A 144179-nucleotide genomic window follows, 5' to 3' on the forward strand; every position below is an offset into this window, starting at 1 on the left:
AGCATTTGAGAGTGAGCAATCACCCGTCACTGCCCGGCAGATCGAAACCTGGACAAGCCAGGACCCCTTATTATCTCTAGTCAAAAGCTGTGTACTTCACAGGAGCTGGTCCAGTGTCCCAGTGGAAATGCAGGAAGAGATAAAGCTGTTCCAGCAGCACAAAGATGAAACGTCTATACAGGCAGACTGCCTTCTGTGGGGCAATTGAGTAGTGGTCCCCAAGAAGGGCAGAGACACCTTCATCAGTGACCTCCACAGTACCCACCCAGGCATCGTAATGATGAAAGCGATAGCCAGATCCCACGTGTGGTGGCCCGGTATCGATGCGGACTTAGAGTCCTGCGTTCACAGATGTAATACATGCTCGCAGTTAAGCAATGTACCCAGGGAGGCGCCCCTAAGTTTATGGTTTTGGCCCTCCAAACTGTGGTCTACGTTACACGTCGACTATGCAGGCCCGTTCTTGGGTAAAATGTTCCTGTGGTTGTAAACGCTTGGTCCAAGTGGATTGAATGCGAGATAATGTTGGCTAGCATGTCCGCTGCCATTACTGAAAGCCTGCAGGCCATGTTTGTCACTCAATGCTTACCCGATGTCCTGGTGAGCGACAACGGGCCAGGTTTTACCAGCGCTGAGTTCAAAGAATTCATGACCCGTAACGGGATCAAACATGTCACATCTGCCCCGTTTAAACCAGCGTCCAATGGTCAGGCAGAGAGAGCAGTGCAAACCATCAAGCAAGGCTTGAAGAGGGTAACTGAAGGCTCACTGCAGGCTCGCCTATCCCGAGTCCTGCTTAGCTACCGCACGAGACCCCACTCACTCCCTGGGATCCCACCTACTGAACTGCTCATGAAAAGAGTACTTACGACAAGGCTCTCATTAGTTCACCCTGATCTACACGAACAGGTAGAGAGTAGGCGGCTTCAACAAAGTGCATACCATGATAGCGCAAATGTGTCACGCGAGATTGAAGTCAATGATCCTGTATTTGTATTAAATTATGGAAAAGGTCCCAAGAGGGGAGCAGTGTGTTTCGGGTCAAACTTTCAAATGGACTCATTCACCGGAAACACTTGGACCAAATCAAACTCAGATTCACAGACTATCCTGAGCAACCCACCTTGGACCCTACCTTTTTTGATCCCCCAACACACACACCAATGGTAACCGGCACCACGGTTGACCACGAAACAGAATGCATCATCCACAGCAGCCCTGCAGGGCCCAACATACCAGACAGCCCAGCAAAGCCAGCTGCACAGCAGCCCTGCAGGGCCCAACATACCAGACAGCCCAGCAAGGCCAGCTGCACAGCAGCCCAGCGAGGGCCCAACAAATGATTCAACAACACCACCTTTCACACCGAGACTGGCATGTATGTAACCTCTATGTAACATCACTGCAATACTGTATATACTTAAGCAATGCACACCTTGACCACAGGGGGTGAACTTGTGGGAGACACTCTTTACCTGGTCATCCAGGTACATAAAGGGAGGTCCCACGCAGGGTCATCACTTCTTGGTCCTGTGAATAAAGGTTCAGGTCATAGAGTGACCTTGTCCATAGAATGTGCCTCGTGTGGGTTTTGTGCCATTGAGTAAGGACATTACAGAGACGATCAACCAGGGCAAGAAGGTCCCCAGATCGACTCACATTGTAAATAGTTACTTGACTATTGGGGGGGAGTTTTTGTTATATATGTGGACTTGTATTTACTCTGTACCGCCACCAGAGGGCTCACCCCGTGGAGTCCCAAGGGATCTCATAATCCCTTGGGAGCACAGGTATTTAAGGAGGCTTCCAACGCGGCAGGGGATCAGAGAGTCAATATCATAAAAGAGACTCAGAGCCCCGCAGGCAGGCAAGGGCAGTTCGACACACCCCAGGCAGCAATAGACCCCAGAGTAGGTTTTCAACAGAGACAATGGCATTGCCCATCACAGTGGATGGGGTCATTGACACCCACTAACAGGGTACTTAAGAGCAGTCAAAGGGACAATCAGCGAGGAATGCCAGGTCATAGCTCCTTTGTTCACAACATTTGGAATTTCAGCTCATGCTGGAGGTGTGAGGGCAAACACTCTGCCAGGACTTGCAGGTTTCAACAATTTGTCTGCAGAAATTGCAACCTCAGTGACCATTTAGCTCGAATGTGCAGGAAGCCTGTAACCAGGCTAATTTATGAGGTGGATGGACCAGAAGAGGGGTCTGTGAGGCAGGATGACTCTTGGGGCAAATCAATGGATGCTGAAGTTCAGCGGGTTCATGTGGCAAACATTCACAGCTCATATAACAAAACGCCACCAACGATGATGAAGGTTTTATTAAACGGCATCCCTGTACGCATGGAGCTGGACACGGGGGCCAGCCAGTCACTCATGAGCGTTCAACAATTCGAAAAGCCAGTAAACCCAAACTAGAACGCATTGAGACACAACTATGGACGTATATCAAAGAAATCATTCCAGTACTAGGCAGTGCAATGTTGGCGGTCACACACAATGGATCATTGAACCGGCTGCAGCTCTGGATTGTCCCGGGCAATGGTCCCGCACTGTTGGGGAGGAGCTGGTTAGCTGAGATGAACTGGAAATGGTGGGATGTGCATGCAATGTCATCTGTGGAGCGAAGTTCGTGCTCACAGGTCCTACAGCAATTTGAGTCACTATTCCAACCTGGCGTCGGGACATTCAAAGATACCAAAGTAGTGATACGCATCACCCCGGACACCAGACCAGTGCACCACAAAGCCAGAGTATGTGATGCTGGAGAAAATTGAGAGCGAATTGGACCATTTGCTGAGAGAGGGCACCATCTCGCCCAGTGAATTCAGCGACTGGGCGAGCCCCATCGTTCCCATCCTAAAAGCGGATGATTCTGTCAGGATCTGTGGCGACTACAAGGCCACTATCAATCGGGTGTCCCCACAAGACCAATACCCGCTCCCGAGAGCGGAGGATCTTTTCGCCACACTGGCAGGCAGCAAGCTGTTTACCAAGTTGGATCCCACTTCAGCCTACATGACCCAAGAACTGGCCGACGAATCTAAACTACTGACCACCATCACTACGCACAAGGGACTGTTCGTTTACAATAGATGCCCGTTTGGCATTCGATCAGCGGCCGCGATTTTTCAAAGAAACATGGAAAGCCTGCTCAAATCCATTCCTGGAACAATCGTATTTCAGGACGACATCCTTATCACGGGTCGTGACACCGAGGAACACCTCCATAACCTGGGGGAGGTGCTACGCCAACTGGACCGGGTAGGCCTGCGACTCAAGATGTCTAAATGTGTGTTTTTGGCTCCTGAGGTTGAGTTCCTGGGCAGGAGGGTTGCTGCAGATGGGATTCAGCCCACCGAATCCAAAACAGAGGCGATTCGACGAGCGCCCAGGTCCGGCAACACATCGAAGTTGCGTTCATTTCTGGGACTCTTGAACTATTTCGGGAACTTTCTGCCGATCTTAAGCACGTTGTTGGAGCCGCTTCACATACTCCTGCGTAAGGGTTATGATTGGTTTTGGGGGGACTGTCAAGAACGGGCTTTCAATCGGGCACGGAACCTACTTTGTTCAAATAAGTTATTGAACCTGTACGACCGCTGTAAGAAATTGGTTCTGACATGTGATGCATCGTTCTATGGGGTTGGGTGCGTGTTGCAGCAGAGTAACGCTGAGGGCCAACTACAACCTGTGGCTTATGCTTCCAGGTCGCTCTCTAAAGCAGAACAGGGATATGGTATAGTTGAGAAGAAGGCACTCGCATGTGTCTATGGTGTAAAAAAAATGCATCAGTACCTTTTTGGCAGGAGGTTCGAATTAGAAACGGACTACAAGCCATTAACATCCCTGTTGTCAGACAGCAAGGCTGTCAATGCCAACGCGTCAGCTCGCATACAGCGATGGGCTCTCATGCTGGCTGCTTATGACTACTCCATCCGGCACCAGCCTGGCACCGAAAATTGCGCTGACGCGCTCAGCAGGCTTCCACTGGCCACCACTGAGGGGACAGCAGAACAAAGCGCTGAGATGGTCATGGCCGTTGATGCCTTTGACAGCGCAGGCTCCCCCATCACAGCCCGCCAGATCAAAATCTGGACAAACAGAGATCCCCTCCTATCCCTGATTAAGAAATGTGTCTTGACTGGGAATTGGGCGCCTGCACACGGAGCATGCCCTGAAGAGGTCAGACCGTTTCACAGGCGGGTGGATGAGCTCTCCATCCAAGCTGACTGCCTACTATGGGGCAGCTGGGTAGTCATGCCCCAGAGGGGCATCCAGGCATCGTGCTGATAAAGGCCATTGCCCGGTCACATGTTTTGTGGCCGAGAATTGATTCAGACCTGGAACACTGTGTTCGCAGGTGCATGACGTGTGCCCAGCTGGGTAATGCCCCCAGGGAGGCCCCGCTCAGCCCATGGCCCTGGCCCACCAGGTCATGGTCACGTATTCATGTAGACTACGCGGGCCCGTTCATGGGAAAAATGTTTCTCATTGTGGTTGATGTGTACTCGAAATGGATCGAGTGCATCATTTTGAATTCATGCACGACATCCACCACTGTGGAGAGTCTACGTGTGGTCTTTGCAACCCACGGCTTGCCGGACATCCCTGTTAGCGATAATGGCCCATGTTTCACGAGCTACGAATTCCGGGAGTTCATGTCGGGCAATGGCATCAACCATGTCAGGACAGCACCGTTCAAGCCGATCTCCAATGGCCAGGCGGAAAGTGCAGTCCAAATCATTAAACAAGGCATGCTCAGGATTCAAGGACCCTCCCTTCAATGCCGCCTATCGCGTCTCCTGCTGACCTATAGGTCCCGACCGCACTCGCTCACGGGGGTCCCGCCCACTGAGCTACTTATGAAACGAACACTCAAAACTCGGTTGTCCCTCATTCACCCAGTCCTGACCGACATAGTTGAGGGCAAGCACCAGTCCCAAAACGAGTACCATGACCGAAATTCAAGGGGGAGATGTATAGAAATAAATGACCCCGTATTTGTCCTCAATCACGCCGTGGGGCCCAAATGGCTTGAGGGTACTGTAATAGACAAAGAGGGGAACAGGGTCATCGTGATTAAACTTAACAATGGGCAGATATGCCACAAGCATCGGGACCAAGTAAAAAAAAGGTTCAGCGTGGATACTGAGGAACCTGAGGAAGATCATGAGATGGTGCTCACACCACCACCAGTGAACGAGCAACAAGAACATTCAGCAGCATGCACAGTCCCTGCGGTCAGCCCGGACAGGCCGGAATCACCACAAGTGACAGACACTCACGCCAAGGTTCAACAACCAGAGCCCCAACTGCGGCGCTCCACGAGGGAGCGTAGACCACCTGAAAGACTTAACCTATGATCCCAATAACACTTTGGGGGGGGGGGGGGGGAGGTGATGTCATGTATGTAACCTCTATGTAACACAACTGCAATACTGTATATACTTAAGCAATGCACACCTTGACCACAGGGGGTGAACTTGTGGGAGACACTCCTTACCTGGTCATCCAGGTACATAAAGGGAGGTCCCACGCAGGGTTTTCACTTCTTGGTCCTGTGAATAAAGGTTCAGGTCATAGAGTGACCTTATCCATAGAATGTGCCTCGTGTGGGTTTTGTGCCATTGAGTAAGGACATTACAGAGATGATCAACCAGGGCAAGAAGGTCCCCAGATCGACTCACATTGTAAATAGTTACTTGACTATTGGGGGGGAGTTTTTGTTATATATGTGGACTTGTATTTACTCTGTACAGCCACCAGAGGGCTCATCACCTGGAGTCCCAAGGGATCCAATAATCCCTTGGGAGCACAGGTATTTAAGGAGGCTTCACAAGTTGGAGAGGCACTCTGGAGACCTGCAATAAAAGACTAAGGTCACACTTTACCTTGAGCTCACAGTGTTCGGTCTGACTCTTTCTCCATACACAACAATGGTGATACTGAGTTCAGCTTTTTCTTGTGGGCACTTTAGTAAAATTGAAGCTGGGGTTATTCTCCTTGGAGCATAGAAGGCTAAGAGGAGATTTGATAGAAGTATTTAAAGTCATGAAGGGTTTAGGTAGAGTAAATAAAGAGAAACTATGTCCAATGGCTGAAGGGTCGATAACCAACGGGCACAGATTTAAGGTGATTGGCAAAAGAACCAGAGGCAACATAAGAACATAAGAAATAGGAGCAGGAATAGGCCATACGGTCCCCTGAGCCTGCTCTGCCATTTAATACAATCTTGGCTGATCTGATCATGGACTCGGGTCTACTTTCCTGCCCGCTCTCCATAACCCCTTTTTCACTTACCAGTTAAGGAAAAGGTTTTTTTACCCAGAGTGGTTAGGATTTGGAATGGACTCATTTCAGGGTACCCACAGCATAACTAATACCACCTATTTCCACCTCCATAACATCGCCTGCCTCTAGAGTTGACTATTCCAACGCACTCCTGGCTGGCCTACCACATTCTATCTTATGTAAACTAGAGGTGATCCAAAACTCGGCCGCCGTGTCCTAACTCGCACCAAGTCCTGCTGACCCATCACCCCTGTGCTCACCGACCTGCTTTGGCTTCATGTTAAGCAACAGCTCGATTTCAAAATTCTGGTCTTTATTTTAAAATCTCTCCATGGCCTCGGCCCTCACCTATCTCTGTAATCTCCTCCAGCCCCATAATCCCCCTGGGATATCTGTGCTCCTCTAATTCTGCCCTTCTGAGCAACCTTGATTATAACTGCTCAACCATTGGTGGCCGTGCCTTTTATTGCCTGGGCCCCAAGCTCTGGAACGCCCTGCCTAAATCTCTCTGCCTCTCTACTTCTCTTCCCTCAATATTTATCTCTCAATCAACATAACAAAAAAACAGATTATCTGGTCATTATCACATTGGCTGTTTGTGGGAGCTTGCTTGTGCACAAATTGGCTGCTGCATTTCTCACATTACAACAGTGACTACACTCCAAAAGTACTTCATTGGCTGTAAAGCGCTTTGAGATGTCCGCTGATTGCGAAATGCGCTATATAAATCCAAGTCTTTCTTTTTTACCTTCTTCAAGACGCTCCTTAAAACCTACCTCTTTGACCAAGCTTTTGGTCACCTGCCGTAATTTCTCCTTACGTGGCTCAGTGTCAAGTTTTTTGTCTCATAATACTCCTGTGAAGCACCTTGAGACATTTCATGTTAAAGGCGCTATATAAATACAAGTTGTTGTTGTTGGACTGCCTGATGGGGTGGTGGATACAGAGACAATAGTAGCCTTCAAAAGGGAGTTGGATAAATACTGGAAGGAGAAAAATTTGCAGGGATATGGGGAAAGAGCGGGGGAGTGGCAATAACTGGATTGCTCTTCGAAAGAGCTGGCATAGATTCGATGGGCCGAATGGCCTCCTTCTGTGATGTAACATTCTATGAATCTATGTGTGTTCTTTCAGAAACCATAGCGGTGGGGCTTGTCAGGGATATTGGCAATCGTGAAGGAATATACACCGACACCTGCTTGATATCCTTTAGTGTAATAGAAAGATCTAACGTTGCTGAAATGTGCCAGGCTGGGAGATCAGTGCCACGGAACTGAGTGAACCGACCGCTTCGATTCATTTGAGGGAAGCCCTTCTGTTTGCATTGGAAAGGGAGGGTTCATGTCTGTCTGCTTTTTTTTGTGGCTTTGTTTTGTTTTCTAATCCACTCCCAGTTGCAGACACACACCAGGCATTAAGTCCAAGTACAAATGCAGACAACAATCGCTGAGAAAGCCACAGGCTTCTTTCAGCTGGTTGGCGGATAGCCCATCCACTGGGCAACCGTGACCAGCCAAGCACAAAGGACAGACTAAACGCTCCACTCCCCCCCCCTACCCTACCTCACCTCCTGGGGGAAATCTCACCCTCACATCGAGGGTGGGGGGGGATGATTTTCAATTCATTTATCAGCAATATCCAGATCACTCACACCACACTTTCCCCGGGAGCTGTAAGAGGATCCAACGCCAAAAAACATCGAGTTTATATAATGGGATTTGCACGCAGCTTGCGGATAATAAGACTCTCGGGTGTCAGCAGGGGGCTGCAGACTGGAAACTTCGCGTCGGGTTTTGTTATTTGCACCTAAGCTTTCATGCTCTTTTTGCCACTTGCATTAATCTTCATACTTCCTATGATTCTGTTTCTAAATTCTCATTTTTACTAATCGCCTTTACTGTATTAGTCTGGAGGAAGTGGGTGATTTCAGACGAGGGCGGTGGAGAGAGACTGGGTGTCTATTCGGTTTGTATCACTTTCGGGTCAAAGTAAGGTTACGCTTTACAAGAGCAGATTGCCTTGTAAAGTCTGTCTGAATACACAGACGTTCCCCTCCCCCAGCTACAGCCCTTTTTTTGTTTGCATTGGTTACTAGGATGAGAGCTGTGTGTATACGAAGGGCAAGGGAAAATGTAATCAAGGTTGCTGCATCCTGTTTGCCTTGGTGTTTGTTCCCCCTTCAGCTCTGCAAGTCACTCTGTATTGAAATCTCAAAACGTCAGCCCCGATATTGACCTAGTTTAATCTTTTTTGCAAACTTTGCTCCCCCTTTGACAACTTTTAAAAGTTAGGAAAGTGCTTTATGTTTTTTTTGAAAGTCCTCCAAATGGTTCATTTCACCAAGACACAAAGATGGCAGTGTTTGTGTTTATTTATTTTAGCATCAGCAAACACTCAGGCTTTGCCAAGAGTTCAATTACTTTGACTATCAAACTGCGATAAAATGACTACATTTTCAATATCGCCGGATTAATTTATTTGAAGCTAGCTGTATCACTCAGTTGGCTTTCAGATTGATGAGCCAAAAAAGTATAAAATGCTGTACAGTATTTGCAGGCTGCGTTTTTTCTTTCGAGCATAAAATATCTTTAAGAGACTTTGGGCAAACTTTCAAGGTCTTTTTCCCCCTCCCTCCCATTTCCTGTGCTCACTTAAAACAAACACAAGCGGCGCTGACCCACGTGTGCGCCCCAGTAGCGCCCGCCTTCCCGGGCCCCCACCGCCCAATGACAAAGCGGCAGACTCCGGAGCGCGGCGTTTCCATTGGGTGCGACCGCCGTCAATCAATCCCGCGACGTGTCAAATTCGGGCCCCGCCCACCCTCCTGGTCTCTTGTGTCAAAACTGCTTCTGAAACCCCGCCCCTGTTCTGCCCCGCCATTGGTTCAATCTGCCGCCCCCATACTCCCCGCCAATGGCAGCCAGGCTCGTGAACTTGTCATTGGTCGGCGCTCCACGTCAATCAGCCGGCTGAAGCGAGCGCGCCCCGTCTGGGGCGGTGACGTCATAAAAGCGAACTCGAACTCCTTCGGTCCCCCCCGCGTGCCGCCCCCGTCCTGTTTTAATTGGTCGCGACGCGCAGGGAAGGCGGTAGGCGATTGGTGCGGCCGCGCCGTCAATCAAATCGGAGGCGGGGTTCCCGGGAGCTGGGGGGGGGGTTTGAGTGGCACCTGGGGCTGAGCGAGCGCTGCGCTACTTTGTATGTCTCAGTGTATCCGAGGGGAGAGCAGCAGACACAAAGTGGCACTTGGTGTTACCCGAGCCGGCAGACAGGGACAGGGAGAGAGGGGGAGAGAGAGAAAGAGGCACACAGACACCAGACCAACACTCCACCCTCTCACTCCTCGACTATGCTTCCTCACAACTGAGCAGACAGCCAACCACCTTCCCCTGTTCCAGGGGCCAGCCAGCGCTCAGCCAGCCAAGGCTCCTCTCCCAAACCCCGGGGGGCGCCTGGCTGCCCCCTTCTCAATTGCATTTAATTCTGTTTTTTTTAAGTTTATTTATTTTTTCTTATCCCACCCCACCCCCTCTCTTCTCAAACATTAAATGTACAACTTGATGGGTCTGAACAGCACAGCCGCAACGAATCAGCCCAATGTCTCCTGCACATGCAACTGCAAACGCTCTTTGTTCCAGAGTATGGAAATCAGTGAGTACTCTCAACAATTTTTTAAACCATTGTTGTATAACCATTTACTTTAAACACGGTAACGTTACTGGCGGTTTTTTTAAAAAAAGCTTGTGATTGTTGGCATTTGTAACATAAAGAGCCCCCACCTCTTCCTTCCCCTTTTAGTCAGGGATGGGGGCGGGGGGCTGTCTGGCAGTGTTGTTAATTAAAACGGCGTCTCCCGAGCCCTCAGACTGCCTACACTTTTCGCTCCTGTCAGAGTTTGTGCTGTCTTTTATTTAAATGGTGTTTGGGCTTTATCGTGTGTGTGTGTGTGTGGCTCCCTCACTTTTTTTTTGAAGCGGCCAGGAGAAGAGGGTTTTGGGGGGGGGGCGGGGGAAAGCTGCTTGTGTCTCTGATTTCCCCCCTTCCCCCTGCCTCTTGGCCAAGTTCGCGGCCACAAAAAGCAGCCAAGACCCTGACTTTACAAAAAAAAGGCGTCTGCTTCTCTCCCTCTCCTGTGAGAACGCCCTGTGTCTCTTCGGGGAAGCTTTGGGGACACTTTCGGTTTCTATTTAATATATAAAAAAAAACAGTTTTGTTTAAAAAAAACGTTTAGTCAGCCATCGGCTAACCTCTCCTGACTCTCAGTCCAGGGTGTCCCTCGCCGAAGGTGTGTTTTCTCTCGCCCGTTTTGTATCTTTTCCTCTCTTTCCCCCCCCCCCCCCCCCCCCACTCCCTTTGATCTGTGAATGTTTGGTCTTTCTGGTGTCGGTCTATACTTGATTAGAGGCGTTAGTCCAGTCACACCCACTGTATCATCAGATAACCCTGTCATGCAGTGTATTCGAAATACACTGAACACTCTTGTCATTCCTCATAATTCAATACCAAAAGAGAGAAGTTAAAGGGATTTAATTTAAAAAGAGCTCTCAGCCCTTTCTGCACCGTACCGTCTCAGTATCATTTCATATTTGGTAAAAGTTGAGTCATTTTTTCAAGATCTGGCTCCACTGAAGGATAACTTACATTCTGTAAAATATAACTCCTTTTAGATTTTAATAATACAAATGATACAAACTTTTTGGGTGAAATTGTGTTGCACTATTTTGACCAAACATTTTAGAATGAGCAGTGCTGTCCTCAATCAAAATTATAACAATTTTGGGATTATTGGAACATTAAGATCACTCAAGTTGAGACTTTTCAGATGCTTCAATCTTTTTGAATCTCACATTCTCCAGTTACTCAGCTGACAAGTGTCTTCTTAGTGCAGTAGGCAGCGTGTCAGTCTCATAATCTGAAGGTCCTGAGTTCGATCCTTAGAGAAGGCGTTGATACTTGCATAGAAGTTTTTCCTTCTTTCATTTCAGCTGCATTCATGCAAAAATCGGAAAGTTTTGCTGCGACAGCACACCAAAGGATTTGATGTCCCTCAGCCTGCGGTGACCTTCAGAAGCAGATGGGCTCACACCACACCTGACACAACTCTTGCGTCTGAACAATTACCCGAGCCAAAAGAAAAGTGGAGAATGCGGGCTTGTATTTTCTGTGATGTAAGGGGCTGAGTCTAGTTTGCTTGCTGGTTGACCAGTTACTCAATAGTGCCGGGTTGTCAGGTTTCGGGGTGCAGTTTACAGGCCAATCTGGTGTGTGTGTGTACAGCTCAGCATTACTCAGTCATTCACTGTCACAATGTACAGATCCCAATGTAAGCGCATCATTTTTGCCATCTGCCAAGATTTCTCAAATCAGGATTCGACTGTCAGATGTTTCTGTGAGAGTTGAGGATTAAGATATCTTGTGTATTTTTCCCCCCCTCTTAAAACATGCCATTCAGAACATGGGCTCTGTTAATTCTTATAGTTGCCGATCATTATCAAACATTTATTTGTTGGGACACGGTGATGCGCTGTATCTGGAGATCTGTTCCTTTTTTAAAAAAATTGTAAATTGTCCTTTATGATCTATTGCCGTACACTATTTTACATGCTATATTTATATAGTGTATACAATACACAGTGCAGGTGATAGCAAATGAACTTGGTCAGTGCTCTTCAGGCAACTATGGTTGATGATTCTAGACAGTGATGGTAATATTGGGGTGTACGAATACACTTGCCTGCTGTATTAGTCTAGCAGATTTTGCACTGTCAAATTTTGGGGTGGGGGCATAGGAAAGGGGTAAGTGTGATTTCCCCCCCACTCTTTCATAAGGATCTATACATTAGAATCTGTTTTTATCATTTACCTTTGGTGCAAAGATGTCACGTTTCCTTCCACACTGCTGGCTTTCGTGTGAGCTGTGTGTGTGAGCTGTGTGTGTGAGCTGTGTGTGTGAGCTGTGTGTGTGAGCTGTGTGTGTGAGCTGTGTGTGTGAGCTGTGTGTGTGAGCTGTGTGTGTGTGAGCTGTGGCTCAGTGGGCAGCACACTCGCCTCTGAGTCAGAAGGTTGTGGGTTCGAGTCTTGAGCACAAAAAAAATCTAGGCTGATACTGCACTCAGAGGTGCTGTCTTTAGGATGAGATGTTAAACCTGTTCTCTCCAGGTGGATGTAAAAGATCCCATGGCAGTATTTGAAGAAGACAGGGGAGTTATCCCTGGAGTCCTGGCCAATATTTATCCCTCAATCAACATTACTGGTCATTATCACACTGCTGTTTGTGGGAGCTTGCTTGTGCACAAAAATTGGCTGCCGCATTTCCTACATTATAACTCTAAATGTACTTCATTGCCTGTAAAACACTTTTTAAGTGGTCATGAAAGGTGCTATATAAATCCAAGTCTTTTTATTCTAATCAACATTGTGACTAACTGGCAGGTGAGGGGCTTTTCAGATTCTAGTCAATAGTGTTTGTAGCTGTTTCATTTACGATCGATTGATGAAACCCCCTCCGGGTGTGTTCCTGGGAGTAGCAAATCCCGCTTATAATCCGCTACAGCTTTAGGAATCGAGCGATCCTCCCAAGATCAGGGTATCTTGTCTCTGGGAGGTGGGGTAAGAGAGCCCCTTTTGACGGTTCAATTTTTAATATGATTATTCTGCTGTCCTTTTTGTGGACTTTAATTTTGTTCCACCACTAGAATCACAATCTGCATGACAGGCATCAGTTTCTTTTGGAAAGACTGACTGTTATTTGGCAGTGTAGGCACGTAACTGAGGAATAAACCCTTTTTATAGAAATCACCGCACGTTTTTAAGTGTTGAGAAACAGAAGTAAAACAGTCCAAAATTTGTTTAAAGCATAATATGCAAAATTTGGACAAAATGTAATGGTATAGTATCTTCTTCTCCCTCCTTGCTTCTATATTACAACAGTGACTACACTCCAAAAGTACTTCATTGGCTGTAAAGCGCTTTGAGACTTCCGGTGGTCATGAAAGGCGCTATATAAATCCAAGTCTTTTTCTATAGTGCCCTGTTCTCTTTCGCACCCCAACCCCACCATTCACGTTGCAGGGCACCATGTGAGAGGTGGTTAGGGCGAATAGCATCCATTTTGTCCCCCTGCACCCCCCCCCTCCCCCCCCCCCCCCCCCTCGGCCAGGAGCTGAGAACTGGTCGTCTAGTGAATCATGGATATGACTGCACATCAGCCGGTTCATTCGTGCACCATCCTGAGTGGCTGCAGTTTGGGGGAGGGGTGCAGCATGGAGGGAGGGGATGGGGGCGGCCGGGCGGGCGTGTGGTGACTGTCAATGTGACTAGTCTCTGGGGCAGAGGCTTAAGTATCCTGTAGTGTCGGAGATTGGCAAGATTCCCCGGGCAGTGCCCTCCTTGCCAGTCGGCAGCAGGCTGTCGTGTTCCGGCAGCAAAGCCGATCAGAATTGGAGCTCGGCAAAGGGTGGTGGAATAAAATCTGAATCCTGGGATGTGCCCCATTGGGAAGAGACCCTGTTTGGAAATGCAAGCTGTGCTGATTCCTGCTCTTCCAGTTTCTCCTTCCATTTAAACCTGAGTCAGTGAATCCTTGCCCCAGTGTAGGCAGTCGCTCGAGGTCGAGGATGACTTGCTTCCACACTAAAAATGATTACTCAGGTGACTGATGAACTCAAATAAACAGTGAAAGAAGCCTGTGCGTGAATTCTTTTAACATGGGGTGGCCGTTGCACACCAGCCACCATACAGGCTCGACGGAGCAAGGTCTTGATCCAATGGCAAGGGGATCCAAGACGACTGGAGACAAGGCTCTGCCACATGTGCCAATACTTGCACACAAACTCAAACATAGTCCTACTGTCCTCCTTCCACAGGGCCTCTCTCTATGTGGAATTCATAGCATGCAATGTGAACCTCACGACCTCACAGCCTCGTTATTGGCCCATGCTGCGCCTTCCCTTGGTCTTGTCCACGCTGCCCCACCTCTGGGCTCTGACCTCTCCACTCCTCCTCGCCGCTTCTGACCTCTGCTCCTGCTCCTGGGTCCCGGCTCCACCAAGCTCCAAGAGATGCCACCAATCATCTATCTGCATTCTGATGTAGTCCAATTTTGTCGTCCACTTTGGTTTTGTCTCTCTCGCTCTCTCTCTCTCGACTGTTGATTCTGCTGGTGCGGTGACTTGTTTTTTTTGATTTGCCCCCAGCTCCAGCCTCACGCTCTGGGTGGTTGAGGGGTGGATGCTGAGTCAGCGCCTTTAATGTAGTGGTCAAATTTTTTTTAAAAGCCCGACTTTGTGGGACACTCGGAGGACAATACCAACAGGATGACAGTCCTCCAGTACATCTCTCAATTAGCCATTGGTTAAGTCTGATGATGGACCGTGAGTGTCGGTGCACAGTCTGTTTGACTGCAGGACCCATTACAGTGAAGTGTAACCCTCTTTAACTCGCACTAAGTCCCGTTCACCCATCACCCCTGTGCTCGCTGACCTGCATTGGTTCCCGGTCCAGCAACACCTTTTTTTAAAGTTCTCATCCCAAATTCCTTCATGGCCTCACCCCTCCCTATTTCTGCAATCTTACCCAGACCCACAACCCCCTGAGATATCTGTGCTCCTCAAATTCTGCCCTCTTGAGCATCACCGATTTTAATCGCTCAACCATTGATGGCCGTGCCTTCAGCTACCTAGGCCCTAAGTGCTCTTTTCCTAATCCATTGCCAGTGTGCAACACTCCTGGATCAGCCAGTTGGAAAGGGCGAAGGAGCGGCGAGAGATTGCAGAGCAATGTGATCAGGGCCCGGAAGAGACGTGGAATCATGTCACCCTCACTTCAAAGGACCACCGAAGAAGCAGCAGCAGCTCTGGAACTCCCTCCCTAAACACCTCTGCCTCTCTACCTCTCTTTCCTCCTTTAAGACGCTCCTTAAAACCTACCTCCTTGACAAAGATTTTGCTCATCTGCCCTAATCTGCAGTGTCACCTGTGGCTCAGTGAGTAGCACTCTCATCTGAGTCAGAAGGTTGTGGGTTCAAGTCCCAGAGATTTGAACATGAAAAATCTAGGCTGACACTCCAGTGCAGTACTGAGGGGCTGCTGCACTGTCGGAGGTGCCGTCTTTCGGATGAGACGTTAATCCGAGGTCCCGTCTGCTCTCTGATCCCATGGCACTATTTCGAAGAAGAGCAGGGGAGTTATCCCAGGTGTCCTTTAACCAGAACCAGAACTTGAACCTGTTTGTCCATTTGTTGGTAACATGGTAAGACAAAAAGCAAAGTGTTCCCGTGTTTTTTGATCATTTGTGAGTGTTTTACTTCCTTGTTTACGGAATGCTGGTCAATGTTTGTTAATTAAATATACACGCGTGTAGTGCATTTATCTGGATTGTGTAACTAACATTAATGCGTGTGGCTAAAACGGTATCGTCACCTGTGGTTAGTCAGTGATTTCTATTGGACCCCACACACACACACACTTGCCCTGCTTTCGCTGGGGTTTCAACAGAGTGAAGGTTGGTTGGGCTGTGAAAGTTTGTTCCTGTGCCCACTTGAACTATGGACACTACGAGAGGCTGCCCTTAGGCTGTGCCTGGAGAGAGCATATTGAGCTGTGTAACATTACGGGCCGCCATGGTGTCAACTGTGGCTCAACACTCGCCTCGGAGTCAGAAGGTCGAGGGTTCAAATCCCACTCCAGGGACTTGAGCGCCTAAAAAATCTAGGCTGACACTCCAGTGCAATGCTGAGGGAGTGCTGCACTGTCAGAGGTGCCGTCATTTGGATGAGACATTAAACCGAGGTCCCGTCTGCTCTCTCGGATGTAAAAGATCCCATGGCACTATTTCAAAGAAGAGCAGGGGAGTTATCCTCAGAGTTCGGGCCTATATTATCCCTCAATCAACATAAAACAAACAGATTATCTGGTCATTATCACATTGCTGTTTGTGGGAGCTTGCTGTGCGCAAATTGGCTGCTGCGTTTCCCACATTACAACAGTGACTGCACTTCACAGGTACTTCATTGGCTGAAAAGTGCTTTGAGACGTCGGGTGGTCATCTCAAAGCATATAAATCCAAGTCTGTCTTTTTCTCTATCTCCTTGTCTGGCTTGGTGTGAAAATTTTGTTTGATAACGCTCGTGTGAAGTGCTTTGGGTCATTTTACTACATTAAAGGTGCTATATAAATACAAGTTGTTCCTCCTCATTAGCCTGGGGATATGAGAATCAGCTGAATCCCCACTGTTGCCTGTGGCTTTTTTAAAAAACAATCTTTGCTGAACTTTATTCCCTGGATGTATTTCAAAATGGTCCCATAGACTGGTTTTGTTTTACTGGGGGGGTGGGCTGATGGTTAAGGTATGTATGTTGTGGCAGCTCGAGTTACCTGCTACCTGGTTAAGGGTCAATGTTAGTGCTTCGGCATGGGTGACTTTGAGACTTATTCTAGTAGTGTAGTGTCTGCTGTTATTATACAGCACGGAAGGAAACCCGTTGGCCCATCGTGCCTGTGCCGGCTCTTTGAAAGAGCGATCCAATTAGTTCTACTCCCCTGCTCTTTCCCCATAGTAAGTTATTACTTTTCAAGTACCTGTATATATCAAATTCCCTTTTGATAGTTACTATTCAATCTGCTTCCACCACCCTTTCAGGCAGTGTTCCAGATCGTAAAGACTCACTGCATTAAAAAAAGTTCTCCTCATCTCCACCCCTAGTTCTTTTGCCAATTACCTTAAATCCGTGTCCTCTGGTTACCGAAACCCCTGCCACTGGAAACCGTTTCTCCTTATTTACTCTATCAAAATCCCTCATTATTTTGAGCGGAGGAGACGGGAGGGGGAGCAAAGGAGGAGACGGGAGGGGGAGCTGGAGAGGGGATGGGGGTGGAGACGAGAGGGGGAGCGAAGGAGATGAGGGGGGGGGAGGGTCGGAGTGGGGGGGGAGGAGGGGAAGCTGGGGAGGGTCGGAGAGGGGGGGAGGGGAAGCTATGGAGGGTCGGAGTGGGGGAGGCGGGAAGATGGAAGAGACTAGATCGGGGTGAGTGGCAGTAGGAGGGGATGGGTGAAGGGAGCAGAGAGAGCTGTGGGAGAATTCCAGGCACCTGTGAAGTGAGACCAGTTTTGGGCGAGCTGCCACCCTTCGCCAATCACTGGAACCCTTCACAGGCTGTGGTCACTGCCCGTCTATTTACCAGGCAGCACGATGACATCAGGCTTCTTTAGGCCAAGGGTTGTTGATCAAACGGTACACTCGCCCTCAGTCTGGGCTTCTGTTCATGTCACGCTGACACTGGTATTGATGCAGAGAAAAAGAAAAAACTTATTTATTTAGTACGTTATACCGTCTCTCAGAAATATCCCAAAGGCCCTCCCATGCAATGAGTTGCTTGGAAGTGCAGTCACTGTGTTGTTATTTGGATGCATGTGGTAGCCATTTTGCACACAAGAAGATCCAACAAACAGCAATGCGGTGAATGGCCTTTAAAGCTGTTCTTCATGGTGATGGTTGAGGGAGGAATGTTGGCCCAGACACCAGGAACACTCGCTTTTTGTTCTGAATAGCGCCATGGGATTTTTAAAGTCCTCCTGAACAAGCCGATAGGTTTAGCATCACATCCGAAAGAGGGCCCTTCTGACAGTACAGCGCACCTTCGGTGTGGCATTAAAATTTGAGCCCAAATTGTGTGCTCAATCTGTGGGGCTTGAAGCTGCAACCTTCTGATTTAAAGATGAGAGCGCATGAGTTCTGCCGATGTGCTGGCCAACACCTCCAGAATAGATTGTTGTTTGTGGCACCTTGCTTTGCGCAAACTGGCTGCCGCATTTGCTGTACTTCAAAAGTATCTCATTGGCTGGGAAGAGCTTTATGATGTCCTGTGGATGTGAAAGATACTATATATCTGCGAGTTCTGCTAAAGGTGCATTGTATCTGCTGGAGAGAGTGGGACTTGCAGCTTGGTTATAGCACAGCTGGGTGCAGAGTAAATCCACCTGCACTGAGTTCTGATCAGGGAAGAATTTCCTTTTGAATGATTCTTGCATCTTACAACAGCCAAACTTCTGATAAGTACTGAGTTAGTGCTGCTTTGTAGGCAGTTGTACACTGGACTTGTCCCCACAGGAGAATACTCAAACATACTTCCCACGGGACCCTCCCTGCCAGTGCAGGGGACAGTCTGCTATCCTGTCAGACTGACCATGAGAGAATGTAATAATCTGTTCAACACATGTCCCACGTGACCCCATAGTTGGATCGTGACTCTACTGGCACTATTACATAGCACGGTGTTACTGTAGATTCAGGCAAGCGAGGGGCTTGTGAAGCATTTGAACTATGTCCACTCGAGCAGCAAGAAGCGGCCAGCAATGCAGTTCTGGATTCTGCCTCTCCAAACTTGGGTTGTGTTTGGAAAAAGCATTTCGAGCTGTGCAACAATGGGTTGAAGAGCTCGCTGGTGGTTGAAAGGGTGGGAGCACTTTGAAATGATATTTCACACATCACTCTGCAGCTCCTAACCTGTGCTCGCTGACCTGTATTGGAGGTCCAACAAAGCCTTGATTTTAAAATGATTATCCTTGTTTTCAAATCCCTCCAATGCCTCGCCCCTCCCTATCTCTGTAATCTCCTCCAGCCCTACAATCCTCCAAGATCTTTGTGCTCGTCAGATTCTGGCCTTATGCGCATCCCTCATTTTCTTCACCCGACCATTGGTGACCATTCCTGGGCCCTTTCCTCTGGAATTCCCTCCCTAGACCGCCATCTCTTGACCTCCTTTTTAAGACTCTCCTTGAAACCTACCTCTTTGGCCAAGCCTTTGGTCACCTGTCCTAATGTCACCTTATGTGGCTCAGTATTAAATGTTTGATTTTATGCTCCTATGAAGTGCATTGGAACGTTTTACAACATTAAAGGCACTATATATATAAATGTACGTTGTTGAATTGCATGGTATTAAAGCTTATTGATAAGTTTAGGACAGAGAGCAGGAGAAACATTTCTTTACACAGGAGTTTGTGGGGCTGTGGCATGTGCTATAGCAGAGTTAGTAATTGAAGCAGAGACTATATTAACAATGAAGAATGGGTTAGATAGGCTGTTGAGAGAAAGGGGAAGTTGGAAACCTAGCAGCAGGCACATGGGATTAGCATTTTACTCATGCGGAGAATAAACACACTGGTTGGGCCGAATGGCCTGTTTCCATATTACACTTTCTATGTGAAGTGTGATTCTTCCCTCGATACCTGATAGGGTAGTCAGGCTGGTGAAAACACTTCCCACTGTGGGATGTATATAAAAGTAGTGTTAAACGTCTGCCAGTTTTACCGCGGGACCTGGCCTGGTAGAGTTGCAGGCCAGTATCACTAGAGATACAGTTGTCAGCAAACACCATTTTTGCCAGTTGTTAATTCAGTGAGGATGTTTGAGAAGTTCCCTGATCTCCATTTCATCTGAACTTTAGGAACAAAATATCAAATACACAGGACTGGAAATGTTGGTTATTGTTATTTGCAGCTCTTAGTATCTGCTTTTCAATGCCAAATTATTACAATGAGTGTGAGCCTCGCCCAGCGGAATAGCAAGACACATAGTCCAGAAGGTACCGGGTTCTGTCCCTAGTCTGTGATGAGTTAGGTGATCTAGGCCAGGGCAGCATTTTATTGGTGCCACAGTTGGCCTCAGTGCCTTGTGGCAAGGAGGGGTATTTCAGCCAGCTTTCTGGGTCCTAGTTGCTCTCCAGTAACCCTTGCTTGGAGGTGTGTGTCGGTGGATCCCAGATTGGGACAGGATAGGTTCGGGAGGGCTGCCCTCCATGGTTGACTAGCCTTCTGACTTTGACTGTCTGGCCTTGCACACGAGTGGCCATTTGTGCTGGGGTCTGTGAAACCGCAGCCCACTAAGAGTCAGCCTTTTCAGAAGAGAAGGGAGAAGGTTTTGATGAGACCCTACCTGCAGGAGCATTTACTAACCCAAGTGCAAAATGTAAAGATAGTTCCAGAGATACTGCTCCCCCTCACAATGAGAGCAACTCTTGTCGGGGAGACACCAAGTGGAGGCTGCCTGTCTACACTGAGGTTGGGGGGATCTCTGGCAGGTTAGCTGTCTTCTTCCACCCCCTAACGGTGACGGCAAGATATCAACAGACCTGTGAGTGCTGACTGGTCAAAGACTGTTTCAGAAAGAGAGATCTGCAGTGCAAACTTGCATCTATTTTAAAAAAAAAACATATTATTTCAATCTTGAAGAGCGTTAATCCCTGTGGAAGTAATGGTATTTTGGAAGCTGTGATGGTTATGCATTATTTGCAGAATTAAAACAATGAGTTTTTGTCGACCGTCTCTAAAGGTGATGGCCGTGCTGACTTTCTGCACATTCTCCGCGAGCAGTAATGGTCCTGTGCCCATTAAGTGGTGATGGCTTTTGTTATGTAAATGACTGCAGGAACACACAGATCAGTTGGAATAAACTGGTCCATTTGTAGTCTGACGGGGACTGTTCCTGTGTCTGTCCGTTCCCTGTACAGAGGTCCTGTCCAGGTCGATGGAATCAGTATTGCCCACGAGATTCTCTGTTTATCTTGCAGTCTGTCTGCTTCTGACCTCATTTCTGGCTTTTTTTAAATCCGCAGTTCTTTGTATCTGCTTTCCTCCCTGCATCGTTTTCTCTCTCTCTCTCTCTCTCTCCTGCCTGTTGTACGTTCTGTTAATGGGATTTTCCTCTCTTTCCCACTTTGCCTCTTGTCCGTCTCCCTCCCATTCTCTCGCTGTAAATCATTGTCAGTTGGTGGTTTGGCTGATGATACCTGCACCGTTTAATTCACTTGCTTGCGCTAATTGAGGGCCGAAGCTGTACACTTTGGAAACGCCAATGAGTCTGGAGGGAATCCGCGCTGTTCGGAAGGCTCCTTAAAGGACTTGACCTGTCTGAACCACACAGCTCTTGGTTGCCTGAACGACCGTTTGCGGTGTGTGGGTGAGTGGGGGGGAGGGACTGAGAGGGATTACATTGATTTGCTGTGTCTGACAGCATGTACATCACGCCCGGTGCTCTCTGCAACTAAACAGGTTTGTATTGCTTTTTGATAAACTAGTTTAGTTGTGGAGGTAGCTGCATACTTCCTGTGCTCATTGGCCAATGCTTCTGCCCCCTTTGCACCAGCGCCCTCCAAAGCATTTGCTGCTAGACACGTGGCAAATTGGGTATTTAGATGTTGGCTAATTGGATTTCTGATTAGTAAATTTTAAAAATGAGTAATGGGTATGGTCTTTGGGCATGTCATCTCAATATCCGTATTTGCACGTGCATCTGAACTTGAACCTGTTTCTGTGTTTGTTGGTAACATGGTAAGACCAAAAGCAAAGTGTTCCAGTGTTTTTTGATCGTTTGTGAGTGCTTTACTCCCTTGGTTACTGAATGCTGGTCAATGTTTGTTAATTAAATATACACATGTGTAGTGCATTTACCTGGATTGTGTAACTAACATTAATGCGTGTGGCTAAAACGGTATCGCCACCTGTGGTTGGTCAGTGATTTCTATTGGACCACACACACACACACACACACACACACACACACACACACACTTGCCCTGCTTTTGCTGGGGTTTCAGCAGAGTGAAGATTGGACTGTGAAAGTTTGTTCCTGTGCCCACTTGAACTATGGACACTACGAGAGGCTGCCCTTGGGCTGTGCCTGGAGAGAGCATATTGAGCTGTGTAACATTACGGGTCGCCATGGTGTCAACTGTGGCTCAGTGGTTAGCACCCTCGCCTCAGAGTCAGAAAGTCGTGGGTTCAAATCCCACTCCAGGGACTTGAGCGTCTAAAAAATCTAGGCTGACAGTGCAGCACTCCCTCGGCACTGCACAATCAGATGTCAGCATCCGGGAGGGCACTCATTGCCGAGAGCATGCAGAAATCAAGCACAGGCAGCGGAAAGAGCATGGGGCAAACCAGTCCCTTACCCTCAACGACTATCTGTCCCACCTGTGACCGGGACTGAGGCTCTCATATTGGACTGTTCAGCCACCTAAGGACTCAGTGCAGTGCCGAGGGAGTGCTGCACTGTCTTTTGGATGAGACGTTAAACCGAGGTCCCGTCTGCCCCCTCAGGTGGACGTAAAAGATCCCATGGCACTATTTTGAAGAAGAGCAGTGCAGTTATCCCCGGTGTTCTGGCCAATATTTATCCCTCAATCAACATAACAAAATCAGATTATCTGTTTTTACTATCACATTGCTGTTTGTGGGAGCAAATTCGCTGCTGCGTTTCCCACATTACAGCAGTGACTACACTCCAAAAAGTACTTCAGTGGCTGTAAAGCGCTTTGAAACTTCCGGTGGCCGTGAAAGGAGCTATAATAATCCAAGTCTTTCTTTCTTTAGAGGGCAGTGGCTGGTGGTTATGGGTGAAACCATGTGGAGGGGACATGAGTTTAGTTACCCGCTTTCTTCCCCCGCCCCCCCATCTCCTAATTACCCTCTGATGTCTCCTCTCTTTCTCTCTTCTACACTTGTCACAGTGCGAGCAGTTAGAGGTGTTGAGTTAAGATACTGTATTGCCCCTCCCCATCTCTGTAACCACCTCCCAGATGTAGTAATTTAGTAGATGTAATTTTTCTAGATTTTCAAAAGACCTTCGATAAGGTATCCCATAATAGACTAAGGTCAGAATGTGGAGTCGGGGCCAAGTAGCAGAATGGATAGCTAGCTTCTAGACGGGAGTAGGGGTAATGGGTAGCTATTCAGTGCCAGAAGGACCACTGCTGTTCACAATTTATATTAGTGATTTAGACTTTGGAATCAAAAACACAATTTATAAATTTGCGGATGACACCAAATTTGGCGGGATAGTCAATACTGAGGAGGACATTAATAAACTTGTAGATTGGGCATAGAATTGGCAAATGAAGTTCAACACAGATAAATGTGAGGTATTACATTTGGTAGGAAGAATTGGGAGGTCACTTATTACTTGGAGGGTGCGAGTCTGGCTGGGGTAGAGGAACAAAGGGATCTCGGATACAAATACACAAATCACTAAAAGTTGCAACACAGATGAGCAAGGCCGTAAAAAGCAAACCAAGCACTAGGGTTTATTTCTAGAGTAATAGAATTGAAAAGTAGGGAAGTTATGCTAAACCTGTATCAAACCTTGATTAGATCACACTTGAGTACTGTGTACGGTTCTGGTCGCCATATTATTAAAAGAATATAGAGGCACTGGGGAGGGTGCAGAGAAAATTTACGAGGATGATACCAGAAATGCGGGGGTATTTATCAGGAAAGGATGAACAGGCTGGGTCTCTTTTCTCTTGGAGAAAAAAGAAGGCTGAGGGGTGACCTAATAGTCTTCAAAGTTATGAGAGGTTTTGATAGAGTGGATGCAGAGAGAATGTTTCCATTTGTGGGGGCGAGCATAACTAGAGGCCATCAATATAAGCTAGTCACCAAGAAATCCAATAGGAAATTCAGAAGAAACTTCTTTATACAATGTTGGTGAGAGTGTGACACATGCTACCACAGGGAGTTGTTGAAGCGAATGGTATTTAACGTTGGGCTAGACAAGCATATCAGAGAGATGGGAATAGAGGATTATGCTGACAGATTTAGATGAGGAAAGACTGGAGGAGGCTCGAGTGGAGCATAAACGCCAGCATGGGCCGAATGGCCTGTTTCTGTGCTGTATATCCCATGTAAACCCGACGAACCTCCGATCTCTGCGCTCCTACATTGGCGGCCGTGCCTTCAGCTGCCTAGTCCCTAAGCTCTGGAAATCCCTCCCTAAACCTCTCACCATCTCCCTCCTTTTTAAGATGCTCCTTTAACCTACCTTTTGACCTTACCTGTCCTTGTAACTGCTTATGTGGCCGGGTGTCAAATTTAGTCCGTTAACGCTCCTGTCTTGGGATGTTTCACTGCATAAAAGGTGTTTATATAAATGCGACTTGTTATTGTATTGGTGCAAGTGTGAATTTTCTCTCATCCACCCCCCCCCCGCCCCACACACAATAGTATTGGTATCAATATGCTGCATAGACCCAGAGATGCCCGTCAATCCCAGTGCTGTGACAGTGAGAGTTAGAGCTCCACGCTGGCAACAGAGTTTGGCACTGTGATCGGGGAGTTATCCCGCCTGCATTGGGTGAGCTGTCGTGCCCCGATTACGCTGTCTGGAAGCGGAAGGGCAATGTGGGGAGACAGCTGTTTTCACCCTTGGTCAGATCCTTCATGCATCAGCTGATTCTTTTGTACAGTAGTTCTAATTCGTTTTTTTTTTCCCTGTCTGACTCTTTCTCATTCCCGAGCTGGGTCTGTGTGCGGTGCATACTGTCTGGGCTTTAAACAAACTGTATAGTCTGTCTGGGTGAGCTTGGCCAGCTGTCTTGTATGCTTTCATCTGGAGGTCTGAAACAGTGCAAATTGCAGGGGTTGAAGATTTCAGTAGATAGTTTGCCTGTTTGCAAATGTCAGAAAAGCTCAGCAGAACCTTTGCGGCATAAGCATTCAGTTCTTGTTTCAACCCCTTTTTCTTTTCTTTTCCCCCCGCCTTCGTTACCCCACATACACACGCCCAGAATTCCTGAAAGTGCCAGCACGCAGTACAGCTCACTTTTGGGGCTCTCTTTCTTTTCAGTTTGTCTCCTTGTCTTTTACTTAAAAGTATAGGAACAGGAGGAGGTCATTCAGCCCCTCCAGCCTGTTCCACAACTCAGTTCGATCACGGCTGATCTGTATCTTAACTCCATCTAGGCGTCTTGGTTCCGTAAACTTTAATGCCCTCGCCTAACAAAAATCTATTGATCTCCATTTTGAAATTTCTATTTGATCCAAGCTCAGCAGCTTTTTGGGGGAGCGTGTTCCAGAGCCCCACGACCTTTGTGTGAAGACGTGCTTTCTGACCTCACACCTGAATGGTGCAGCTCTAATTTCTTCTGGACCCCCACAACAACAACTTGTATTTATGTAGTACCTTTAACGTAGTAAAAAGTCCCAAGGCACTTCACAGGAGCCTGCTCCGCCATTCACCAAGATCATGGCTGATCGTCTATCTCAACTCCACTTTCCTGCACTGTCCCCATATCATACAATAGAATGATAGAAATTTACAGCACGGAAGGAGGCCATTTCATCCCATCATGTCCGTGCCGGCCGACAAAGAGCTATCCAGCCTAATCCCACTTTCCTGCTCTTGGTCCGTAGCCCTGTAGGTTACGGCACTTCAAGTGCACATCCAAGTACTTTTACTGAATGGCTTCCTCCTGTTCTTATGGTTGATCATTCTGCCTTCTGAAACAGAAGCTGCTCTGAATCTGATTGCTCACAATCTGTATGTTGTGTCTGCTTCCTCGATTCTATAGTTTTGTCACCATGTCCTCCCTCTCCCCATCCAAAGTGGGTCCTATACAACTTCCCGTGATTGAGTAGCTTCCTGTCTGGATTCTGCCCCATGTGGCCTGTGATGGAGCACATGTTCTTCAAGTTTGATCCCTTCTTTACCCTCTTTCTTTCCCCCATTCCTTGTTCTATTTGGGAGCATGTCCAGCCTTCTCTCTTCTTTTTCCCAAGGAGAGAAGGTGGGAACTGGGGTCCTCTGTACAGATGGGACTGGTTAGTGTATGGAGCCCCCGGCCTGGTCTGTGGCTTGTGCTGCTGCTGTCTTTTAATTTCAGGGTTCCTTTCCCAGGCTGCAGTACCGGCTAATGATTCATGCCGGATTGAGTGTAAGAAATGCAACACAGCCAAATGCAGACATGTTTTCTAATTTCTTGTTTTGATCTGAGCATACTGTAAAAGAAAGACTTGCATTTATATATCTCCTTCCTCCACCTCAGGACTTCCCGAAACTCTTTACAGCCAATGAAAATATTTTTGAAATGTAGACATTGTTGTAAAGTATAGAACGCGACAGACAATTTGTGCACAGCAAGAGTTCACAAACAACAATTAAATAAAGGACCAATTAAACTGTTTTAGTGATATCGGTTGAAGGATAAATATTGGCCAGGACTCTCTGGAGAACTCTACTGCTCCTTAAAATAGTGCCATGGGATCTTTTACCTGAGAAACGACGTCCCTGTCTGCTCTAATATCTTATCTGAAAGACAGCACCTCCGACAGCTCAGCATTACTGTCTATATTTTGTATGCAAGGCTTATTGCTGTTTGTGGGACCTTGCTGTGCGCAAATTGGCTGCTGTGTTTGAACAACAACTTGCGTACAACTGACGAGATTCAACACTGCCTCCAGTGCAGCCTTCGATCACCTGAGGAAAACAGTGTTTGAAGACCAGGCCCTCAAAACTGCCACCAAGCTCATGGTCTACAGGGCTGTAGTAATACCTGCCCTCCTGTATAGCTCAGAGACATGGACCATGTACAGTAGACACCAAGTCGCTGGAGAAATACCACCAACGATGTCTCCGCAAGATCCTACAAATCCCTTGGGAGGGCAGACGCACCAACATTAGCGTCCTCGACCAGGCCAACATCCCCAGCATTGAAGCACTGACCACACTCAATCAGCTCCACTGGGCAGGCCACACTGTCCGCATGCCAGACACAAGACTCCCAGAGCAAGCGCTCTGCTCTGAACTCCTTCACGGCCAACGAGCCAAAGATGGGCAGAGGAAATGTTACAAGGACACCCTCAAAACCTCTTTGAAATGCAACATCCCCACTGACACCTGGGAATCCCTGGCCAAAGACCGCCCTAAGTGGAGGAAGTGCATCCGGGAGGGCGCTGAGCACCTCGAGTCTCGTCGCCGAGAGCAGGCAGCGGAAAGAGCGTGCAGCAAACCTGTCTCTCCCACCCACCCTTTCCCTCATCGACTATCTGTCCCACCTGTGACAGGGACTGTGGTTCTCGTATTGGTCTGTTCAGCCACCTAAGGATTCATATTTTTTTTTTAAAGTGGAAACAAGTCTTCCTGGATTTCGAGGGACTGCCGATGACGATGACATTTATATAGCACCTATTTCATAATAAAACACCTCAAGGCGTTTCACAGGAACGTGATCAGACAAGCGTGCAGTCACTACATTGCAACAGTGACTACACTGCAAAAGAATTTCCATCTTTGGGACTTGCCGATTTCATGAAAGACGCTATATAAATGTGGGTTCTTTCTATTGTAGAAATTGTGCAACAAAGGGACGAGTAGTAAACTGATGAGAGCTGCTCGATGGCCCGAATGCCTAGTGTGGTACGGAGCCATACATAGTAGGACGCTCCTTGTTTGATCCCTGACCAGCAGTAGAGGCATTGCAGTTTGCTCCCCCATCCCTGACTGAACTAGGGAGAGATGTTTATCCGGAATTCCTGCTCCTGATCCTTGCCAGAAATGCTGGTCTCCAGCCAAGGTTGCTTTCAGATGCGAGGCCACCTCATGGTTGACTAGCTTGTTAACACTAAGATTGGGCATGTGCACAAAGTGTCCATCGGGCCTTGTATCTCAGCACGAAATCACCGCCCTCAGAACTGGAGGCAGAAAAATGGTTTGGGGATGAAAAAAGAAAAAGAAAGACTTACATTTATATGCCGCCTTTCACGGCCTCATTATGTCCCAAAGTGCTTTACAGCCAAGTCAGTACTTTTTGAAGTGTAGTCATTGTTGTAATGTAGGAAACGTGGCAGTCACATTACACTCCGCAAACTCCCACCAACAGCAATGTGATAATGACCAGATAAACTGTTTTTAGTCAGGGTGGTAGAGGGATAAATATTGACCAGGACACCGGGGATAACTCCCCTGCTCTTCTTCGAAATAGTGCCAATGGGATCTTTTACGTCCACCTGAGAGCGCAGACGGGACCTCGGTTTAACGTCTCATCCGAACCATTGCACCTCCGACAGTGCAGCACTCCCTCAGCGCTGCACTGGAGTGTCAGCCTAGATTTTTGTGCTCTAGTCTCTGCAATGGGAGTTGAACCCAAAAGAGACTATAAAGATTAGAATGCTTAATTTTCGGGGGTTTTCAGAAAGTGTCTGATGCAGTGATTCACTCACTTGCTCAGCGGGAATGCTGTTCACACAGTTGAAACCTCAGTATTTAACGTTTTACTACGTTAAAAATGCTATATAAATGCAAGTTGTTGTTTACACTGGGATGCCACTTGCTGGCTATCTCTGCATTCGTTGAATCGGCTCCCAGTCCCTAACAGAAATGGCTCTGAAACTGGTCAAGTTTGGTTCAGTCGGTCTTGAACGTACGTAGGTGGAGACTGTTTATCTAAACTGCACTAACTCCAGTAAGATGGCTTTGCTTTTGGCAACTCCCTTCCTGTCTTGGCAATGTTTAAGTGCTTTTTGATGGATGAACAATCCTAAAATGTTCATGCAGCTGTTTTCATTCTCTTCAGCTTATGTAGGGAACCCAGGGACCATTTATGGAACAGCTCTTAAAGCAGGCGCTGCCTCAATGATTCGTGCGCCTTAAAGAACCTGCGGCTCCAGACTGGAAGGTGTACAGGGTGTTCCTGGTGGTGTGTGTGCAGCACAGTTGAGAGTCACCGATCGGGATCCTTGTGATTAGAGTTGCAGCTCCAGATCCCGTGTTCTAAATTTGCCATTCGTGAAACCAGCAAGCATTGCTAGCTCCGTTCCTGAGGAAGTTGTGGCCCTTTTGGCATTCGTTCAAAATCATTCAAAAATAATCCTGGTTTCTATTCTTCATAAACTGCTTTTGGCAGAATGAATCCATCCACACGAGTTTATGATTAAGCTGCCCATAAAACTTCAGACCCGTTACTGGAGAGTGGGTGTTTGGCTGCTGCTCCCTTCTCTCCGCCAGTGCCGTTAGAAGTTAAAATGTGAGGGAGAGGAACGAGTGCTGCACACTGGCCTCCTAACACCCAGCCTCTGGATTTGAATCGCAAGTCCAGCAAAGTCTCCCCTCTCCCCTCTGGCGAAAGGAGTTTGGGCAGATTCAACCAGGTTGCTCATGAGTGTGGGTTCTTTCAGGTTTGCACAGATTGGCTGTATGTTAAGAGCAGCCCTGAGGATGGCTGAATTTGGACATGGGAATGCTGTGCTGGTACAGCCATCCTGCGTCTAGGGCAGAGGGAGTTCGACTGTATCTGCTGTTGAGTTCATGATGCTAAAAGTGTTCCATTCCATTCCATTGCCCAACAATCTCACCCCTCCCCTCACATAAACAAAGCACCGGAATATTTAATTGTGTGGCAAGCACTATATATAAATGTCATCTTGGTTTGTTGTTCGTGGCTGAGTCACTTGATAATGGACCTGTCGCGGGAACCCAAGCTGATATGCATTTTATTTTTATCCTTCACTAGGCCAACAGCAGATTGCACTTAGATAGCGCCTTTAACGTAGTAAAACATCCCAAGACACTTCTCAGAAACTTAATCCGATTTTTAAAAATTGACACCCAGCCAAAGGAGACATTAGGACAGGTGACCAAATGCGTGGTCAAGGCGGGAGGCTTTAAGGAGCCTTTTAAACCACAACACTCTCCTTTTAACAAGGTAATTATGGAGCTAAGGGCCCAGACTACTGAAGGCACAGCCGCCAATAGTGCGATGAAGGAAGTGGGGATGCACAAAGAGGCCGGAGTTAGAGGAACGCAGAGTTCTCCGGGGGTTGTCGGGCTGGAGGTGATTACCGAGATAGCCCAAGGGTACTGAGGCCAAGGAGTATCCCAGCTCCTGCCTTGGCCGAGCTTGGCTCACGGTGGGCTGAGGATTGAAGCTGGGGTCTTGTGCTGTGTGCACCAAGCATTAACAGAGCTTCAAATAAACTGCTAATCAACCATTTCCCCTTAATATCATCGACAGTGTGGCAAAGAAAGCTAATGAGTTGCCGGGATATACAGCCAGAACAGTGGGGTTCAAACCTACAGGAAGTTATTCCAAGGATTTACAAGGCACTGCGAAGGTCATTTTAGTCATTCCAGATACATTGGGGCAGGAACATGGAAGAACAACAGGACTGATCTCTAACGTAAAGGGCATGGTTTGTGAGGAACTATCAAAGAGAGAATGTGGGGGTAAGGGTCTCATTGAGATTTGTAAGATGGTGTAGATGGGGTAAACTCAGAATATTACTTTGAGATAATCCAAGAAAATTGGGCCAGAGGATGTGAATGGCAAATAACAAGAAGTAAATATTGAAGATATCTGGAAGAAACTATTTGCTCAGTGATAAATGTTTGGAATAGTTTGCCAGGTTGCTCAGACAGGCAAAAGAGGGTCGGTTCACAATGCATGCTGTGATGGGAGAGTTGGGTACCAAAGGATGGGCTGAATGGCCTTTTTTTTTCTTGTGTAACTTCCTCTTGGGAGCTAGATGCATATACGTATCCAAGATATTTTCGTGAGAGATATGTTGCAGGAGAAAGTGATAATTATTTTGCATAGACTAGGCTTGTCTTCTGTCAGTGTAGAAGAATAAGGGGTGATCGAGAGAAACTATTTCTTTTGGCTGACGAGTCCAGAAAAAAGGGGCATAACCTTAAAATTAGGGCTAGGCCATTCAGGGGTAATGTCAGGGAGCACTTCTTCACACAAAGGGTAGTGGAAATCTTTACCCACCCCCCCACCCCAAAAAAGAAAGCAGTTGAGCCTGGGGGTCAATTGAACATTTTAAAACTAATATTGATCGATTTTTGTCGGGTAAGGGTATTGAGGGTTATGGAACTAAAATAGGTAAATGGAGGGAGTTAAGATACAGACCAGCTGTGATCTAGTTAAATGGCAGAGCAGGCTTGAGGGGCTGAATGTTCCTGTGTTCCAGTTATTCGGAAGTGGGAATGACTTGTTTTCTGGGACCAGCTCACCTTTTTTGTTGTGGAAAACAATGAGATATGGAGGAGTGTGAGTCCTCTCGATTCAGAGTTCTAGCTGTGTGTTGTTGACGGTGGCTGCTTTGGAAACACTGGGACAAGCGAGCGAAAGGAGGTTACATCATGGGCCAAATTGGCTGAAGTCTGACCTTTTCACTGTACAAAATGTTCTAGTGAGTTAATGGTCTAATTATCATACAGTCAACAACCTCCAGCAAACCAGCATGACAAGACTTCTGAAGTGCCAGTGGGATCTGGGACAGATTGGCATCCCGCAGTACAATAACTCCCTTTCACTTGAGGTGATAATTATATCTTATTCTTTGACAACTGTGCCTCTCCCTGCATTTTTTTTCAATGAAAATTGGAACTTTTTAACAAAAAAAAAGTTCTGTATAGTTTCCAAGATAATAGCTTTTGCAAAATTCCAGGCTGTTGGAAGCGACCAGCAAGTTTCGAAGGTTGCTCAAACCAAGACAAGCTCCAACTGGGTGCTCGGGTGAATGTACTGCCCTGTCTGCTGCTCATAGGATCATAGAATCATACAGCAAAGAAGGAAGCCATTTGGCCCATCCTGCCTGTGCCGGCTCTGTGACAAAGCGATCCATTCAGTCCCCCTCTCCTGCTCTTCCCCACAGCCCTGCACAATTTTTCCTTTTCAGGTATATATCTAATTCCCATTTGAAAGTTACTATTGAATCTGCTTCCACCACCCTTTCAGGCAGTGCGTTCCAGATCATCATAACTTATTTTAAAAAATTCTCATTGTCAAAGGAACCAGAGGGGAGATAATGATCTTAAATCTGCCTCCTCTGGTTACCAACCCACTGCCGAATGGAAATGATTTCTCCCCATTTACTCTCATCAAAACCCCTCAACCAGAAACGTCCCAGGTTTGATCCTCGGGGTTGAGTCAGCGGTAGTGCACTGTAACTGGCCTGAGCTAGGAGTGGGAGGGTGGTGTGGGGGGAGGAAGGTGGGTGCTGATCAGCCAGAGTTCCGACTCCTGACGGGGATGCAGTGACTCAGGCCAGACCGATATCTGGCGAGGATTCCCCGGAGCGCTGTCCCTCACGACGGTTGAATCACACTCTGGAAGGATGCAGGGCGGTGGAGAGCTACAGCAGCCCTTAAACCGCCCTCCACCCCAAATGTGAATCACGTCGTCAGAAGACAATCGGAAGCCTTGCTTCTGAACTTTGTGCCCCATCTATCGTGTCTTTCAAAACTGGCCTGTGCAGCAGTCTGCAGCTTGCACCGTGAGATCTGCCAGCCCACAGCATCGCAGTCAATCTCTGCCCAAAATTCTAACACCCCCCCCCGCCCCAGACCAAATTGAACCGTTTGTGTAATAAAAAGCACAATGTCAAATTGAGGGCCAACAAGACGCTGTCGTTATGCATGGTGTCCCAGGCTCGGAGAAGGGGAATACTGCACTCCTGATGATGCACTGTACACCTGATGATAAAGTGCATGTCGACGGAGGACAGGGTTGAGCGTGTGCACCCAGGCTCATGCACACGGAACCACCATTGCGGTAGCAGATTATTGGGCCTGTGTAACTTCCCCGGCCCCCCTCCTTGTGTCGGCACCTTCGGGGCAGCAACATTCATGCAGTGTTGAGGGATGGGCGATGTGAGAAATCTCAGCACTTCCTGCAATGCCTTGTGATTTGCTCATTTAGCATCCACACGGTCATTGACGTGAGGGCTGTATTGTTCCATGTGTGCAACCCAAGCGGCTGTGGGCCACAGGTCGGCGGCTGTTCCATGGGCCATTAACGCCACGGGTGACCCCCATGTGGGGTCATTGTATTCGTGATGTTGATGTCTGTAGATCCCACTTGTGGCAGCGCCTTGAGGTGAACGAGGCTGTGCTACAGACACTGGACGTGCTCCTGGCGGCGGGGGGAGGGGGGGGGGGGGTGGTGGAGACCGGAGGGGGGTGAATGTGAGCAACAACGTACATTTATACCGTGCCGTTAAAGTCCCAAGATGCTTTACAGGAGCGTTATCCAAAGAGAATTGGACACCGATCCACATAAGGAGATAATAGGACAGGTGACCTAAAGTTTGGTCAAAGACGAAGGTTTTAAAGGAGGAGAGAGAAGCGGAGAGGTTTAGGGAGGGAATTCCAGAGCTTATGGCCCAGGCAGGTGGAGGCACGGCCGCCGATGGTGGGATGATGGAAATCGGGGAAGCGCGGGGATCTTGGAGGGCTCTGAGCTGGAGGAGGATACAGAGATGGGGAAGGCCAGAGGTCATGGAGGGATTTGAAAACGAGGATGAGACTTAAAATCCAGGCATTGCTGGACTGGAGCACCAGGTGAACGGGTAACCGTTCCAATGTTTTATTTTCTCTTGGCCATGGGCAGGTTGTCGGTGCCTTTCATACTGTTGACCTCTACAGCCTTACCTGACAGGTCTACAGCAGAACACTGAGGATGCTGTTTAATCAGCTGTGTGTGCCCTGTGGTGGTTGAAAACTCACCTAGCAGTGTAAATGGGTCTCGTATACATGGCAGGGTCTCTTTTCTCGAATAATGAGGGCTGAGGGGTGACCTAATAAAGGTCTTCAAAATTATGAAAGGTTTTGATAGAGAGAATGTTTCTACTTGTGGGCAAGAGCATAACTAGAGGCCATCAATATAAGATAGTCACCAAGAAATCCAATAGGGAATTCAGAAAAAACGTCTTTACTCAGAGTGGTGAGAATGTAGAACTCGCTACCACAGGGAGTGGTTGAAGCGAATAGAATCGATGCATTTAAAGGGAGGCTAGACAAGCCTATGAGGGAGAAGGGAATAGAGGGTTATGCTGATAGATTTAGATGACGAAAGACCGAGTGGAGCATAAACACGGGCATGGACTGGTTGGGCCGAATGGCCTGTTTCTGTGCCGTGTATATTATATGTCTCCATAGCACCAGTCCCTCGTGCATTGCAGAGGCAATTCTTGGTTACAACTATTTTTGTAGAAAACAATTAAATCAAATGCCCCCTGATTAAAGCAGGGAGGACACACAGGGCTTTCAAACAAGTGCCCCTTGTTTTTAGTGCTCTCAAAAAAAAACACAAATTATACAAGTGCCCCCTGGCTAAAAGGGGGGGGGGGGTGCACTAAATCCGGCACAATAAATAAATTAAACTTTAGACATTTAAAATCAAATTAAAATTCGGTTGCCGGGGGTGATGATGCACTCCAGCCTCTCCGGCGCCCATCTCTCGCGGAAGGCCGCGAGCGTACCGGTGGACACCCCGTGCTCCATCTCCATGGAGACCCTGACTCGGATGTAACCGCGGAAGAGAGGCAGGCAGTCGGGCTGAACGACCCCCTCGACCGCCCGCTGCCTGGACCGGCTGATGGCCCCCTTGACCGTGCCCAGGAGCAGTCCTACGAGGAGGCCCTCGGACCTACCCGCTCCCCCTCCGCACAGGGTGCCCAAAGATCAGGAGTGTGGGACTGAAGTGCAACCAGAATTTGAGCAGCAGCCCCTTGGTTACTAAGGTGTATGAAATGTACCAGCTGAATAGTCTGATTTCTCTCCTTCTGCCCTTCCCCTTTTTCCTCCGTGCCCATTGCTTTATAGATGTTCAAGTAACCAATAAAGCTTTCGTTGAACATCAAACTGACGCATGGTGTGCAATCGGAGAGCCCTGTGAGCTCACTGAGGGTGGAGAGTGCATCATCCTGTCTCTCTTTTTTCATGTGGTGCAATTGAGGCTGCAGTCTGGATTCCGGCTGTCTGCTGTCAACGCCTTATCTTCTGACTATCTGTCTAGGAATTGTAAGTAGTACCCAGTCACAACCTTCCCTCGCAACAAAGACTGGCTTTGTGGGAACACAGGTGTATTGTGCAGTGTACTCGGCCAGTGCTTATGAAAGGAGGAGGCCATGAGGACGGCAGCAACATTCCTGCAGCACTAAGACACGGCCTGTGAGAGAAATCTCGGCCCTTCCTGCACTGCGTTGTGATGCGAGATCAGTTCTGTGACTTCCTTTTTTTAATCCTCACTTTTCATAGTACAGGGTAGTTATCTTTTTTTATGTAAATGTACTCTTTTTCTGGAATGCGCGCTCACGCACGCTCCAATTTTAATCTGACCCAGTCTTCGTTCGTTAACTGTTTTAGCACATGTGCGTTGTGAACTAGCAGCACAAGCCACTATCCGTATCCACCCAAGTTCACTGGGAGGGGTCTGTTCTTTGGTCAGCTGCATGTGTAACAGAAACCCATCAACAATTTCTGAACTAAACTACTCCGAAACCTGCATCAGTAGAGTTTCCGTTTTCCCACTGACCCCAAGTGGAGTGCCTCCCTGTGGGGACAATGGGCAGACACAGTTAACTTTGACCGTGGCGCTCTCTGACCCTGGCTTAAGTCTTGCCCCCATTGATAGACCAAAGACCATGGTCAAAGCAGAATTTGTAACTCCTAAATGGTATGGGGGGGGAGGGGGGGTGGGTAGAGGTGAGGATTTATAATGAAGTTTTCCCATACTCACTATGTATTTATATAGTTCCTTTCACGACCTCTGGACATCCCAAAGCGCATTACAACCAATGAAGTATTTTTTTGAAGTGTAGTCACTGTTGTAATGTAGCAAACAGGGAAGCCAATTAGCACACAGCAAGCTCCCACAAACAGCAATGATAACCAGATAATCTGTTTGTGATGTCGGTTGAAGGATAAATATTGAATAGGACACCTACTGCTCTTCAAAATAGTGCCATAGGATCTTTTATATCCATCTGAGGTAGGAGATGAGGCCTCGACCGTGGCCTAACATCTCATCCGAAAGACGGCACCTCCAACCCTTCCTCAGTTCCTAGTGGCATCCTGGATTATGTACTCGAGTGGGCTCGAGCCCACAACCTTCTGACTCCGACGGGAGTGCTGCCCACTGAGCCACAGCTTCTGCTCCATGCTCCCTATAATCGAGAAGGTTCCAGTCTGCTCGACAATATGGCTCAAACTCCTCCAAACAGGCCTGTATATTGTGCAGTGTCACTTCTGACACTCAGGAATTTATTCCTCATCCAAGGAGCAACAGCACCACGCATGTATGAGAGGGGTGGGAGAGAACCTGTGAACTTGCCGTGTTTATCAACTGTTGTCTTTTTGAAGTAGTTTAAGGGGTAAATAGTGAAAAGATTGTTTCCACTGCTGAATTAGTGATAAAAGGCATTGTACTATGAACTTACGAACAATGACAGGCAGGTAAAGACCCTCTGGTCTATCGAGCCTGTCCCACACAATTACAATACCGTGTGTATCACATACACTCCACCCCTATCCGAAACCATGTAATCTCCTGGGAGAGGCAAAAAAAACCCAGGCCAATTTGTGGAAAATAAATCTGGGAAATTCCTCTCCGACCCGTCCAGGAGATCACAATGGCCATTAAATTCCCTGCAGTACCTACCTTCTGTAAGAGGTAATCTCTGCTGCAGCTAGAAAAAAAATCCAGCTTTTGCTTGAAGAAATTCAGTGAGAGATTACAAAATTTCTTTTGTACATGCAAAGAGTTTTAAAAAAAATGGATGGTTGCTTGAAGAGGAATATTAAAGGGTGTGGGAAACGAGCAGGAGAGTAATAGAGACCTGATGGGCCAAATGGCCTGAATCTGTGCTGTGACATTCTGTGGTTCCATAAATGTGGAACCCATTACCACAAGTGGCTATTGAAGCTAACTCTGTCAAAGCATTTAAGAGCGAATTGGATACATATCTTTAGGAAAAATATGAAAGGATATGGGGAAAGAGCAGGAAAATGGGATTAGATTCAACAGCTCTGATGTGGAGTGAGCGCAGTATGCGGAATTTGCCCCCTCCTGTCCTGAAACGTCTTTGATGGTTTCCAGATTCCTAGTTCTCTGAAATGACAACGTGATGTTCTTTCTCTTTTGGCAACCTTCCTAATGTCTGATCTGGAGCACTGATGTAACCATTGCCTGTTTCTGTTGCATGTAAATATTACACAGGGACTGGGGCAGCAGCTGTTTCCCCACTGCGAAGACTTCAACTTTCTGTGAGGCCCAAAGAAAAAAATAACACTCATTGATAAGCAGCTTTCACAGCCTCAGGACATCCCACAGCTCTTTACAGCCAGAGAAGTACTTTTGAAGTGTGGTCACTATTGTGTTGTAGGAAACGCAGCAGCCAATTTGTGCACAGCAAGGTCCCACAGACAGCAATGGGATGTATAACCTGATCGTCTGTTGCTAGTGAATGTTTGTTGAGCAATGAATATTGGCCAGGACACCTGAGAACTCCCCTGCTCTTCTTCGAATAGTGCCATGGGATCTTTTACATCCTTGAACTTGTATGTATTAATTGCAGTCATGTTGGTTCATTTGCTGGCTTTTACATTGGTGCAAAGCTTCTGTGATTTTACACGAAGCTCACTTTCGGGAGGAGGTGCTGGATGGCCACCAGTATCTGAGCTGACCACTCCCTAACCTGCACCCCCACTGTCCGAAGAGGAGGGCTGGAGGAGAAATGGTGTGGGGCGGTGGTGGTGCTGTGGGGAGAGACACGAGAACAAGTTTGCCTTTGATTCGTGAGCATTTCCTTGATTTTTATACACAGTACCAGTCTGCAGGACATCCTACACATGGGCGTTGGGCCAAGATTCTGAGGATCACTGAGTCGCACTTCATGTAACTCCCCAGTGTCGACACAAGACGGGCCGAAATGTAGATTATTGAGACACATTCTGCAAACTGGTGGCTGTGCAAGTTCCTGATGAGCAAATCTGATTTGTGGGTTACTTGCTCAACTGTGGTCAAGGGCACTTTTGTGTAGCTATACAGTAGCTTACTGTTCCCGGCACCCTCACTCTGCCAGGCAAATACACTGAAATGAACTGGAAAGCACCAGTGACCAGCCCTTCACTCCAGCCCTTGTCTGCTGTTGTCTGTAACCTCTGCAATGAGCTGGTTCCTTTGTCTGCTCCCCACCCACAATGTTCCCGGTTTCAGCCATGGCGGTTTCTTGTCGCTTGTTAACTAGTCTCGAAGTTGCGCTTCACGTCTGACCTTTCAGGTTCTGTGCATTGTCCTTGCTCCCTGCTGGTGCTCACTGATGAGCCCTGTATTGGTATTTCCTTTTAATTGGGTTGCTGCCGTTTAATTCACTGCTTAAAGAGCCTGACCAGGTTCTATTGCAACTCCCAGTTGTTAAAACAGGGCCTCACTGTGCCTGGCTGGGGAGGGGGGGGGGAAGAGGGGGAGGGGGGGAAACAGGGCCTCACTGTGCCTGGCTGGGGGGTGGTTGGGGGGGAGGGGGGGAAACGGGGCCTCTCACTGTGCCTTGCTTGTGGGGTAGGGGTTCTACTCTATGCCTAGCAAACTGGCATCCTGCCCAGACATGGGTTTGGTGAAGGCCCAGTGGGATGGAACCTTGCCTTTGGCCAAAGCTCTTGAGACCAAGTCCAAGGCGCCATTCGTAGCACTGAATTCTTGTGATGCCAGTAAAAAAAAAAAACACCTTTCTGACCAAGCTTTTCATCGCCTGTCCTAATATCTCCTTGTGTGGCTTGGTGTCAAATGTTATCTGATAATTCTCCTGTGGAGCGTCTTGGGATGTTTTATTACATTAAAGGGCACTATATAAATGTTGTTGTCGAAGTACCACGGGGATGCTGGATGGGATGGACACTGTTTGTTTAGTTTGGGTCCTCAGGAATATTAATGAAAGAGAGACTTGCATTTATATAGCGCCTTTCATGACTACCGGGCATCCCAAAGCGCTTTACAGCCAATGAAATACTTTTTTTAAAAAAAAGAATGTATTCACTGTTGCGATGTTGTTCAACGATAAAGCTCCATGTCGTGCTTGATCCTACGCACACTAGATATAGCGAAATGGCTTTACCTGAGCGCAGAAATTAATACAGTACTGCTTGCTGCAGCTTTATTTTTCGCAGTTGAGTCTGGTTTATCTTCCATCACTTTCTCTTTCATCCCATCGTTCCTGATCCTGCTGCCTGCTGCATGAACATGCAGGCATTTGTCTCTCCCGACATGATCTTGACTGGTGCTTTGAGCCTATGTGAGGGATACTGCAGCATCTGTATATGTGAATGGAATACTCTCCATTTCCAGAGCGTGCCTCCAGCCTCTACAGATTGTCGAGTCTTGTGTTATCTGCTCTTTCATCGTATTGTTGTTGCTGTTCAGTCACTGACACAAATCGTATCTCACCGAGGTCACAGCAGTAATCATTCTTCTTGGAGAAAACCCTCGGTTTAAGATGAGTTTGTTGCAGGACATAAATCTTGGAGGTGGGCGAGGGTGGGGGGGCGAGGGGAAAGGGAGTTCTTTAATTATATTTTGTGATCCAAGTTCATCTTCTTTAAACCTTCTTTGCACTGGTTCAATGAGTTGTTTCTTATTGTTGCAAACTATCTCTGCAGTTTTCTTTAAAAAAATTTCTAAAAAATAATAAGCTTCAACCAAAAAATTGTGACTGAAAGTTTTAACCAGCCCTGAAGCACGATTGATTGAAAAGGAAAACGGTTCGACGAATGCAACCCCAAGCCTGGCCTGACCCTGAGCTGAGAAGCTACAATCCAGCAGGATGCTGATTATCCAGACTAATTGGGAGCAATGAGCATTCAGATAAGGAAATACCAGTGGCTGGTTTCACCCATTGCGTCATTGTTGGGGATGTCTGGTTGTTGAGGCATGCTAGTCAGCGTGGTGCACACGCTGTCTCCTGCCTCATTAGCTGTCTGGAAGAGAGTGGAACAGTCATGTATGTCGGGAGTCTAGTCAGTGAGGTAACTGCAAGGATTCAGGAATGTTGGTTAAAGAAAGAAAAGCAAAGAAAGATGTGCATTTATATAGTACCTTTTGGGACATCCCAAAGCGCTGTGTGTCAGTTTTATTCTTGTACAGAATGAAACTGCTCTTATTAAATTTGGATTTTGAAATGCTTCAGATAGCTGGTCCAGTGTAATGGGGAGAGTAATTGGGGCTTTGTGTGATTGTGCTGGGAGTTGGAGATCTGCTGTTCTGTTGACTGACTGCCCAAGAGAGTTAAACTCCGTTAGTCACCCTAGTGGTATAAGCAAACTTCCGGGGCTGTCCATTCCTCTTCACAAATTTGGTATTGGTAAAAGTCACCATGAAGCTGTCAGATTGTCGTCAAAACCCAACTGGTTCAACGATGTACTTTAGCGAAGGAAATTTGCTGTCCTTACCTGGCGCATATGTGACTCCAGTCTCCAGTTGACTCTTAATTGCCATGTGAGGTGGCCTAGCAAGCCACGCAATAAGATCAGCCATGGTCTTATTGAATGGTGGAGCAGGCTCGGGGTCAAATGGTCTACTCCTGCTCTTATTTCTAATCTTATTGCATCAAACTACTGTACTACAAGTGTCAAAATCCTGGAACTCCCTACCTAACAACACTGTGGGAGCACCTTCACCACAGCCCGCAGCGGTTCAAGGTGGTGACTCACCACAACCTTCTCACGGCAGCCAGGGACGGGCAATTACTCCCGAGAATGTATTTTTAATAATCCCTGGTGCACACACCTATTATTTCAGGGTATCCGCCTTGTAAGGCTGGGTGGAACTTCCCCCTCTGGTTAGTTTATGTGGTGTCTCTCCAAGGCTGCTTAAAATTAAGATTTTAATGCCCCACTTAATTTATATTGGTGTTTGAGTTATTTTGTTTAAAAATAATGACGGTTGTGGGTAAGGTGTCTTTCTCTGAGACTGGCACTGTGTGCGCAAGGCTTGTATCAACAGTGCTCATCGTCCTCTGTTCAGGAGAATTCTTCCATTGTGCAATCGTGCTGGTTTCCTACTGTTGACTGGTATCTAGTCAACTATACAAGCTGAGTAGGATTGACATTTTGGTGGTAGACTTTGTGCAAAAGCCACTTCAACCCAGGCAAGACTGAGGCGAAGAGCAACAGCAGGCTGGGATCTGGCGTTGTACTGGCCCCACAGCATACAGCGCAAAGATCCGCTCAAGATAATACATCCAAGCAGGTTGGGCCTATACTCGTTGGAGCTTGGAAGAATGAGAGATGATCTTATTGAAACGTGTAAGATTCTGAGGGGGCTTGACAGGATAGATGCAGAGAGGATGTTCCCCTCGTGGGGGAATCTAGAACTAGGGGGCATAGTTTCAGAATAAGGGGTCGCCTATTTGAAACAGAAATGAGGAAGAATTTCTTCTGAGGGTCGTGAATCTTTGTAATTCTCTACCCCAGCGATCTGTGAAGGGTGGGTCATTTAATATATTTAAGGTGTAGATAGACAGATTTTTGAAGGATGAGGGGGTCGAGGGTTATGGGGAGCGGGCAGGGAAGTGGAGTTGAGGCCAAGATCAGATCAGCCATGATCTTATTGAATGGCGGAGCAGACTCTAGGGGCCAAATGGCCGACTCCTGCTCCTATTGCTTATGTTCTTACCCCAGCACACCCCTGATCCACATTGCACCCTTCTCTGGGGACAGATGGGGTGATGGGATACACTGCTGCACGAATTTGTGTCCTAACCTCGTTCAGTATTTCTGGGCAGCAATACAGAAGATCGGGGACTGGCAGCTGTTGCAATCGCTGGAGCGCTCAGTCTATGGCCCGGCTCACTGGGAGCAAATCCCATGTGCAACGTGCAGTCTTAGCGCAACTCTGCCATCTGTAGGACATTGTAGCCCACCTCCCCTTCTCCCTCACTGTGGAACGGTCACCACTACGGATGTGGGAGAAACATCTGTGAGACACATGCCGCCGGTCAGAGAGATGTATGGGCTGAGCCTGGAACCGAGGGGAATACAGGGCATGTGCAACCGATTCCTGGAGCTATGGGGGCAGAATACCAGAGAGGCTAGAACCCATTTCTGGAACTGGGTGGGGAGGAATACAAAGGGTCTGGAATCCAGTCCTGGACTTTTGGGATGAGGAACTTCAGTTATGTGAAGAGACTAGAGAAGCTGACCTTCTCTTTGGAGCAGAGAAGGTTAAATAGAGGTGCTTTAAGGGATTTTGAAACTGGCGGGTGGGATGTAACCAAAGGACACTGATTTAAGATCATTGGCAAAAGAACCAGAGGGAGATGAGACTTAATTTTTTTTTACACAGCGAGTTATGACCGGGGATGTATTGCCTGAGAGGTTTCGTAGGCAGCACTTCCCAAACCTGCGACCTCTGCCACCTAGATGGGCAAATGCAGTATGTCTCTCACCATCCAGACTAAGAAATATATCATTCCCTTCATCGTTGCTGGGTCACAATTCTGGAACTATCTGTCTAACAGCATTGTAGGAGTACCTTCACCACACAGACTGCAGCAGTTCAAGAAAGAAAAAGAAAGACTTGAATTTATATAGTGCTTTTCTTGACCACCAGATGTCTCGAAGCACTTTACAGCCAATGAAGTACCTTGTGTAGTCACTGCTGTAATGTAGGAAACGTGGCAGCCAATTTGCGCACAGCAAGCTCCCACCAACAGTAATGTGATAATGACCAGATAATTTGTTTTTCTTTTGTTATGTTGATCGAGGGTTAAATATTGGCCGGGACAGAACTCCTCTGCTCTTGTACGAAATGCTGCCATGGGAACTTTTACGTCCACTTGAGAGAGCAGACGGGACCTCGGTCTAACGTCTCATCCGAAAGACAGTGCAGCACTCCCTCGGCACTGCACTGGAATGTCAGCCTAGATTTGTTGTTTTTTTTGTGCTCAAGTCCCTGGAGTGGGAATTTAATTGATGGCAGCCCACCGCCACCTTCTCCAGGGCAACTTGGGATGGGCAATAAATGCTGGCCTTGCCAGCGACGTCCACATTCCATGAATCTGCTCCTCGACTGACAGGATCTATCGCTCTTAGCAATCCCCAATCCCCAGTCCCTGCCTGCAATCCAAGTTTGAAAACCCATGGTGAGGAATGCATCTCATCCTCAAAGGGTTAAAGTATGGCAGTGTGGGATTTACGGTACAGCTTAATTTATTCTGATTTGTTCTCAATTACTGTAATTGGGTAAAGAAGCAATGGCTGAGATTAGTAACCATGAAGCAATTATAAAGAAGATTATCTGTAGGCACAACAAGAAGTCAATATTTCATAAATACGCTCTGTATAATACATGAAAACACCCAGCTCCTCTTTGCGGCGAGTACTGGATTGTAATTACAGCCAGGAGCACTTTTTGGAGAGGTGGTAAGGGGAAGGAGGGGAGGGGGGGTGTGGGGGAGAGGGTTGGGGAGTCGGGTTGCTGAGAGAGACTCTTTGTTATGTAACTTGTGATTCAGCCAGAGTCTCTGATTACTTAAATCATCTCCCTCGGGCTAGCTCTGAGTTATCCAGGAAAAATGATGAAACATTTACAGTGCGATGTTTCCCTTTTATCGCCTGGCTGATTTTCACCGTTTTCTTTCCCTCCTGGGTTGATTATTTAATACCTGTCACCCCTCACGTGATGAATCCTGCCTGCTGTGTTATAAAGAAAGACTTGCATTTATATAGCACCTTTCACAACCTCGGGCTATCTCAAAGCAGCTTACAGGCAATAAGTCCTTTTCTAAAGTGTAGTCACTGTTGTGATGTGGGAAATGCGTCAGCCTGTCTTCGCACAGCAAGCTCCCACAGAAAGCAGTGAGACAAAAATGACCAGCTCAGCTGATTTTCCTTTTTTAGTAATGTTGGTTGAAGGGATATGTTGTCCAGGACATCGGGCAAATCACCACCGCTCTTCCTAGAAATAGCGCCATGAGATCTTTTAGGGCCTCCAGAGAGGACAGACAGGACCTCGGTTTAATGTCTCATGTGACAGACGGCACCTCTGACTGTACAGCGCTCCCTCATTGCTGCACTGGAGTGTCGGCCCAGATTTGGTGCTCCAGTCTCGAGTGAATCTGAAGCCGCAACCTTCTGACTCGGAGCCAACTGCACTACCCACTGAGATACAGCTGACCCAGTAAAATCTTGGTGCGAGCGGTGTGACGCGCCTGTGCTTGGTGGTCGCGGTGTGACGCGCCTGTGCTTGGTGGTCGCGGTGTGACGCGCCTGTGCTTGGTGGTCGCGGTGTGACGCGCCTGTGCTTGGTGGTCGCGGTGTGACGCGCCTGTGCTTGGTGGTCGCGGTGTGACGCGCCTGTGCTTGGTGGTCGCGGTGTGACGCGCCTGTGCTTGGTGGTCGCGGTGTGACGCGCCTGTGCTTGGTGGTCGCGGTGTGACGCGCCTGTGCTTGGTGGTCGCGGTGTGACGCGCCTGTGCTTGGTGGTCGCGGTGTGACGCGCCTGTCCTTGGTGGTCGCGGTGTGACGCGCCTGTCCTTGGTGGTCGCGGTGTAACGCGCCTGTCCTTGGTGGTACTAGGGCATTCCCTTTGTAGACTAAGGTAATGCAGTGAAGCTGGGAAACTTACTTCTTGTCATCCAATTTGCCTGAATCTCAAATCCCAAAGCTTATCCATGAAAGTTTTTTTTTCAAGTTACTGCGATTCTGCAAACTGAAGACTGTGCAGTGTGTCCTAGATTCCAAACTTAAATCCTCTTGGAAGGAGCTTTAACTGTGTCCCAGATCACGGACACACATGCTCGATCTTTAATGTAGCCCTGTAGTTATATGCTGCTTTTTCCTCCTGGGTTTTTCTGCTGTTTCTGCTCTCTGTGGATGACGCCCCCTGCATTTGACTGGATGAGCAGACCGCCTGACTCCTGGGCCGCTCTTGAGCTCGCCGCTCGAGGAGTGTGAGCAGCTGAGTGATGGTGGTCTCGTGTCTTGGTTGCCCTTGCTCTCCATTGGTAATCAGGTGACACTCTGCAGTAGAACTGTAGACAATGGAAAATCCAGCACCTCTCCTCCTTTGATACTCTTAACACACTGTACTGTCAGTTTTCCCTTTTCTTGGATGTCCTGACTATCTTCCTCACAGAGAACATTACTCGTGAAAAAAGGCTCCAAAAATGGGTCCTTATTTCCCAGTGGCACGCCACAGGTTAACGAGGCAGTGTTCTCAAAGATTTCCAAAATTACAAAAGGTTTTGAGGCTAAATAGTGAAGTGCTTCTACAGATTGGTGACGAGGGCATAAACTCAATCATAAGAGAGAAGGATGAAATATTCTCTCTCATACAGTATTACATCTTGGAATGCTTCTCGAGTGTCCACTGCGGTAAAGACTGTAACATCAACTAAGCTGACGCTCCAGTGCAGTACTGAGGGAGTGCTGCACTGTCTGAGGTGCTGTCTTTTCAGCTGAGACATTAAACCGAGGCCCCGTCAGCCCTCCTAGGTGGACGTAAAAGATCCCAAGACACTATTTTGAAGCGGTGTCCTGGCCAATATTTATTCCCCAACCAGCGTCACTAAAACAGATTGTCTGGTCATTTTATTTCATTGCTGTTTCACGTTTCCTACGTTGCATCACTTAAAAAGGACTTCATTGGTTGTGACGTGCTTTGGGGCGTGCTGCGGTTGTGAAAGACGCTGTTTTTAAAAAAAAAAAATAATAATAATTAATTTAAAAAATGCAGGTTCGTCTTTTCAAAGGGAATTGGATAAGTACTGTGAAAGGAAAGAATATTAGAAGAACCTGGAAAAGGGCAGGTATATTGCATGGGAGTAGAAGACTGTGGTTGAAGAGCTTGCCCAGGAGAGAGGGCCTCTTCCTGTGTTGTAATTTCTGATTGTGTGACTGATGGGTGACGTGGTTGTACATGCCCAGCCACGCTGCTGTGCTAATAGCCCCTGGGGAATGGTCGTGGTGTTCTGCCCTACAGAGAAACTGTTCGCTTCCACCCGCCCACCGCCTGTCAACAGTGACGCATTTTACAAAAGAAGCTAGAATTCTGTTGGAACTTTGCGCTTTCGCTGTGGAGAGAATTTGCAACGTGGATTTTATACGTTGTCCACGACGTGTCCTGCGGCTTCTGTAAGCGATAATTGATCCGATGAGGGACGAGCTTGCCGTGGGGTGGGGCCACTAATAACCACAGATTGAGGGGGGAGGGGAGGGGGAGCCCAAGAACCAGCTGTCAACAGCTCGGCAATCTGGCTCTCGGCAGTTCTGGCTCCCACTCAAATGGGGAGATGGGAGGTGAACACCCCAGAGCTGCTGTCTGTCTAGAAGGCCCCCCCCCACCCCGGACCCCCACACAACCTGCCCTCCAGATTAGATGGGGGAGTACTGTTCAAGATATTGCAGAGAATCCCTGAATTTCCTTAAATTTTGACATACATACATACATAGGGGACTTCATTATGGGTGGGGGAGGCAAGGGACTTCGCAGACTGTGTTTTATCCTGAGCTTTAAACTCGCACTCAACCAATCTTCTGGTTTCTTTTGCAGAAATGTACGTTTAACTTTTAGCCTCTGTCGCTTTTTCCTCCTCTTCTCTTCCCCACACCCCCCCCCCCCCCCAAACTGGTTTCTGCAGGCACAGCTTAGTTATATACTGAACCTTTTGAAGCGTATAAAGTCAGTATCACACAATTTCTCCCCATCCTTATTTAAAATTCATTTATGAATTCCCTTAATGACTTGTGCAGTTTACTCATCTGAGCACCTCAAATAGTCTACATGTGGACTGCCCCTTTAAGGGCACAGCAGACTGCAACTGGGGGCAGGATGCCAGGAGTGAGATTTATGGTTCAAAAAGAGAGAGTCTGATCACACAGCCAGTTAAATGCAGGGAGTTGTGTTTATTTGGAGTGGTGAGAAATGTATAAACAGGTGACGTTTGTGAATCTGGAAACAACTTTGACATTTTTGTGTTGGCAGGAGTACACGATGCTGCCTGTACACGGTATCAGTAGTGTGGAGGGAGGGAAGTGTGCACGAGGCTGTCTGTACACGGTGTCCGTAGTGTGGAGGGAGGGAGGGAAGTGTGCACGAGGCTGTCTGTACACGGTGTCCATAGTATGGAGGGAGAGAGGAGTATGTAAGGTTGCTTGATTCCAGCTTCTAGTGACTGATCCAACATTTTTAAGCACCAGCAGTGATATTTACAGTCTATATAGTAAAAATTCCCCGAGGATAAGCCACAACCCCCCAAATAACTGCATGCACTAAGGCGGGGAGAGAGAAGAATCTGTGCATTTCCTTAATTAACATGTAGGGATAGCTTTTAAATCCTTCAAATGTAGCTTAATAATAGTTTGAGAGCGTAAATGGTGAAAGATTATTTCCACTAGTGTATGGATTTATAAAGAGAGGTATAAATGTATGATATTAGTGCTGGAAATGTACAGGGGAAGTTAGAACGGTCAGGGTTATTGGGATATGGCACGTATTAACACAAGTGGCTACAGAAACCAGCCACACTATTTGAAGAGGGAATTCGATAAATAAACACTTTAAGGAACAGTGTTCAAGAGCCCTGGGAAAATGCAGGAAATTGGAATTGAAATAACTGCTGATGTAAGCGAGCACAGACACCATAGGCCGAATAGCCTCCCTCTGGGCTGAAACTTCTCTGTTTATCTTCGTGTTGGTGGGGAGGGTGGGGGCAGTTTGTCGAATTAGCACCCCCGCCCCAAGCAGTTGACCGTTCCATTTCTTTAGCTCGTAAGCAGATTCCAAGGCACTTGCAGTCAGGTAGGGGTGTAGAGGGGGGAGGGAGGTCAAACGCTTGAGCAACTTTAAATCGAGTAGCCATTGCCGCGATGCCAAACCTGCTCCCCACTTAATGAGCTGAGTACGAACTGTCCATACTGATGGGTGCTTTGGGAATTGGTACCTCTTTCAGGAAGAGTGTGTTTAGCTCTGGCCAGCAGTAGGGGGCAGTTACAGAGCCAGCTGTGTTTGTATAGGTGTCCAAGTTGGATAAGCATCTGTGTCACTTTCTCGTGACTCTGATTTTAATGTTGTTTCAGCTGGAGTTTAGTGTGGTTTTTTATAAATCCACTTTTAAAATCTTTCAGAACTTCCGGGTTTTACAACATGCTTTGCGCAACTCTGGCCCATTGGATAGATGTGGCATCTGTTTTGGTACCGAGCTACACAGACTGGACGATCTCCGCTTTGATTCCCAGTCTTGTGCTGAATGAGCTGATCTCAGTTGGGACTGCATTTTTCCCCAGGGTTAATAACGGGGGAGAGGAGAATCATAGAATCATAGAAATTTACAGCACGGAAGGAGGCCATTTCGACCCATCGTGTCCGCGCCGGCCGACAAAGAGCTATCCAGCCTAATCCCACTTTCCAACTCTAGGTCTGTAGCCCTGTGGGTTACGGCACTTCAGGTGCACATCCAAATACTTTTTAAATGTGGTGAGGGTTTCTGCCTCTACAACCCTTTCAGGCAGTGAGTTCCAGGCCCCCACCACCCTCTGGGTGAAGAAATATCCCCTCCAAACCTCCTACCAGTCTATGCCTGCTGGTTGTGGACCCCTCTGCTAAGGGAAATCGGTCCTTCCTATCCACTTTCCAGGCCACTCATCATTTTATACACCACAATAAGGTTTCCCCTTACCTCCTCTGTTCCAAAGAAAACAACCCCAACCTATCCAATCTTTCCTCATAGCTAAAATTCCCCAGTCCAGGCAACTCCCTCACAAATCTCCTCTGTACCCTCTCTAGTGCAATCACACCTTTCCTGTAATGTGACCAGAACTGCACGCAGTACTCCAGCTGTGAAAGTTCAGTGTGTGGACATTCAAAGCGCACAGCTGGGGAATCCTTGCTCTGTTCGGTGTTCCATGGTCAGGACATCATCTGATCCCCCTTTTCTTTCAGCAGGCGCATCTGAAATTGAGAACCTATAGAATCTTGCGGTGCAGAAGGAAGCCATTCGGCCCATCATACCTGTGTCAGCTGTTGGAAAGGGTGATTCAATTGTTCCTACTCCACTATAAGCTGCGTGGCTGCAGAATCACGTGGCTCCCTGCGGTCCCGCTCTGCCCGGGACCAGTGCTTCCCATGTTAAAATGTTCACACGTGCGGGATCCGTGAATGGGCCGTGCAGGGGCTGTCCATCCAAAATAAATTGCGAGGAACATTGAGCCCACGCCCCGCTGTTCTTTCCTCCGCAGTGCTGGAAATTTTTCCTTTTCAAAAATATATCCAATTCTGCTTTGAAAGTTACTATTGAATCTGCCTCCACCACCCTTTCAGGCAGTGCATTCCAGGTCATTGTAACTTGCTGCGTTTATAAAAAAAAATGTTGCCTCTTTTTCTGCCCACGCCCCCTTTTCTGGTTCTTTTGCCAGTTATGTTAAATCAGTGTCCTTTTAAACTTGCAATGTAAAGAATCACCTGGGAAGAGAATGTAATTTCCTCGTTCGGTTCTACAGGGAGGTAATCATTTTTTTTTTAATTGGAAACTTCGTTGCTCTCTGAAATGAGTTAAGATACCAAGAGTTAACGTTCTTCCAAGGACTGGCCCCATGATGACAGGGTGGTGATGACTATGACTGATTAATGTTCCAGCGTAGGAGCAGAGGGGAAAAGAAGCATTGGATTGGAGAGCAGTAATTGCAGCAGTAGTGTACCCAGCGTGAGCTGATGTGAAGCCCTAGGCTGCTAAAATGCTTGGAGTAATGATGTACCATTTGCCTTGCACTGCAGGAGGCTCATTGCTGGGCCTCCTCTGTCCATGGCATGTCCGTCTGGGGTAAGGACTCCCTCCGCTTGGTGGCGGCTTGACCTTGACGGTGCCCTTCAACCATGCGCTCGCCCTCAACTTTTAAGCATCAGCATACTGATGAGTTCTCCGCTCTCTGTCATCTCCTTCCTCCTGACAGTGTCAGCCGTGGCTCAGTAGGTAACACGCTAGTCTCTTGAGTCAGAAGGTTGTGGGTTCAAGTCCCACTCCAGGAACTTGAGCACATAAATCTAGGCTGATGCTCCAGCGCAGGGCTGAGGGAGTGCTGCATTGTCGGAGGTGCCATCTTTCAGACATTAAACCAAGGCCCCCGTCTGCTCCCTCAAGTGGACGTAAAAGATCCCATGGCACTATTTTGAAGAACAGGGGAGGTATCCCCGCTGTCCTGGCCAATATTTATCCCTCAAACAACATCACTAAAACAGATTATCTGTCATTATCACATTGCTGTTTGTGGGAGCTTGTGTGTGAATTGGCTGCCGCGTTTCCCATATTACAACAGTGACTACGCTCCAAAAGTACTTCAGTGGCTGTAAAGCACTTTGGGACGTCCGGTGGTCGTGAAAGGCGCTATAGAAATGCAAGTCTTTCTTTTCCTCCCATCATCAGCCTTGTAAATCTCAGCCTTAGTGACTCTTGACTATGACTTCCTGAAATGCCCTGTTTTCTGATGTACTCTTCAATTTGGGTGAGATGCTCACCATGGGTTAAGCTGTTAGTGCTGTCAAGCCTCCCTTATTGCTGGGATTGATTTGACTGATTTCATGGCTTGAAGAGCTAGATAGACACGTAATGTGTGTAGGTGGCTTCCAAGGAAAATGAATTGGCAAATATTTTTGTTGGCTTTCACCACTATCTACACGCAACTAAACATATTGTGCGTTGAAGTCGCAGGTTAAATCTCCAGATGTTGGTATTTTTTTTTTACAAGCTGCATCTCCATTGATCTCTAATCCAGATAGTGCGGTGTTGAGGCTAGGATCTGGGGCACATGGCTGTGCGCTGACTCTGTCTGCAACCATCTGTCTTGACTCTGAGCTTAAGGGGATCCCCCTCCACCTATCCTTAAACCCTACCTCTTTGACCAAACTTTTGGTCACCTGTCTTCATGTCTCCTTATGTGGTTTGGTGCCAATTTTTGTTAAGCTGTGAAGTGCTTCAGTATATTTAACTATGTTAAAGGGGCCATGCTATTAGTGAAACCGATTGTTTCCAGCCCTCTGGAAATGGTTGAAACTAGAGGTGCAGGGCTTCCGAGGCATCACACCTCGCTGACCAGTGTAAGGGGCGCTGACCTAGCCTGGGCTGACCCATGTAGCAGAAGGCAGGGATTGCAGTTTCCGGTGTCTGGTGTGACCCTTTGCCCAGCACTGATCTTTCTGGCATTTTACACGGTGCTTGCAGCACTTTTTGAATTGATTTACATACAAAGTTTACATTTCTCTTCCCCCAAGGAAGATGAAAGAGTTGCAGCCAAATCAGAGTGCTGACGCAGGCAGGTCGCTCTGAGCCAGACTTCAAGAGACGATTACAGTGATTCTTTTTACAAAAAGCACCTTTGAAGCATTTGCAGCTGAAACAGCATAAATGCAGCCCCTGCATGGAATGAGAAAACTGCAGCCTCTGCTTGCCTGAGTTCTTCAACTGCCCTTTGTTATGTCTGTCGAGACATGATTCAGGCTCTGCCGTTCTGTGCAATTGCTGATTAATTTGTTGAAAAGGAAATCCAGTCAATTTCACACATTGATATTCTCTCTGACTGTGCCTTTCTTGTGTCTGTGTGTGTGTCTGCCTCCCTCTCTTTCTCTCTTTCTCTGACTTTATCTGTGTCTCTGACTTTGCCTCTCTCTCTCTCTCTCTCTCTCTCTCTCTCTCTCTCTTTGCCTCCATCTCTTTCTCTCTCTCTCCCTTTATCTGCCTCCCTTTCCCCCCGCCTCTCTCCTCTCTCTCTCTCTCTCTCTCTCTCTCTCTGACTTTACCTGTGTCTCTCTCTCTCTCTCTCTCGCTCTCTGCCTCTCTCTCTCTCTCTGTCTCTCTCTCTCTGTCCCATTCTTGGTGTTCGACAAATGGAATAGTGAACAGAGTTTTACAAGAGGGAAGTGTCTTCGATGTATGCACAGATAATTTAACCTATTATAGCAATTGTCTACACACCGAGCTTGAGAAATGGGCAGTTGAATTTATATTTTGGTTGTGGCATTTGTGGGGAAGGACGGTGGAAGGTTACCTTCGGGTGGGACAGGACTGTGTGACTGAGGACGGACTGCCGTCTGCTCTGACAGCAAGTGGCATCGTTCTTTCACTCCTGGCATTTTTACTGTTTTCGTTCCATAGAATTTTCATCCACTGGCTTTTCTATCTTGTATTTGTGGTGGCTGGTGTGCAATGGCCACCACACATTAAAAAAAATCCACGCACAGGCATCTTCCACCGTTCAGGATGTAGTTCAGGACCTGGAATATTAGGTCCTTCATTGGAACACCTTTTTTTTGGCGTGGAAGCAAATCATCCTCGTTTCGAGGGACCACCTATGATGATGATATCTTGTACCAAGGAGAGGACGCACCGAGACCTGGTCTTGAGTGGGCCATGTTGCAGTTTATTATGGTGACTTTAGTTGACTTGGGTTATAACCTTTTCCCCTTCATCCACTGCTGGTGCAGAAAACAATTCATTGCCCGGAAATCGAGCTAAGTATGAGTACAAGAGATTGCACGCATGCTGTGCACTGTCAGTACGTCTCAGTGCATTGGGCTATCTCGGGAGTTGAGCATCCAGGAGGACAATGGAGGTCCCAGATGTCTGTTTGCTGTGGAAGGGTGAAGAATGGTCGTCTCATTAAGGGAAGGGAGGAAAACATGTAGGCTGTGCACATTGTTGGCCTCTGAGTTGGGGTAGACTTCAGGGGCAATCTTGAGACTGATTGGAGGAAGAGGGACATTTGACTGATGCCAAATCAGTGATGCACCCACTCTTTCTTGCCCCTGTCTCCAGCCCCTGCCTTCATATGTAACAACTTGCATTTATATAGCGCCTTTAACTTAGTAAAACATCCCAAGGTGCTTCGCAGGAGTGTTGTAAGACAACAAATTTGACACCGAGCCACATGGAGAAATTAGGGCAGATGACCAAAAACCTTGGTCAAAGAGGTAGAATTTAAAGAGCATCTTTAAAGAGGAAAGAGAAATGGAGAGGTTTAGTGAGGGAGTTCCAGAGCTTGGGGCCCAGGCAGCTGAAGACACGGCCACCAATTGTGGAGCAGTTAAAAGCACGGATGCTCAAAAGGCCAAAATTTGAGGAGCGCAGATATCTCGAGGGAGCTGGGGGGGGAATTGTGGGGCTGGAGATTAGAGATTAGGAGGGGTGAGGCCATGGAGGGGTTTGAAAACAAGGATGAGAAGTTTAAAGTTGAGGCATTGCTTAACCGGGAGCCAATGTAGATAAGTGAGTACAGGGGTGATGGGTGAATGGGACTTGGGATACAGGCAGCTGAGGTTGGGATATGGACAGTGTTGGAATAGTCAAGTCTAGAGATAACACCGGCCTGGATGAGGGATTCGGCAGTGGATGAGGTGAAGCAAGGGGTGGAGACTGGCACTCTTACAAGTGGTGACAATAGGCGGTCTACGTTACGGCGCAGATATGTGGTCGGAAGCTCATTTCAGGATCAAATATGACACCAAGTTTGCGAACAGTGTGGTTCAGCCTCAGATAGATGTTCGTGAGAGGGATGGCTTCATTGGCTTGGGAACGAGGTTTGTGGCGGGGACAGAGACGATAGCTTCGGTCTTCCCAATATTCAATTGGAGAAAATTTCTGCTCATCCAGAACAGGATGCTGAACAAGCAGTCTGACGATTTAGAGACTGCGGAGGGGGTCGAGAGAAGTGGTGGTGCGGTAGAGCTGGGTGTCAGTGTACATGTGGAATGGGATGAAGACACCAAGGGGCAGCAGGTAGATGAGAAATAGAAGGGGGAGCCAAGGATGGATCCTTGGGGAACACCAGAGGTAACGATGCCGGAGCGAGAAGAGAAGCCATTAAAGGTGATTCTCTGCCTAAGATTGGATAGATGATTAGATAGATGTAGAAGTGCACCAGATAGAATGAGGAGAGTTTACGATACTACGTAGTTAGATCGGTGAATGCTGCTACTACGTTGGCTACGTCCTGCCCAAGCCTGCTGCCTATTGCTCTACCTTTCATGCCCTTGCATTGATTCCACTTGACCCCATTGCCCACTGCTGACAGTCCAGTACTGCGAGGTTTTTCAAAGAGCTCTTTCAGAGTGGAGATTTTCGATAACAAGGGACATTGCTGACAATTCAGTGTGCGAAGGCGGATCCTATTTTTGAACCGCTCGCCCTGCTACCAAAGCACTCAGTGATGCAGGCCGCCAGACAGCCTCTGTCTGCCGGGGTTAATTTGCAGCACAGCCACTTGTTTGTCTTGAGACGGGGGGCTGTGCGACGAGCTCTGTCTGCAGTGCCCCGCATCGTAACGGCACCGCGGCGCATATATAAGAGACGGCAGGATTATCGGGAAGGCAATCTCATCCCAGGGGGCTGCTTCTGATCACATTCCCACTGGGAAGCGGATATGTTGAGAAAGTCAGTCTTGCACTTCTATAGTACCTTTCACGACCTTGGGATGTCCCAAAGTGCTTTACAGCCAATTAAGTGCTTTTGAAGTGTAAGTCACTGTTGTAATGTGGGAAACGAGGTGCACAGCAAGCTCCCACAAACAGCAATGTGATAATGACCCGATAATCTGTTTTTGGTGATGTTGGTTGCAGGGTAAATATTGACAGGTCATCGGGGAGAGCTATCCTGCTCATCTTTGAAATAGTGCCATGGGATCTTTTACGGCCACCTGAGAGGGCAGACGGCGCTTCATGTCTCATACGAAAGTACTCTGTTCTCAGTACTGCACTGAAGTGTCAGCCTGGATGACAATACAGTCTCTGCCTCAGTAGGCACTTGTGGTGAAACATTCCATATTGTAATACTGTGCGAGCGAGAATATTTCATCCTTCGTTCTTATGATTGGTGACTGGGGCATAAACTCAATCAGTGGAAACAAATCTTCAATATTTAGCCTCAAAACCTTTTCATGCGCTCAGGTCTCTGGAGTGGGACTTGAAACCACAACCTTCAGACTGCGGCGGGAGTGCTAGCACTGAGCCGTGCCTGACTGGGATCGGTCTTTGCTGCGGCGTCCTGTCAACACTGCCTTGCTTCATGTGTGAATAATGACCCCATGGGGGAGATCGCCAGTATCGATGGCCCCCTGTGAGGTGAGAGGAGAGGAGAAAAGTACAGAGAATTGGCCCAGAGTAGAGACAGCCCTTGAATTTCAGCTTGGTTAAAATCTTTTCCATCAAGTTTTTTTTTACAGTCGGGCTTGCAAGTGGGATTTGGAAGGAGTGGGTGGAGAAAGAACTGTATCCTCTGCAGTGGTCATTGGAGTGAGTGGGTGGTGATCAGACACCAACAGTTTCAGGTTGGTGTGACTGAAGCAGCAGAGTGTGGAGATGCCGTGTTTTGTCTAGCAGTTTGCAGATTGACTAGAATAACATGCACGTATGCTATAATTTGACTGCTCTCTCCAGATGCAGCCTGTGTCTGGAAAGGCGGAATCTATAATTGTTCTGCTGGATGTTCAGGGTGCAAAGGGCCATCGTTTGGAAATTTCACACACCTACCCTTAGCCTTCACTGAAGCACTCAAGAAATGAGCCGGGGATGCACAGGATAGATTGGCCACTCCTCTCCGCATTAACCAAACTCCACACACTGCGTTGTGTTGCCCATCTTATACAGGGACATTACTGAGGACATAGAAAGAAAGGACTCGCATTTATATAGCACTTTTCACAACCTCAGGATGTCCCAAAGCACTTGACAGCCAATGAAGTACATTTGGAGTGTAGTCACTGTTGTAATGTGAGAAACATGGCATCAATTTGTGCACAGCAAGCTCCCACAAATGGCAATGAGATCGTGACGAGGTGAACTGTTTTAGATGTTTGAGGGATAAATATTGGCCAATGTGCCAGGATAACTGCCCTGCTCTTCTTGAATAGTGCCGTGGGATCTTTTGCGCTCACCTGAGAGAGCAAAAGTGGCCTCGCTTTAACGTCTTATCTGACAGCCGCCACCACCTCCAGCAGCACAACACTCCCCCAGCACTGCATAGACATGTCGGCCTGGATTATGGGCCGAAGTCTCTGGAATTGACTCATTATACTGCCTCCTCTCCCCAGCTTGTCGCACCCAATTTTCCTCTAGTGCTGGTGGCTTGAGGTGCGGTTCCTCAGTGCTGGCGGCTCTTAAACACCTCACCCAAGTCTTCGACTAGACAGGGTGTTGCCAAGCCACGTAACCATGTGGAAGGGGGTGGGGGCACTGAGGTGGCCTGATGGTATCACAGCTGAACTGAGTAATAAAATGCAAGCAGGCCAAATTGTCAGGATGTTCGTGGGCTGTGGTTTGGACACCCACTGTACATGACATCTGGCTGTTTATGGACGATTTGGCTTCTAAAAGCAGATTCATGACCAATGAAATACAAACTCTAGAACTAAAAGAACGAACAAACTAAAATGTAGTTGGTGTCTTTCACGCCTTCCGGATGTCCCAAAATACGAGAGATGTCGCGGGTTATGATATTTCCTGGACCGATGGGCGACACTGGCCTTTTATAATCCTGTCAATTTCAGGGCGCCACAGTGAAGCCAAGTGCTGAAACCAGACTACGTCCGGATGGAAGTGGAGCAGGACAAGGACTCATGGATTCAGTTCCGAGGTCTGCTTTGCTGCCATTGCAGGAAGGACCAGATCATTGACCATCTCACTGGGGTGTCAAACCTTGGCTCAGTGATGAGCCCCTAGCCCCTGCGTCAGATGATCATGGCTTCCAGCACATAATCCAGGCCAATACTCCAGTGCATTACTGAGGGAGTGTTGCACTGTCAGGAATGCTGTCTTTCGGATGAGAAGACTGCCCCCTCAACTGAACGTAAAAGATCCCACGACAGTATTGGACAAGCTAGGGCATTCTCGCTCGGTGCCCTGGTCAATATTTATCCCTCACCCAACGTCACTTAAACAGATTATCTGGTCCTATACCTCACTATTGTTTGTTTGGCCTTACTGTGCGCAAATTAGCTACCGTGTTTCCCAACATTACAACAGCGACTACACTTCGTTAGTTGTAAAGCACTTTAGGATGTCCTGCGGTGTAAAAGGTGCTATAGAAATGCAAGTCGTCCGTTTTGCATTAGTTACAGTCGTCCAGCAGTCTGCAGGCTTCCGAGCTGCTGTGGGGGCTGAGAGTTATCAGTAGGGACCAGGGCTGCTGATGGGCCCACACTGGAAGCTGTGGAGAGTTTACACCATTTGCATATGAAAAGCACGGCTCATATAATAAGCTTGCATGAGGGCCATGTGACAAGTCTAATTTGAAGCGGTTGCTGACCTCTGTTGTAGGAAGGTATTCCTGCTCTCCCAGTGGATGTGAATAATTAGACTCTCGATGAGGGAATTAAAGGCACTAAACACTCAAGCAGGTGCTTTTTGCTTGATAAAGACCCGGGCACCATTTGGAAAGGCATGGCCTTGCACGAGTGAGTGTCGCACGGAATTTGTCGATGGGTAATAGCACAAGCACTGTACTCGTTCATGTTCCGACTGCTCATTTAACATCATCTTGCAGAAATGGTTCAAATACAACCTGGGCAGCAAGAGGAAGCAGGGGAGGGTGAGGGATGGTTCTGGGTGGCAGCTATTGAGAATTTGAGCTTATTTTTTTTACTTATTTACAACAACAACTTGTATTTATATAGCACCTTTAACGTAGTAAAATGTTCTAAGGCGCTTCACAGGAGCGCTATAAGAAGTGAGCCACTTGAGATAGTCCGGTAGATGCCCATAAGCTTGGTCAAGTGGCAGGTTTTCAGGAGGGTTTTAAGGGGGGGCGGGGGGGAAAGATAGAGAGGCGGAGACATTTAGGGAGGGAATTCCACAGTTTAGGGTCTTGGAAGCTGAAGGCATGGCCACTAATGGTGGAGCGATTAAAATTGGTGCTACTCAAGACACCAGAATTAGAGGAACGCAGATATCTCAGCAGATTGTGAAGATAGAATGGGGAGAAGATGAGAATATTGAAATTGAGGTGTTGCTTAACCGGGAGCGAATTTCAATCAGGGAGTGATGGGTGAACGGGACTTGGTGCGAGTTAGGACATGGGCAGCTGAGTTTTGGATGACCTCAAGTGTACATAGGGTAGAACGTGGGAGTTGTACGCTGGAATAGTCAAGTATAGAGGTAACAAAGTCATGGATGAGCAGCAGATGAACTGAGGCAGATGTCGAATCGGGCGATTTTTATTGAGGTGGAAATAGGCATCTTGATGTCATGGGTATGTGATCGGAAGCTGATCTCTCGGGGTCAAATATGACACCAAGGTTGTGAGCAGTCTGCTTCAGCCTCAGATAGTTGCTAGGGAGAGGGATGGAGTCGGTGGCTGGGGAACGGAGTTTGTGGTGGGGATCGAAGACGATGGCTTCGGTTTTCCCAATATTTAGTTGGAGGACATTTCTATTCATCCAGTACTGGATGTCAGACAAGCAGTCTGCCAATTTAGAGGCAGTGGAAGGGTGGAGAGAAATGGTGGTGAGGTAGAGCTGGGTATCGTCAGCGTACATGTGGAAACATGATATCACTGAGTGCAGCATATAGATGAGGAATAGGAGGGGATGGGGCGCTAAGGATAGATCCTTGGGGGCGGGGGGGGGGGGGGGGTGGTTCCAGAGGCAACAATGTGAGAGCGAGCAGTGAAGCCCTTGCAATTGATTCTCTGGCTATGGTTAGATAGTTAAGAATGGAACCAGGCGAGTGCAGTCCCACCCAGCTAGACGACAGTGGAGAACTATTAAAGGAGGGTGCTATGATCAACCGTGTCAAAGGCTGCGGACAGGTCGCGAAGGGCAAGGAGGGATAGTGTATCGTAAAGTTATTAAAGGCATTTTTTCTCTCCCTTTCCCTGTGGATCAGGTTTCCATTCTTACTCTGGTGCTTGAAAGTCTGCCTTTTATCGTGGTGGGTGTGCGGAGACTTGGTGGAAACCAGTCAATTTGTAACCAGTTCTGTTAATGCACATGTCGGGTACAGGAAATTTTATCCCTTTTGGGTTTCCCCACCTTGAGTCACTGCCTCACTGTGATAACGCTCCTGGGGCATGAGCCCGACCAGAGAGTGACCAATTGAAGAACGGCAGTCAAGCCTCATGCTATCCTCACTCGGCATGCACATGGTATGCTGTGTCACTAAGGGGGAGTGAATTTGTGGTTAATTGGAAGCGGGCATTCTGATTATTGCCAGCCCTTCAACCCACACAGCCCTTCACACTCCATCGGCTAGGGGCACTGAGGCAAAGGTCATTGCCCCAACCGCTCATTGAAACTAGGACCTTTTGGTCTATGTGGCTTGGCTTGGCACCAGGAGCAAAGCTTTTACTGAGTGAGCTGAAGGCTGTATAATTACTGCGATATTATTCCAAAGAATAGAAGGACGTGCTGACCCATGAGGCAGCCCCTCCAAACCATTGTATTTACCATCCCGTTAAACTAAAACAATCTCTTTAGATTCCAAGACACAAATATGGTGCCTTTTACAACCGAGAGTGCCCACTGGGTTTGCTATCTAGAAATCTTTCATTTTAAAGAAAAAGGTAGTGAATGATTTTAATACACAGTGATCTAAACGTGCAACTGCTCTCTGATCTGATCTCACTCCCATTAATCTAGTTGAGTCCATTTACAAGTGGAAGTCATATCGAACATCATCTCTAACACGTGGTGTAACATGATGATTGATGGTGGCACGCACCTAACTGATTTTATTATAAGTTGAGACTGCGTAAGCACCAAACGGGCACAGCATGGAGACTAGTTGAATGTTAAGGGAGCACTGCAGTGTCGGAGGTGTCGTCTTTCGGATGAGATGTTAAACTGAGGTCCCATCGTCCCCTCAACTGGACGTAAAAGATCCCGTAGCACTATCCGAATAAGAGCAGGGGAGTTCTCCCCGGTGTCCTGGCCAATATTTATTTTGTTGCTGTTTGTGGGAGCTTGCTGTGCACAAATTGGCTGCTGCATTTCCTACAATTACAACAGTGACTAAACTTCAAAAGTACTTTGTTGGCTGTAAAGCGTTTTAGGAGGTCCCGAGACTTTGTTCCTGGACATGGGCCTCGCTGGCAAGGCCAGCATTTATTGTCCATCCCTGATTGTCCTCGAGATGGTGGTGGTGAGCCACTGCCTTGAACCGCTACAGTCCGCATGGCTTATAATTGTTTCTTGTAGTGGTTTGTTACAACTGTGTTTGTTGGGCCATTTCAGAGGGCAGTGAAGGGTCAGCCACATCGCTGTGGGTCTGGAGTCATATATCGGCCAGGTAAGGACAGCAGATGGGTTTGTACGACAATCTGGTAGTTTGATGGTCACCATTACTGATGCAAGCTTTTTATTTCAGATTTATTTAATTGAATTTAAATTCCACTGCTGCTGTGGTGGCATTTGAACCCAGGCCTCTGGATTACTAGTCCAGCAAAGTAGCCACTGTGCTACCGTACCCGTACCATGCCATAAAAATGCAAGTTTGTTCACTCTTTTATGCACCTTTTCCAACTGTCCTATTTTTAATGGGAGCAAATCAACATTCAGACTGCAGCCCGATAGCGGCATCATGCAGGATTCCGCAGCTGCCTTGTCGGACATGTGCAGAACTGCATTCCCAATCGAAGTGCCAACCCTCAATCCAGCCTTGTGCAGGCCGAGAGGCGCACTTCAAAACTTGGGAATAATCAAGTTCGTTGGTTTGCAGTTTCCACAGGGAAAAAATGGACACAATCACCAACATGCATCGGAGGCAGTCAGAGAAGGTTCTCGAGGTTGGTTCCTGAGATGAAGGGGTTGTCCTGTGAAGAAAGGTTGAGCAGGTTGGACCTATACTCATCGGAGTTTAGAAGACTGAGAGGTGATCGTATTGAAACGTGTAAGACTCTGGAGGGGGCTTGACTGGGTCGATGCAGAGAGGATGTTTCCCCCTCGTGGGGGAATCTAGAACTAGGGGGCATAGTTTCAGAATAAGGGGTCAGCCATTTAAAACGGAAATGAGGAATTTCTTCTTTGGGCGTCGTGAATCTTTAGAATTCTCTACCCCAGAGAACTGAGGCTGGGTTGTTGAGTATATTTTTGAACAACATGGTTGTCGAGGGTTATGGGGAGCGGTTGGGGAAGTGGTGTTGAGGCCAAGATCAGATCAGCCATGATCTCATTGTTCTTGTATCCGTTTAAGAAAAAACGAGTCCCATGTAATAAAAATAGAATTTGACTTCCTGGTGTAGATTGCGTTGCTGCATCTGGCTATTGGATCGTCTGATCTCAGCAAGAACAGGAATATCAGGCAGCCTCCCTTCTGGGGTGAACCCCACCCCCACCCCTCTCTCTCTCTCTCTCTCTTTCTCCCCCACACTTTCTCCCCCTGCCCTCGCCACCATCCAATTTATTTTTTCCCTACATTTGCTGCAGTGTCACCCACTGTGCCGTGCCCCAGGGTTGCCAATACTCCAGAATCGTTCTGAGGTCTCCAGGAATTAAATAATAATTATTAAATATTTGATCCGAGTGAAAAATTATTAAAAAGAATTCTGTGGGGGTTCCCCCCCTTTTTTTGTTTAAACCCTTTTGTTTATTTGTATAAAAATACTGGAGCAGGGTGATGCAGGAGAGGTCATTTGACTGGCTGTTGAGATTCATGCAATTGGTCAGCGACGTGTCTGTTCGCTCTACGAATTGGGGGGTGGGGGAGACGATACAGCGCGAGGATGGACGTGTGGGGCGGGGTGGTTGGACATGAGAGGTCATGTGATGGGACCTCCCAGAATACGGGCAGTTGGAGTTGGCGACCCTACCCAGTACAGCAGCAGGTCTAACTGCCCCAATAAAGGTCGCAGGTGAGCCAGTGCCCTTTGGGACACAAGGCAATGACTGGCTCGCTGCATAACCGTGGGGCTCAGATAATGATGTGACTGTCCCTGTAGAACTTCATCGCTAACCGACCGATGACTCCCCCCCCCCCCCCCCCCCCACACCACACTCAGCCCTCACTGGAGGGTTCATTTCTCCCTTCTGCTGAGGCATAAAGTCTGTGGGATGTCAGCATCTTCAACACACGTTCTCGAACCCTGGCAGCAGGCTGTGGGGGTGGGAGTCTCAGAACTGATGGGTCCCACCTGAAACAGCAGCCTGTTGTTTCTTTCAACACACCTGCTGTCTGCTGCCAGTGTTTCGAATTGCCGATTTTTAGCAGGTCCCCCTTCCAATTGTTTAAAGATAGCTGGTTTGTGGCGCTTTTATCCTGAATATAAAGACGAGAAGCAAATGCTGGGTTACAAGGGTCAGTTGTGGCGAAGGGACTGTATCCTGTGTGTCCGACGTGTTTATATATAGAGTGTGGGACCCAAATTTCAGAGCAGTCCGACAGAGACTGTTGTGTCTCTCTCTGCCAGAGTGGAATGTGCAGATAAGCTGGGTGGGGAAGTGTTTGCCGGTCTTTGTGCCGATGGTTAATTTTAGAACGGCTGCAGTCAGACGAGGAGTGTGTGTGTGTCTCTCTCCCTGGTGCCCATCCCTCTGCCTACGTGTGTGCATGTCTGAGTCCGTCTGCTGTAGAGAGCGGGACGTCTCCAGGGTCTTCACTGAAAAATCTCAGCAATTGTTGAAGTGCACCTAAAGGGTTTTTCGGGTTTGTCTCCTGAATTAGACACATTAATTAACGCAGTTGCCACTAAGAGGCTGGGATGTCTTTGAAAGACATTGGGGGGAGGGGTGACACTTTGCTACCATTCGCACTGCCCTCCAGTTGCCCTCCCCCCCCCCCCTTACACTGTCTGAAACAGTGAAAGGAAAACGGGTTTGTCTTTGACTTTGAAACTTCAAACCGAGCCAGGCCAGATTTAGTGGTGCAGATTCGGGATATGAAGATACACGATTGTATTTTTAAAATATAAAAAAGCTCCCCTTTTAATGTCCCTCTTCTCGGAGCTGCCCCTTGTTTGGGTTTGGCCCAGTCACTGTCTCGCGGATGCACAATGACACGGATTTCACAAGGGCCCTATTTTTAAAGCACTGAGGGGCTATCTCTACAGGTCACCGAGCCGCCTTAAACTGGCAGGGCTTCAGTTGGCGAGCGGGGGGCTCTGACAAACTGCAGCAACATTTCACAAGAATGTAAAATGCACCAAAAACACAAGTACTGCGTTGGAGACAATACAAATATAAAATTGTTGTGACTCTCTGGGATTTGCCCCCCTCTGCCTCCTCCTGGTTTCATGCTTCTAACTCGAAGGGGCCCATTAAATGGTTTGTCCCCGGACAAATCGGAATCGGGTCAAAATCACCTCGCTCCCAGTTACCAGTGACTTTAACCATTCCCCGCAAACAATGTCAACAATGATCATTCTGCGTCCGTACTCCCTGGTTTTAATTGAAGGGTTCATTGTTCCCTCTCTCTCTCTCCCCTCCTCGCGCCCCCCCCCCATCTCTCTTCTCCCCCCCCCCATCTCTCTCTCTCTCTCCCCACCCCATCTCTCTCTCTCTCTCTCCGTCTCCCCTCTCTTCCCCCCGCCCCCACGCTCTCTCCCCCCCCTCCCCCACGCTCTCTCTCTCCCCCCCCTCCCCCACGCTCTCTCTCTCCCCCCCCCTCCCCCACGCTCTCTCTCTCCCCCCCTCCCCCACGCTCTCTCTCCCCCCCCCCTCCCCCACGCTCTCTCTCTCCCTTGCTCTCTCTCCTTCTCTCTCCCTCCCCTCCCTCTCTCCGTCTCCCCTCCCTCTCTCCGTCTCCCCTCTTTCCTCCCACCCCCACGCTCTCTCTCTGTCTCCCCCTCTCTCTCCGTCACCCTCCTCCCGCGCTCTCCCCCTCTCTCTCACTCATCTCTCTCTCTCCCTCCTCTCTCTCTCTCCCCGTGTCCCCTTCCTCTCTCTCCCCCTCCTCCCTCCCTCCCTCCCTCCCTCTCTCTCCCCTTCCTCACTCTCCCTCTCTCTCCCCTTCCTCACTCTCCCTCTCCCAGCCCCTCCCTCTCTGTCCCCCTCTTCTCTCTTCCCGTCCCCTTTTCTCTCTTTCTCTCTCTGTCCCCTTTCTCTCTTTGTCCCCTTCCTCTCTCTCTCCCTGCCCCCCTCTCTCTGGACCCCGACCGTCCGTACTTGCACGTGCACAAAGGTGCCGTGGCGCAGTATGTCAAAAGATGGATGAGATGAAAAGTTTGAGGGGAGGCGAGGTGCCTGGCGGTGCGTGCTGAGCTCTCCGCCAGCGTGATTGCCTGCTCCGTTGCCCCAGTTGTGTTTTGCGGACGCTGCTGGACTGGGCGCAGCGCACCTGGCACAGGCGCAGAATCCTAGCCGTCTGCAGCATTACGTCGGAGTGCTGACTCCAGCAAATGGGCCGGGGAGGCTTCCACCGACTGCGGAGAAAGTCCCGGCCCCCTCCCCCCGGAAAGGATGTGGAGGGAATGAAGGTTTTCAGTATTCAAAGTTTTAAAGAGAGCTTCTGTGTTTTTTTTTGACTGCACAATAGACAAAACCGACTGGCATGTGACAAATGTAGGTCAGAAGTGATCTGTTACTTCACATCTACATAAACAGTAGCCGGCTGTCACTGAAAGAGAGACGGGGACTCTGCTGCTCCAAGTTAATTCACTCAGCTCACTGAATAAAAAGAACGAGCCTTTTGTGTCTGCAGTTACACTCTCCGTCGCCACAAAGAGCCGAGAATGGTGTGTGCGCAGCTCTCCCTCTCCCGCCCACTGACGCGCTTTCCCCCTGCCATCTCTGCATTTTACTTGGGTCTTGCAGACTTGTCTTTGAATAAATCCTTTTGTCGGTGGCGGGAGCTGTCGGTTCGTGATGTAGGATTCACTCTCCATTCTGTAAAAGATATTCTACTCCAGTAAATAGGCACGGTGGTAGTGTAGGTTTGGTATATTCGGGTGAGACATTAAACAGAAGGCCCCTGTCTGCTCTCTCAAGTGGACTTAAAAGATCTCACGGCACAATTTCGAAGAGCAGCAGGGGAGTTGTCCCCAGTGTCCTGGCCAATATTTATCCCTCAATCAACATAACAAAACAAATTATCACGTTGCTGTTTGTAGGAGCTTGCTGTGCACAAATTGGCTGCTGCGTTTCCCACATTACAACAATGACTACACTCCCAAAGTACTTCATTGGTTGTAAAGCGCTTCGAGACTTCCAGTGGTCGTGAAATGCGCTATATAAATCCAAGACTTTTATTATTTCACACCCCAAATCCAGAGGCCAGAAGCCCAGAGCACGTATTGGGGCACGGGACACGGCCTGCGATTTGGGGGTGGGGAGGAGCATTCCCTGAATATTGTCGCTTCACTGGGACATGCTCTCGACCTGGTCTTTAGTGGCCAATTGTATATTAGGGCAGATTAGAGTTTACTAATAAGCAGTTTTCTTTTCTCCAGTGACTTGAGGTGTCTACTGTACATGGTCCACGTCTCTGAGCCATACATAGGGCGGGTATTACTACAGCTCTGTAGACCATGAGCTTGGTAGCAGATTTGAGGGCCTGGTCTTCGAACGCTTTTTTCCCTCAGGTGGCTGAAGGCTGCACTGGTGCACTAGAGGCGGTGTTTGATCTCTTCATCAATGTCTGCCCTTATTGTTAAGAGGCTCACGAGGTATGGGAAATGGTCCACGTTGTCCAGGGCCACGCCTGGGGAGGGGGCAGAACACCTTTTTAGAGTGGAAGCAAGTCTTCCTCGATTCCGAGGGACTGCCTATGATGATCTTTTGCAAGATTCTGGGGTGCAGCCAAGCGGAGAGAGGTGGGAGTCACTTGCTGCAGCCGTGCCTCCCAGTGTTGCTGCACCTGTTTGCTGGGCTTGCCTCATAGTGTTCTTGTAAACCCAGGTATGGCCCGATGTAGAGGGTGAGGGAGCGGGGTGCAGCTGAAATAGAACCATTTTCAGGGCTGTGGGAAAAGAGCGGGAGAGTGGAACTAATTGGATAGCTCTTTCAACGAAGGTCCTCATGGTTGAATCACTCACCTGTGCTCATATGTGAAGTATGGCCATGCAATAAATGGGAGTGTCTATCCATAAACATACCCTGCTCGGGTATTCTGGCGCAGGAAAGGGGGTGCCAGATGGACTCTAATAATCCTGAATTCAGCCCTCAATAGCTGCACTGTGGACTGTGGTAACTTGCTTTCCCCAAGACAGACTATTGATGGAGACAGCCTTGCTGATCTACTGTTTGTGGTGCGGTAATCTATATTACCGCCATTTAACATGGAAAGGATACTTCCAGCATTGAACTCACTTCTCTGTAAATTAAAAACTTTATTTAAAGACTGACCTGTCTTTTAAAAATCCTATTTTAGGAGAACTTGTATATGCCATAAATGCTAATTGGAATGCTAAGTAATATTTGATATCGCAATGTGGCCGCTGTTGGCGCTAGAGATTTGGATTAGTTTCACAGCATCTTATAAAAGCTTTGGTGGAAATATCTGACCAATTTCTAATCATTTGTAAAGGTCCAGGTCTTGGAAGCCCCTACTGGCTCCTACTTACTCTGTCGAGCTCCCACATGGAGGATAAACTGTACATAGGAATAGGAGTAGACCACTTGGCCCAATAAATCTGCTCAATCATTTTGTTAGCTGTGGCCACTCTTTTTGATCCCAACTCCTTGCCATTTCTCCATATCCTTTGATACCTTCCCTCATCTCCCTGATCTGCTCCGATGGCCTCCTGGAACAGCACATTTCACTTTGTATAATGCTGGGTTATTCAGTATCCCTGTAAGGGGAGGGAGGAGAGATTGCTGACTGAAGGACTGTATGCAAGAACATAAGAAATAGGAGCAGGCCCTATGGCCCCTCGAGGCTGCTCCACCATTCAATAAAATCATGGCTGATCATCGACCTCAACTCCACTTTCCTGCCCGATCTCCATATCCCTTGATTCCCTTAGACTCCCAAAATCTGTCTATCTCAGCCTTGAATATATTCAGCGACTCAGCATCCACAGCTCTTTGGGGCAGAAAATTCCAAAGATTCACAACCCTCTGAGTGACGAAATTCCTCCTCATCTTTGCCTTTAAATGGCCTACCCCTTATCCTGAGACTATGCCCCCTGGTTCTAGACACTCCAGCCAGGGGAAACAACCTCTCAGCATCTACCCTGTCAATCCCCTTCAGAATCTTGTATGTTTCAATGAAATCACCTCTCATTCATCTAAACTTCAGAGAGTATCGGCCCATTCTACACAATCTCTCATCATAAGACAGCCCTCTCATCCCAGGAATCAATCGAGTGAATCTTCGTTGCACCACCTCCAAGGCAAGTGTATCCTTCCTTAGATAAGGAGACCAAAACTGTGCCCAGTACTCCAGGTGTGGTCTCACCAAGGCCCTGTACAATTGTAGTATGGGATCAGAGGAACTTGTGGAAGGGCTGACTGTGTATTGTGAACAGAGTCAATATTCAACTTTTTTTCCTGTTCTCTTTTTCTCCCACCTCCACTCCATATTTGGGAGTCCAGTGTTTTTAATTTCTAACCCAAATGGTCAATTTTGTGCCCGCACTAAATGGTGATTGTGCTCTATTTTTATTTCATTTTATGATGTCGCCCCTCCTCCTTTCCTGAAAATAGAGAGAGACAGCTGGCACAATTCCACGGCAGCTCTTGGGCCTTGGCCCAAGTCATTGTCCTTCATGTGTGTGGCTAGACGGAGAGGTCTGCTGTAGATGGGCAACGCAGCCGTGGCTGATTCTGTCTGTCCCCAATGTGTATAAACACATGTCATTTATCAAGAGTCATTAGTGACCAAGAGTACGTCTCTCCTTCCAAAGTCCAGGGCGTTGTGCGCAGTTATTGCATCCAAACCTGAGCACTAATGCATAGAATGACATAGAATTTCACAGCACAGAAATGGGTCCATGCTGATGTTTATGCTGCACACGAGCCTCCTCCAACCCTACTTTGTCTCCCACTATCAGCACATCTTTCTATTCCTTTCTCTCTGCCGTGTTTATCTGGCATCCCCTTGCATGCATCTATGCTAATCGCCTCAACTACTCCCTGTGGTAGCGAATTCCACATTCTCGCCACTCTCTGGGAAGTCTCTCCTGAATCCCTCATTAGATTTATTAGTGACTATCTTATATTGATGACCCCTAGTTTTGGTCTCCCTCAGACATGAAAACCTCTTCTCCACGACTACCCCGTTGAACCCTGTCATTATTTTAAAGACCACCCAGGAGGTCAGTCTCCTCACTGCACAGACTGGGATTGATGCCCGGGCCTTCGAGCCTGCATGACTTGGCACCACATCCAATGGTGTATTTACCCATTGGAGGAGCTCCATACAAATATAATTCATGTAGACTTGCAATAAATAATGGGCTTCATGAATAAGCAGTCATTCCACGCGACGTTCTGAGAACACCCTGTGTGGGTGGCTGTATGTTTGAAATTTGATAGATATTTTAAAAATATCAAAGTATTCCCAACCAAATAGCACTAATTGTGTTTGGGTGGCGGCAGTGCTTCTGTTGTCCTGCATTTATTTTGCTTTCATCCACCCAGTGAGAGTGGGGGGGGGGGGCACAGTCCACATAAGGAGCAGAGACTGGGATCAGAACATCGAAGCTTAACGGACCTGTGTTTCCCAAGTACTGGAAAATTGCCCATCAGTAAGCCAGATGTGAGATCCATACGTTACCTTGTGCAAAGCGAGTCACTCCCTGGGTTTTACTTCAGCATTTTCTTGTATCTGCTCTTTTGATGCAAAACTAAAACCCACTTGAAAGTTTGTACCGATAATAACCTTGCGGAAATCTGCCCTCTAGCTCCTGCTGGGCAAAGTTTCAGCCCATATGAACACCCCACCCCTCCTGGGTTCTGTATCGGGCAGTGAAACACATCTCTTGTTTTAGCAGTGAGATTCACTCACTGGTACCTTCAACAGCAACATAGACCTCCCAAAGCAAAGGCGTAATCAAGAACATAAATTGACACTGAGCCAAACAAGATGTTCGGAGGGCTCACTCAAAGCTTGGTGGTAGGTTTGAAGGAGAGTCTTGAAGGAGGTTTAAGGAGACAATTCCAGAGCTAGACAGCCGAAGACACGGCCCCCAATGGTGGAGTGAAATGAATGGGCCTTTGGTGACCACCTGTGATGCCTGATGCAGGCAGCTCGAATCTCCTCGAACAGAATCAAACCTCAAATGGCTGGGATATGTAACCAGAAAAGTACGTTACACCGCACTGGTCAGCCAAGGAGCTCTGTGGTCAGTCTTGGTCACCGTTCCATCAATAAACCCATACAGAAACTCAAGCTGGAGCAGGAGCCGGGACACAGCAGCTGGACTGATCCCTGGGGGTAGAGTGGATGAGCTGCGAGGAAAGACTGGAGAGCAAGCTCTGAACTCTGAGGGGAGGTAAATAAAGTAGTAAACGTTATCGATGAGGTAAACCCGGGGCATTACTTCACCTCAAGGCTGGAAACAAAGGCCAGAGGACACGAGTGGAAATTAATGAAAAGTAAAATGGCTTTTTCTCATTTACTTAACAAGCTTGCAAACAACCATCTCAGAATGGCAAAACAGAAGCTCCCCCTGTGGCCAACCAGGTAACTGCACTGGCCAGTGCTTCACTGGGACATGAAGATGCGTGGCCTGTGCTGGGTCGGGATCAGCCATTGGTCTCCGTGCTCCTAGTCAATGTCAAGTGTCCTTTGTTGGAGGGATGGTGCTGGAAGAGGATGGAGTCATCGATCATGTGTAAGGCAGCAGAGAGATTGAGGAGAGTTAAACACTACAGTCACAGTCACTCCCCATCTGTTGGGGAAAAATTACCTGACCAAGGAAGAATACAACTGTGATGAATGTCACACTTGTTGATGTATTTATAAAGAGCGACCATTGGCTGGCAGTGATATACGAAGCAGTAATAGAATGCAGGCTTGTCGATCACACTGGAGTCTGACACCGGGTGTGCTCAGAATCTCGAGATTCAGATATTGCATTGTTTCTCGCTGTCTGACATCTGATATCATTTCTGTATTGCCATGACCATAAGGAAAAGATTAGCTCTCGCAATACAACCCAGTCTCCTCCAAATGCTGTATTTCGGAAAGGGGCCTGTGTCTGTCTGCCAGTGGCACTATTTATAACAACTTTTTTAGTTCGGAAAAGTCAAACACCTTGAAGGAGGTACAGAATCACACAGCTGTACTCTGCTCACAATGGTCTTTATACAGACTAGACTTTTTAAATGGATCCGCTCTTTCTGCATCTCAATGGATGACCTGCCAATGACCAGCTCATTGCCACCTCCATCCTGCAATGTGTTTGTAGCTAACAATTTGTATTTATATAAGTACCGTTTAACTTGGTAGCACCTTGGGAGGGTTTACTAAGATGGTCACCAAACAAAATTTGACACCGAGTCACATAAAAGAGATATTAAGACAGGTGACCAAGGCTTGGTCAGAGGTAGGGTTTAAAGAGCATCCTAAAGGTGGAGAGGTTTAGGGAGGGAATTCCAGAGCTTAGGGCCTTGGCAGCTGGAGGCATGGCCACCAAAGGTGGAGCGATGAAATTTGGGATATGCAAGAGGGCAGAGTGTTGAAGAACTGGTGGAACTTGCAACCTGTGGCACCACTGGAGTGGAGTAAGGGTTTGTGTTTTTATTTAATTGTTATGGAACCAAATGTGTTATCATCTCCCCTACCTTTCCTTCTTATTAATTGTGAAGTAGTTGAAGCGAATAGCATACATGCCTTTAAATGAAATCTAGCTAAACACATGAGGGAGAAAGGAATAGAAGGATGTGCAGAGTGGGTTAGATGATGAGGTTCAGGTGGAGCATAAACACCGGCATGGACCAGTTGGGCGGAGTGGCCAGTTCCTGTGCTGGAAGTTCAATGCAGTTCTCTTTTGCAGCTTCAGATAGTTGTGGCGTTGAGCGGGTAGGAGAATACACCTTCCTGTAAGAGAATCCAGCGATTCTTGGATCAGATCCTAGCCAGGAAGGGGCAAAGTCAAGACCTTTTCCAAGCAAAGGGTGCTGGTCATCTCTGGCTGACACAGGAGAGTAAAAGCCCACACACACTGAGACCAGACCCCTCCCTCCCCGTTCACCATTTCAAACTGGTTATTGTCCACTTGCAGCAGAGGTGTTTGCTTTCCGCTGTTCTTTCCAGCCGTAACCAGTTTGCTTTCTGAGCAAGCCGTCCAGAAGTGTTGAAATCAATTAATTTTTTTAAAATCTGAGAGTCCATTTTTACACCATCTCTCATCTGACCAATGAATTGAAAACCTTATCAATTCCTATCTGCAGACAAGTTTTCCTTTCTGTCCTCGACTTTCTTTCCATGTATTTGGAAAGCAAATGTCAAAGCGTAAAGTGCGCTCTCATCCTGCTGCCCCTCACCCTGCTTTGCACCTGGGTTAGAGGTGATAATTACTGAACACATGCTGGGTCTCCAAAGGGCACTTGGCACAAATAAAACCGAGCTGCCTGCCCTTGGGAATGCTGTCAGTGGAATATTCGACATTAGCCATGCAGCATCACTGCTAGATCCTGGAATACATGCTTATACACTACCACAATCTTCCTTGGTCAGAAACAAAGGGAAAAAAACTTGCATTTTTATAGCACCTCATAACACTTTTCAAAGCACTTCACTTGCATTTCAAACCAATTCATTGCAGTCCCTTGCTCTATAGGCAAATACAGCAAGACTTTTTGTATATAGCCATGTCCCACAAACAGCAGAGAGGTGATTGACCAGATGGTTTGTTTTCTATTTTTGTTGGTGTTGGTTTGATACAGTTCAGGTGGACATTGAGAGATGCCATAGCTCTCTCTGAAGAGCAAGGAGTTCTCCCTTTGTCCTGGCCAAACACATATCCAGGACACCAGGGGAACTCCTTGCCCTTAAGAGATGCCATGGCACTCTCTCTGAACATCCACCTGAACTGCTTCAACGGGGCAGTCAGGGCCTCAGTTTAACATCTCATCCAAAAGATGGACTGATTGGGGAGAAAGCCAGCCTCCTTGTTTAACTCCTTTCACCACCTCCAATTGTCCTGAAGTGTTTTTACAGCCAATGGAGTGTAGTCACTATAGCCAATTTGCACACAGCAAGCTCCCTGCAAAAGCAAGAATTACCAGCTAAACTGTTTTAGTGAGTTTGTTTGAGGGGAAAGTATTAGCCAGGACTCTGGGGATAACTCCCCTGCTCTTCGAAATGGTGCCATGGGATCTTTTACATCCATCTGAGAGGGCAGACGGAGCCTCAGTTTAATGTCTCATCCGAAAGACAGTGCAGCACTCCCTCAGCACTGCACTGGAGTGTCAGCCTAAATTATGACTAATCACCATCATCATCATCATCATCATAGGCGGTCCTTCGAGTCGAGGCTGATTTGCTTCCACGCCAAAAAGGGACGAGTTCACAGGTCTTTCATTGAAACACCTAATATTCCAGATCCCGAACTGCATATTGAAGGGTGGAAGATGCCTGTGTGTGGATTTCTTTAACGTGTGGTGACCATTGCACACCAGCCACCACACGGGCTTGACAGAGCTAGGTCTCGGTCCAGTGACAAGGATTGACCAAGACGGCTGGAGACCAGCTCTGCTGCACGGACCTAGTGTGCACACATATCGCAGTGTGGGCTGGCCCGTGCTGCCCCTGGGCCCTCGCCTCTTCTGGGCCCCAGTAACATCGCTCCACGATCACTCGCTGCTCCTGCATCCTATCCTTGCCACTCCTGCTGTACCTGCCCATGCTCCAATCCAGTCGCTCTCTTCACAGCCGTCGCTCTCCAGCACGCACTGTACCTTGGTGGTATGCTCCTTTTGAAGGCCCCGAACACAGTAGTGTTCTGCTCCCCGCACATCAGCTAAGGGCACTGAGCAGTGTGGAAAGCAGCGGAAAGAGAGTGCTGCGCTGAGTTTGGGTGGGAAGCAAGCTGATTGTTCAATCCCTGCTTCCAGCGGTGACGGGAGGCGGGAAAGGCAGGAGCCGATGCCAACTTGATGGTTCCTCTGTGGCCGCCATTGGGCACTGATCGGTACTCTCCAGCCTGGGCCTGTGGCAGGATGAGTTTTCCAGAGCGTGGTGGTGCAGAAAGGGAGTTGCAGCGTCTCGAAATGCCTGAGCCCAAAGATTGAGCGTTGCAGCCAAACTGCTGAGTGTTTTTGATCGGCGGCGGTGGGGGTGGGAATTAAAGGACGGATCGCAACCAGGGTGGCAATTGGGGAGCTACACTTCGCCTTAGTGTCCCGGGGTAAGGGAGGGGAATCACCATGCCGAGTTTCCGTTCCAGACTGATTGACGTGTCTGCAACTTTTTTCCTTCCCCACACCCACCCAAAGGTCTCAAAGGAAAGATTTTTCTTTTTAACTGCATTTCAACTCTAACCTCCTACACACTGGCTGCATGAATCATTGATGAGTTCACCTTGCACCATGCAGCAGATTCCCTTGGTGTATGGTGCTGCCTGCTCTCAGGACAGCTTGACTTTCTCTGCAATTCCTGCCAATTGCTTTTTTTTCCCCCTTTTTTTTCTTTCTTCTTTCCCTCCATATTTCTCCTTCTCTCCCTCTCCTCTTCCCATCTCTTTGGCCCATTCTCTACTCTCTGCCTGTTCTATTCCCTCTGCCTCTTTCCTCTCTTCCCCCTTGCCTCTCTCTCCCTCTTTGACTCTCTCTCTCTCTCTCTCCCTCTCCAGATGCTGAGCAAAGCCAGAACCTATGACCTATGACTTGTACATATTGGGGTCGGCAATCTCCCTACTATGCCACAGTATATATCCTTCCTAATAAAATGTTTTTTTTAATTTGACCCCACGTCTTATCCCAGTTTTCTTCCACAGATGTTGGCCCGCGCTTGTCAATGAGAGGAATATGTAGCTGTAGATTTTATTTTTCACCCATTTAAAAAAAAAAATAGTTTTTAATCACGTTGCGGTTTTATTTAGTAAACTTCTGTGAAAACTGTCTCCGGCTTGCTGCCCGGCAGTCAGCTTGTGGAAGTGACTGCCGATAGAATTTGAGTATATTGGGAACCAGCCAACCAGGTGATGCCTCACCGGGTACAACCCTCCAGCAAAGGTTTAACCTGAGGAACTGGGCCCCCTCCCTGTAACCTGGCGTGTCTCGGATTGCAAATATTTAAGAACATAAGAAATAGGAGTAGGCCATTTGGCCCCTCGAGCCTGCTCCGCTATTTAATAAGATCACGGCTGATCTGATCTTGGCCTCAGCTCCACTTCCCTGCCCGCTCCCCATAACCCTTGACTCCCTTATCACTAAAAAATCTGTCTATCTCCACCTTAAATATATTGAATGACCCAACCTCCACAGCTCTCTGGGGGCAGAGAATTCCACAGATTCACGACACTGAGAGAACAAATCCCTCCATCTCTGTTTTAAATGGGTGGCCCCTTATTCTTAAACTATGCCCCCTAGTTCTAGATTCCCCCACGAGCAGAAACATCCTCTCTGCATCTACCCTGTCCAGCCCCCTCAGAGTCTTGTATGTTTCTGTAAGATCACCTCTCATTCTTCTAAACTCCAATGAGTATAGGCTCAACCTTTCTTCATAAGACAACCCCTTCACCCATCATTTCAGCAAGGCAGTTCTGAGGGGCTTGATGGCTGAACCTCATTGAGATTCTGGAGGTGCGTTTAGTTGGCCTCTTCTGTTCAGGGCTGTTCTCCCTGGAGTAAATGTAACAGGATAAGGGGTAAGCCATTTAGGACCGAGATGCGGAGGAACTTCTTCACCCAGAGAGTGGTGAACCTGTGGAATTCTCTACCACAGAAAGTTGTTGAGGCCAATTCACTAAATATATTCAAAAAGGAGTTAGATGAGGTCCTTACTGCTAGGGGGATCAAGGGGTATGGCGAGAAAGCAGGAATGGGGTACTGAAGTTGAATGTTCAGCCATGAACTCATTGAATGGCGGTGCAGGCTAGAAGGGCCGAATGGCCTACTCCTGCACCTATTTTCTATGTTTCTATGTTTCTATGTTTCTATGATAGGCAACACGAGGATTTATATTGCCTCCGTACTGTGCTCCCGGGTCGGCCGGTGCTATTGGGCCACATTCTGCCTGGAGTCTGCAGATACGTTTTAAACAGCAAAACTTGCTCCTATTGTCGAGGCTGAAACCTCAAGACCTCGGCAAACGGGTGATACTTGGGATCGTCGATCAAATCATTCAGATCTCTTCTTTTTTTAATTACACGGGATCCCAGATTCTTTTAAAAAAATATATGTTTTGGGGAATGGATTCTGCAATTCACTTTCACACCCACCTCCTCCCTCCTCCCCCCCCCACCCGCCAACCGTGAAAATTCAGTGGCTTTGGCAAACCTGATGGTATTTAAAGAAAGTTGGAAATAGGATTTTATACAAAGAAAATGGAACACTGGCTATATCGGTGGATTGTATTTAATGGACTTTCGAGGTTTAGCCCATCTGGCCTCCCAAGTGTCTTAATTTCAAATAGTGATGGCCATGAGGAACAGGGTTCAGAAGGTTGTGGGTTCAAGTCCCAATCCAAAGGCATAAGCACATAATCCAGGCTGACGCTCCAGTGCAGTGCTGAGGGAGTGCTGCACTGTCGGAGGTGCCGTCTTTCGGTTGAGACGGTAAACCGAGGCCCCTTCAGTTGGATGTAAGATCTCTTGGCACTATTTTGAAGAGCGGGGGAGATCTCCCTGGTGTCCTGGCCAACATATACCCCTCACTCGGCACCACTAAAGCAGTTTATTTGGTCATGGTTTACAGTCGTGTTTGTGGGATCTTGCTATGTGCTAATTGGCGGTTGCGTTCCTGCATACAACAGTAACTGCGCTCTACAGCCAATGAAAATATTCTTTTGGAGTGCTTTGGGATGTTCTGAGGTCATTGAAAAGCAGAGTGTAAATGCAAGTCTGTCTGAGACTGCTCGAGCTCTGGTTCAGTCCTGTTGGGTTTGAATTGAGTGCAGGTCCCGTAAGCAAAAGGCACAGTGCATTTGACTCCGAGTTGCCCAGGCCTACTGCTCCTCGAACCCTGAAGGTGTGGGCGACAGAATTCGAGCAACACGCCAGCTCTTCCGAGATGTCAGAAATTAAGCGACAAGTCAGGGAAAACTTTTTTGAAGGGCGAGACGCACCAAAATAATGGCGCCTTCAGACTATGGCGGCTTCGGGCTGTGTGGATGGGTTTTAGGGATCTGTTTCCTCACCCCTCCTTCCCCCAACCCCAAAGCGGTGGCAGTTCTTGCTGAATGACTCTGCTGTCTCAATAGAATTGTGCAGCAGAGCAGAAGGTCATTTGTCCCATTGCGCCTGTCCTGGCTCTCTGGAAAAAGCCATCCACTTAGTCCTATTCCCATAACCCCTCTCGTAGCTTTATTTTTCATGTATTTATCTCCTTCCCTTTTTATAATTTGGCAGTAAATTGGTGGCTTTACTTAGTGGGGGTGGGGTTGGTTCCACTGTTGCAGAACTGACGGGGCCAGTTGATGAAGGATTTTGATCTGAGCCATGTAATTGGGGCAAAGGTGAGAGAGTTCTAATCTATGCCCCCCCCCCCCCCCCCCCCCCCCCCAAGCATGTTGTGCCAAGAGCCGGATTAAGAATACTTTGCACTTGAACACATTCGGGGTTGCTAGCACCGCCCCCCCCCCCCCCCCCAATTAAAACACGCATTGTCGTAAAATGGATGAAGTAGTAGTTTGGTAGAATCTGGCGATAGGATTTGCTTTATTCACACGGCATGGATAATAAAGGCACATCACATCACCGCCAGATACTATGCTTAAACAAGACTGATCCAGTGGGAGCGTGCCTGAGCTCTGAGCTGGGGGTGGTTGAGGTACGTTGAGCGCCCTCCCCACACCACCAGGATTGGAGGGGGGGGGGAGTGGGGAAGGGAAGCCATTCCCCAGCACTGAAGTCCCTCACCTCTGAGAAAATATATATATTTTAAGAGCTTTTTGTCGATGTGGGTTATTAAATTGTGTGGTGCTGTGCGTTATGGGCAAATGAAATTGCGTTTTCAGCAGCTATAACAAGACGCTGTGTTTCCCCCAAAGCTGGTTTTATTGGTTTTTTTTGGAAGAATCTCCTGGAGCCCTGACTGTAATGCAGTGAGCTGACCTGAGGAAGATGCAGCTCAGAGAGAGAGAGAGAGAGAGAGAGAGAATGAAGCTGTGGGCCCAGCCAAAAGTGAGTCAGCAGGGAGCCGACTGTCGGAATGTAAATGAGCTCTCTCCGCTGTCTCGGCACATAGAAAGCCATCATTAGCCCAGATTAGATTTTCATAAAATTCAGACAGTTTAAGGTTTAATACCTGATATCTGCGCGCTGGCTCAGACAGCTGTGGGAGTGCAGAGTGAAGGGATTGTTTGGGAAAGGGCTGAGATCACTGCCGTTTGCCATCATTATTTTCTCTTTCTGTCTCATTTTTTTTCTTTTTCTCCTTCTGTCTCATTTTTTCCTTCTCTCCCTCTGTCTTTTTTTTCTCTCCCACTCTGTCTCTTGTTCTCTCTCCCTCTACCTTTCTCTTTCACTCCCTCTATCTCTTTTCTTTCTCTCTCCGTCTCTCCCTCCTCTTTTCTCTCTCTTTCCCCCTCCTCTTTCTGTCTTTCTCTTTGTGTCTCGTTTTTCTGTGTCTGTCTCTCCCTTTCTCTCTGGTCTCTTTCCTCCCCCCCCCCACCACACGCACACATTTATCATTGCCAAAAAGACACAGGTAACATGATGCCATTTAAAGACTGTGTGACTTGTGGGGAGGGAGTGCAGAGAAAGCTGTATAAATCCGGTGTGCAAACCGAGCAAGTAACTCTTCAGACCGAGAAATTGTTGGCAGGCGGGGAAAGAGGCAAGTGCTTCTTAATCTTTGGGAGGAGGTTTGTTCAGAACACCTTGCTTGCAGAGTGGTTCAAAGTGTTTATTGAGCCATATCTGCTGGACTTGTCCTTGGTTCCCAGACTCCCTCCCATACATGAAAGGTTATTGATCTCCTAGAGACGAGGAATCCGGAGACCAAACCGCTTGTGAGTTGATGCCTTCATCCATCTGCTCTGTGAACGGGCACGTTTTACACCTGGTACTGCTCCGTCTGGCCAGGCTGGTAAAATCCACCAGTCCAATATCCAGTTTTAATTCCCGCTTCTCGTCACTGCAAATGTTTTATAATCCAGGTTATAAAAACCCAGCTCAAAGGGCGATGGGAATACTATAAAACACTGGAAATCTGAAACTGAAAACGTTAGATAACCACACAGACAGTCACTCAGTATCTGAAAGAGAAAGATAAGCAAGTGATGCACCTAACCCCAGCCTGTCGCACAGAGTCGATGACTATACACTTCATGTTAAAATAAGAACATAAGAAATAGGAGCAGGAGTAGGCCCTATAGCTCCTCGAGCCTGCTCCACCATTCAATAAGATCATGGCTGATCATCGACCTCAACTCCACTTTCCCACCCGATCTCCAAATCCCTCGATTCCCCTAGACTCCCAAAATCTATCTATCTCAGCCTTGAATATATTCAGAGACTTGGCATCCACGGCCCTCTGGGGCAGAGAATTCCAAAGATTCACAACCCGCTGAGTGAAGAAATTCCTCCTCCGTCTATTGGAGAGTTGGCAGAAAAGGGATAATATTAGAGGCAGTATGTGACCGTGAGGATGGATTCTTTACCCCGCCCCCTAACTGAAGTTGTCAATTAGCACTGGGTTATGATCCCTTGGGCTTGTGCTTGTGCCTCACTGCACCTCGCACAGGTACCAGCAGGAGGCAGTGGGGAGTGGGAGCTCTGCATGGTTTATTTTTCCTCCACTATAGCCTGGGAAGTTGAGTTGATTATGTCGCAGAATGACCAATTAAATTGATTAAAACCGGACGCGAGCATCTCGCTGGTTGTCAACCCAGAATTCAGAACTGGGTCTTCAGTCTTCAGTCACCGGGACTGCCTGGCATGGAGTTCGAACCTGACACCACTGGGCCAAAGAAAGATTTGCATTTATATAGCGCCTTTCAGGACCACCCAGACTTCTCAAAGCGCTTTACAGCCAATGAAGTACTATTGCAGTGTAGTCACTGTTGTAATGTGGGAAACGCGGCAGCCAACTTGTGCACAGCAAGCTCCTACAAATAGCAATGTGATAACCAGATAATCTGTTTTTTTGTTATGTTGATTGTGGGATAAATATTGGCCAAGACACCGGGGATAACTCCCCTGCTCTTCTTTGAAATACTATAGTGCCATGGGATTTTTTTACATCCACCCGAGAGAGCAGATATTTAACATCTCATCCGAAGGACGGCACCTCCGACAGTGCAGCACTCCCTCAGCACATCACTGGAGTGTTGGCCTAGATTTATGTGCTCAAGTCTCTGGAGTGGGACTTGAACCCAAAACTTCATGTTTCAAAGGCGAGTGTGCTGCCTGCTGACCACAGCTAACAATCGCTCTCTCCTTAACCTTCAATCCGAGGCAGCCCAGATCTACTTTCAGCCATAGAAACATAGACATAGAAACATAGAAAATAGGTGCAGGAGTAGGCCATTCGGCCCTTCTAGCCTGCACCGCCATTCAATGAGTTCATGGCTGAACATTCAACTTCAGTACCCCATTCCTGCTTTCTCGCCATACCCCTTGATCCCCCTAGCAGTAAGGACCTCATCTAACTCCTTTTTGAATATATTTAGTGAATTGGCCTCAACAACTTTCTGTGGTAGAGAATTCCACAGGTTCACCACTCTCTGGGTGAAGAAGTTCCTCCGCATCTCGGTCCTAAATGGCTTACCCCTTATCCTTAGACTGTGACCCCTGGTTCTGGACTTCCCCAACATTGGGAACATTCTTCCTGCATCTAACCTGTCTAACCCCGTCAGAATTTTATATGTTTCTATGAGGTCCCCTCTCATTCTTCTGAACTCCAGTGAATACAAGCCCAGTTGATCCAGTCTTTCTTGATAGGTCAGTCCCGCCATCCCGGGAATCAGTCTGGTGAACCTTCGCTGCACTCCCTCAATAGCAAGAATGTCCTTCCTCAGGTTAGGAGACCAAAACTGTACACAATACTCCAGGTGTGGCCTCACCAATGCCCTGTACAACTGTAGCAACACCTCCCTGCCCCTGTACTCAAATCCCCTTGCTATGAAGGCCAACATGCCATTTGCTTTCTTAACCGCCTGCTGCACCTGCATGCCAACCTTCAATGACTGATGTACCATGACACCCAGGTCTCTTTGCACCTCCCCTTTTCCTAATCTGTCACCATTCAGATAATAGTCTGTCTCTCTGTTTTTACCACCAAAGTGGATAACCTCACATTTATCCACATTATACTTCATCTGCCATGTAATGGAGGTTATGAATCATAGAATGGTTACAGCATGGAAGATAACCATTCGGCCCGCCGTGCCAGCTCTAAGCAAGTCCCACTCCCCCGCCCTTTCCCCGTAGCCCTGCAACTATTTTTCCTTCAAATACTTATTCAACTCCCTTTTGAAAGATAAGATTGAGTCTGCCTCCACCACCCTTTCAGGCCGTGCATTCCAGATCCCAACCACTCGCTGACTAAAAATTTTTCTTGCGTTGCTTTTTGCCAATCACCTTAAATCTGTGTCCTCTGGCTCTCCATCCTTCTGCCAATGGGAACAGTCTCTCTCCCTCTCTCCCTCTCCCTCTCTCTCTCTCTCTCTCTCTTTACTCTGTCCAGGCCCCTCTCTAAAAGATAGGATGCAAAAGATAGCTGTGGCGTGCTAAGGCATATGCTTCAAGGGAGGTATCTCCCAAGGTGGCTGATCTTGGGCAGGACAGCAATAGAAGGGGGAGAGGGGCAGGTTCACAATAGAGGTGGGGGGGGGGGGGGGGGTGGAATTCCTGTCGCTGCTGAGGGGCAAAGTCAGCCCAGCTTCCTGCCATCACTGTCCAGCAACCCCTGCTGGCAAGTGAGGGTGCCCCTCACGGTTGAATAGCCTGCTGCCAGGCACTCCTGTGAAGAATGGACAGCGAGATGAGAAAACTGGGCCCATGGCACGATACATGACTGGGTTTGTGGGACTTAATCTGGTGAACACACAGATCTAGATTTAATGAGTTTCTGATGCTCTCCCTCTCTCTTTAAACATTATAAATGTTGAGAGTCTATTGCGACCAACGTGACACAAACTCCCGGGCTGTCACATCACGGAATGAGGTGGACTAACCCTTTCATAAATTGCTACCGGTGCGGTTTGTTTATTAGCCAGCAGAAGGAGGGGGGGGAAAATATTCAGCTAAATTCAATTTCCACGACCTTGCTTGGCATTCAGAAAGAACTCTTGACTGCCTCGTAAACTATCGGGCATCTATCAAGGGTCCCCGAGGACAAATTACTGGTGAAAAATAGAGCAAGGTCTCCCGCTAATTGAATGGTAACAGTGATTAGCAGATGCCGTGTTGCTCCCGTTGGTGCGTCCGGCACCACTTTCCGCGGAAAGCTGGGCGCTGCGGCCAGCGCCACCGCAATCGCTCGCTGTCCGCTTACCCTTTCCCTTGTGGCCAGGGAGCCCCTGCCCTGCCTCTGGGGTCTAGAGTGCTAATGGGAGACGGTGAAGAGCTCCTTGCTGGCCCCACAGTTCAGGGGCTGTTTCCCACAAGCATTGTTTCTGAAACTTTTATATCATTTTAAAACTAAACTCCTTGGCTCTCCCTCTGTCTCGCCTTCCCCCGCTCCCCCGCTCTCCCGCGGCTCACGTTGTACTGAGCGGATCCACTTTCCCCGCAGAGTGCATTGAATGATTTATTTAAACCGTGCGCTCGGTCCCAGTGTCTCATTTGTTGGAATTTTGCACCCAATCCCGCGGAGAGGGCAAGGGACTGTGGAGTGAGCACTGAACACATGGCTCTTTGGTGAAAACAAACGCAGTATACACTGAAGGGTATGGGAAGTTTCATATCTCAACAGTGAGGTCAGTCATGGGTTATAAGGTGGGAGGGTATTTAATGTGGTTCCAACCCACTTATTGTCTATGTTGTCTATACTTTGCATGTAGGAAGAGGCAGGTATAGACATATTTGGCTGCAGTTGTGCCCTCCAACACTGACCTGGCCAGAGTTAGTGGGGTTGGTGGGAGCGCACCCCATTTGCCTGGTACAAGTGGCAATACAGCACACAACGATGCCATTCAGCCCATTGTGCCTGTGTTGGCTCTTTGAAAGAGCGATGCAATGGGTCCCAATACCCTTGTTCTTTCCCCATAGCACTGCAAATTTTTCCTTTCAAGTATATATCCAGTTCCCTTTTGAAAATTACTACTGAATCTGACCCTCCCCCTCCCCGCCCCCCCCCCCCCCCCTTTCAGGTAGAACATTCCAGATCATAACAATGTGGCTTTGGCAAAATTAGGCAATTTTTAAAAAAATTATCATAAATCTGTCTTCTGATCTTCCTTGCAGTGGAAACATTTTCTCATTTGCTCTATCAAAATGCCTCTCTTAAATCGTTCCTTAACCTTCTGCTCTAAGGAGACCATGTGGTCAGAAAATCTGGTATTTGCCCACCATTGTGGCCAGGGGATTTGCCCTATCTCGGGTGGATCATCCTTGGCCCTCTGTCAGGGGGGCGCTTCAAGGTCCAGACTGCTTCCCTGGCCTGGGTTCCACCTGTAGCCCAGCCCACCTTGGCTCACTCAGCGGAATAGCCCAAGGCGGGCGAATGTCTGGTCTGGATGGAGCCAGGCTGGCAGACAGTATTGGCGATACGAGTCCCTGCCCCGAGCTGCACCACCTTCAATGCCATTTGCGTGTGAGGGAAGTTTGGAGGTTCCAGTCGCCTTGCTGGGCAAACTGTAAACCCCAGCTATTGGTGGTGGGGGAGGGGTGAGAAAGGAAATCAGCTGAACTCCCACCCTCCCTTGAGGGAGTTCGGTCCCCATAGTTCCAAGGGTCCCTTCTCCCACGTCCCTCCTCGCAAGCCTGCCTTGTTTCCTAAATCAAGTCAGTTTTGCTTGAAGAAAAGAACTGGCATTTATATAGCGCATCTCATGACCTCACGACTTCCCAAAGTGCTTTACAGCCAATGAGGTGCAATCTCTTTTGTAATGTGGGAAGCACGGCAGCCAATTTTCACACAGCAAGATCTCACAAACAGCAATGTGAGAATGACCAAATAATCTGTTTTAAGTGGTTGAGGGATATTGACCCAGGACACCTAGAATTCTAGAATGAATTTCTGTGCTTTTTAAAAAAAAAAATGTAAGTCTTGATTGGGCGTACCAAAGGGCATGTTGAAGGTGGGACACCTGCTGTGGAGGGAGGGAGGGAGGGTTTGAAAGTGGTGCTAGCATTACAGACAGCTCCCAATCCCGAGAGCTGCCTTGGTGATGGGAAATCCCCGCTTGCTTTTATGAGCCCACATTGCAGCTGATGTTTGTAGCCGCCTTTTGTTTGCTGGGAGCTGCAGGCTGTGGGCTTTAAAAGTGTGATGTGGAGCTGTGGCCTTTTGGATGGATTGCCTGCGCTGTCGGGACACAAGGCTGTGAGTTAGTTCCCCCCCCCCCCCTTTTTTTTTTAAAGAATGGTCTTGTTTTGAATTATTCTCTCATTGTGTCTGAGACAGCTGTTCAGTCCTCCTTCATTGTGCATTCACACCACTGTCCCCACCCCTCCTGGGGACCCTTGCCTTTTTATATAATGATCTGCAAGGCAGCAAATTGCCAGCCGTCCTTCTCCCCCCCCCCCCACCTCCCCCACCACTCCCAGACAGGCCGTCCCAAACTTCGGTGTTGAAATCCATCACGTCTGCAGAGCTGTAGGTTGGCTGCCGTTTCATGATGTGAATTCCTAATGCAGTCTTGACTGTTCAACTCAGCCCTCGAGTCCACCGCGTCTGTCTGCCAAACTGCTTAGAGCTGTCTAGGTAGTGACGAGCATGCCTGAGGTGACAGCAGTTAACACAGGGACAAGGAGGGGGTTGTTTCCCTGCTGAGCGATCCTCTGACCTTTTTTTTAAGATAAAAAAAACAGCCGTATGCTGAATGGAGAAGGGAGTCCTGTGTGTGTGTGTGTGAGCGTCATCGTGGTCCCGGCTTTCAATGCTGACAAAGGGACTTTAAACCTCCCTTTAACTTTCAGCCACAGCAACTAACACTGGCTGCTGGCAATATTACGCACTGCTCACTCTGCACTGCCTTACTGGTTCTCGTTGGGGACAGACCAAGCGAGAGAGAGAGAAAGGCAAACCAGGACACAGAGGATGAAAGAGAGACAGGGGCAGGGTGAAGTTAGCATTGTGGTACTGATGCACTTTGTTGTTGAGGTACTTCTAACTTTCCCCTCAGTTAGTAGCACTCACCTGAGCCAATAGTTCAACACCCATTACAGACTTTCTTATTCCCCCCCCCCTTTCTCTCTCTCTCTTTCTCTCTCTCTCTCTTTTTCTCTCTCTCTCTCTTTCTCTCTCTCAAAATGCCCTCTACTGAAAAGCACTTACAAACCTGCAATCTCATTGACTACTTCCAATGACGTCACTTTGCTCTGGCAGTTTCTAGCCATTGTGTGAACAGTAAGGTTATAATGTAACCGTGACCTTGCTTGCTGGGGGCTGCTAATGGGAGGTCATTCTGCTGGGCGGCTGTTCTTTGCCTGTAGTCGTTTAGCCCTATATCGGTGGTTTCCGCATCCCCGGTTCTTCAAAACTTTCTTGATTTTAAACAATTCTGATCCCGCAAATTTATCTGCAACTGTCTCTCACTAACTCCTTTACATGCCCATCCTTCCTCCTCACCCCGGCCCCTTCTCTCCTGTAGCTGCTGAATCATTGAGGTTGAATTCAGCAAATACCAACTGAGATTCGAACATTGTTGATGAGTTGCACATAGGGTTGAGGGAGTGCATTGTGCAGACTTTCCCTCAGCAGAGTAATTGTGTGGAGTATAGTCCATGAGAGGAGAGTTGGGGTTAGGGAAGGATGCAATGGGTCGAATGACTTTTTTTCAACCTGGGTTTAGCGGCACACTGCAAGATTCCACCCTCCCAAGCAGTCACCTATTTATTTTAAGTGGCTTAACTCTGGTGACAATCGGAAAATCTAGGCTTCGGTTTGAGGGGAGAGAGCTGGCCTTTAACCCCCTCCGTTTGAACATTTCCTGTAGCAAGTTCACAGACCGAGATTAATGGTGATGGAGGGACGGATATTGGCCTTGTCTCCCCACCCTGGCTGAGGACGTTGGGAAGTGGGTGAAGTTAGGGGGCTGGATGGTGTTACTGCTGAATGTCCAGCTGAATTTTTGCATAGTTACACAGTATTTATAGCACAGAAACAGCCCATTCAGCCCAACTGGTCTTTGCTCCACACAAGCCTCCTCCCACCCTACCTGATCTAATCATCATTCCTTTCCCCCTCATGCACTTATCTATGGTGTTTTCCTCAACTACTCCTTGAGGTAGTGAGTTCCACTCTCTGAATAAAGAATTTTCGGCTGAATTCCTTATTGGATTTATCAGTGACCGTCTTATTTATTCATTTTAGTCTCCCCCGCGAGGAGAAACTTCTCCCCTACTTTTACTCTAACAACCTCCTCCATAATTTTACAGATCTTTATCAGGTTGCCCCTCCGCTTTCTCTTTTCTTGAGGTCAGATCTCCAGCCTCGAACATGCGTCACCTGTTTCATTTTGCATTCTTTTTTGCATTTAGCTCCCAGTTAAGCAACGCCTTGATTTCAAAATTCTCATCCTTGTTTACAAATCCCTCCATGGCCTCGCTCCTCCTGATCTCTCTAATCTCCTCCAGCCTCTCAAACCCCCGAGATGTCTGCGCTCCTCTAATTCTGCCCTCCTGAGCATCCCTGATTATAATCGCTCCACCATTGGAGTGTCCTGTTGCCTAGGCCCCAAGCTCTGGAACTCCCTGCCTAAACCTCTCAGCTTCTCTACCTCTTTCCTCAAAGACCCTCCTTAAAACCTACTTCTTTGACCAAGCTTTTGGTCATCTGCCCTAATTTCTCCTTATGCGGCTCGGTGTCAAATCTTTTATCTCATTATACTCCTCTGAAGCACCCTGGGACATTTCACTATGTTGAAGGCGCTATATAAATGCAAGTTGTTCTAATCTCCAGTGATGAGTTTTACAGTCCTCGCTACACCTGCATTGCAACAAGCCAGGCATCCCAAGCCGAGCGAGTTAATGAAGGACTGGCTAGCCGCCTGCCTTTCCGTCATGTGTCAGGATGTTGTCGTTCTGTCCCGTAGACCTGACTCGAGATGAGTGTTGTCTGAAGCTGCACCCCCAATGGAGTTGCTCGGTCTCTGTAACTTTAACTGAATGAGGCACGGGATATGGGAATGCTGTGCTGGTACAGCCATCCTGTGTCTGGTTCTGGGGCAGAGGGAGTTTCACTAACTCCCTGTGGCCGGCTTATAATTTCCAATCTCCCCTCTCCCCTCTGGCGAAAGGAGTTTGGGCAGATTCAACCAGGTTGCTCGTGAGTGTGGGTTCTTTCAGGTTTGCACAGATTGGCTGTATGTTAAGAGCAGCCCTGAGGATGGCTGAATTTGGGCATGGGAATGCTGTGCTGGTACAGCCATCCTGCGTCTGGGGCAGAGGGAGTTCGACTGTATCTGATGTTGAGTTCATGATGCTAAAAGTGTTCCATTCCATTCCATTGCCCAACAATCTCACCCCTCCCCTCACATAAACAAAGCACCAGAATATTTAATTGTGTGACGAGCACTATATATAAATGTCATCTTGGTTTGTTTTTTGTGGCTGAGTCACTCGATAATGGACCTGTCGCGGGAACCCAAGCTGATGTGTTTTATTTTTTATCTGTCACTAGGCCGCCAACAACAGCAGATTGCATTTATATAGCGCCTTTAACATCGTAAAATGTCCCACGGTGCTTCACGGGAACGTAATCAGATAAAAATGTACGCTAAGTCAAAGAAGGAGACAATAGGAAGGTGAAAGAGGTGGGTTTTAAGGAGTGTCTTAAAGGAGAGAGCAGCAGAGAGGTTAAGGGAGGGAATTCCAGGGTTTGGGCCGAGGCAGCAGAAGGCATGGCCGCCAATGGTGGGGCGAAGCAAATCGGGCACGTGCAAGAGGCCAGAATTGGAGGAGCGCAGAGATCTTGGAGGGTAGTCGGGCTGGGGCAGGTTACAGAGATAGGGAGAGGTGAGGCCATGGAGGGATTTGACAAACGAGAGTGAGAACTTTAAATCTGAGGCATTGCCGGAATGGAATTCACTAGAGTTTAGAAGAATGAGAGGGGATCTCATTGAAACGTATACAATCCTGACTGGGTTGGACAGAGACTGGATGTGGGGAGGATGTTTCCCCTGGCTGGGAAGTCTGGAAATAGTGGTTGCAGTCTTGGGATCCGGGGTAGGAAATTTAGGACCGCAATGAGGAGAATTTTTTTTACTGAGTGTGGTGAACCTTCTCTTCCACAGAAGGCTGTGGAGGCCAAGTCACTGAATATATTTAAGAAGGAGCTAGATAGATTTCTAGAAACGAAAGGCATCAAGGGGTATAGGGGGAAAGCGTGAATATGGTGTTGAGATAGAGGATCAGCCATGATCATATTGAATGGTGGTGCAGACTCGAAGGGCCGAATGGCCTACTTACTACTCCTATTTTCTATGTAAGTCAGCGAGCATTAGGGTTGATGGATGAACAACATTTGGCGTTGGGCAGGTTGCAGAGTTTTACAGAGGGTGGAAGGTGGGAGGCAGGCCAGGAGAAGATTGGAATAGTCTGGTCGAGAGTGGGCAAGGCCATGTTAATGTTGGTCCTGGACAGACTGTGGTGTCCCTGCTATTGCTGGGGCTCGTCTTTCACTAACCCTCTGTGGCCGGCTTATAATTCCCAGTCACAATTTAAATATTTCATGAACTTTGCACGCAGTAGAGAAAGAAAGGATGGGTTGAGTTTATCATGAGCAATTTTAATGAGTAAATGAATCGAAGGAGCTGTTTTCTGTTGGCAAGCATTAAATATTAAAAGTTTCTCCAGGACTGTGTTATAATGGCACAAACCAGATTGGTTTTCTTTATATAAAATGGCACCGGCGAATCTATGTTCCTCTAAACAACAACAACTTGAATTTATATAGCGCTTTTAACGTAGTATAACGTCCCAAGGCGCTTCACAGGAGTATTACGAGACAAAAATTTGACACCGAGCCACTTGAGGAGAAACTTGCTCAAAGAGGTGGGGGTGGTTGTGGAGCTGGAGGAAATTTGAGATAGGGAGACTCGGCCATGGAGGGATTTGAAAGCAAGGATGAGAATTTTGAAATTGAGGCATTGCTTAACCAGGAGCCAATGTAGGTCAGTGAGCACAGGTGATGGGTGAGTGGGACTAGGTGCGAGTTAGGACACGGACACCTGTATTTTGTATGACCTTAAGTTTACGTAGGGTAGAATGTGGGAGGCCAGCCAGGAATGGGTTGGAATAGTCAAGACTGGAGGTAACAAAGGCATGGATGAGGGTTTCGGCAGGGGCAGAGATGGGCGATGTTACGGAGGTGGAAATAGGCGGTTTTAATAATGCTACGGCGATGTGGCCGGAAGCTTATTTCGGGGTCAAATATGGGACCAAGGTTGCGAACAGTGCGGTTCAGCCTCAGACAGAAGTTGGGGAGAGGGATGGAGTCAGTGGCTAGGGAACGGAGTTTGTAGCGGGGACCGAAAACAATGGCTTCGGTCTTCCCGATATTTAATCGGAGGAAATTTCTGCTCGTCCAGTATTGGATGTCGGACAAGCAGTCTGACAGTTTAGAGACCGAGGAGGGGTTGAGAGAAATGGTAGTGAGGTAGAGTTGGGTGTCATCAGCGTACATGTGGAAACTGACATTGTGTTTCCTGATGATGTCGCCAAGGGGCAACATGTAGATGAGAAATAGGAGGGGACCAAGGATAGATCCTGGGGGACACCAGAGGTAACAATGCGGAGTGGGGGATAAAGCCATTACAGCTAAATCTCTGGCTACGATTAGACAGATCAGAGTGGAACCAGGTGAGTTACTTAACTGAATGTGGGGGTGAGGGGTGTTGAGCCAGGACCATGTGTAGTGGGCTATTGTACAGGACCCGGGGTACTAATACTAAATTGCCAAGGGAATACTGGCAATACCTGTGTACTTTCCAGTGACAAAACCATTCTGTCATTTCTATTTTGCCGTGTGCTCTCGAAATGTCACCAGCACAACTTTAGTCTGCCATGGAGTAAGTTGTGTCTTTTAAAGGAGATGGAAGTCCTCCTGCAGTCAGAAATGTGTGGAGATTGGGGTGGGAGCGGAAAGACAGGAGGAGGCTATTCAGTAGCTCAAGTCTGCTCCAACATTCAATTAGATCATGGCTGATCTGTATCTCCACTACATTTACCCACCTTAACTCCACACCCTTTAATAACCTTACACAACCCAAATCTCTGTTTTTAAATTTTCAATTGACCCCTCCCAGCCTCGACAGCTTTTTGGGGAGAGAGTTCCCAATTTCCACTACAGTAAGTGTACAGTCAAAGTGAGGACTTCCCTGTAGAGTGGTACAGTCAGGTGCTGCAAAATAAAACCTGATGCTTTACTTAGTGTTTAAGTTCATACTCAGCAAATTTGCTGAGGCAACAGAATTGTTTGGCCTAACCATCAGCCTTAGTAAAACCGAAGTTCTCTATCAGCCTGCCCCTGGCACCACAGCACCTGCTCCCACAGTCTTTATCGGCAGTATACAACTAAAGTCAGTGGGGACAGCTTCAAGTACCTTGGCAGCACCATATCAAGTGATGGATCCTTGGACAAGGAGATTGATGCAAGGATCTGTAAAGCCAGCCAGGCACTTGGTCGCTTGCGCACTAAGGTGTTGAGTCACCACCACATCCGACTGTCAACTAAACTGTTGGTGTATAGAGCAGTCGATCTCTCATCTCTCCTTTATGGATGTGAGACCTGGACACCCTACAGGCGTTACATCAAAAAGTTGGAAGCTTTCCATATGCGCAGTCTCAGATCTATACTCCACATACGCTGGCAAGACCGGGTGTCAAACTTTGAGGTTCTGGAGAGAGCACAATAACTAGCATCGAGGTGATGATCATGTGAGCCTAGTTCCGGTGGACTGTACATGTCATCCGCATGGATGAGTCAAGGATCCCTCGTCAGCTTCTTCACAGCGAGCTCTGTGAAGGTAGAAGACACCAGGGGTGCCCCCGCAAGCGCAACAAAGATTGCATCAAGGCTAACCTCCAGTACTGTGGCATCCGACCAAAGGACCTCGAGAATACAGCAGCTAATAAAATCCAGTGGTGAACCCTCACGAGGACTGCCTGCCAGACCTTCAAAGAAAGCAGATGTCAACACCTGCGGGACACTAGAGATAGACGACATCAGGTGGCAGTACTGTCAGCATCAGGTACATCGAAATTCCCTTGTCCGACATGCAAGAGACTATGTGCATCCAGAATTGGCCTATACAGCCACTTGAAGATACATGCCATTGATGATTAGCACAACAACATCTTTGTTGGATACGACAGACTACCAAGAAGCTCAACACTTACTTTTCTTGAAACAGAAGGACTTTTTTCTCTCTCCTGCGACCACTCACCATGCATGGACGGACTGGAGCTGCTTCAAGGCCAGTCTGGGACTTGCATTTGGCTGCAAATGCAGCACTGCTGGGAGTGTAGCCTCCAGCCTTTGTAGTGCCCAATTTGTATGACCAGGAGAAAGCTCCACTACAACCCTTCGAGATCTGTGCGCTCCTCACATGCTGCCCAGGCGCATCCCTGAGTTTAATCGCTTCATCAGTGGCGGGTGCCTTCAACTGCCAAGGCCCTAAACGCTGGAATTCCCTTCTCGCGCTCGCTCGCTCGCTCGCTCGCTCGCTCTCTCTCTCTCTCTCTCTCTCTCTCTCTCTCTGCCTTTTAAAACCTGCCTCTTTGACCAATGTTTTGGTTACCTGTCCTAATACCACCTCGTGTGGCTCGGTGTCACATTTTGTCTGATCACGCTTCTGTGAAGCACCTTGGGACCTTTTACTACGTTGAAGGCGCTATATAAATACAAGTTGTTCTTCGAGTTTCCCTCCCATCTGTTAAAATTGTAATGTCTTGTCTTGTTGACACTGTTGGGGGCACCCACGGCCTCCCAAATCAATCGTGCCTGAAGTTTAGAAAGTGGTCAGCAGTTTCATTGGGACCACCCACTCCCACCTCAACGCTTTTGCACAGGTTTGACTTTGCCCAAGAGCTTTACCCCCCTGCCCCCTACAGCCGCCCCGCCCAGTGTCGGCACACAGAGGCAGTCTGAGACTACCTGCTCCTGAATGTCCCGCACTGCTCTCCCTCTCGCCCGCGCGCTCTTTATTGGAGAGACCACTTCATGATGGTGCTGGAGTTACAATATGAGCCCCTCCAAATATATAATCGAGAGCTACACCACCAGCTTCGAAGGTGGCCATGGCCGAAAGACTGACAAGCCCCCTGGACCTAATGGCCTGCATCCTAGGGTCTTAAAAGAAGTGGCTGCAGAGATAGATTATAACCAATGCATCCACTATCAAAATTCCCTGGATTCTGGAGAGGTCCCAGCGGATTGGAAAACTGCAAATGTAACATCCCTATTTAGGAAAGGAGGGAGACAGAAGGCAGGAAACTATAGACCAGTTAGCCCAACATCTGTCCTTGAGAAAATGCTGGAGTCCATTACTAAGGAATCATAATACAGTCCAGCAGAGTCAGCATGGTTTTATGAAAGGGCCAGGATCAGATCAGCCATGACCTTATTGAATAGTGGCGCAGGCTCGAGGGGCCGAATGGCCGACTCCTGCGCCTATTATGTTCTTGGAGCTCAATCTCGGATACGTCACGTTTGGTGCAGACTCACCGGCTCAGGAGATTGTGACTGAGCCGATTAATCTAACAGTGTATTTCAATCCAACATCGATCGCGTGGTTTGGTGTCTCTCTGATCTGCTTCTATCAGCCGCTGCAGTTTCTCACGGTGTCCCTTTGTGTTGTGTTCCAGCTGAGTTGGAGTTTGTCCAGATAATTGTGATCGTGGTGGTGATGATCGTGATGGTGGTGGTGATCACCTGCCTGCTCAACCATTACAAGCTCTCCACGCGATCCTTAATAAACCGACCCGGCCACACGCGGAGGCAAGAAGACACACTGCAATCGGTAAGATTTTTGTTTTATTGTTCCTTCCGGGATGTGGGCATCGCTGCCAAGGCTGCCATTTATTGGCCATCACCAATTGCCCTCGAGAAGGTGGTGGTGAGCCGCCGCCTTGAACCGCTGCAGTCCGTGTGGTGATGGTACTCCCATAATCCATATTAACAACTTGGAAGAAGGGACTGAATGTAACGTAGCCAAATTTGCTGACGATACAAAGATGGGAGGAAAAGCAATGTGTGAGGAGGACACAAACAATCTGCAAAAAGACATAGACAGGCTAAGTGAGTGGGCAAAAATTTGGCAGATGGAGTATAATGTTGGAAAGTGTGAGGTCATGCACTTCGGCAGAAAAAAAATCAAAGAGCAAGTTATTATTTAAATGGAGAAAGATTGCAAAGTACTGCAGTGCAGCAGGACCTGGGGGTACTTGTGCTTGAAACACAAAAGGATAGTATGCAGGTACAGCAAGTAATCAGGAATCTTGGCCTTTATTGCAAAGGGAATGGAGTATAAAAGGAGGGAAATCTTGCTACAGTTATATAGGGTATTGGTGAGGCCACACCTGGAATACTGCGTGCAGTTTTGGTTTCCATATTTATGAAAGGATATACTTGCTTTGGAGACAGTTCAGAGAAGGTTCACGAGGTTGATTCCGGAGATGAGGGGTTGACTTATGAGGAAAGGTTGAGTAGGTTGGGTCTCTACTCATTGGAATTCAGAAGAATGAGAGGTGATCTTATCGAAACGTATAAGATTATGAAGGGACTTGACAAGGTGGATGCAGCGAGCATGTTTCCACTGATGGGGGGAGATTAGAACTAGAGGGCATGATCTTCGAATAAGGGGCCGCCCATTTAAAACTGAGACGAGAAATTTCTTCTGAGGGTTGTAAATTTGTGGAATTCGCTGCCTCAGAGAGCTGTGGAAGCTGGGACATTGAATAAATTTAAAACAGAAATAGACAGTTTCTTAAACGATAAGGGGTTATGGGGAGTGGGCAGGGAAGTGGACCTGAGTCCATGATCGGATCAGTCATGATCATATTAAATGGCGGAGCAGGTTCGAGGGGCTGTATAGCCTACTCTTGTTCCCATTTCTTATGTTCTTATAGTGCTGTTAGGGAGGGAGTTCCAGGATTTTGACCCAGCGACGATGAAGGAACGGCGACATATTTCCAAGTCAGGATGGTGTGTGAGGGGAACTTGCAGGTGATGGTGTTCCCATGCGCCTGCTGCCCTTGTCCTTCTAAGTGATAGAGGTCACGGGTTTGGGAGGTGCTGCCGAAGAAGCCTTGGTGAAGACACCCATCTGCAAGGATCCTACACCTTTTTAAGATTTAAAAAAATGATCGCCTGGGTACAGTAGGGAAAAAAGAAAGACTTGGATTTATATAGCGCCTTTCACGATCACCAGATGTCTCAAAGCGCTTTACAGCCAATTAAGTACTTCTGTGAGTGTAGTCACTGTTGTAATGTGGGAAACACTACAGCCAATTTGTGCATAACCAGCTCCCACAAACAGCAATGTGATAATGATCAGATAGTCTGTTTTTGTTATGTTGATTGAGGGATAAATATTGACCAGAACACCGGGGATAACTCCCCCGCTCCTCTTCAAAAAAAAAAGTGCCGTGAGATCTTTTATATCCACTTGAGAGAACAGATGGGGCCATCCGAAAGACAGCATCTCCAACAGTGCAGCGCTCCCTCAGCACTGTACTGGTTATGCTACTGGACAAGGAACCCACAGATCCTGAGTTCAAACCTCACCATGGCTGGTTGTGGAATTGAATTCAATAACTGGGACAAGTTGAGGTCTGGGACAAGGATATGAAAAAAAGCCTTGCATTTGTGTAGCGCCTTTTGCAATCTCAGGACGTCCCTTAGCGCTTCTCAGCCAATGAAGCGCTTACAGTTGTATTGTAGGAAATTCTCGCAGCCAATAACCAGATAATCTGTATTTAGTGATGATGGAGTGATAAATGTTCACCAGGACACTGGGGAGAACTCCCTTGCTCTTTGAAATAGTGCCATGACATCTTTTATGTCCACCTGAGTGAGCAGACCCGACCTCAGTTTAATGTCTCATCCGAAAGACGGCACCTCTCGACAGTGCAGCGCTCCCTCAGCACTGCACTGGAGTGTCAGCCTAGATTATGCGCTCCTGTCTCGCACAGCCTTCTGACTCGGAGGTGTGAGTGCCACCTACTGAGTCACAGCTGACCATGATAACCGCCACCAAGCCAGCAGGGGTGGGCAATGAGAACTGCTCAGTGCTTCCTACCTGTCCAGAACAAATATATACCAAATACAGGGAGGGGGGGGTGGCTCCCAATTGCTCTTCAGAGCGAGCCCTGTCACACCCAACATCAAGCCCTCACCTCAAATGGGAAGTTGTCCATCAACCCCCAGAATTCAACGGTGTTACTTCCATCTCTCTACCCACCACCCCCCCCCCTCCCCCCTGCAGAATGGGACACTGCAGATTCCTTCCCCTTAACCCTGCCCCCCATTAACCGATTGGGACGGCACTGGTTCCCCTCTTTCTGTGCCCCCCCCCCACCCAGCCAAGCTTGCACCCAGACTGCAACACACTTGGCCTGGGCTGACGAGAGTTAAAATCGGCCAGCATGTTTCCTCTGATCTCTCTTTACCAAGTCTGTGCTGGAAAGTGTGTGTTATGGCAGAGGGGAGAGGGGCGGGGGGGTGCAGACAGGGTGTGGTATCTGTGTATGTTGTGGAGAGATGTGGTGAGGATAGGATCAGGATTGGAATGCCCTCTGTGATTAAATAGCCCTTCAGCACCATCTAGGCTCGCACTCCCCACCTCTCGCATAGTACTGGAGGTGGTGGAGCTGGACTTCGGGGATGGGTTTTGGAGGGCGTGGGGAAAGCAGCAATTGACTGCTCTCTAGGTGCCTGGAATGGAGCCAGACAGAGTTAGAAAGGACTCCAGGCTCCAAAGGACCAGCTCTTTAAACCATCAGGCCACCACAGCACTGCACACTCTCATTCAACGATGTTTAGTGACAGAATGCCGGGTCGTGTACAGGGGCGTTCTACCCACTACAGATTCAGCCCCCAAGGTCTCCTTGACATAAGATGTACCATTTCCCTCGAATGCAGTGTGTAATAGTCGGTCATACCAGTGCATATGGAGCAGCAGCAGATGGGGGCGTGCACAGGGTTTATCCTGCCAAGCGTGTTGGTGCAATGTGAAAGTGACCCAGATACTGGAGCATCCTGTGTAGAGGCGGTCCCAGTCATCGGTAACCTGAAGGGTACAAACGACCTTATCATTGAGCAGTGGGCTCTGTGCTGTTCAAACGGTGGGAATTGATCAAGTTGACAGTTCCATTAATCAGTGCTGAGGTGTGCCAGGTAGATAGATGAATGCTGCTCGTGATCTGACTCCTCGGGCAGGACGCTGTGGTGTACGAGTGACGAGAACAGCATTGTATTGCGGGGTGAAAGCAGGTGGGTTAATCCCTCGGTCACTGGTACAGGTGTAGCTGCATCTGGCTGTCACTTTGAAAAATAACCAGTGGGAGGACAGTGTTCTATGGGGGACACATGTGCTCGACTGTGTCTCTAAAATTACAAGCTTGCCACCTGTCTCTTTTTTATATAAAAAAGAACTTAACACAGCCCAATTTCCCCCTGACACTGGTAGCAGTATAAAGTCAGGGGTGTCGTACTCTGGAATCCACAATGCATCACTCCACTGTACAGGGGTTGACTTATGAAGGCAGGTTGGTCCTATACTCATTGGGGTTTAGAAGAATGAGAGGTGATCTTATTGAAACATATAAGATTCTGAGGGGGCTTGACAGGGTAGATGCAGAGAGGATGTTTCCCCTCGTGGGGGAATCTAGAACTAGGGGACATAGTTTCAGAATAAGGGGTCGCCCATTTAAAATGGAGATGAGGAAGAATTTCTTCTCTGAGGGTCGTGAATCTTTGGAATTCTCTACCCCAGAGAGCTGTGGAGACTGGGTCATTGAATATATTTAAGGTGGAGATGGACAGATTTTTGAATAATAAGAGAGTCAAGGGTTATGGGGAGCGGGCAGGAAAGTAGAGCTGAGGCCAAGATCAGATCAGCCATGATCTTATTGAATGGCGGAGCAGGCTCAAGGGGCCAAATGGCCTTCTCCTCCTATTTCTCAGGTTCTTATGTTTGCTAACTTGGAGCGATGTGCAAACTGCTGTGTCCCCCGCTCACTAATCCAAGTTGGCCACAGGTCACTGACTCGGCCATCCATGCTGTCAGGCCCCCATTGAGCTATCAGGTCTCCTTGCAGAAGTGGTCTCCCTCCCATTGCTCTTTATCTAGCGGGATCCAGGAGTGTAGCCGTGAACTTGCCCCATGTTCGGGACCCGATCTCTGTCTCACTCCAGTGTTCTCCCTCCATTGCTGCACAGTCAGAAAGAGGCTAGGCAAGATTCGCTTTGGTCCATCGGCTGCTTCGACCTACAATTGGGTAAAATGTACAGGACACAAAGTCTGCTGAGGGAGCACCTGATGCTTTCATCACATGGGGAGTTCTCCCCGGTGTCCTCGCCAACATTTATCCCTCAGTCAACATAACAAAAACAGATTATCTGGTCATTATCACACTGCTGTTTGTAGGAGCTTGCTGTGCACAAATTGGCTGCCGCGTTTCCGACATTACAACAGTGACTGCAGTCCAAAAGTACTTCATTGGCTGTAAAACGCATTGAGACGTCCGGTGGTCATGAAAGACGCTATATAAATGCAAGTCTTTTTTTCTCTCACTCCTGTTCCCGTACTGTTGCAAAAATCAGGAGGGCATATACGCTGGCCTGCTTCAGAGTGGTGGGTTCTCTTCTTAACATGCAAGGATACAGCCTCACTGCTACCTGCCCTCACAATGGGGCAAAGGTTATTCTCTCTTCCCAATCTTTGACAGACTCGAGCTCTCTGTGTTCGGAGTGTCTCTCTCCTGAATGCCTCTGTCTGCCTCTCTCTCTCGGCCCTCATCAGAAATTGTAAAGGATTTCCAGGGGCAACGTCTCCCTCTGGATAACCAGACATGGCTAAATAGTTGGCTCTTGTTTGGCTCCCCGAGAGAAACTTCCATCTCGCGATATAATTACCATCCACCTGCCTTGCACAGTCACACGTTTTAATACAGCTCGTGTTCAGCTGTGGCCACTGTTGCTGCAACTGATTCAAGGACCCAGCCTGTCCCCATCTCCATCAGAGGACACTAAAGTCCTACCCCTTGTTGCTTGGTGGGATTGCATTGGCAGAGTTTCACAGTGCTGTATCGGCGACGGTAATGTGAACACGACATTCAACAAAGTCTCGACATGGGAATCAAACTGTACCTGTGGTGCATACAGAAAGGAGGAGGAGGTGGTGGTTGAGTTGGGGGGGGTGGGGGGGAGCGGAATGTGCAAGGAGGTCTCAACAGCTCCATTCACAGAATAGCTGATTCATTCCCAAACTCCGGAGCTGCAGATGGGATTGTGCACTCCAATGCAGTGCTGAGCGAGTGCTACACTGTCGGAGGTGCCGTCTTTCTGATGAGACACTAAACCGAGGCCTTGTCTGCTGGTTCAGAGGGGCCTGAACAAATCCCATGGCACAGTTTGAGGCAGAGCAGGGGAGTTCTGCCCAGTGTCCTGTCGAGTATTTTTCCCTCAACCAGCATCACTAAAAACCAACCGATCTTGTTGCTGCTTGTGGACAAATTGGCTGCCACATTTCCCACATTACAACAGTGACTTCAAAAGTACTTCATTGGCTGTAAAGCGCTTTGGGACATTGTGGTTGTGAAAGGTGCTATATAAATGCAAGTTCTTTTCTTCCTTTATTTAAACACCTATCTGGAGACACTGAACTGAATTTCAGGCTCTGGCAGTGAAGTCTGTTTTAGAACTCGGTGCAATAATTCAACATTGCCAGACTTGTCACTGAAACATCACAAGTTCTTGTTAAAACCAGGATCAAACGTAGACGTGTGATGTACATTGTGTGTGTGTAGAATGCAGTCTTGACAAGATAGCCAATTTACAGTGATGTATTGAAAGTTAAAAATGCCCGCACGTACCCTCACACGCTTGCCCACATGCCTGTATACAGCATACCTGTGGTACAGGACACCCTCAAAGTCTCCTTGACAAATTGCAACATCCCCACCGATACCTAGGAGTCCTTGGCCAAAGACCGCCCTAAGTGGAGGAAGTGCATCCGGGAGGGCGCTGAGCACCTCGAGTCTCATCGCCGAGAGCATGCAGAAATCAAGCGCAGGCAGCGGAAAGAGCGTGCGGCAAACCAGTCCAACCCTCCCTTACCCTCAACGACTATCTGTCCCACGTGTTTCGGGGACTGTGGTTCTTGTATTGGACTGTTCAGCCACCTAAGGACTCATTTTAAGAGTGGAAGCAAGTCTTCCTCGATTCCGAGGAATTGCCTATGATGATGGTGCGGGTCACATGGTCACTTCTGACACCTGCCCGACCTGTTCTAGGAAGAGTGCAGCCGCCCAGAATTACTGATGGGCAACACAGGGTCACCTTTAGTATGAAGTGAAATCATTCTGTCCACACTTGCTGCTTTTGAGTCAATTAGACCAGTCTCGCTGACCTCTGACAACCCTCCATCATGCATCCCAATTATCCTGTCATTTGGGAGAGAGGGAGAGGGGGAAAGAGTTGGGAGGTAGGGAGAAGAGAGAGACAAGCCCTTTAAATATGGAATTGACGTGACAAGATAGCCTTAACACTTCTGCTGCTGTTCAGAGATACTGAAAAGGAGCAGGGCTCTAGATAAACGCTGAAAATGAAGAGGCTGTTCGCAGTGACATTCGCACGTTCTGGTCGAGTCACCTCCAGACTGCATTTCTACCGCCCTAATCTGTCCCTGTGGACACTCTGCTGGGGGAGCTCTGCTAGTCCTGCTCGCCTCTATTCTCTGGGCAATGGCGCCACCCACTGGAGGCACAGTTCATGTCGGGGCATGATCAGCCATTTGTCATTCTAACTTGGTGCAGTATTAGCGGGGCGGTCTGTAAGCACTGCAGCTAATCTGCTTTTCAGGAATAATTGTGCTCAGAGGGACTATGAAGATAGTGAGGAGTGTAAAAGAATAGTCGAGACTTTCTTTACAGGGGTAGGAATCGGTCAGTGAATTTTCTTCACCAGAGTGTGACTTCCTTCCTCAATAGCTTTCACTGGCTGACTTTCAACGAGAACAGTTTTTTGTTTAATCAAAATACTTGCTCAGTAAAGTAATTCTTCAATTCTGCACGTTCTCACAGGTGTACTTATGGCTGAAGGTGGTGGGGAGGAGATGGGAAGAAATGTTGCTTGGTTTTATTTTGACTTGCCAGCCATTAATATAAATGTTGCAGCAATTTACTTGTGTGAGTTTTTTTTTATTTGCTGAAGTTCTGGGATGATGGCATTTTGTTGGGTTTGCTGATAGAATAGAGAGGGGGAGAAATGACCTGATCTGTTGGGGAGGTTAGTGGGAGGCTGAGATTATGGAGGACGAGAGGGAGGTACAGCCGCTGGCATTAATGGCTAAGGCTGCACCTCGAGACAGTCGAGGGAAAACCCAGGCAGAGAGCCATGTGGTTTAATGTATTGTGCACACATACTTGAGATCCTAAAGTATTTTGGTGAAGGGGCTGTGGTTATTGTTGGGTGACTGTAGACTTGGGGCTGTGCTGCTGAAGAAGTGTGGGGGGGAGGCGGGGGCAGGTGGAGATTTCAGAATAGGAACCCAAGGTCTGTCCACCCTGCTCACCGCAACCGTTGCTCTGCTTTCCTTAATGTTGAAAGGAGCGGAGTGTGGCACACCTCTTCACTCCCCCTCCCACAGAGCTCTTGTGCTCAGCCACATGACTGTCCCATCGGCATTTACTTCAGTATCGGCAGCTTTAGAAATTAAGTTATGCAAATATATTCGGTGTTTCAAAAACACACCTTTTGTACATAGATGATGTAATGAACAGAAGACGTGAGTCATCACAGAACAAAGTGCATCTCCTTCTCATTCACACTCATCTCTCGCCTCTTTCTATCCTCTCTTCTCTCTCTTTCCTTTTCTCTCTCTACTTATTTCTCTCCTTCTGTCCCTTCTCTCTCTTTTCTCTCTCCCTTGCTCGCTCGCTCTCTTTTCTCTCTCCTTTCATATGTGAGATGGGTTTGACCAGTGTCTGATAGTTTCCTCGTGGGCTCACAGCACACAACTGCTGATTCTCCAACATGAAGGGAAATGAATATAAAGAAAAGATTGAATGTAAGAGGTTTAGGACAGAGTGAGAGAAACTTCTTTTTTGAAGAGAGCATTTTGAGGCTGTGGAAGGCACTCCTGGATCATGATTGAAACAGAGACCATGTCAACATTAAACAATAGGTTAGATAGATGGTTGAAGGAAAGTAGAATAAAGGGATAGGGGAATAGGGTGAACACATGGAATTAGGACCAACAATTGTGCAGAGGACAAACGCCAACACAGACTGGTTGGGGTGAACGACATGTTTCTGCGCTGTAATTTATACATAAAATTTGGCCCCAGAGTAGCTGTTGTGAACAATGGGAATTGTCAGACTGACAGAGTAGTTTCGGGCCCCTTGCTCTGTATCTAGCCGTTGTGTCTGACGGTGCCCGAGCCTGAAATGGCAAGTGTTCCAATCCCCAGTGCCAACGTCCCTCGCCTTAAACACAAAAACAAAGTGATGCCTCAAAGTGCTTTACAGCCAATTAAGTACGGTCACTGTTGTAATGTAGGAAATGTGGCACACAGGCAAGATCCCACAATCAGCAATGTGACCAGATAATATATTTTAGTGATGCTGGTTGAGAGATAATTATTGACCAGGACATTGGTGGGGGGGAAACTCCTGCTCCTCATCGAATAGTGCCGTGGGGTCTGTTGCGTCCACATAAGAGAGTAGACAGGGCCTTGGTTAATGTCTTAGCTGAAAAGCAATGCAGTTGGCCACAATCTTCTGCCTGAGGCGAGAGTGCTGCCACTGAGCCAAGGTGAAAACGGTGCCGAAATGTGAACTGATGGGGGTGTGAACATTTTGAGCAGTGTCTCACTTGAACCATGAAAAGGACCCAGCAGTACAATTATAGACTGTATCCGAGAGAGAGACCAGCATTGTGGTTTTATTTTGCATGTCATATTTATTCCACCCCACAGTTGAAAGTTACTGTAGATTAAAATAAGCTTCTCACGCCTTGTTATTCATCTTTCTGTAACATGTAGGAAGGGAGCCTGTGTCCTTCAGACAGCAGTGTCAGTGACTGGAATGTCCGATGCAAGCCTGTAAGGTCTAATCCTCACTTCACCTAATTGTGCATTCCAGTCTACCTTATACCATACATGACCCGATAATCTGTTTTTAATGATGTTGGTTGAGTGATAAATATTGGCCAGGACACAGGGGAAAACTCCCCTGCTCTTCTTCACGTCCTAAGGTCGTGAATGGCATTACATAAATAGTGTGTTTTTTTTATATCTCTAATATATATATATAATACACACTCACTCATTATATTATCTTACAGTGGACAAATGTAACACTGACTGAAGTAATACTCCCATTTGATCTCCTGGAAACTAATTGTGAGATGAATTTAAATGTTGCCCAGCACCCTGCATTGTGTGCTCCACTGAAGCATTATGAATTTTTAATATTCATTCCTGGGATGTGGGCATTGCTGATGAGTCCAGCATTTACTGCCTTTGAGAAGGTGGTGGTGGTGAGCCGCCACCTTGAACCGCTGCAGTCCGTGTGGTGAAGGTGCTCCCACAGTGCAGTTGGGGAGGGAGTTCCAGGATTTTGACCCAGAGACAATGAAGGAACGGTGATATATTTCCAAGTCAGGATGGTGTGTAACTTGCAGGTGATGGTGTTCCCATGTGCCTGCTGCCCTTGTCCTTCTAGGTGGTAGAGGCTGCGGGTTTGGGAGGTGCTGCCGAAGAAACCTTGGCAGGTTGCTGCAGTGCATCTTATGGATGGTTCACACTGCAGCCACGCTATGCTGGTGGTGGAGGGAATGAATGTTTACGGTGGTGGATGGGGTGCCAATCAAGCGGGCTGCTTTGTCCTGGATGGTGTCGAGCTTCTTGTGTTGTTGGAGCTGCACTCATCCAGGCAAGTGGAGAGTATTCCATCACACTCCTGACTTGTGCCTTGTAGATGATGGAAAGGCTTTGGGGAGTCAGGAGGTGAGACACTTGCCACAGAATACCCAGCCTCTGACCCGCTCTTGTTGCCACAGTATTTATGTGGCTGGCCCAGTTAAGTTTCTGGTCATTGGTGACCCCCAGGATGTTGGTGGTCAGGGATTCGGCGATGGTAATGCCGCTGAATGTTATGAGGCGGTGGTTTGACTCTCTTGGAGAGAGTCATTGTCTGGCGTGTATGTTACTTGCCACTTTTCGGCCCATTATACTTGATAACAACATCTGGAGCAGGAGAAGAGGCTATAGGAAACCGTGAGCTAATGCTGAGATATGGCCCCTGGGTGCCAGGTGACCTGTCTAAGTGTGTGTGACCAGACAGTGAATAAAGGTGGGTGAGCGGTTTTGGGGAGGGCAGTGAATGTTGATTCAGTAATTTTAAATTGTCCAATATCTCCTGTAACAACTTTAATTTTAAATTGGACTACCAGTGAGGTTAAATAAGGAACAGTTTAACTGATTCCTGACCCTCTCCCCATCCCCGGGACTTTATATTCAGAGTTGTAGCTGGCTGCACCTGGAAGTTGTAATGACAGCTCATTAAACCGATCTTCGCATTTACTGACGGGTTATAAAGTGCAGGGCTGAAAATGTTTGCAGGTTATCTCACCAGTGCGAAAGACCAACTACAGCTTGCATTTATATCGCACCTTTAGCATAGTAAGATATCCCAAGGCACTTCACAGGACTGTTAGCAACCAAAATTATACACCAATCCACATAGGGAGATATTAGGACAGATAACTAAAAGCTTGGTCAAAGAGGTCGGTTTTAAGGAGTGCCTTAAAGAAGAAGAGGAGGTTTGGGGAGGGAATTCCAGAACTTGGGGACCAGGAAGCTAAATGTACGGATACCAATGGTGGGGCAAAGGAAATAGGGAATGCACAAGAGGCCAGAATTGGAGGAATGCAGTTTTCGGAGGGTTGTGGGGCTTGGAGGAGGTTACAGATAGGGAGGGGTGAGGCCATGGAGGGATTTGAACACTAAGATGAGCGTTTTTAAAACTCAAGACGTTGCTGGACTGGGATACAATGTAGGTCAGCGAGCACAGGGGCGATGAGAGACTTGGACTGGGTGCGAGTTAGGACACGGGTAACAGAATACCCTCCAATTACCAGTCCCTGAAATATCTAAACCAGAAATGGATATAAAAGGGTGTGAGCTTGAGGCACCCTCCACCCAGCGCGGTTCAGCAAGTGCTGACCTTTTGATACAAGGCACATAGCCCCCATTCAGTATCCGCGTTGCCCTCGGCTCAGTGGTTAGCAATCACACCTGAGTCAGAAGGTTGTGGGTTCAAGCCCCACTCCAAAATATTGAATATAAGTCCAGGCTGACATTCCATTGTTGCACTGTCGGAGGGGCCATCATTCAAATGAGACATTAAACCTTTCGTGTGGATGTAAACGATCCCATTGCACAATTTCGAAGAGCAGAGGAGACCTCCCCAGTGACCTGGTCCTAAACAAACATCACTAAAACAGATTATCTGGTCATTATCAGATTGCTGTTTGTGGGAGCTTGCTGTGCGCAAATTGCCTGCTGCGTTTCTCACCTTACAACAGTGACTACACTCAAAGCACTTCATTGGTTGTAAAGCGCTTTGAGACGTCCCGAGATTATGAAAGGCGCTATATAAATGCACATTCATTCATTTCAACCTTTGCCTCCATTAACTGAAATATAAATAGTCCTACTTGAAATTCAGCAATTGAATGTGTTCAACTTTTGCATGTGTGTTTCAGTTCCTGCTTTTAATGTTTGGTGCCATTATTTTGACTTGGTTGTTGATAAAATCACAAATGGCTGTTGTGGAGGTGACTGACTGACTAACTGACTGACGTCCTTTGTGTTTCAGCAGCAGATTTACACGCCCAGGTCGACAGACCGATTAACAGTCCCGTCGTTCCTGCAGCGGGATCGATTCAGTCGCTTCCAGCCCACCTACCCGTACCTGCAGCACGAGATCGACCTCCCTCCCACCATCTCTCTGTCGGATGGCGAGGAGCCCCCTCCATACCAGGGGCCGTGCACCCTCCAGCTCCGGGACCCTGAGCAGCAGATGGAACTGAACCGCGAGTCGGTGCGGGCCCCCCCGAACAGGACTATATTCGACAGCGACCTGATAGACACGTCGATTTACAATGGGGGGGGGCCCTGCCCGCCCAGCAGCAACTCTGGCATCAGCGCCACCAGTTACAGCAGCAACGGACGTATGGAAGGACCCCCCCCCACGTACAACGAAGTCATAGGTCACTACCCGGGGTCGACCTTTTTCCAGCACCAGCAGAACCATGGCGTCCTCTCCATGATGGGAGGCAACAGACTGCAGCACCCCCAGAACAATGGCCTCGAGAGTACAGTTGTCCGGAACAGCAAAGACAAAAAGACGGGACATCCTTTCTGAGACCCACTCTTCGTGCACTTCAACTAAAACCAGGGGGCAAGGGTGGGCGGAGAGCAGCTGTGCTCGTCCCTCCCCCTCCCCCCTTCTCCATTGTATAAAGTAAATACTAGTTATGTCGCATCTGAATTGAACACTCGAGCATAAGGTGGTTCTGCTGAGCTACGTTAGATAAGGAAGTTCCAATACTCTGTTACTTTAAAAGAGACCTTAGTTTAAGCAATGTGCGTAAAATGCTGTCTTTAATTATCTCACTTAACTTTAAAGAAACATTTGCACAAAATTTTACGTTTGAAGAACCTGCAATATGTCTAATGAGAAATCTGCATGTGGAGGCAGGAGTATTTTTGTAATAGAAATGGCCTATACGAAAATGACTTTTTTGTTTTGTTCCCAGATTTGAGAAATGGCAATTTTTTGAGTGCCATTTCGGCGTGTCTCTAACATTCTGTCTTAAAAAAAAAACAGGGGTTTAGAGTTATTTATGAACACTTTTGAAACATTGCACTATTTTGTAATATGAGTAACAAGCAGACGCTTATAATAGTGACGGCCTCCAGTATCTGGCACAGACGTACGAGCAAGCAGAAACGTTCTTGGATATAGAAGTGCTGAGCTACACAGATACTTGTCGGTAACATCCTACAGGCCCCAGCTCCATTGGGAAAAGAAATTCCAATTAGACATTGATAATAGAATATAGAGCAAAGCTAGAGGGTCACCTGACATTGAAAAGAAATTGTGCTTTAAGACTCGATAATGGGAGTTACAAGGAAACTCCCCGGTTCCACCTTGTGGCTCTCAGTGACACGATGGACCTAATACTGTGAATCCAACGTGCAGTACATCTTACAAGAACCATCAGGCTAGAAAATAGTCATGAAGATAACCAAAGACATTCAGTCCTCTTTATACCCAGTGTGGCGGAATAAAATATATGTGACAGTTTTGGTACCTTTTTAGCAAGTTTGCAAAAGTGTGCGGCAACTTTTATTAAGAGACCATTCCCTTTAAAATCAACGCTAGCCTCATTGTGAAATGGTTCACGAGAACGTGATGGGCCAGGTATTGGGTTCCAGTTAAGTTTAGAAAATTGTCGGTATACTTTGGGAGTCTGGTTTCAAGCCCAGGACAGGAGTAATGACTTGACTTGGAAAGAAGTTTGGGTGTGTGAATGAGTCACTGGTACAGCAAGGGGCACTTTTTCCCCAGCCTGTGGTTGGGGTCTAGTCTGGACAGTGTGGAGTCTGTCTACACTACAGGAATGAAAAATAGTCCATTCCCTATTATTGCCATCTCTCTCAACCTGGAGCACAAAATTCCCCCAAATGGGGAATCGGGGGGCGGGTGGAACAAAGAATGGATTATTTATTGGGAAAGGGCAAAGTGAGAAAAAGAAAGGGAAGAATGGTCATTTTTAATAAGAGAAATCGGTTGGCATTTTGATCACCTCATCTATGGTCACATGGTGGCTGATATTCTGACTTGTTTCCTCTGAATGAAGTTTGGAAGTTGCTCGATTGGTTGTGGAGATGTGGATAGACCACACTTTGACGTGACCCATTCATTCAAGATGAGTAAGGAATTGAGGGTTCGAAACAGTCAAATAGCCCGAATGGATTTCCATTTGTTGACTGGGAGTTGGAGACCTTTTCAAATATTCTTGTCCCAACTTCTGATGAGATTCATCTAGTAGCGAATGACTTACTGAATTGATTGAAGTTCTCAATCACACCATTGTGTCCCTAGTTTATAGCTTTTCCCTGTTCTCTGAACAGGCCTGAGCCTGCATCCAATGACTAAAGCTCCCCCAACGTCCAATAACCAATAACAAAACCACACCTTAAAATGGCATCCACTTTTCAAATTGTTGCATCATTGGCCAAATAAAGTTGAAATTTAAAAATGGTGGAATGTGGTTTCTGTGCTAGTGGTATTCCTAGTACTTTGCTCGTGCACGAGATAATTGCTTCAAAAAATCTCTCTAGACAGAGTAAATTGGAAATGCGTCCCTGCAGGCTTACCACAGGTCATGGAGAATGACAGAAGGCTGCTACTTAATTGATTGAAAGCAGAGGTTGGATTAATGTAACTCGCCAATCCCCTCGAGTAGCCATAAGTGACAGAAACCATATAGATCTGTGCATGGTATCATGTTTACGCTGTTGGATGTGTCTTGGTAGCCCCCTTCTAACATCTTTCATGCATATCTACGAATCTGCTTCTGGCAAATGGGTCACCATTGAATCATCATCATATAGCTAGCATCTGTTGCCCATATTCAGCAGAGCCTAAGGGTAACTCGGTCCTGCAACCGCTTGCACACATCTATCTCTTGATTTCCTCGCTAGGCTTTTGGACCTGCCCAGCTCAAGTTGTTGACTGCGCATGTCTGACCAATGTAAGCCAAGCCAATGCTCGGCTTCCCCAAGGTATGTGAAGCCATCTGGGACAAAACAGAAACACCAGTGTTATGTGGCTGCTCACCTGTTCTCCTGGGAGGAGGAGGAGGAGGAGGAGGAGGAAAGTGCGTAGTTCCAATATGCCTTCCAACTAGATAATCGTTTTGTTTGGCTGTCTAACAACATCAACTCACAACCGGGGGGTAATTTTAACCTAACCCATGGGATCGGGTAACGTGCCGATTTTACATCCCGCCCAATTACTCCTCATTTTAGTTTCCGATGGACGGGGGATTGGGTTAGAGTCGGAGAGAATTTCAGTTGACATGGGAAGGACATAAGTCCATTTACAAAAGTCAATCCAGTCTGTAAAAAGAACCCAACATAGTGATTTTGTCCAGAACCACCTTTCCCATTTGTTCTTCCATTCTTTCTTTTTACTTCTTGTAATGACCCTACACAGTTTAGCTCTTCAGTCGCCATTGTTTCCCACCACAAGATTTTGTTCCCTTAATGTATGGGTTACCTGCAATTCTCCCGCATGTTTATTTTTATATTAAAGGTTTTGAGTTTGCTCTCGAATGCTGGGCCCTCCTGTGTAGTGCAGTGGAGATTCCTGCTCGTGCCAGATGAAGGCCGAGTCAAGAACCACACTGTTTCTAATCTGTTTTGAGTTTGCTTTGTCTGAAATTGCTCCATCTCCCTGGCCTCCCTTTCACCGTCTCTGATATTTGTGTGATTTAGGCACCGTGAGGTGTTCAGTTACTGAAGTTTATTTTTTAAAAATTGCTGCAAGATTGAGACAGTGTGCGTGTTGCTTTTATGTCAGGTCTATTGAGAGTTCTGCAGGCTGGGAGGCGAATCGTCCATGTGCAATTCAGAAGGGGGAGAAAGAAACTGTGTGACCTTATCTTAAGATTTCAGCTTTATATTAACACTCCCAGGTTCTGCAAGTGTTGTGCCTCATGTTAAAAGTGCTGCTTTGTTCAATTTCTTTGTTTCCCTCTCTCTCTCTCTGGTGCTGTGTATAACTTGAATATATTATGCACATATCCTACCCAGTGGGTAGAGAAGAATTTATATTATGGGTATTGTATGATAGCATGTAGTTTAAACAATAGTATTAACCAAATGAATGGAATCTGTGAAACCTAACCTGCACCACCATTTACATGATAAGTTCTGTTCAGTCTAAAGTCAAGAATGAATTAAAGAGGAACCATGAAAGGCATAGTTACTTTGACAGGTTTATTTCCAATATTGGTTTTACAACAAACAGCTAATCACCGTAAAGACAAAAGCTGCAGCTCCTGCATTTTGTAACTGTGATCTTTGGAGTTTGGAATAATGCTGGTTTATTACACTAAGGAATGTTTGTTTTTAATTAAGAGTGGGTGCAGTAGTGAGATTGGGTCATCCATGGGAACTGTTCCTGGCAGTGGAAGTGGGGTGATGGAATGTGCAGTGCTAGTCTGTGGTATAGGCTCGGTGATTGGCTGAACTTAGGCTGCCCTCATTCAAACCCAAATAGTCCACTGCCTTATTGCATCCACCAATAGTTGAAAGGTGGGATGGGTTTGTTTTGTAGGAGTGTGAAATTAAAAAATGTTTGCACTAAAACTAATCTAACTCTTCCCTATACACAAAAAATGTATCCCTTGGAGTCAGAGAATCACATTGACTGAAATTGTGTATCCTATGGTCATTGAATGTGCATTTAGTATTAGTTTGCATCCCATCTATAAACTTCAACAACGTGCTTTAATGAACTGTAGGATCCAGTGAGCGTGACAATAGTACATCCAATGGGATTGGTCACTGCAGTGGCTCTTTACTGGCTGCTGACCCAACGGTTTGCTGGTTAAATTCTGTCTGCACTTTGAAGGCATTTCATTTGTCTTCGCTAATGGGTATCGCAGGAACAAAAATGGACCCAAAATGAACAGTACAAAAAATGCTTTTTGATTTTTTTTCATAAACTCCGCTGAAATAAAATTGGTCAAAATTAGATGTAAGCGTTCTAGGTCCAACACATGTCTCTGATGGGAAAACTGAGTTGATCAGGAAACCAGTTTTGAAAGCAACAACAGACGCCTACTAAGTTTCTCAGCAAAGGAGGGAAGGGGGGAGAAGCGGGTGCTCATTAAACTGTTGGCTCGGCTTCTCTGCGTTCAACTGGGTGAAGGTGTGAACACGGAGTGTCCTCCACCTTAAACAGGTTCCAGTGCCTGCGGCCAGCTCCCCAGAAACAGTGTTGGTTTAACCCCAACATCAGAGGGTTTCCACAATCCTTTATCCTGCAAAACATGCGGACTGCTGGAGACCAAACGGAAAGAGCAAATGCTGGAGGCGCCCAGTGGGTCAGCTGATGTTTGGGCTGCAAACCCTCTGGCTGGAAGATTCAGCTCTAAAACATCCAGTGGGCTGAGCTAAGTGTCTCCCGCGTTTTCTGTTTCCGTTTGAGGCTCGGGTGCCTGATATTTATTTTAAAACACACACACGCCCTTTTGATTGTGAATCCCTCGATTAGATTCCAGTCCATAACTCGCTCGCGGGTTTTTATTCTCTTTATAAAAGCCCCCGAATCCCTGGAGCAGACTGCAGCCTATAACTAGACAGTATTAGTGACCTGATTCCAGCCTGCAACCCACTCCCAGATACTGAGTCCATGTTTATTATGAAAAAAGATAGCCATCCGTTACGCGGCAGCTCAGAAGTTTACTGTGATGGTTAGTAGGATTTCCACCTCTGAATCCTCGCTGTAATCCGCAATCCCTGTGTTGCTCAGGCCCGTGTTTAGCTGGAGATGGCTGAACATTGACAGTCGGTCTGTCAGACACCTCCCCCACCCCCACTGGATTTGTACCCCTTATCATTTCAACTTTTTAATTATATAAAGTTTTAAAATATATATTTGACACTTCAGTTGGGGGCACCGCTTTGGTTTGGAAGGCCGTTCTGTTACTTTGAAAACCGAGCTTTTCTACAAAGTCACTGCTTACAACTGCTGGGTTTAAACTTTGTGTAAAATATATACAGCACTTTTCAAGGCAGTAAGAGTTAACATTGTTCTCTCATTGTAGTAACTGTGGACTCTCCATGCTGATCTTACAAAAAAAGATCCCTTTGTACAAGCTTATTGTGAACATGTGACTAAGTGTTTTTTAAAATAAAGGCAATCTCTCTGTTGTCACTGGGGTTGGTTACTGTGGGTGTCAGATATTTTCGCGAGTGAAGCCCCTTTTTTGCCCCCTCCCACACTAGGATTTCAGTAAAAGGGGTGTGATTGTTTTCCCCCCAAAGTGCCCCGAGCTAAACCATGTACTGTGCTTCCAAACTCGGGCAGTCCCGGGAGCGACCAGCTTGTGGTCTCTATAAATAGATTAAACACTCTATTGGTCGGAGGAATAACTTGAGGGGAGGAATCTACAGCATCTCAAGTGTGTACTGCTTTCTGAAGTTGGGCTTCAGCCTACCAGTGCACGAGAAATCCTGGTGACAACACTGAACTTGTTTTACCGAAAACCTAATCATTCCTATCACTGCATCTTTGCACCCTGTATATGGTGCCCACGGGCCTGCCTCTTCCTGTAAACTGTTAGTAGTGTTAGAATTGATTTTAGATATCCTCCCGCACACACACCCCTCCCTCACACCCTCCACTTCCCCCAATCGCATCCCCGCTGGGCTATTTTATGCATTAACGTATTTACAGAGTTGTTCGAAGTGATGACATTAATCACAGTTATTTTTTTTTTGTTTTCAGACGCTTGTGGTCAACTTTGTGGCGATCACATTTAAAACAAATTTTAAAAAGAAAAAATAAAGATGAGAAATAAATAAACTGGATTGTTTTGTTGTTTATTGACTGTCTGCGATGTGGAATCAAGTGCCTGTGGCGGCAGTACTGGGGAACGTGCAGAGTGCCGGAATGTATACTATCCATTGGGTCCCGTCCCTCATAACTCCAGACAGCGTCTCACCGCCTGACTCTCCAAAGCCTTTCAATGTGCTGACCTGTACTCCTTTGTTACCATCTTGCCTCTCCTCGGTATGCATAGGGTGGAAGCCAACCCGTTTCGTATCATTTGGCTATCTTTGCATGAAGTTAGTGAAGGCAGAGTTCCATCCAATTGCAGTTTTCCCCAGGTCAATTTTGGTTTTCCCAATTAAATTCAAATGCATTCTTCCACCAGCACTTCTTACAAGGCGAAAGCGAGAACGCTCACCTTGTCATATAAGATACAGTAACATGAGTAGGCCATACAGTCCCTCAAGCTTGCTCCGCCATTCAATAAGATCATGGCTGATCCGATCATGGACTCAGCTCCACTTCCCCGCCCGCTCACCATAACCCCTTATCCCCTTATCGGTTAAGAAACTCACTTTCTGTCTTAAATTTATTCAATATCCCAGCTTCCACAGCTCTCTGAGGCAGTGAATTCCACAGATTTACAACCCTCTGAGAGAAGAAATTTCTCCTCATCTCAGTTTTAAATGGGCGGCCCCTTATTCTAAGATCATGCCCTCTAGTTCTAGTCTCCCCCATCAGTGGAAACATCCTCTCTGCATCCACCTTGTCAAGCCCCCTCATAATCTTATACGTTTCGATAAGATCACACCTCATTCTTCTGAAGTCCAGTGAGTAGAGGCCCAACCTACTCAACCTTTCATCATAAGTCAACCCCCTCATCCCCTGAATCAATCTAGTGAACCTTCTCTGAACTACCTCCAAAGCAATTATATCCTTTCGTAAATATGGAAACCAAAACTGCACACAGTATTCCAGGTGTGGCCTCACCAATACCCTGTATAGCTGTAGCAAGACAAGCTGTCCCTGCTTTTATACTCATCCCCTTTGCAATAAAGGCCAAGATTCCATTGGCCTTCCTGATCACTTGCTGTACCTGCATACTGTCCTTTTGTGTTTCATGCACAAGTACTCCCAGGTCCCGCTGTACTGTGGCACTTTGCAATCTTTCTCCATTTAAATAATAACTTGTTCTTTGATTTTTTTTCCGTCAAAGTGCATGACCTCGCACTTTCCAACATTATATTCCATCTGCCAAATTTTTGCCCACTCACTTAGCCTATCTATGTCCTTTTGCAGATTTTTTGTGTCCTCACACATTGCTTTTCCTCCCATCTTTATATCATCAGCAAACCAGAGAATGAACCATTTATCCCTACTCTCTGTTCTGTTAGTTAACCAATCCTCTATCCATGCTAATATATGACCCCCACCCCATGAACTTTTATCTCTTGCAGTAACCTTTTATGTGGCACCTTGCCAAATGCCTTCTGGAAGTCCAAATACACCACATCCACTGTTTCCCTTTATCCACCCTACTCTGTAAAGCTTAGCTTGTGACCCCAGAGAGATTAATTCCCTTTCCTGAATTCAGACTGGCTACTTCAAAGGGTTTTGAAATCCTGGAACAAACACATTTAAGGGGATCAGAAAGACCATCTTTTACTTTAGCTGGCCACTGCTTGGTTTAGAATCTAACACAAATGTCTGCCTTGCCTCATTAGAAGCTCTGGATCAATCACATTGATTTTTTTTTCTGGCATTTAAAACCACATCTCGCTTTATAAACCTGCTTGACACTTTTTTTCCAGAGGCTGTACATGAGTTTGTGGAGAAAATGGATACACCACTATTTCCTTTGAAGAGACAGATTGAAATTAATTATCAAGAGTAATGTAGCCCACAGGAACATCAAATAAAATGATGGGAGAATGCAAATAAAGGTTCGGCAGTGTTTAGAAACAAAGTCTTCCTTAGGCAAAAAGTAGGTTTTATAACCTTCAAAGAGACTCGTTCTGTTGCCACAAAGTTCTAAACTCAAGCACCAGACATCAACATGTCCGTCCGTCTGTTGCGTGGCGTAGAGCAGGTCTTAATTCATGAGAGCCTTAAGTCACTTATTAGGGAAGAGTAAATGAGGTGATTTCCTGTTGCCTTTCTCACGGTTTTTATCGAGGAGTACCTTCTCTAAGGTGGGCTTCAACCAAAACTAAAGTGCCCCACCTACCCTTTCAGAAGGGGGACCACTTGCACTCATTGGACACACCCTAGTACCCCTGCTGGATGTACACCCAGTATTTAGAGCCAGCACTCCAATTGTCGGGGCTGTTTGGAATGTGCCTGAACCCAAACTTTCTCAATCATTGGCAGAAATACTACCATCGAGCCAATGGTTACTGATATCTTTATAGAGACCACTAACACAAGCACACAGACACAAGATGGTTCCTTAACAAAAACTACAGTTATACAGGGTATTGGTGAGGCCACACCTGGAATACTGCGTGCTGTTTTGGTTTCCATAGTTACGAAAGGATATACTTGTTTGGAGGCAGTTCAAAGAAGGTTCGCTAGGTTGATTCCGCAGATGAGGGGGTTGACTTATGAGGAAAGGTTGAGTAGGTTGGGCCTCTACTCATTGGAATTCAGAAGAATGAGAGGTGATCTTATCGAAACGTATAAGATTATTAGGGGGCTTGACAAGGTGGCTGCAGAGAGGATGTTTCCACTGATAGAGGAGATTGGAACTAGAGGGCATGATCTTGGAATGAGGGAACCGCCCATTTAAAACTGAGATGAGGAGAAATTTCTTCTCTCAGAGGGTTATAAATCTGTGGAATTCGCTGCCTCAGAGAGCTGTGGAAGCTGGGACATTGAATAAATTTAAGACAGAAAATAGACAGTTTCTTAAACGATAAGGGGTTATGGGGAGCAGACAGGGAAGTGGACCAGAGCCCATGATCGGATCAGCCATGATCGTATTAAATGGCGGAACAGGCTCGAGGGCCGTATGGCCTACTCCTGCTCCTATTTCTTATGTTCTTATGTAAACTGTCATCAGGTGACTTTGCCCCATGATCTTTTATTAATACACTAGTAGTTGCATTATATCAGTAGTCCACTAGGTGGAACTCTATAAAGAAGTAATCATAACAAAATAATCATTATACATAACTTGCATGGTTATACACAACAAAGGATATGGACTTATTTTGCCATATTTGCAAATCAAACTTAACCACTGGTTTTATGTTTCAAAAATTATAGCTTCATTCTTGAACAGAACTTTCCAATCTTGTTTTAGGATTTAGATTCATTCTAGGCTGAGCCGGAGGAGAATTTGGGGCCGAAATTGCCCCCCCCCACCGCCTGAAACGAGGCACTCCAAACCTATTTTGTGTGTTTTCACCACCGCGGTGGTTGAGGTCGCCTCTTGAGCGAAATTCAACGCTTTGTTTTTTTTAAACTTTGATCCGATTTGCTCTAAATGGGGGCGATGACTGTACTAGAAAGGCTGATAAGTGGCAGTGGCAATACCTGAGGGGCGGAAGTTGGGGGGGGGGGGGAGGTTGCGGAGTGACCGCCGCGATAAAGTCATCACAGCGCCGCATCATCACCATGGCTCTCCCCTTCACTTAAAGGGGAGAGTCTTCGTGATTTTAAAACTTCAGTCCACTGGGACACCAGGGAGGTTTTCGGCCAGGCCAGTGGCCTGGTATCCAAGAGGGGATGCCAGGCTGCCTGATGGCACCCAGCCAAACCCGGGGGCATAATTGTCGGCCCGACTTGGCAGTCAGCCGACATAAAAAACCATGATGACAGCAGTAGTGCGCCCTCCCCTTTAAGGGAAGCCGCAGGGCCATTGCAGAAGGCCACAGGCTCATTGGACCACTGGGGAAAAGCTGGTTTTGGCATCGCTGGGCGGGCTGAAGATTTTCAGAGGGGAATGTCACGTTGCAGGGGTAGATCGGTGGTGTGCATGGTGATGACGCACTTAACATGGACAGCAGTGGAGGATCAGGGCACTGCCAGGAAACCTCGGAAGGACTATTGGGCTAGCAGCGGCCATTCCACGAAAAGTCGGTGGCCACTCCACTCCGCAGCGTGGCCGCCGATTTGCGGTGGTGACAGGTCTTAAGGAAAGAGGTCATTTCGGCTCCTTTTTCTCCATAGGTAACCCTTGATCTACATTTGGACTCTGCAAGTTCAGACTGTTTGCCTGACTCGGACTCAGACTTAAATTCTGACTTTCTCTTGGACTTGTTTCTAGTACATCTGATGAAGGATTTGCTACTGGTACTCTACTTGTAACAAGACTATCTGACTCATCATAAATAAATAAATCATCCCAACTTTCAACACATTCCATATCTGTAGATAAAATATGATCAATGTGAACAACCCTAACCTTTCCATGATCAAACATCTTGACCAAATATGTGCGAGGACCACATATCTTCACTACTCTTCCCGGTAACTTTAACAATTTATGGTGATGGTTCTTCACTCTAACCTTCTGGTTTAATTTCACACCTCCCTCTCTTACTCTACCTCTATCATGACTCTCTTTCTGCCTTGATTGTTTCTCTTCCAATAACTTTGCCAAGTTTGGCTTCAACAACGAGAACCTGCTTTATGCTGCCGTTTGAGCAACAACTCTGCTGGTGTTTTACCAGTAGTTGTATGAGGAGTATTATGATAAGTAATCAGAAAATTTGCCAGTTTGTGGTCCAACAATAACTGCCATTTCCTTGGATTTGGATCCAACATTTGTTTGATGAGGGCACATTTTACAATTTGTACTGTGCGCTCCTCTGCACCATTTGAAGCAGGGTGGAACGATGGAACTTTGGTATGTTTCACACCATTTCTGCTCATGTACTGTGCAAATTCTTCTGAACAAAATTGCAGACCATTATCAAACACAATTTCTTCTGGGTGGCCATATGAAGAAAACAATCTTCAAAAATTGTTTAGTTTTTTACTTGCTGTTATTTTCCGCATCAGAAACAAGTCTACCCACTTCGTATGACTATCTATCACGATAAACAATTGTTGCCCTCTTAGCTCAGCAAAATCTACATGTAACCTTTGCCACACCCTGGCAGGCCATTTCCATGGCTGTAATGGTACTGATGGTGGTTTCTTGCTTACCAATGGACATGTTGTACACTGACTGATGATGTACTTTATATCTTTATCTAAACCTGGCCACCATAAGTAACTGCGTGCAAAACTCTTGGTCAAGCAAATTCCCAGTTGCTGGTCATGAAGATCTCCTAACAATTTGGACTTGAGCTTATTTGGGATAACCACTCTTGCACCCCACATGACACAATCTTTATCCACTGACAATTCATTCCTGAAAACAAAGTATGGATGAATATCTTCCTCTGATACCTGGTTTGGCCATCCATTTGCTGTGTCGTCATACACTTTTGGCATAACTGGGTTATGTTTGGTTGCTCCACCAATCTCTTCAGCTTTGACTGGCAGTTTATCAATATATGAAAAATAGAACATTTCTTCCTTATTGGATGTAACTTGTGATGGGGATGGCAACCTGGACATAGCATCAACATTACTATAATCAGCATTACTTAGATCAACCTTAGAGATAATGTTCTCAGTTTCTAAGCTTTTGAATTCTTGCTCAACTTTATCCTTGAGTGTGTCATCATCATAGGCCATCCCTCAAAATCGAGGAAGACTTGCTTCCACTCTAAAAATGAGTCCTTAGGTGGCTGAACAGTCCAATACGAGAGCCACAGTCCCTGTCACAGGTGGGGCAGATAGTCATTGTGGGAAAGGGTGGGTGCGACTGGTTTGCCGCACGCTCTTTCTGCTGCCTGTGCTTGATTTCTGCAAGGCTTTGAGTGAATATGGTGTGGGATGTGGCTTGCAGTAAACTGGTCATTCTGCATTCTGACACTCGCCTTGAAGTCTTGGCTCGTACTTAATGTTTCACAGAACACCTTCAGATACTGCTTGATGATGTCATGTATCAACGCAAATTTAGTTTCCACATGAAAAATCTCATTCCAATCCAGCTTCAGTGATCCCAACCAATTTCTACCGATCAAGGCAGACTTGTCTCCTGCCACTACTATGAGAGGGAAGCTCTGAAACTGATCCTTGTATTTCACCGGTATGATGATACTTCCTACAACAGAGATTTGCTCTCCTGATTCACCCACAGCTCGATGTTCAATTTCTCCAGTCAAAAATCACACAACTTGTCGATATATAATGATTCTGGTACGACGCTCACGGATGCACCAGTGTCGATTTCCATGGGTAACCTGTTTCCTGCAACGTCTACTTGGATGACGATACATGGCGAATTGTTGTTCGATACCCTGTGCTCCTGATGACATGTATCTCCAAAACCGTCTCGTCGCATTGCTTCTCTTCAATGCTACGTAGAGTCTGGAAACTTCTACTTCTAGCTGCATTAAAGGGAGCAGTGTGCGGCGGCACGGTCCCAGCCTGGAAATCAGCGCAAGACCACCAGCAGGGCGGGGCCATCAGAGGGAACAACGTGCAGCAGCGCGGTCCGGCCTTCAAGACCATCAGCAGGCCGGGACCATCAGAGGGAGCAGCGTGCGGTGGCATACCACTGCAGGAGGGCGACAGCTGTGAAGCCAGGTCGCTGATTGCAGTGCGGGCAGGCACAGCAGGAGGGGCGAAGGAGCAGCAAGAGTTTGTAGAAGGAAGTGACCGGGGGCCAGGAGAGGCGTGAGTCTGGGGCCCAGGGGCAGCACTGGCCAGCCTACACTGCTATATGTGTGCACACTAGGTCTGTGCAGCAGAGCTGGTCTTCAGTCGTCTTGGGTAATCCTTGCCACTGGACCAAGACCTAGCTCTGTCAAGCCCGTGTGGTGGCTGGTGTTCAATGGCCACCACACATTAAAAAAAATCCACACACAGGCATCTTCCACCCTCCAAGATGTAGTTCGGGATCTGGAATATTAGGTCCTTCATTGAAACACCTATGAACGCATTCCTTTTTGGCGTGGAAGCAAGTCATCCTCGCTTCGAGGGACTGCCTATGACTTCTAGCATTGGTTTACTCTTCAGTCGGCATGCCTACGCAAGATGCCCAGCAGCAGAAACACTCTTCCCTCGCATATGGACAGCTTTGATCAATTTGTGAAGGCACCGATAGCACGACTTCAATGCACTACCATGGCTAATTGCCTTTTACTTTTAACTTGCAGCAGATCCATCTCGGTTGCCTGATGACTGGAAATGGTGCAAAATTCTCGGGAGTATTGGCCGGCCATATCCAGCGACATAGCAGTCTGACAAGCTGAATTAAAAGTCAAGTTAGGGATTGTCAACAATTTCCTTCTGATACCTTCATTTTTCATCCCACAGAGCGGTCACGCAATGCCCGATCCTGAAAGTTTCCGAAATGACAGTCAATGGATAGCTTTTTTAAAGCTGCAATGATTGTACTCACTGATACCCTCATCAATTAACTGATTTCGTGTTCCAAAATGATAACTTTCAGCAATTTCCAGGGACTCAGGACTGTAGTGCTGTTGTAACTTGATGAAAGATTCCTTTTGCAATTTTGTTTCCCAAAGCCACCCCCCCCCCACCTCACAGTGGATTTAAACAATTGAGCACCACTTGGGACATGAACTAGTCATATCTGAAAGTAATCAATACCTAACATCATCACTGTGTGATGTTTCAGGCTTTTTCACTAAGTCCACAATGAAAGATCCCCATTGCTAGACAGTATCTCTCCTTTATTCTGTTTAATCATTGAATAAGTAGCCTTCAGGGACAAGTGGGTCAGGTGTAACATGGTATATCTGACTTGACTTCCCCATTCCCACACTGGAATTGACCAGTGAATTTCCTATTAGCTTTGACCCCTTGGCCCCTTGAGCTGCTGGCCCCATAAATCTCTGGAGTCTAATAAATAGGTTATATAATCTGTTTCTCACTGATGCGCAACTGAAAGTGCTTCACTATCATTACAACATTCAGTATAACTCGGGATTCAGGTCAGCAATCTGACTCAGTTTCACACCCAATAACACAATCTGGAGCACACTGGGGAGCCCCCCCAGACCCGTCCAAGCAGCAAAGATGTACCTTTAGGACTCAAAAAAGTTGTTTTGGTAACCAATCTAGTAGAGGCATGTGTTTCACTGTGGCTGTTTGGTTATTATCCATGGGATTTCACCAAAAGTCATCCGTTATTATGATTTTCTTCCCTGGGCCAAATTACAAATGCTGAAGGCACTGTGACAACTTTCTGTATGTCTGATGTTAATGTGTAGGACCCGCGGCTTGCTGTATATTGAGATTGTGAAAGCTCCTCTATTGAGGTTGTTGAGGGAGTGTTCTGTGGGAGCTAGCAAAGCAATTGATTGCACCCCAAGCCGGAACTCCCAGTCTCAGCTGCAGAGAACAGTATCGATACCTCTGATTGTACTGTCCCCTACCACAACTACATTCCCTTTCACTCCCCCCACTTGAATGGCCTCCAGCACTATGGTGCCATGGTCAGCTTGCTCGTCCATCCTGCAGGCTTTTACCTCATCCACACAGGCAGCAAGAATCTCATACCTCTTGGATAAGGACAAATGCTGAGGCTCCTCCAGCACTGCACCTGGGGTCCCCTTACCTGCCTGAGTTGCAGTCACATCCTCCTGTCGCTGACCACTAAGCAGACCTGTACCACTACCTAACCCAAGGGGTGTGACTGCCTCTTGGAGGATGAACCCCACCAAACATCTCCTCTTGGCTGGAGAAGAACTCGGAGTGGGAAGGGGAGGATCTAGTTGTCGTTGTCCACGTAGGAACCAACGACGTAGGTAGAACTTGGAATGAGGTTTTGCTGAGAGAGTTTGATGAGTTGGGGTCCAAATTAAAAAGCAGAACCTCAAAGGTAATAATCTCTGGATTGTTACCTGAGCCACGTGTCAATTGGCATAGGGATCAGCACCTTAGAAGGTTAAATGCGTGGTTCAGAGAGTGATGTGGAAGGCATGGATTTTGCTTCATGGGGCACTAGCACCAGTACTGGGGAAAGAGGGAGCTGTTCTGTTGGGACGGGCACCATTTAAACTGGGCTGGAACCAGAGTCCTGGCGAATCGAATAACTAGTGCAGTAGACAGGGCTTTAAACTAATGAAGGGGGTGGGGTGGGGGGGGGGGGAGAGGATTCAGGAAAGAGTACATTTAAAAGCAGCAAGAGAAATGTCAAGGCTCTAGAGTAGAGCAGAGTTTGGGGTAAATAAGCAGAGTGGGTCATGAAGGGACAGAGAGTAACAAAGGTAATAGGACATCACTGATGAAGGTGAGATCACGGAAAAACAGAAAAAAGTCAAAGCTAAAGGCACTATATCTGAATACGCGAAGCATTCGCAACAAAATAGATGAATTAAGAACGCAGATAGAAATTAATAGGTTTAATCTAATAGCCATTACAGAGACGTGGTTGCAAAGTGAACTAAATATTCCAGGATACTTAACTTTTAGAAGAGATGGGCAAAATGGAAAAGGAGAAGGGTAGCCCTAATAATAAAGAATGGGATAAAGACAGTAGAGAGAAAGGATCTTAGCTCAGAAAATCAAGAAATATAATCAGTGTGGGTGGAACTAAGAAACAGCAAGGGGCAGAAAATATTGGTGGAAGTTGTTTATAGGCCCCCAAACATTAGTTGTAATGTAGGGCAGAATATGTCAAAAATTAGAGGCGCATGTACAGTAATCACGGATACATTAATCTACATACTAAATTTGCAGTAATAATGTGGAGGATGAATTTGTGGAATGTATACAAGATAGTTTTCTAGATCAGTATGTTGAGGAACCAACTAGGGAGCAGGCTATTTTAGATCTAGTATTGTTCAACGAGAAAGGGTTAATTATGAACCTTGAAGTAAAGGGGCCCTTAGGGAAGAGTGACCATTACATGATAGAATTTTATATTAAGTTTGAAGGTGATTTAGTTATATCTGAAACTACGGTCTTAAATCTAAACAAAGCAAACTAAATAGGTATGAGGGGCAAATTGGCTAAGGTAAATTGGGAAACTACATTAAAGGAAGAGGCTTCTAATGTTGCCTAAAAGAGCAGTAAGCCTGAGGATGGGGAGGATTTTAGAATTCAGCAAAGGAAGATCAAGAAATTGATAATGAAAGGGAAAATAGAATATGAGAGTAAACGAGCGAGAGACAAAAAAAAGACTGTAAAAGCTTCTATAGGTATGTAAAAAGGAAAAGATTGGTGAAAGTAAATGTGGGTCCCTTACAGGCTGAGACAGGAGAAATTATAATGGGGAATAAGGAAATGGTAGAGAAATTAGACAAATTCTCCACGGAAGACGACGCAAAAAACCTCTCGAAAATACGGGAGAACCAAGGTCTAGCAAGAATGAGCAACTGAAAGAAATTAGTATTAGTAAAAAAAATAGTACTGGAAAATGAATGTGACTGAAAACCGATAAATCTCCTGGACCTCGGGTTTTGAAAGAGGTGGCTATAGAGCTGGTGGATGCATTGGTTGTCATCTTCCAAAATTCACTAGATTCTAGAAAGGTTCCCACAGATTGGAAGGTAGCAAATGTAACCCCGCTGTTTAAGAAAGGAAGGAGAGAGAAAACGGGGAACAACAGACCAGTTAGCTTGACATCAGCAGTAGGGAAAATGCTAGAATCTATTATTAAGGACGTGGTAACAGGGCACTTAGAAAATAATAATAGGATTGGGCAGAGTCAACACGGATTTTTGAAAAGGGAAATCATGTTTGACAAATCTGTTAACTGGATGTGGTGTATTTGGATTTTCAGAAGGCATTCGATAAAGTGCCACACAAGAGGTTATTAAACAAAATTAGGACTCATGGGATTGGGGTAATATACTAGCATGGATTGAGGATTGGTTAACAGACAGAAAACAGAGAGTTGGAACAAACGTCTCATTTTCAGGTTGGCAGGCTGGAACTAGTGGGGTACCACAAGGATCAGTGCTTGGGCCCCAGCTATTCACAATCTATATCAATGATTTGGATGAAGGGACCAAATGTAATATATCCAAGTTTGCTGATGATACAAAACTAGGTGGGAATGTAAGTTGTGAGGAGGATTCAAATAGACTTCAGGGGGATATAGACAGGTTAAGTGAGTGGGCAAGAACATGGCAAATGGAACATGGCAAAAGGCCTCCCCCCACCTAAGTGCCACTCAAAGTGCCGCTGATGGCCGCCGAGGTACCGGACGGTACTTTGGGCGGGATATTCATGGCCGGGATCTCTCGAAGGTCGACGGGCGGCAAATGGATGATGTACGCCACCAATCTGGGTGGCAGCGGGCGGGAGCTCTCATTCTCGATGGTAGAGGCGCTTGCCGCCCAAGTGCCACCGAGGATGGAGTCGGGCCCACGGAGGGTCGAAGACCTGAAAATAAAATTCACCAATTAAAAATTTAAAAAACTATTGGAAGACCTCGAGAGGACCCTGTGCAGGTAAGTCGCTGTTGACATTTTTTTTTTAAATATTCACTTACCTTTTTTTCAGGTTCTTCATACCGTCGGGGACAGACCAGCCTCCAATCAGCGGCCCACCCCCGACTCTGCCACCGACTCCCGCCCACAGGAATCTGGGAGCTCGGCGGGCGGGAGCTCAGTTGCGCCACTCGGCCGTTCGCTGACATCAGCGGCTCTCCCCTCCCGTACGCTCCAGGCTACCCCGAAAGTGGCACTGGGCGGATCTTCAGGAGCAATGTCGGCAGGAGTGGTCGGCAGTCAGCGGCTGATGAATTTCGGCCCCATAATGTGGAGAAATGTGAAGTTATCCATTTTGGTAGGAAAAATAGAAAAGCAGATTATATCTTAAATGATGAGAGATTAGGAAATGTTGGTGTTCAGAGGGACCTGGGTATCCTTGTACATGAATCACTGAAAGTTAACATGTAGGTACAGCAAGCAATTAAGAAAGCAAATTGTATGTTGGCCTTTATTATAAGAGGATTTGAGTATGAGTAAAGATGTCTTACTGCAATTATATAGGCCCTGGTGAGACCGCACCTGAAATATTGTATACAGTTTTGGTCTCCTTATCGAAAGAAGGATATATTTGCCATAGAGGAGGTGCAACAAAGGTTCACCAGACTGATTCCTGGGAGGGCAGATTGTCCTATAAGGAAAGATTGAGTAGACCACGCCTACGTTCTCTAAAGTTTAGAAGAATGAGAGGTGATCTATTGAAACATACAAAATTCTTACAGGACTTGACAGGGTAGATGCAGGGAGGATGTTTCCCCTGGCTGGGAGTTTAGAACCAGGGGTCACAATCTCAGGATAAGGGGGTGGCTATTTAGGACTGAGATGAGGAGAAATTTCTTCACTCAGAGGGTGGTGAATCTTTGTAATTCTCTAGCCCTAGCCACAGAGGGCTGTGGAGGCTCAGTTGTTGTGCATTTTCAAGACAGAAATCGGTAAATTTTTGGATATTAAGGAATATGGGGATAGTGCAGGAAAGTGGAGTTGAGGTAGAAGATCAGCCATGATCTTATTGAATGGTCGAGCAGGCTCGAGGGGCCGAATGGCCTACTCCTGCTCCTCTTTCTTATGTTCTAATATTCTCCCTAAATGCTGTCCATCTCTCCATTCTATGCTGCTCCTCCCCCGCCATGATAATGGAAAATATCAGAAGCTCCCATTGCGGGTGGGTGAACTCTGACAATGCTCTGACCTTGTTAGAAGTAGCGAGAAGCAAGTCTAGCTGTCTATTGGCAGAACGGCATAAAAAGCGCTGCAGAAATCATGAATAAAATTCTCCAGGCTCTACAGGCTCATAAGCTCCTCAATTCTGCCTGTCTCAGCCGATCCCGCAGAGCTGCTGGGATTCTGTCTGCATTACCGAGCTCATTCCCTAAAAGCAGGAAACTCGGAACAGCAGTGCTACTGGCCCTCATTATAATATATGTAAATGAGTGCACTCGCTGTGTGGATTGCAGGAATGGCCAAAACGTGAGGGAACTGTGGGGGGGTGGGGTGGGGAATGATTTAAAGGTGTAATTTAGGCATAAATGGCTTTATGCCTGATTTTCCTGTCTGGAAAACTTTACTCTACTGTTTCTGGCATGTAAATTGACCCCACTGTGTACAAGGTTCCTCCACCAGCCTGTCCTCGCCGCACAGCAGTGCCCCCCCCCAGACATCAAGATTCACGGCCCGGCCCTCGATAACGTGGACCACTTCCCATACCTCGGGAACCTCTTGTCAACAAAGGCTGACATTGATGCGGAGATTCAACATTGCCTCCAGTGCAGCCTTCGGCTGCCTGAGGAAAAGAGTGTTCGAAGACCAGGCCCTCAAACCCACCACCAAGCTCATGGTCGACAAGGGCTGTAATAATACATGCCCTCTTGTATGGATCAGAGGCATGGACGATGTACAGAAGACACATCAAGTCGCTGGAGATAGATCACCAACGATGTCTCCGTAAGATCCTGCAAATCCCCTGGGAGGACAGGCGCACCAACATCAGTGTCCTCACCCAGGCTAACATCCCCAGCATTGAAGCACTAACCACACTCGATCAGCTTCGCTGGGCAGGCCACTTAGTTCGCATGCCAGACACGACACTCCCTAAGCAATTGCTCTACGCGGAGCTCCTTCATGGCAAACGAGCCAAAGGTGGACAGCGGAAACGTTACAAGGACACTCTCAAAGCCTCCCTGGTGAAGTGCGACATCACCACTGACACCTTGGAGACCCTGGCCGAAGACCGCCCTAAGTGGAGAAAGTGCATCCGGGAGGGCGTTGAGCTCTTCGAATCTCAACACTGCGAGCGTGAAGAGGACAGACGCAGACAGCGGAAGGAGCGTGCGGCAAATCAGTGCTCCCCCCCGCCATTTCTCCCGACGAGTATATGTCCCACCTGTGACAGGGTCTGTGACTCTCGTGTTGGACTATTCAGCCACCAAATAACTCACTTTAGTAGTGGAAGCAAGTCTTCCTCGATTCTGAGGGATTGCCTATGATGATGATGGTACAAAGTACAACCCTGACACCTAGTGGCAAAGATCAGAAATTACAATGCTGCTTTTCCATGTTGCAGCACTACAGGGGCCACTTTTAATAAAAAAAGAAAGACTTGCATTTATAAAGTGCTTTTCGCGACCACCGGACATCTCAAAAGCGCTTTACAGCCATTGAAGTACTTTTGAAGTGCAGTCACTGTTGTAATGTAGGAAATGCAACAGCCAACTTGCGCACAGCAAACTCCCACAAACAGCAATGTGATAATTACCAGATAATCTGCTTTTGTTATTTTGATTGAGGGATAAATACTGGCCAGGACACCGGGGATAATTCACCTGCTCTTCTTTGAAATAGTGCCATGAAATCTTTTATGCCCACCTGAGAGGGCAGACGGGTACTCGGTATGACATCACATTCGAAAGACTGCACCTCCGACAGTGCGGTGCTCCTCAAGTTCTTGGAGTGGGACTTGAACCCATAATCTTCTGACTTGGGGGCAAATGTGCTATCCACTGAGCCACAGCTGACAATGAAATAAGAAGTCAAAGGTGAGACAGGCCATTTAGCATCCAATTGCATTTTAAACATCCCTAATATTAGCCCATACCAAGCTGTCATGACAAGTGACCTTTAACCTTCTCTGAGGCCTCAGCCGTAGTTGCCCAAGCCAGCCACGAGTGGATGTACAAAAGCAACCTGGCGTGATGCAAGCTCCGATTACGCTTCCCGGTTCAGGACACTCCTGGCGTCTACTTCATACCTACTGTCTAGATCATGAAGTCAGTGTTGGGGGTCTGAGGGGTTGTGTGCCTGGCCCGACACTCTAAGGCATCACACACAGGGGCTCCAATTACTCGAGTGAGTGATTGACCATGATACCAATTGCAATGATGCTAAGGGGTGGGGCTGTGCAAAGATTGAGTTGTAGCTCCTTCCACCCCAGGTGAGGGATGAGAGGTGGCGAGGAGACTGAGGAGGAAGTTGGTTTTATCAGGCAAGACCCAGAAGATTCTAGGGCAGTGTTGTCTAATTCGTTAGCCACTAGCCACATGTGGCTCATGGAGAATCCAAATCTGGCTAATCGCATTTGTAATTAGTAAATCAAAAATGAAATAGACACTATTGTTGGGCATGTGATCTCAATACGCATATTCGCACGGTGTGTGCATCTGAACGTTAACTATTTAGTGTCTTTGCTGGTAAGATAGTAAGAGAAAAGCAGAGTGTTCGAGTATTTTTTGATCATTGTGAGTGTTTTACTTCCTTGATTACTGCTTATTTGATATTTACTAAAATGGTGTGTAACACAGGTGACATCGCTGGACATCAGCACCACGTCAACACCAGCAATGTATGGTGAGGGGAGCTCTCATCGTGGTCAGCTCGATCAATCGGAGTAACCGCTCCAGGCCAGAAGAAAGCAATCCAACCAATAACGAGCAGCTCCAACAGGGCATGTGATGGGAGAGGGCAAGCAGTATCCAACCGTGTTGCGGATGGAGAGCAGGGGCAGGACTGGTGTGTCTTCTTGTGCAAGTCAACATTCTCAGATGAAGTTAAAGTACTGCTCACAACTACGGGACAAAAACCTAGAAGCTGCATTGAGATGTGCTGAGCCTGATATTCATAAGATTACATAGGATTACAAAGGATATATGACACAGAAACAGGCCATTCGGCCCAACCAGTCCATGCCGGCGTTTATGCTCCACTTGAGCCTCCTCCCGTCTTTCATCTAAATTTATTAGCATAACCCTCTATTCCCTTCTCCCTCATATGGTTGTCTAGCCTCCCCTTAAATGCCAGAATGCTAAACTTTGGTGAAAGAGAAAGACTATAAAGTTTTGCTCTGAATGGTGTTAGGTCTTTGTTTTGTGAATATGCATGTAAAGTATATTTACCTGTATTGCGTGTAAGGCGTTTTCTACAAAAGTTAGTGCATGTGGCTAAAACGGTGTCGCCATAACCATACCTGTGACTGGGTGAACGGCCTCTCCCCAGTGTGGACTCACTGGTGTACCAGCAGGTTGGATGAGGTACTGAATCCCTTCCCACACTCAGAGCAGGTGAACGGTCTCTCCCCAGTGTGGTGGAGGGATTCACTTGTTCACCTGCTCTGTATGTGGGGAGGGATTCACTTGTTCATCCCACCTGCTGAGACACCAGCGAGTTCACACTGGGGAGAGACCGTTCATCTGCTCTGAGTGTGGGAAAGGATTCGCTCAATCACCAAACCTGCTGAGACACCAGTGAGTTCACACTGGGGAGAGAGCATTCACCTGCTCTGAGTGTGGGAAGAGATTCACTACCTCATCCAACTTGCTGACACACCAGCGAGTTCACTGGGGAGAGATCGTTCACCTGCTCTGAGTGTGGGAAGAGATTCACTACCTCATCCGACTTGCTGACACACCAGCGAGTTCACACTAGGGAGAGACTGTTCACCTGCTCTGAGTGTGGGAAAGGATTCACTCAGTCATCCAACCTGCTGGCACACCAGCGTGTTCACTGGGGAGAGATCGTTCACCTGCTCAGTGTGTGGGAAGGGATTCACTCAGTCACCAAACCTGCTGAGACACCAGCGAGTTCACGAGTGACTGCAGGGTTTGGATTCTGCTGTTATTCACATCCCTACTGAATTGTGTTCATTCTGTTAGTTGGTGTTTGTTTCTGCTGATGTTAATAATCCTTCAACTAGGCTGGAGTTTAATATTTTGATATTTCAAATAACAGTGTTGATATTTGAGGTCTCCAAGAGACTAATTGATGTCCTGTTTCTGACTGCTCCATTTTTGATCGGGGCGGAGGAGCAGTGAGAGATTGGGGCCCAGGAGTGTCGTGATCGGGGCCCAGGAGAGGCGAAGGTTTGGGACCCAGAAGAGGCGAGGGCCCTGGGGCAGCACGGGCCAGCCCACACTGCGATCTATGGATAGTAGGAGCATGTGTGCGCACTAGGTCCGTGCAGCAGAGCTTGGTCTCCAGTTATCTTGGTTAACCCTTGCCACTGGATCAAGACCTAACTCTGTCAAGCATGTGTGGTGGCTGGTGTGCAACGGCCACCCCACATTAAAAGAATCCACTCACAGGCATCTTCCACCCTTCAATATGTAGTTCGGGACTGAGAATGTCAGTTCCCTCATTGAAACACCTGTGAACTCATCCCTTTTTGGTGTGGAAGCGGGTCATCCTCGATACGAGGGACTGCCTAATACTATACTACTTGTGACTAATTAGTGATTTCTATTAGACAACACTGGTCTAGGGGAAGAAGGTGGTGAAGTGTAATGCTGCTCTGTTTTGACTTAAAGCATGTATAATGTTCATTATTTTAATACAGCTCCACCTAATGGATTACTGATGTAATAACAATAGGAGGTCATGTGGCAAGGTCATGTGACACAGTCTTGTTATGAGCCATCTTGTAGTGTGTGCTTGTGTAGTGGTATCTAAAGATATCACAGATTGGTGACGAGGATGAGATTTTTGGATTCCCTAGCTGATATTTTTGTTGGTGGATAATACTGCCAACAGAGAGAGACTTTGAGAGGTTCTTTGTTTTGCAGAACAGCTAAAAATCCAAGGTAAATTTCAAGCACACTTGGCTGAACTGTCGACGTTGCCAGTGTCCAGATGGCCATGCCTATGGGAATAATAGGGCGCTTGGGTGAGTTCCATCGCAACCGAGAGACTTTTGGAGCATATGTGGAGCGGCTAGAAATGTTTTTCACTGCGAATAGTATCATCGAAGTCCCTGATGATGTAAACCGTAACCCAGTGGTTTTCGAAAGAAAACGGGCCATTTTATTAACTGAAACAGGCCCGAGGTGTATGAAATCTTGGAAAATGTGCTTGTCCTATTAAGCCAAAGAACATGCCACTGATGGAACATAAGAACATAAGAATTAGGAACAGGAGTAGGCCATCTAGCCCCTCGAGCCTGCTCCGCCATTCAAAAAGATCATGACTGATCTGAAGATTCAGCACCACAGTCCTGAGCCCCTGGAAATTGCTGAAAGTTATCGTTTTGGAACATAAAATCAATTAAATCGTGAGAGTATCAGTGAGTACATTGTAGCTTTATAAAAGCTATATATTCACTATCATTTCAGAAACATTCAGGACTGAGCATTGTGTGATGAAAAATGAAGGAATCAGAAGGAAATTGTTGACAACCCCTAACTTGACTTTTGATTTAGCTTGTCAGCTATGTCAATGGATATGGCCGACCAATACTCCCGCGAATTTCGCACCATTTCGTCGTCACACAGCCGAGGTGAATTGGCTTAAGGCTAAAATTAAAGGGCAGTTGGGCCCCAAAGGCTCAGCAGCTGGCCAAGATAACAGTGCATTGAAGTCATGCTATCAGTGCCTGGGCTGATTCCAGAGATGAGGGGGTTACCTTATGATGATAGATTGAGTAGACTGGGTCTTTACTCGTTGGTTCAGAAGGATGAGGGGTGATCTTATAGAAACATTTAAAATAATAAAGGGATAGACAAGATAGAGGCAGAGAGGTTGTTTCCACTGGTCGGGGAGACTAGAACTAGGGGGCACAGACTCAAAATACAGGGGAGCCAATTTAAAACCGAGTTGAGAAGGAATTTCTTCTCCCAGAGGGTTGTGAATCTGTGGAATTCTCTGCCCAAGGAAGCAGTTGAGGCTAGCTCATTGAATGTATTCAAATCACAGATAGATAGATTTTTAACCAATAAGGGAATTAAGGGTTACAGGGAGCGGGTGGGTAAGTGGAGCTGAGTCCACGGCCAGATCAGCCATGATTTTGTTGAATGGCGGAGCAGGCTCGAGGGGCTAGATGGTCTACTCCTGTTCCTAATTCTTATGTTCTTATATTATGACAACACATTGCTCAAAGCATATGTGAAGGCAGAGTGTTTCTGCTGCAAGGTGTGCCGACTGAAGAGTAAACCGACTTTCAATGCTAGAAGTCGAAATTGTCAGACACTACATAGCATTGAAGAGAAGCAACAGGACGAGGAGGTTTTGGAGATACACTTCATAAGGAGCACGAAGGTATCTAGCAGCAATTCACGAAGTACAGTATCATCATCCAAGTAGATGTTGCAGGAACCAGGATACCCATGGAAATCGACATCGGTGCATCCATGAGGGTAGTATCGGAATCATTATATCGCGACAAGTTGCGTGATTTTCGACTGGAGAAATTGAAGATAGAGCTGCGAGGCTACTCAGGAGAGCAAATCCTTGTTGTAGGAAGTATCACCATACCGATGAAATAGAAGGATCCATTTCATAGCTTGCCTCTCATAGTCGTCTTACAAGCCTGCCTTAATAGGTAGAAATTGGTTGGTATCACTGAAGCTGGATTGGAATGAGATTTTTCGGTTGGAAACAAAATTTGCATCGAAAGATGACGTCATCAAGCGGTATCTGAAGGTGTTCCGTGAAACAGGTCGTCTGATCCAAAACTTCAAGGTGAGTGCAGAAGGACGCAAGACCAGTTTACTGCAAGCCACGTCCCATACCATACGCACTCAAGGAGAAAGTTGAGCAAGAACACAAAAGACTAAGTCATGCTTGACTATAAATACTCATCTAGGCCTATATCAGTTTAATAGGCTACCATATGGAGTGTCTTCCGCCCCCGTCATATTCCAAGGGATGATGAACCAGATTTTGCAAGGGATTGAAGGGGTCGTGTGTTATTTATATGACATACTCATTTCAGCACCAAAGGTCATTCTGCAAAGGCCAATTTAGAACATCCCGCCGACTGATATTTAAATAAAACGCCGTTGGAAAGGTTGCCATGCTTTGAAGATCATAAAACGTGTGAATGTTCAAGATTTAATTTTTCTTGTGTTCGTCCTTGAAAATCAACAGGCTTCCTTCGCGGATTGTTAAGGCAGACAATGAGGAAGGGCCCATGATCCTGTTAGTTATCATCCCGTGTTGAATGAAGTGCTCAAATGGCTAGAGAAGCACAGAGTACGAGTGACTGCTCACAAGTGTGAGATACTTCAAAACTCAGTGGTGTACTTAGGGCACAGAGTAGACAAAGATGGTTAACCAAGGGAAAGCTGGATGCAATCAGAAATGCACCCACTCTGAAGAATGTCTCTGAACTTCTATCATTTTATAGTCTTTTAAGTTATTATGGGAAGTTCCTACCAAATTTGGCTACAGTGTTACATCCACTGAATGAGCTGCTGAAAAAACAGGTCTATTGGAAGTGGTCAGAAGAAAGCGACACAGCATTCAAAGTGAAAAAGCCAGTTAGTAAAGAGTACCATGTTAGTTCATTATGACGCATTTAAGGAGAGCAAGCTAGCATGTGACGCCTCTCTGTGTGGAGTTGAGGCAGTGATCTCTCATGTACTAGATAGTGGGGAGGAGACAATTCATTCCTATGAACGAAGTATGGATGAATATCTTCCTCTGATACCTGGTTTGGCCAGCCATTTGCAATGTAATCATACACCTGTGACATAACTGGGTCATGTTTGGTTGCTCCACCAATCTCTTCAGCTGTGACTGGCAACTCATCAAGGTATGAAAAATAGAATATCGTATATACTCGCGTATCCTACGATCTCACGTATCATGCAACCCCTAAATTTTCATCCCCAAAACATGATTTTATCATATATCTCATGTATCATGCGAGTCACTTTTTTGAGATACCAGATGACACTAGGCTAGGCTTTCAAACAAGTTTAACAAGTACCCAACACATAACAAGTACCCTAACACATAACAACGATCGAATACAGACATTAACAACCGAATCATGAAACGAAAAAGGATGGATGAACGATAATGGCTGCAAGATTTGGCTGAAGAGAGTTTGGGAATCAAGAGCAGGTGGTTTACGACGCCAAAAAAGTTTACTTGTGTGGGATATGTTTAGGTCACATCGAGTGGATTCTGTTGTGAAAGCTGTTCGCGAATCGAACACCGATATAGCAATCATTCCAGCTGGCTTGACTAGCGTCGTTCAGCCACTTGACGTATCCATTAATAAGCCATTTAAAGACAATATAAGAAAGAAATGGAATGACTGGATGATGGAAGGAGAGAAATCATTTACGAAGGGAGGGAATATGAAGGCTCCGGATTTGCCTCTACTGTGTTTGTGGGTAAAAGAAGCATGGGCTGAGATAGATGGAGATTTGATTGTTAAAGCATTTAAAAAAATAAATATACCGGTAATAGTTTCATTAAGAATCGTTTCTGTTTTCCTTTGGTAGTTAGCCTCTCAGCTGATTTGGAAAGCGTAAACATTACGTGTGTATCAGCAAGTAAAACAGCAGTTTTATCAAAATCATCTTTATTTGATATACATATGTACTATTTGACTTACCGTAAATGGATACGGTCTGCTTAACAGCCTAACAGCCTAATCTTGGCCAGCACTTCACACCTGCAAATTTTGTATCTCGCGTATCATGCTACCCCCCAAATTTAGGTTACAATTTAGGTCTTCAAAAGTCGCATGATACGCGAGTATATACGGTACTTCTTTCCTATTGGGTGTAACTTGTGATGGGGATGGCAACCTAGACATAGCATCAACATTACCATGATCAACTGATTGTCTGCACTCAATGGCATACATATATTCTAACAAAATCAAAGCCCATCTCTGCATTTGGGCTGCAGCTAAGGTTGGAACTGGAACTTCGAACGCACTCTCAGTGCCAGTGAGCGGAATTATGCGGAGATCAAAAGGGAAGCTTTGGCATTGATTTTTGGGGTCATGAAGTTTCATAAGTACTTGTTTGGTCATAAGTTTACCATAGTTACTGACCATAAGCCCCTGACAGAAATCCCCCATTCGAAGTCCCAGTTCCAACCTTAGCTGCAGCCCAAATGCAGAGATGGGCTTTGATTTTGTTAGCATATATGTATGACATTGAGTGCAGACAATCAGTTGATCATGGTAATGTTGATTCTGATTACTGGTAGAACACCAGCAGAGTTGTTTCTCAAACCTCAGCCACAAACTAGGTTCTCGTTGTTAAAGCCAAACTTGGTACAGTCAGTCGAAGAGAAACAATCAAGGCAGAAAGAGAGTCATGACAGAGGTCGAGTAAAAGAGAGGTGTGAAATTGAATCAGAAGGTTAGAGTGAAGAACCGTCACCATAAATGGTTAAAGTGGTTACCGGGAAGAGTAGTGAAAATATGTGGTCCTCGCACATATTTGGTCAACATGTTTGATCATGGACAGGTTAGATTTGTTCAGATTGATCATATTTACCTACCGATCTGGAAGGAGTTGTAACTTGGAATGATTCGCTTTATTCTGATGAGTCAGATAGTCTTGTTTCAAGTAGAGTACTAGTAGTACATCCTACATCAGATGTACTAGAAACAAGTCCAAGAGAAAGTCAGAATTTAAGTCTGAGTCCGAGTCAGGCAGACAAACAGTCTGAAGTTGTACAGAGTCCAAATGTAGATCAGGGTTATCCCTTGGAGGAAAACTCTCGTTCGGCTCAGCCTAGAATAAGTCTAAGTCCTACAACAAGATTGGAAAGTTCTGTGCAAGAACGAAGGTATCCTCCTCGAAACAGAAAAACAGTGGTTAAGTTTGATTTGTAAATATAATAAGTTCATATATTTTGTTGTGTATACCATGCAAGTTATGTATAATGATTATTTTATGATTAACTTCTTCAATAAAGAGGGAGAAGTGTAATAGAGCTGCTAGTGGACTACTGATGTAATAACTACCGATGTAATAACAATAAAAGATCATGTGGCAAGGTCATGTGATCAGTTCTTGTTAGGAACCATCTTGTAGTGTGTGTGCTCTTGTAGTGGTGTCTAAAGATATCACAATTATTAACGACACTCGAGAGTTTCCTTAGAAGTTGAGGAACCTGTTAATCTGATGCTACCTGTGGGTCTTCATATTGGTGCCTGATCAGTACCACATTCGCTTGTGTTTATCCTGCAAATGCAATGAGGATCAGACATTTCCCAACAAACTCTACACATTGGTAACCGATGGTCATAGAATCACAGAACTTCACAGCATAGAAAGCCATTCAGCACATTGTGCCTGTGCCAGACCTGTCACACTAACAAAGGTCTGCAGACAGGCAATGTTGATGCAAAGTGAAATGTAAATGTTTTGTTAAAATAAACTGCAAAATGTGAAAAAAGAAATACTTTCTGTCACTGGTGAGATGGAGACCAGCAGTTATCTGCCAGTTGCTTCCATCCAAGCAACTTTTGACTCACAAAGAGGAAGCGAGCAGTAAATCACCTCCGCATTGGAGTTAAGAATTCGGGATAGGAAAGAGATGTTTTAATGTAAAGATTGCTTCCTTAGATTTATCTCTTGTTTGAACTGTTAAATATCTTCAGAGTGAAGGGGTATGGAAATACACTCCATTTTAAAAAAAAGATAACATTCTGCTGCATTTATAAAACCTTGCTTTATAGAATCATAGAAACTTACAGCACAGAAGGAACTTACAGCACCGAAGGAGGCCCTTTGGTCCATCTTGCCTTTGCTGACTCTTTGAAATAGTAGTTGTGCTGAGTCCCATATTCCCGCTTTTTGTCCGTAACCCTGTCAGTTCCTCATCCTCAAGCACCTGTCCAGCTCCCTTTTAAAATTATTTATCGAATCAGCTTCCACCACCTCATCAGGTAGAACGTTCCCGATCCCCACAACTCTCTGAGTGAAAAAATTTATCCTCATCTCTCTTCTAGACCTTTTGCCAATGATTCTGAATCTATGGCCTGTGGTTATTGACCCACTTGCCAGAGGGAATATATTCTCTCTATCTACTCTATCACAACCTCTCATCATCTTGAAAACCTCTATTAGCTCACCTCTTAGCCTTCTCTGTTCCAAGGAGAACGGTCCTAACTTTTCCAACCTCTCCTCATAACTGAAATCCCTCATTCCTGGCAACATCCTGGTAAATCTCCTCTGTACCCTTTCTGAAAGCCAGTGGCTCAGTGGGTAGCACTCTCATCTCTGAGTCAGAAGGTCATGGGTTCAAGTTCCACTCCAGAGACTGAGCACAAAATTCTAGGCTGACACTCCAGTGCAGTACTGAAGGAGTGCTGCACTCTTTCGGTTGAGACGTTAAACTAAGGCCCCGTCTGCTCTCTCAGATGGACGCAAAAGATCCCATGGCACAATTTTGAAGAAAAGCAGGGGAGTTATTCTCAGTATCTTGGCCAATGTTTATCCCTCAATCAGCATCACTAAAATTATCACATTGCTGTTTGTGGAAGCTTGCAAATTGGCTGCCGCACTTCCTACATTACAGTGACGACACTTCAAAAAGTACTTCATTGGCTGTAAAGCGCTTTGGGACGTCCAGTGGTCATGAAAAGTGCTATATAAATGCAAGTCTTTCTTTTCCTTTTTACAGCTTTCCTGAAGTGTGCTGCCCAGAATTTTCCACAATACTCCAGCTGAGGCCTAACCAATGATTTATAAAGTTTTAGCATGATCTCTTTGCTTTTATGTCCTATTCCTCTATTTATTAAAATAACCCATATGCTTTTTTAACCACTTATAAAGCAGAGAATTAGTATGTTTAATAAAAAATATTGTGTCATTGCAGTTTAGCACCTGTAAAAATAACAGTAACAAAGGGGATTAATTTCATCGGGGCTTCTCCTGCTGTAAATTCACCAAACTCATTCACGGGATGCGGGCGTCGCTGGCAAAGCCAGCATTTATTGCCCATCCCTAATTGCCCTTGCGAAGGTGGCAGTGAGCTGCCTTCTTGAACCGCTATAATCCTTATTGTGAAGGCACTCCCACAGTACTGTTAGGTAGGGAATTCCAGGATTTTGACTCAGTGACGATGAAGGAACAGCAATATATTTCTAAGTCAGGATGATGTTTGACTTGGAGGGGATCTCGGAGGTGATAGTGTTCCCATACGCCTGCTGCCCTTGTCCTTCTAGGTGGTAGAGGTTTGGGAGGTGCTGCCGAAGAAGCCTTGGCGAGTTGCTGTGTGCATCTTGTAAATGGTACACACTGCAGCCACGGTGCGCCGGTGGTGGAGGGAGTAAATGTTGAAGGTGGCAGACTGCTTTGTCTTGGAGCTTCTTGAGCGTTGTTTGGAGCTGTACTCATCCAGGCAATATTCCATCACACTCCTGACTTGTGCCTTGTAGATGGGGGAAAGGCTTTGGGGAATCAGGAGGGGAGACACTCATCGCAGAATATCCAGCCTCTGACTGCTCTTGTAGCCACAGTATTTATGTGGCTGGTCCAGTTGAGTTTCTGGCCAATGGTGACCCCCCAGGATGTTGATGGTGGGGGATCGACAATGGTAATGTCATTGCAGGTCAAGGAGGGATGGTTAGACTTTCTCTTGTTGGAAATGGTCATTGCCTGCCATTTGTGTGGCACGAATGTTACTTGTCACTTACCAGCCCATGCCTAAATGTTATCCGGGACTTGCTACATACGGACACAGACTGCTTCATTATCTGAGGAGTTGAAACTGAGCACTGCAATCATCAGCGAACATCCCCATTTCTGACCTTAAGATGGAGGGAAGTTCATTGATGAAGCAGCTGAAGATGGTTGGGCCTTGGACACTGCCCTGAGGAACTCCTACAGCGATGTCCTGGGTTGGGATGATTGGCCTCCAACAACCACAACCAACATCCTTTGTGCTAGGTATGACACCAGTCAGTGGTGAGTGTCCCCCCCTGATTTAACTAGGGCTCCTTTATGCCACACTCAGTCAAATGCTGCCTTGATGTTAAGGGCCAGTCACTCTCACCTCACCTCTAGAATTCAGTTCTTTGTCCATGTTTGAACCAAGGTTATAATGAGGTCCGAGTGATCCTGGCAGAACCCAAACTGAGCATTGGTGAGCAGGTTATTCATGAGTAAGTGCCGCTTGATAGCACTGTCGACGGCATCTTCCATCAATCTGCTGATGATTGAGAGTAGACTGCAGGGGCGATAATTGGCTGGATTGGATTTGTCCTGTGGATAGGAAATACCTGGGCAATTTTCTACTTTGTCGGGTAGATGCCAGTGTTGTTGCTGTACTGGAACAGCTTGGCTAGAGACACAGCTAGTTCTGGAACACAATTCTTCAGCACGACAGCCGGATGTTGTCGAGTCCCATAGCCTTTGCTGCATCCAATGCGCTCAGCCGTTTCTTGATACCATGTGGAGTGAATCGAATTTGCTGCAAACTGGCTTTTGTGATGGTGAGCACCTAGGTGGAGGCCAAGATAGATCATAGAAACATAGAAAATAGGTGCAGGAGTAGGCCATTCGGCCCTTCTAGCCTATACCGCTATTCAATGAGTTCATGGCTGAACATGCAACTTCAGTACCCCATTCCTGCTTTCTCACCATACCCCTTGATTCCCCTAGTAGTAAGGACTACATCTAACTCCTTTTTGAATATATTTAGTGAATTGGCCTCAACAACTTTCTGTGGTAGAGAATTCCACAGGTTCACCACTCTCTGGGTGAAGAAATTCCTCCTCATCTCGGTCCTAAATGGCTTCCCCCTTATCCTTAGACTGTGTCCCCTGGTTCTGGACTTCCCCAACATTGGGAACATTCTTCCTGCATCTAACCTGTCTAAACCCATCAGAATTTTAAACGTTTCTATGAGGTCCCCTCTCATTCTTCTGAACTCCAGTGAATACAAGCCCAGTTGATCCAGTCTTTCTTGATAGGTCAGTCCCGCCATCCCGGGAATCAGTCTGGTGAACCTTCGCTGCACTCCCTCAATAGCAAGAATGTCCTTCCTCAGGTTAGGAGACCAAAACTGTACACAATACTCCAGGTGTGGCCTCACCAAGGCCCTGTACAATTGTAGCAACACCTCCCTGCCCCTGTACTCAAATCCCCTCGCTATGAAGGCCAACATGCCATTTGCTTTCTTAACCGCCTGCTGTACCTGCATGCCAACCTTCAATGACTGATGTACCATGACACCCAGGTCTCTTTGCACCTCCCCTTTTCCTAATCTGTCACCATTCAGATAATAGTCTGTCTCTCTGTTTTTACCACCAAAGTGGATAACCTCGCATTTATCCACATTATACTTCATCTGCTATGCATTTGCCCACTCACCTAACCTATCCAAGTCGCTCTGCAGCCTCATAGCATCCTCCTCGCAGCTCACACTGCCACCCAACTCAGTGTCATCCGCAAATTTGGAGATACTACATTTAATCCCCTCGTCTAAATCATTAATGTACAGTGTAAACAGCTGGGGCCCCAGCACAGAACCTTGCGGTACCCCACTAGTCACTGCCTGCCATTCTGAAAAGTCCCCATTTACTCCTACTCTTTGCTTCCTGTCTGACAACCAGTTCTCAATCCATGTCAGCACACAACCCCCAATCCCATGTGCTTTAACTTTGCACATTAATCTCTTGTGTGGGACCTTGTCGAAAGCCTTCTGAAAGTCCAAATATACCACATCAACTGGTTCTCCTTTGTCCACTCTACTGGAAACATCCTCAAAAAATTCCAGAAGATTTGTCAAGCATGATTTCCCTTTCACAAATCCATGCTGACTTGGACCTATCAAATTACCTCTTTCCAAATGCACTGCTATGACATCCTTAATAATTGATTCCATCATTTTACCCACTACCGATGTCAGGCTGACTGGTCTATAATTCCCTGTTTTCTCTCTCCCTCCTTTTTAAAAAAGTGGGGTTACATTGGCTACCCTCCACTCCATAGGAACTGATCCAGAGTCAATGGAATGTTGGAAAATGACTGTCAATGCATCCACTATTTCCAAGGCCACCTCCTTAAGTACTCTGGGATGCAGTCCATCAGGCCCTGGGGATTTATCGGCCTTCAATCCCATCAATTTCCCCAACACAATTTCCCGACTAATAAGGATTTCCCTCAGTTCCTCCTCCTTACTAGGCCCTCCGACCCCTTTTATATCCGGAAGGTTGTTTGTGTCCTCCTCAGTGAATACCGAACCAAAGTACTTGTTCAATTGGTCCGCTATTTCTTTGTTCCCCGTTATGACTTCCCCTGATTCTTACTGCAGGGGACCTACGTTTGTCTTTACTAACCTTTTTCTCTTTACATATCTATAGAAACTTTTGCAATCCGTCTTAATGTTCCCTGCAAGCTTCTTCTCGTACTCCATTTTCCCTGCCCTAATCAAACCCTTTGTCCTCCTCTGCTGAGTTCTAAATTTCTCCCAGTCCCCGGGTTCGCTGCTATTTCTGGCCAATTTGTATGCCACTTCCTTGGCTTTAATACTATCCCTGATTTCCCTTGATAGCCACGGTTGAGCCACCTTCCCTTTTTTATTTTTACGCCAGACAGGGATGTACAATTGTTGTAGTTCATCCATGCGGTCTCTAAATGTCTGCCATTGCCCATCCACAGTCAACCCCTTCAGTATCATTCGCCAATCTATCCTAGCCAATTCACGCCTCATACCTTCAAAGTTACCCTTCTTTAAGTTCTGGACCATGGTCTCTGAATTAACTGTTTCATTCTCCATCCTAATGCAGAATTCCACCATATTATGATCACTCTTCCCCAAGGGGCCTCGCACAACGAGATTGCTAATTAATCCTCTCTCATTACACAACACCCAGTCTAAGATCATCCGCTTGGCACTTCTGGCTTATGATTCAGCCTTGTCTTTTGCACTCACATGCTGGGCTCCACCATCTTTGAGGATGGGGATGTTCATGGAGCCTCCTCCTCTCTTTCGTTGTTTAATTGTCCATCAATCATGACTGGATGTGGCAGAACAGAGCTTTGATCTGATCCGTTGATTGTGGAATCGCTTAGCTGTCTATAGCATGTTGCTTCCATTGTTTAACATGCATGTAGCTTCACCAGGTTGGCACCTCATTTTTAGTTGCACCTGGTGCTGCTCCGAGCATGTCCTACTACAAGCCTCATTGAATCAGGGTTGGTCCCCTGGCTTGATGGTAGAGTGAGGAATGTGCCGGGCCATGAAGTTACAGATTGTGGTGGAATTCAATTCTGCTGCTGCTGATGACCCACAGTGCCTCATGGATGCCCAGTTTTGAGCTGCTAGATCTGTTCAGAATCTATCCCATTTTACAGTGCCAACTTCGAGGAGCCTGCATCGACAAGCTCCATAATTCATTCGACACCGATGACATCCAGTGCTCCACCGTGGAGGTAGCGGGCCCAAGCACCTTGCCACAAGGCACCCTAAGTGTCTCCATGACGGCGCCGACCACGTGGAGGTTGGTTTGACGCAACAGGACTGCTCCACGAGCGGCAGATCTGACCGGGGACATGGTACACTTGTCCAGGTGGAATGTTGAGATAGGTCAGCAGATCCTCCAGACAATAGTGGGGCATATCCCAACAGCTGGCCAGCATGTACGCCACCATGACCGAGTACGTACCGCGGATGGCGGAGGTCCTGGAGGTGATAGTCAGGAACACTGGTGGCAGAGGGCTCCCAGAGGTCCCGGAGCGTGGCACTGCACCCCAAGGTGCCGCACCCCCATTGTCAATGACACGTGAGCCAGGAGGAAGGTCTTGCATCTGGCTTGGAGGATGGTCCCGAGGAGGGACTGTCCTCTCCCGTATCCGTCCAACCAGTGGATCTGCCGTCACCGCCCTCCCACCCCCCCAATGAAGCAGCGCCTGAGGAACTCCTCGGCAAGGCGACTTGGAGGGGAGGAGAAGCGGGGGGGGGGGGGCGTCTGGAGGGGAAAGGAAAGTGAGGTGCATGGCCGCAGGAGTTCTATTGGTCACAATATTTTTATGTTGTGGTTGCTATTTTGTTGGGAGGTTTGGGGAAGGGGGGGGGTACCTTGTTTTTTTTGCCCGTCAATCCTTCAGAATCTTGTATGTTTCAATGAGATCACCTCTCATTCTTTTAAACTCCAGAGAGTATAGGCCCATTCTACACAATCTCTCATAATAGGACAATCCTCTCATCCCAGGAATAAATCTAGTGAGCCTTTTTTCCACGCCTCCAAGGCTCTGTTCTAATGAATGGTCAAACAAGGCTGTGTCATCGCACCAATGCAATTCTCAATTTCCTCGCTGCAATGCTTCATCTCACCTTTAACAAGCTCCCCGCTGGAGCGGAGTTAATCTACAGGACAAGCGGGAAATTGTTCAACCTCCGTCGTCTACAGTCCAGATCCAAGATTGTTCCAACCTCTGTCAAATTGAATTATAATATGCAGACGACGCTTGCGTTTGTGCACACTCAGAGGCCGAACCCCAAACCATCGTTGACACCTTCACTGAAGCTTACGAGGGTCTGGGCCTTACATTAAACATCCGTAAGACAAAGGTTCCCTATCAACCTGCTCCCGCCACACAGTGCTGCTCCCTGCTTATCAAGATCTATAACGAGACCTTAGACAATGTGTACCACGTCCCATACATTGGGAGCCTACTATCAGCAAGAACAGACATCGCCGATGAAGTCCAACACTGCCTTCAGTGTGCCAGTGCGGCCTTCGGTTGCCTGAGGAAAAGAGTGTTCAAACAGTATCTCAAATCCGGCAGCAAGCTCATAAGTCTACAGAGTAGTAGTGATTCCCGCCCTCCTATATGCTTCAGAGACATGGACTATATACAGTACGCATCTCAAGGCACTGGAGAAGTACCACCAATGGTGCCTCCGCAAAATCCTTCAAATTCATTGGCAGGATAGGCACACCAACGTCAGAGTTCTCTCTCGGTCCAACATTCCCAGTATAGAGGCACTGACCACGCTCAATCAGCTCCGATGGAAGGGGCCACTTCGTCTGCATGCCCGATACCAGACTCCCAAAACAAGCACTCTACTCCTAGCTACATCACGGCAAATGAGTCCCAGGAGGGCAGAGAAACCGCTTTAAGGACACCCTCAAAGCCTCCTTGAAAAAATTTAACATCCCCACCGGCTCTTGGGAATCCCTGGGCCAAGACCACTCAAAGTCACTTCGTCGGGAGCACGCGGAAACCAAGTGACAGGAAACCAAGTGACAGGATCGGTCCAAGTCAGCATGGAGTTATGAAAGGGAAATCATGCTTGACGAATCTTCTGGAATTTTTTGAGGATGTAACTAGTAGAGTGGACAAGGGAGAACCAGTGGATGTGGTGTATTTGGACTTTCAAAAGGCTTGACAGGTCCTGCACAAGAGATTGGTGTGCAAAATCAAAGCGCATGGTATTGGGAGTAATGTACTGACGTGGATAGAGAACTGGTTTACAGACAGGAAGCAGAGAGTCGGGATAAACGGGCCCTTTTCAGAATGGCAGGCAGTGACTAGTGGAGTGCCATAGGGCTCAGTGCTGGGACCCCAGCTCTTTACAATATACATTAACGATTTAGATGAAGGAATTGAGTGTAATATCTCCAAGTTTGCAGACGACATTCAACTGGATGGCGGTGTGAACTGTGAGGAGGACGCTAAGAGGCTGCAGGGTGACTTGGACAGGTTAGGTGAGTGGGCAAATGCATGGCAGATGCAGTATAATGTGAATAAATGTGAGGTTCTCCATTTTGGGGGCAAAAACACGAAGGCAGAATATTATCTGAATGGCGGCAGATTAGGAAAAGGGGAGGTGCAACGAGACTTGGGTGTCATGGTTCATCAGTCATTGAAAGTTGGCATGCAGGTACAGCAGGGGGTGAAGAAGGCAAATGGTATGTTGGCCTTCATAGCTAGGGGATTTGAGTTTAGGAGCAGGGAGGTTTTACTGCAGTTGTACAGGGCCTTGGTGAGGCCTCACCTGGAATATTATGTTCAGTTTTGGTCTCCTAATCTGAGGAAGGACGTTCTTGCTATTGAGAGAGTGCAGCGAAGGTTCACCAGACTGATTCCAGGAATGGCTGGACTGTCATATGAGGAGAGACTGGATAAACTGGGCCTTTACTCACTGAGTTTAGAAGGATGAGAGGGGATCTCATAGAAACTTATAAGATTCTGACGGGACTGGACAGGTTAGATGCGGGAAGAATGTTCCCGATGTTGGGGAAGTCCAGAACCAGGGGACATAGTCTTAGGATAAGCGGTAGGCCATTTAGGACTGAGATGAGGAGAAACTCCTTCACTCAAAGAGTTGTTAACCTGTGGAATTCCCTGCCACAGAGAGTTGTTGATGCCAGTTCATTAGATATATTCAAGAGGGAGTTAGATATGGCCTTACAGCTAAGGGGATCAAGGGGTATGGAGAGAAAGCAGGAAAGGGGTACTGAGGGAATGATCAGCCATGATCTTATTGAATGGCGGTGCAGGCTCGAAGGGCCGAATGGCCTACTTCTGTACCTATTTTCTATGTTTCTATGTACAAACAGCGGAAAGAGAGCACGACATATCAAGTACCCCACCCACCTGTCCCTCCAACCACCATCTGCCCCACCTGTGACAGAGACTGTAGATCCCGAATTGTCTCATCCATCACCTGGTAACTCATTTTAGTACGGAAGCAAGTCATCCTCGACTCCGGGGGAACTGCCTGCGAAAAAGAATTACTGATTTCTATCAGGGGTTGATACTGGTTCTCCAGATAAAATTGGGGTAACGTTGTCATTGATTTAATTTCTCCTCTTAAAAAAACGTATTTTTAAAAAATTCTCAGGATATGGGCATTGCTGGCAAGGCCGGTATTTATTGTCCATCTCAAGTTGCCCTGAGCAGGTAGTAGTGGGCCTTCTTCTTGAACTGCTGCAGATAGTGGTTTGATACAACTTAGTGGCTTGTTAGGCTACTTCAGAAGGCAGTTAAAGAGTCAGCCATGTTGGTGTGGGACTGGAGTCATATAAAGACCTGACTGGGTAAGGACGGCAGGTTTCCTTCCCATTAGTGAACCAGCTGGGTTTTTATGACAAAATGGCAGATTTATGTGCCAGGTTGTTTTTTGTTTTAAACTAAACTTAAATTCTCCAACTGCCATGGTAATATTTCATGGAATCGATGGGCTAGACTTTCCACTATTTTTGCATTGATACCACCCACTTAACATCCATTTTAATGCTGAGATGAGGTATAACGCTCACTTATCGCCCAATTACTTTCGGCATTTAGTTAATGCCGAGAATTAATAATACCGCCTGCCCACTTTTTTTTGCCGTAAAGATCAGAATGGGCGAAACTAACGCCCATAATATCGCTGAGCATTACTTTTGGCACCTTGCCCACATATCGCCAAAAATATCGCTCGCCGATAAACCCCGCTGAGAAAAAGTTGCTCTCACCTAAACTAAACCCAGCGGTATGGACGCCATGTTGTAAATCGGAGGTCGGTTCATATAAAAGGCTGCTTCAAGTTCTGGGGAGTTTTGATGTATTGTACAGACCTTTTAAGGTGATTTGAACATCTAACAAACATCTCATCATACTGTGGACGATTTGAATGTATTTTAGGTGTTTTAGTAGGTAAATTTATTGTTTGTGAACAATAGGTATAATACTG

The 144179-nt window shown here is 47.1% G+C and overlaps 1 protein-coding gene across 2 annotated transcripts; it reads left to right on the plus strand.

Annotated features, from left to right (window-relative positions):
* The first annotated feature begins 9488 nt into the window (after positions 1-9488).
* On the plus strand, positions 9489-110814 carry LOC139277457 (protein TMEPAI-like). Of its 2 annotated transcripts, none has more exons than XM_070895932.1 (3): positions 9489-9953; positions 91782-91936; positions 104023-110814. In XM_070895932.1, the coding sequence occupies exons 1-3, from the start codon at positions 9851-9853 to the stop codon at positions 104569-104571; spliced, it is 807 nt and encodes a 268-aa protein (XP_070752033.1). In that variant the 5' UTR covers positions 9489-9850; the 3' UTR covers positions 104572-110814. The 2 variants fall into 2 exon arrangements, with proteins under 2 accessions (XP_070752033.1, XP_070752034.1); XM_070895933.1 differs by having other exon boundaries at positions 104026-110814.
* Positions 110815-144179: the final 33365 nt, after the last annotated feature.

This window comes from Pristiophorus japonicus, chromosome 12 (assembly GCF_044704955.1).
Source record: "Pristiophorus japonicus isolate sPriJap1 chromosome 12, sPriJap1.hap1, whole genome shotgun sequence".
Taxonomy (NCBI): Eukaryota; Metazoa; Chordata; class Chondrichthyes; family Pristiophoridae; genus Pristiophorus; species Pristiophorus japonicus.

What these genes read in the sequence shown, in the direction of transcription:
- LOC139277457 (XM_070895932.1), top strand. Translation starts at nt 9,851, where the DNA reads ATGTACAACTTGATGGGTCTGAACAGCACAGCCGCAACGAATCAGCCC. An exon ending in GTTCCAGAGTATGGAAATCA is followed by an intron (nt 9,954 to 91,781) that starts GTGAGTACTCTC and finishes GTTGTGTTCCAG; the next exon opens with CTGAGTTGGAGTTTGTCCAG. An exon ending in AAGAAGACACACTGCAATCG is followed by an intron (nt 91,937 to 104,022) that starts GTAAGATTTTTG and finishes TTTGTGTTTCAG; the next exon opens with CAGCAGATTTACACGCCCAG.